General features: G+C 44.3%; 1 protein-coding gene across 1 annotated transcript; it reads right to left on the reverse strand.

Moving 5' to 3' along the window:
- Positions 1 to 50,336: 50,336 nt before the first annotated feature.
- LOC142194792 (polymeric immunoglobulin receptor-like) lies at positions 50,337 to 119,413 on the reverse strand. The gene is made up of 12 exons (XM_075264158.1): positions 119,325 to 119,413; positions 116,803 to 116,829; positions 80,947 to 81,036; positions 75,178 to 75,516; positions 72,704 to 73,036; positions 68,596 to 68,922; positions 68,199 to 68,501; positions 67,992 to 68,076; positions 60,942 to 61,057; positions 56,923 to 57,042; positions 56,816 to 56,838; positions 50,337 to 53,229 (listed from the first exon to the last, which is right to left on the reverse strand). Exons 3-12 carry the CDS (start codon positions 80,999 to 81,001, stop codon positions 53,152 to 53,154), a joined length of 1,779 nt encoding a protein of 592 aa, XP_075120259.1. The 5' UTR covers positions 81,002 to 81,036; positions 116,803 to 116,829; positions 119,325 to 119,413; the 3' UTR covers positions 50,337 to 53,151.
- Positions 119,414 to 144,179: the final 24,766 nt, after the last annotated feature.

Raw genomic sequence — 144,179 nt, forward strand, 5'->3', positions numbered from 1 at the left:
GCTTGGCCGACAGAAAACACACTGCCCCCGAGGTGAGGGATGCCATCCTAGATGAAACAGCAATGTCTTTCTCGCCGATGCACCTGGGCCCAGGCATGGTCGTGTGTGATAATGGCCGGAACCTGATAGCGGCTCTGGAGCTTGCCAGACTCAAACACGGTCCACACGTGGCCCACGTTTTTAACTTGTTGGTGCAAATGTTTTTAAATACCTACCCCATTGTGCCTGATATACTGTTGCAAGTGCAGCCATTTTCGTAAGTCTAAAGTAGCTGCTGCTAGCCAGAAAACATTCAGAGCACACTCCTTTCATCTTCTGACCGTTGGATGACGGAGGAAGAGGAGGAGGATGAAGTGGCATTTGATGTCACTGTACCACACGAGGCTAGTGTGGAAGTTCAGTGCATCCCATTGTTTCAGCGCGGATGGTGTGAAAGGGAGTTGAAAGTGGAGGAAATGGAGAGTGACCTTCCGGTGGGGGCAGCAAAGTCATGCCAAGTAACACTATGGCACACATGGCTGACTTCATGTTGGCATGAAGGCAAAGGCATTGTTCACATCATGGAGAGCAACCAATACTGTATTTTTGCAATCCTCAACCCCTGGTATAAAAATAACATCTCATCTTTCGTTCTGGTAGGAGAGAGGAACAATAAATGATCGCTGTGTAGCATGCCCTAATCTGATGAGATCATCCACTTTCACATCCTCTGATGGTAAGAGAACTTATCAGATCCGTCATCGTATTACATGCACCTCCAAGAATGTTGTTCATTTGTCCTTGCTCAATGATATATATTGGCCTAACAATACGTGAACATGTTAGGGATATAAAAGCCACATTGGGAGTTAATTTGGAATTCCTTGACCCCTCCAAACCAGTGGCAAAACATTTTGCAATACATCATAACAGTGATCCTACCGGCTTTCGTGTACGGGGCATTGACATGATACCTACAAATGTTAGGGGAGGTAATATTAAACGTCAACTTGCTCAATGCGAGGCTAGATGGATATATACGTTGGGAACTCTTGCACCCCATGGCCTTAACGAATCTCTTAACTATGGGGTATTTTTATAACTCCTGTGTATTGATCTATTCTATTGGTGTGTGGGTTTAGTGTTGTCTAGTCTTGTGGTTAATACCCCTATTCTTTATTTTTTATTTTTCTTTGTTTTTGTGATGTTGGTCTATATATGTTGATACTTACTTGTGTGTTCTTGGCTCCCTTTAGTTTATTGGTCTACTCACGTTGACTACTTTGATACAGTAATAATACTGGCAACTGTTAGTGTACATCTACTTACCTTGTCTCCTATGGGAAGAGGTGATATTTGGCACCCTTTGGTTTGCCGTCCAGGAATACTTCTGCCCTTGGACTTATGGACGTCTGGACCTATGAATTTCTCTTACATCATTTCCTTACAAAAGAGAATAAAGGAACAAAAAAAGAGAAAAAAGAGAAAAAAAAGAAAAAAGAAATAGAATGATTATAGCCATTTGGAATTATGCACATTTTGATAGGTTTATTATAATATTTTTTATGGTTCTATTTGAATCATTATTTTCTTCACTTATATTTTCTTTTTTCTTTTTCCGTTTCTTCACCTTTCCACCTTCACCCTTTTCACCACTTTTTCACTTCTTTTGACTATTTTGCAATACTTCTTTGGGCTTTTATTATATCTCCTCTTTTGTTAGGGATTTATTCCCTTAGGCATCTATAATTATGCATGCACCTATTTATCTATGTCAATCATTGTTTTATATGAAATCCTGGTTATGATAAAGCAATGACTATTTGGATAGTTATGGATATGATTACTTTTATCTAAGTAGTTGTTCTTCCTTTTTTTTTTTTTCTACATTTGACATACTTAGCTTGACCATATCTTCGTTTCGATGCTCCCCCTCCCCTTTGGGGATATTATCTTATGTTTTACCATCGTATTTTAGCTTTAGGTGGATCTTAAGATTTATGTTATGATGTTAGTGCACTATTTTGTGGGATATGCTTTTTACAATTTAATGGCATCCCCCTGTTGTTTTCACCTATGACCCAACTTAACCATGTGACTGGTATGCATACATTCATTGGTTGCCTTCTGTCCTTACTCATATTGAAACCACGTGACTTATACCAACATTCCTATTGGTGGGAGCCCTCTTTTTATACTCTGACTCTTCAACCTAACTCCATCCCCCGGAAGAAGGCTGTTTGCGCCGAAACGCGCGTCGGGGACGTGTGGGCACATATAGCTGGGCAAACACTCGTTTTTGACTTTATGGGTAAGCTCATCTGTTACTTTTTATACTTGGCTACTCTGGTATGATTTCCAGTAGGTTGTGAATTATTGTGACTTATACTCTCTCTCTTCCGGATGTGTGGTAACACTTGTGGTTCAGAAGGTATTACATTTATTTGACCTCAGTACTCTATCTACACCTTCTTGGTATTATACTGGGTCTGTGCTTAGGTTATATCACACTTCTTATACATGTATACATATGTGTTGTGTTATTTTATCAAACCCCACTAGGGGGAGTTCCAACACTATTTTTGGATGACCCTGCACTTTGTGCAGTAATATATCTATATATTGACATCTATTGCCTCTACAAGTGATTGTCTCTTACATTAACCTCCTAGTAGTCTTTATATATGTGTTTGTACCTTTTCCTCTTTATGGTGCTCTTACCCATATTCTACTGCTCATGTGCCCACGGTCAATTGATGGTAATTGGTGATTAGTCACCTTTTATTAATGTTACATGTTTCTGTTGTTGTCCAATAAAATTTATATATTTTTGTACGTTATTCCTGTAGTTCTTTTTTCTTGATATAGATCTGTCAGTTGAACTCAGGATCCTATGTTGGGCCCTACTAGGGGATATGCATGATGCATTGATATAGTTTTTTTTCTCCCCTATCTACCATGTTTGTTTATATGCCAATTACTATAAAGTAATTATTATGATTTATATTATTACCATGGTTAAAAATAATAATAATATTGTTAAGTAGTATTGTTAATTCCTAATTCCTATAGTTATACAAATGGATAAACAAGCACAATAGTTACAGTGATTGTATATTCAACATAACAATAAGAAGAATGATGTCATAAAGGGAATTTTTCACCTTCATACTAATATACATGCAGGTATCAAAAATTTTCCACCTTTTTTTGTCCCCAGGAAATTAAGGAAATTATACAACCTACTGATAGTATATAAGAGATGAAGCTAGACTACAATGTATATTAACTTATATACCTTTTTTGCTAAGACGTCAACTAAATTGTTAGCATTGTACATATTATGGGGATAACGTCCATCCTTAGGAAGAGACCACCTTTTCAGGTGTGTGGAGACTTATACAGCCATAGTTGCTCCACTGCAAGGGAACATGGAAGGAATATGCAAATCTGTCTCCCAAGACAGTGCCTCTGTTATGCTGCCCTCTATGGGAAGCACCCTGAACATCATGCCCGACTTTCCCAGAAGTCTTTACTGCATAATGCGGGGTTATAACCAAATCAATTTCTCAGCTACGGACGGCACCGTTTCTGTTTGGTTGGACTTCATCAGCGCAGTCTAGAGAGAATTGATTTGGTAGAAGTGAGAGGCTGAGAGACCAGATTATGGGGATAATGTCCATCTTTTCAGGTATGTGGAGACTTATACAGCCATAGTTGCTCCACTGCAAGGGAACATGGGTGGAATATGCAAATCTGTCTCCCAAGATGTAAACAGGAAGACAGTGCCTCTGTTACGCTGCCCTCTATAGGAAGCACCCTGAACATCATGCCCGACTTTCCCAGAAGTCCTTACTGCATAAGGCGGGGTTATAACCAAATCAATTTCTCAGGTACGGACGGCACCGTTTCTGTCTGGTTGGACTTTATCAGCGCAGCTTAGAGAGAATTGATTTGGTAGAAGTGAGAGGCTGAAAGACCAGATTATGGGGATAACGTCCATCCTTAGGGAGAGACCACCTTTTCAGGAGTGTGGAGACTTATACAGCCATAGTTGCTCCACTGCAAGGGAACATGGGAAAAATATACAAATCTGTCTCCCAAGATGTAAACAGGAAGACAGTGCCTCTGTTATGCTGCCCTCTATGGGAAGCACCCTGAACATCATGTCCGACTTTCCCATGCGGGGTTATAACCAAATCAATTTCTCAAAACACCGCTAAAGATATATGTGTGCCTTTATTAATCCATTAATAGCACTAACAGACCTTTTTAATAAACATTTCTTGCCTGGAAAACCCCTTTAGGCCGGGGCCCCATAGGTCAGAAACGCTGCAATTTGCCTATGTTACAGTAATTGCAAAGTGGATGGGATTCATGCAAATTCCATGCCCACATTGTGGTAAAAACTGCAGCGTGGATACGCTGCGATTTCCAAAACTGGCGAACTTTTTGTTCAAAGCGTTGTGGGCAGAACCGCGATGCATGAATGCCATGGTTTTTGGATCGTCCCGTGGGGCCTTAGCCTTAAGCAGTTGTTTTTCAACCAATATATAGTCAATATGACCTCAAACACACCTCCCAAACAACCACTGCCTTGCTAAAGAAACTGAAGGTAAAGGTGCTACACTGGCCAGGCATATTATATGTATGTATGTATGCTATGCCAGAAATTATTAATATATTGTTTGGCAACTACTTTCATAGAATGTATTTATATGATCTTTTCCACAATGAAATACTGCATGAAGAAAATTTTAATATACCGTATTTTTCGGACTATAAGACGCACCTAGGTTTTAGAGGAGGAAAATAGGGAAAAAAAATTTTGAAGCAAAAACTGGTAAAATATTTAATATATGGGAGTTGTAGTTTTGCAACAGCTGCAAGGCCACATTGACAGGTGACCCTGCAGCTGTACGGGGACGCATAGAGTGTTTTTTTTTGCGGGGCCAGAAGTACTTTTTAGTTGTACCATTTTGGGGAATATCTATTTCTTAGATCACCTTTTATTGAAAAAAAAAACGGTGGTTTATGATATATGATTTTCTACTTTTATATATATATATTCTAGGGACAGTAGGTGATTTAGAACTTTTATTTATTTCATATTTTTATTATATATTTTTAAAGCTTTTTTTTTTTTTTTTACTATTTTATTCCCCCCCCGGGGTTTGAACCTGCGGTCACTTGATTGCAAGTCCCATAGACGGCAATACAACTGTATTGCCGTCTATGGGACATTCTGTGTATTAGTATTACGGCTGGTCATAGACCCAGCCGCAATACTAATATATAGCCGTGACAGGCCGGGGAGCCTCATTAGGCTCCCGGCTGTCACCCGAACAGGTCGGCTCCTGCGATATCGTCGCGCAGGAGCCGGCCTGCAACTTTACAGGTACGGGGCCAGTGGGGACCGGCCCAGGGGGGAGAAGGGGCCGCTGATACTGACCCGGCATCCGCTGTACTAGAGAGGCGGATGCCGGGGAGGGATAGACGCCGGGGCCTGAGACATCGCTGCCCTGCCCTGCATGAAGCCAGCGGCGGGGGGACGGAGGAGCAGAATAGCAGCATCACTCCTCCCGCTGCTGGCTTCATGCAGGGCAGAGGAGCGCAGCGATGTCGCAGGCCCCGGCACCTGTACTGGCGTCTATCACTTGCCGGCTTCCGCCTCTCTATTACAGCGGATGCGGCGCCACATTCGGACTATAAGACGCACCCTTCTTTTCCCCCCAAATTTGGGGGAAAAAAAGTGCGTCTTATAGTCCGAAAAATACGGTACTATGTGGCTGCAATAATATATATATTGTATGGTGGCACTGTGACTATATCCTATATACTACAAAAGGATGAGAATCTGTAAAACATATACCATATATACTCGAGTATAAGCCGAGTATTTCAGCACAGTTTTTGTGCTGAAAAAGTGCGCCTCGGCTTATCCTCGCGTCAATACGGTAATTGAAAAATGTCACATGACTGGTCCGCAGTGTAAGACATGTGTGGGAGGCCGCTGGACCAGCGGTGAGTGGTGAGGCAGCGCTGCCTCCAGGACCGCCCCAAGATGTTTCCAGAGCATCTTCTCTGCCTTGGAAACATCTTAAGGCGGTCCTGGAGACAGCGCTGCCTCACCGACCACCTATCAGCAGCAGCGCTGTTCCAGCGTCCTCCCACAGATGTCTTTTACTGCGGACCAATTAAATTGCCACTCGAGTCAATACGGTAATTGACTCGACTGTATTGACTCGGCTGCAGCGGGTTTCCGCTCCAGTCCCGGCCCCCTACATCACACGCCGGGTGACGTGGCCACGTTAGCTCAGGCCCGTACCCGGCATGTGTCGATGACGTCTTACTGCGTCTCAGCACAGGCGGCATCATCACGCCCCCTACGCTGAGGCGCAGGAGCAGCTGCGGGAGAAGACAAGCAGCCGCAGGAGAAGATGAGCAGCGGCAGCAGAAGACGAGCATTGGCGGCAGCGGGAGCAGTGCGAGGTCGGTAAGTATGAGAACTTAATGTTTGTTTGTTTTATAATAGGCCGCTACCTGCTGAAGTATTCACAACAGGTACTGGCCTATTTACCAACCTCCCCGGGCCTGCTCACTGCCAACCCCCGCGTCACCTTATACTATAGGCCACGAAGGCTGGCCGTGAGTAGGCCCGAGCCCCAGCCGCGATGCCACTACTGCTATTATTATACTCGGGGGTCTTTTCAGACCTCCGAGTATAATAATCGGAGCCCCAGGAGAGGTGTGAGAAAATAATAAACAATTTTACTCACCTCTCCGGGATCCGATGTTAATCCTAGCCGGCTTCGGGCCTATTTAGTAATATCCCAGACGTCATGTGGTCTGGGATATTACCATATAGGCCCAAAGCCTGTGGTAGTAGTAATAGCTTGTTACTGCTAGCACAGGCTTTGGGCCTGTATGGCAACAGGCTGCTATTGCTACCATAAGGCTTTGGGCCTGTATGATAATGCCCCAGCACAGGCTATGGGCCTGTATGGCAACAGGCTGCTACTGCTACCATAAGGCTTTGGGCCTGTATGATAATGCCCAAGACGTCTGGGGCATTATCATACAGGCCCAAAACCTTATGGTAGCAGTAGCAGCCTGTTGCCATACAGGCCCAAAGCCTGTGCTAGCAGTAACAGGCTATTACTACTGCCACAGGCGTTGGGCCTATATGGTAATAATGGTGAATTGAGCCTTTAACCCCTTAACGACTGGCCCATAGGGAATCTACGTCGGCACTGACAGGTCCTTCCTGACTGCCCTATAGGAAAACTACGTCGGGCAGTCAGGGAAGGATTTCCTGTCAGTGCCGACGTAACTGGAGCGGATCTTAGCTGTATCTTACAGCTAAGACCTTGCTCCATAACCCCCCATCGGAGAGGACTCCGATGGGGTTTTTTAACCCCTTCAGTTCCGTGATGGTGCCGGCGGTATCGGCACCCCCCGCGGCAAGATCGGAGGGTGCCGATATACAAAACATGCAGTCTGGGGTCTGGCCAGTGACCCCAGACTGCCTGAGCCCCCTGTTACCTGGTTGATCCTGCCCCCGTTGTCAGGAAGCCAAGCGATGCGTCTACATCGCTTGGCTTCCTGTTACAGACTGGAGACACGTGCAGCCTGTGTCTCCTGTGTCTCCAGCCTGTAATACTGATTCAGCAATGAAATCATTGCTGAATCAAGTGTCCTAAGAGGGACACATAAAAAAGTGAAATAAAAAGTGAAAAAAAGGGAAAAATAAATAAATAAAGCTTTTGAAAAAAATGAATAAAGTTATAAAGCCCCAAAAGTCTCCTTTTTTCTCTAGAAAATGAGTTATGTAAAAAAAAAAAAACCTAAAAATTAATAAAAACAATACATATTTGGTATCACCGCATCCGTAACAATCTGTACAATAAAACTGAAATAATATTTAATGTATACGGTAAACGTCGGGGGGAAAAAACGGAAAAAACCCGCCGGAAGTAGTGATTTTTCACCATCTCACCTAAGAAAATATGCTATAAAAAGTGATCAAAAAATAAGCCCCCAACCAACACTGTCCACGGAAAAATAAAAATGTTACGCCTCTCAGAAGGTGGCGATGCAAAAATCACTGATTTATGTCCCCAAATGTGTTTTTGTTCTGCAGAATTAGTATCGCATAAAAAAATACTATAAATGAGGTATCGCCGTAACCGTACTGACCCGCAGAATAAAGGTCACATGTTACTTATACTGTACGCTGCATGGCGCAAAATTTAAAAGGGAAAACTCAATGCCAGAATTGATTTTATTTTTTTAAATCCATCAAAAAAAGAATTAATAAAATGTACTCAATAGATTGTAAGCACCCAAAAATAGTGTCATTACAAAATACACCTCATCCCGCAAACAACAAGTCCTTATATGGCCACATCACCAGAAAAATTAAGAAAATATAGCATCCAGCAATGTGAAGACAAAAACCAGCAAAAATCGCCAAATCATTAGAATACAACTGGCTGCGGCAGGTAGGGAATATATAAGCTGTGCAAGCGTATATCAGGGGACACCCCAAATTTACACCTTATGAGGGAAAACACACCAGAAGTGACCCCAAAGTGACCCCCAGAGTGACTCGACCAATCATAGGAGCTACTGGGACATAGTAAGGAATTTGGTGTTTGCAATGTTCTCCGCACAGCTTACATATTCCCTCTTCACCATCCGCTGTGCAGTCACGTCTGGGATATTAATACTCACTACACCTCCTGAGAAATTCTTTGAGGGGTGCAGTTTTCAAAATGGGGTCACTGCTTTGGGGAATCCACTTTTCTGGTACCTTACAGGCTCTACAAACATGACATGGCGTCCAGATACCAAACATCCAAATCTGTGCTCCAAAAGCCGCATTGAGCTCCTTCCCTTCTGCGCCCTGCTGTGTGCCCAAACTGCAGTTTATGCCACAGGTATGACACATGTATGACACAGGTATGACACTGGTGTACCCGGGATAACGGACGTAATGTCAAATGTGAGTATTAACTGATATTAGGGCACAGCCGGACACAGAAGGGAAGAAGGGTTATTGGGTTTTTGGAGCACAGACGGTTTGGTTTTTGGATGCCATGACACTTTTGTAGAGTGAAACGCCAGTAAAGTGGAATCCCCTGATATGAGACCTTATTTTGGAAACTACACCCCTGAAGGATTTATCCAGGGGTACAGAGAGCATTTTTAACCCCCAAGTGTTGCTATAACTTATTATCCATAAATGAATACGAAGCTGATTGTGAGAAGTGAAAATACCAATTTTTCCAGGAATCCATCATTTCAGTGCATAATATGTGGTGCCCGACTTCTATCAGAGATGAACGCTCTGAAAGCTGTTGTACCCGGGATACCCACTTAACAATTTTTGGAGTGTCTCTGCTGACATAAGTTGGGCACAACATATCAAATACTGAAATGGCGAATCTCTGGAAAAATTTCATTTTTAACTTCATTGTCAGTTGCGATTTCATTTCTGGAAACTAAATAAATGCAACCCTGAAGGGTTAAAAGCGCTCGCTACGCCACTTGATAAATCCCATCAGTGGGCTAGTGTCCAAAATAGGGTGACATGTCTGCGGATTCCACTTTATTGGCAATTCAGGGTCTTTGCAAAAGTGATGTCCAAAAACCAAACTGTGCGCCAAAAAACAAAATAGCGCTCCTTCCCTTCTGTGCCCGGCTGTGCCCAAACAGCCGATTCTACCCACATATGGCATTAAGTCCGTTATCCGGGGTACACCAGTGTCATACATGTGGGCATACACCGCCATTTGGGTACACAGCAGGGCGCAGATGTGAAGGAGCGCTATGTGCTTTTGGAGTGCAGATTTAGATTGTTGGTGTTTGGACACCATGTCATATTTGCCGAGACCCTAAAATTGCCCCTACAAAATGGGGTCACTTCTTAGGGAATTCCAGTTTACTGGAACCTCCAGGGCTCTGCAAAAACATCATGGCGCCCCGAAAGTCCCTCTAACTCTGTACCCCAATAGCTAAAAAGCGCAGTGCTCCTTCCCTTCTGAGCCCTGCTGTGTTCCCAAGCAGCAGTTTACACCCACATATACAGTATAATTTTTTGACCCTCGGGATGGCCCCTTAATAGTTTTAGGAGTGCTGGTCTCTGACAACACAAAGTGGGTGCAACGTATTGGGCACCGAAATGGCAGATTTCTTTAAAAATTTCAATTTTCATTTTGTACATGAATTTTTGGGAAGCATTTTTAGGCTCAGAGTGATAATACACCTTGATACATTCTTTGATGGGTGTAGTTTTTAAAATGGGGTCAAATTTGAGGGGTTTCCATTGTATTGATACTTTAGGGGCTCAGCAGATGCGACATGGCACCTGAAAACTATTCCAGCAACATCTGCCCTCCAAAATCCAAATAGCGCTCTTTCCATTCTGAGCCCCACCATGTTCCCATACAGCAGATTATGGCCACATTTGGGGTATTGCCGTGTTCAGGAGAAATTGTGTAACAAAATGTGGGGGGCTTTTTCTCATTTAACCCCTTGTGAAAATGAAAACTTTGGGGATAAAGGGACATTTTAGTAATTTTTAACCTACACATCCCAAGGTTAGTAAAATCTGTGAAAAGGCTATAGGGTCAAAATACTCACTATACCCCTCAATGAATACCTTAAGGGGTCTAGTTTATAAAATGGGGTCATTTATGGGGGTTTTCAATTGTTTTGGTAACGTAAATCTTATTTGAATGCGCAATGGGCCTAAAATATCTGCAAGCAAAATTTGTGTCTTGAAATCCAGTTGGTGCTCCCATCTTTTTGGGCCCTACCGTGCGTCCGTACATAGGATTAAGGCCACAAAGTGTACATTTTTGAACACGGGAGAAATGGGGCCATCTATTTTTGGGGTGTTTTTCTTTGTTTTCATGCCTTGTGTGCAAAAAAACTGCCTTTAAAATGACTCGTTTGTGTAAAGAATATGACAATTTTTTGTTTGACACAAATTCTTTTAAAACCTATGGGGTCAAAATACTCACTATACCCCTCAATGAATACCTCAAGGGGTCTAGTTTATAAAATGGTGTCATTTATGGGGGGTTTCAATTGTTTAGGTAACTCAAATCTTGCTTGAATGCGCAATGGGCCTGAAACATTTGGAAGCAAAAATTGTGTCTTGAAATCCAGTTGGTGCTCCCTTCTTTTTGGGCCCTACTGGGCGTCCGTACATAGAATTAAGGCCACAAAGTGTACATTTTTGAACACAGGAGAAATGGAGTCATCTATTTTGGAGTGTTTTTTCTTCATTTTCATGTGTTATGTGCAAAAAAACTGCCTATAAAATGACACTTTTGTGTAACAAAATGACATTTTTTTGTTTGACGCAAATTTTCTAAAAACATATGGGGTCAAAGTACTCACTATACCCCTCAATGAATACCTTAAGGGGTCTAGTTTATAAAATGGGGTCATTTATGGGGGTTTTCAATTGCTTTGGTAACTCAAATCTTGTTCAAATGTGCAATGGGCCTAAAATATCTGCAAGCCAAATTTGTGCTTTGAAATCCATTTGGCCTTCCCTACCTCTTAGGCCCTACTGTACGTGCGTACATAGGACTAAGGCCACAAAGTGTACATTTTTTAACACGGGAGAAGTGGGGTGATATATTTTGGGGTGTGTTTCTTCTTTTTGATGTGTTGTGTGCAAAAAAACTGGTTTTAAAATGACACATATTTGAAGAAAATGAAAATGTAATTTTTTTCATCATTTGTAATAATTCTTGCAAAACAATATTTGTTTGATCAAAATGCTCACTATACCCCTCAAAGAATACCTGAAGGGGTCTAGTTTTACAATTTGGGTCATTTAATAGGAGGTTCTGTCATTATGTCACCTATTCTTGTCTGCAAACATAGCTTGGTACAGGAAAAAATCACAAACTCAAAATTTCCAAAATGTGCTTATAAACTTGATAAACTTCTAAATTGTCTAAATTACTCAAATATGCTAAAATTATTTCAAATATGCTTGAAACACAAAAGGAACATTTGGAAATATATAACTAGTAACTTTTTTGCCCTGTATTATTGTGCATATGTGAGATATCACAGCTGAAAATGGAAAACATTGTAAAAATTTCAAAATTTTCAGCATTTGCGACTTTTTTAATAAATTTACACAAGTTATATCAGTCTAATTTTACCTTCTCAGTAAAGTACAACATGTCACGAAAAAACAATATCAGAGGGGCCACACGGTGGCTCAGTGGTTAGCACTGCAGCCTTGAAGCGCTGGAGTCCTGGTGTTCAAATCCCACCAAGGGCAAAAAACCATCTGCAAGGAGTTTGTATGTTCTCCCCGTGTTTGCATGGATTTCCATCCCATATTCCAAAAAAGACATACAGATAGGGATAAAAATGTACATTGTGAGCTCTATGTGGGGCTCACAATCTACAATAAGAAAAAAAGAAAAAACAATATCAGAATCGCTTGGATGTGCTATACTGTTACAGCATTATTCACTGATAAAGTCACACAGGGCAAATTTCCAAAATTTGGCTTGGTCATTAAGGTCTAAAATAGGCTGGTCACTAAGGGGTTAACTAGCAGAGTTTTAGTTTTTGACCCTTGGGGTAACCCCTAAAACAATTTGATTTCAGGCCCTTGGAAGGAGCCCTAAAAAATTATTTTGCAGGCCCTTGGGAGAGCCCTAAAACATTGTTTTTTTTTTAACTATTTATTTACGGTGAAGGTGGTGGTGTTGGAGGAGGAGGACGAGGAACTTGTGTGCTGGCACAGACACATGGAACTGTGTCTCATCAGTACTGTGGGCGGGACATGCTGGTTGCAAGTCCACAATATCTGCTATCCATCCTAGTATAGGTTCCTAGTGCTTGGGCCTCGTCAGCACTACACCTTGCCCTCCACTTGATGTTGTGGCACTGATGGCTGCCCCTCTCCAGTATATAATTGGAGTCAGGATACTGCGGCCTGGATCCCCTCGTCCCTTTGTGCTACTGACGAGGGGCACTGCTGGCAGCCCCTCTCCAGTAGCTGGACTGTGGACTGGATTTCCATGTCCATGAGCCCCTGTCCCTTGATGCTACCCAGACACATCTTTGGCAGGTTCAGTGTATGTACACTGTTCCTGCAGTGTAGCTCTGATAAGAGCTGTTGATTGTAATGTTTTCTTGCATAGCATAGAACTCTATGGGCGAGTGTGGCAGTTTACGGGCGTCTGCAGAGTGTATGTTGATGATCAGCAACATGCAAACCGTAAAAGCATTACGGTCGTGTAAGACCAGCCTTACTTCCTCTTACGGACCAGAGAAACCTGCAGAGTTTCTTATCATATACAGTCATCTAGTAAGAGGCTAAGAAACAACAGAATTACCAGATCACATACCCGATTCAGTCTCAAGTGAGCAGGTCAATAGGATCAAAGCCATCCCAGCTCAGCACTTATCTTCCAAGGTCAAGATCAGTTGCGGAACTACACAGCAACCATAGCAGGGCCTGTGACCTTAGGGGGCCCGATGGGTCACTGCTGATTTTTTTTTTTTTTTAATAGGCCATTCCCTGCTGGATTTAATCGAGTCGTATTTCCTTACCAATCCCTGTTCCTGCCCATCGCCACCTCCGCTTCCCTTTCAACCCTGCAAGGGGCTCTGTGTGCTTCTGATGTTGAACAGTGTCAGGACATCACTAACAGCAAAGTAATATAGATGCACGGGGCCCTCTGGTGGGCTGAAGGGGAAGTGAAGGCAAGTAGTGCCTGCAGCACTTAAAGAGTATTTGTTGGGTGAACCTTGCAAGATAGGTCTGGTGATTTCATTCAGACTAAACACATCCAAACCAAAACTGCTATTATTATACTGTGGGTTCTCTTCAGACCCTAAATAAAAAACAGCCTTAATCACCTCTCCTTGGCTTCGATGTGAGTCTTTCCAATTATATCACAGATGTCATGTGAACAAGGATGGCATTGAAACACATTATGATGCAGCTTAAAACACGTCTGTGATGTCAGTCAGAAGCGCTAAAGCCAGCAGGGAGTCATGTTGAAGCCAAGGAGAGGTGAGAACGACTGTTTTTTTAAAATTTTTGTCACTTCCTGTGGATCTCCGTTCATTATACTCTGGGGTCTGAAAAGAGACCCTGCTGTATAATAATAGTTTGTGACTGGTGAACCCCCAAAATTGTGGGTTCTGAAAAAATCAATATTGCAAAACTGCAATATTTTCTTTGAACACAATTGTCCCACTATGGGACATTATATTTTGTGAAAGGTCCACTATGGGACGTTATACCTTGTTAAGGGGCACTATGGGACATTGTACTGTGTGGAGGGACATTATACCTGGACATAGTCATAAGTTATTTCACTTTCAAGGAATCATGTGATGTTCTGCTTTCATGTGACTGCATGTGACATGACCTCCCTTTCACCTAAAATAGTTGTGATAGCTGCTGTTCCCTAGAGCAGACCCTCACAGCTAAGTCAAAAAATACAAATGGTGGCGGTCCCACATTAGCGATCACTGCTATTAGTCACTGATTGATAGAATACTAGTGGCATTGCTGCCATTTTTTTTTGTGATAGGCTACTGTAGTGGTGGTCCTGCCCTCTCTGATCGCCAATATTGGTTAGTCACTGACTACTGATTAATAGTAGCTATCAGTGATGTCACAGAACTGCAACTACTCCTTGCAACCGTCCTCAACTCCTCTGTTGGATTTAGTGAATAGTTGAGAGAGGTTGCTAGTAGTTGCTGTTGTTAGGAAATTGCTTTGATGACAATTCCCCAGTAGCTGCTGGAAACCCTGGAGAAAGGGGCACAAGAGACAGTGAGCCCTAAGCTGAAGCCCCCCACTGTCCCTTCCTCTTGCTGGTCCTATCCTAGGTAATAGGCGGCAACTTGGAGACGATCCCTTCATATATACGTGACACACAAAACGCAGACAAGAAAAACAACAACAAAGGGAGGTCAGCTAGCCAGGGTTCGGTAACAGTCGAGCAATGAGTGCCAAATCGAAGTCCAAAAGAATAGTCAGTAGGGGGAGTTGTCTGAAAGCCGAACCATGATTGATAGTGAACTGCTGCTTATCTTATTCACTTAGTGCCTGTTGTACACAGATCTCTTGCTATCCAGCAGAGAAACTTAGGCACAGATGTGATCCTTCCCCCCTCTCTCTTACACAGGCAGGCAGCCTAACAACTGCAGCACCAGGTACAGTTAACCCCTGAGTTGCCATCTTGGACACAGCAGACGCACTGCACTTGTATTGCTGGAGCTACCCTCATTTTCCCTCCTGCCTCTCCACCAGACCCCTTGATTGGGCCTGCGCACACAGAGACTTGCCCTGCAGCTGTTCCCCCTGGCAACCCTGACAGTGGGAGGCGTCTGCACTGTGTTAAATCTCCTACTCCCTCCTGGCAGTTGTTTGGAGGGGTGAGAAGAGGATTGTGCCATAACTCCACTTCTCCCTCAAGATCGTCTGATAACTACTGTCGACTTGAATGCCTGCTTCTTTTTTCTCACCACAATGACGTAACTTAATGGCAGTTTCGCCCACCGCGGCTCACAGCTGGATATAGTGTATTTGTCGCCCAATTTCTGGTCCACACCTACTGTACGTCAAGTTCTAGCATCCCCTCATTGGACTGTGCCCTTTGTCCACTGCGCACTGCCACAATTAAAATGACCAGGAAAAATCGCTCCTCAGGTGTTCCCAGGAAACTCTCCGAATTCTTTTCTCAGTCCACGTCGAGTCAACCCTCCTTATGTGGGGACGACCCCAGTTCCCCTGCTGCAACGGTGTCACCACCCCAGGAGAACTCTAGGCCCGACCTGACGGGCTCCCAAAATGCCAATCTGCAACATCACCTGGGTGACAGTGGTAAGAGGGGCCCAAGCTCATCACCTCATGGCTTCCCTAACAGCAAAGGCCCGGCCTGTAAGTGGAATAGCCAACCAGCACTTTCCACACCTGAGACCGACTCCCCTCTCGGTCACTTTGACATCTCGGAGTTTCCTGCATCTACTGACCTGGTCACTTGTGACGACCTTAAGGGCATGTTGATGCTTTTACAGTCTGGGATTAGCAAGAGTGTTGCCTCTCTAGTGGGTACACTGCAGCGAAATATTGACGCCCTGGGGGAACGCACAGATCATGTGGAGCGTAAAATGGAGGAGTTCTCTGTGGCACACAACAAACTGGTTGACGCTCACACTACCATTGAAGCGGAGGTTCGCCGGTTGAAAATCAAGGCTGTTAACCCTGAGGACTGCTCCAGGTGCAATAACATTAAGTTGCGAGGTATTCCTGAGTCCTCTGGAGACCTGCCTGCTTACATCAAACGTCTGTTTAAGAAGGTCTTGTCTCATCTCACTGAACTGGACCTTAGTCTGGATAGGGCGCATCGAATCCCCAAAGCTAGCTCGGCTCCTGACGCGGCTCCTAGAGATGTCCTGACCAGGGTACATTTTTACCACATAAAGGACTCCATCCTTTCTGAGGCACGGAAGTGTCTTCCTGCACCCTTTGCAGAAATCTCCCTTTACCCAGATTTATCCGCAGCTACTATGTAGGCATGCCGCAACCTGGCACCTGTTACTAAGGTCCTTAGGGACAATGGTATAAGATATCGTTGAGGCTTCCCCACCAAGCTACTGGTACCCCGTAACGGTGTCATTCATTCCATTCCTTCGTCAGACATGGGGATGTCCCCTCTTCGCAAGAGGCGCCTGACCACTGAGGTCCTGCCTCCCCCCTTCTGTATTGGAGCACCCTGCATGTCCCTTATGAGTGCACAAGGACTGGCATACTGTGGGTGACCCACAATAAGGAATTTACTTGTCCCTCCAGAGTTGGACTTGTTCGTTTACTACATACTCTGCCTGTAATTTTGGGCGATCTGCCCATCACATGTTGATTTGTGCTCTTACTGCACGGTTGGTCTGTTTAACATCTTCTTTGTCCCCTTGTATACAGGTATACGGTGTATTTTCACACCATGATGTTTGGTTCATATTATTTGTTTATGTTGTTTATTTGATATGTTCTTTTATCTATTTCTGTGCCTATGCATAGCTCACACGCTCTATTTACAGTGCCTGTACTGACCGTCCCCCACTGCACTTCTTTTATCCTTTTGCGATGGTCCTTCATATTTCATCCTTAAATGTTAGAGGCCTGAACAGCCCCTACAAACAGAGCTCAGTATGGAGAGAGACGCGGCCGTCTCTGGTGTGAAGTCCTCATGTTGCAGGAGATACACTTTTAGGGTGCATTCACACGGAGTAACGTGCCGCATGACCTGGCACGTATACGCTGTGTGAGATTTTGAGCGCCGTATACGCTCCCACTGATTTCAATGGGAGCCTGGATCGTATACGCCGTGTTATTTTGCGGCCGCAAAATCACGGCTGCAAAATAACACGGCGTATAAGAGACTAACTCCCATTGAAATCAATGGGAGCATATATGGCGCTCAAAATCTCACACGGCGTATACGTGCCAGGTCACTCCATGCGAATGCACCCTTACTCGGAAAAAAAGTCCGAAGTTCTCTAATCTGGCATTCCCTCATGTTTATAAAGCCTCATGTGCGGCTAAACGCAAGGGAGTATTGATTGCTGTGCGGGACTCAGTAGCCTTCTCATTTGAATCTGCTTTGGTAGACCCTAAGGGTCGTTATTTGGGACTTAATTGTGCGATCAATAATGTTAAATATTCTTTGGTCACGGTTTATTTCCCTAATCTCTCCCAGGCGTTGTATTGGAAGTCATTGCTGGGCGTTTGCCACTGGCATGCTGATCATATGTGGAGATTTTAATTGCTTGCTGGACAATTGTTTAGATCCCTCTAACCCCCACAGAACCTCCCCTGTATTGTCTCCCTCCCTCTTAGATCAGGATTTGTAGGATGTGTGGAGATGCCAGCATGGCAGTGAGAGATACTACAGTTTCTACTCATCCTTTTCCTCCTCCTACTCTAGAATTGATTTCTTCTTGGTTGACAGGATTGGACTGTTGCAGTCAGAATTGTTTCATATTGGGACGATTACCTGGACTGATCATGCTCCAATATCTCTGGATCTTAGGGAAAATTTTCCTCAGCCCACCCCTCTCAATGGCACCTAAATGAGTACATTTTGGATCACTCCCTGCACGGTCCTTGTTGAATATTTTACTTTAAATGCCCCTTCTACCTCTGACCCTCACACCCTATGGAATGCCCATAAGGCTTATATGCACGGGATCCTTATCCAGGCATGCACTAGGGCTAAAAAGGACCGCTCTGAGGAGGTGGATAAGCTACTCCGTTCCTTGTCCTCCCTATCTACTTCTAACAAACAAAACCCCTCCCCTGCTGTCTCTACTGAGATTAGAAAATGTCAGTTGCAACTACAAGGACTGTTGGCCCATCAACATGATCTCGCCCTTAAATGGTTCCAGTGCCAGGCGTATATTCACAATAATAGGGCCAGCGCCTTTCTGGCTAGGAAAATAAAACAGGCGCAAGCTAAGGCGCGTATCGCCTACCTGCTAGATTCCCGGGCTGAGAAGGTTATTGATCCAAATTTAATAGCAGACCAGTTTCGCTCCTACTACAACTCCCTCTACAATCTTAGAGATGATACGGAGACATACCAACCCACCGCTCAGGAAATCGATGATTTTCTAGATTCGGTGACCCTCCCCCGCCTCTCTCCTGAGCAGGCTCGATCCTTGGCTTCCCCTATCTCCCTTATAAGAAATTTGTGGAGGTTCTAGCATCTTATTTTGTACATGTGTATAGGAAGGCTGCAGATGACCAGTGTTTCCCAGCTGAGATATTGTCTGTTACTGTTGTGACCCTCCCGAAGCCCGGTAAACCCCCTACAGTACCCGCTAAATTTAGACCCATTTCTCTCCTGAATGTGGATATTAAGTTATATGCCAAGATTTTAGCGGAAAGGCTCCTACGGCTTCTCCCCCGCCTGGTCAATCTTGACCAGGTAGGTTTTGTTCTTGGCAGGCAGGCCCCGGACGGTACATGCCAGTTTATCAACCTTATGCAAAAAGCAGAGCGAGATGGAACGCCTTCCTTGCTACTTGCGTTAGACGCCAAAAAGGCGTTCCATAGAGTCCATTGGAGCTATCTGGACCGATTACTAGATACATTCGGCATGGGCCCTGTTTTCAAGTCTGCTATTTTAGCTTCATACTCGTGCCCATCCGCGCGTGTACTATCCTCGGGCTTCCTGTCGGAACCCCTCTCGATTTCTAATGGGACCCGCCAGGGCTGCCCTCTCTCCCCTATTATCTTCGCATTAGTTATGGAGCCCCTTGCGGAGTCTATTAGAGCAGATAATGACATTAAAGGCATCACGGTTGGCCATCATCAGCACAAAATCGGCTTATACGTGGATGACGTCATCCTCTCCTTGTCCAGTCCTGATACCTCTCTGACAGCCGCTACCAATGCCCTTGAAGGATTTGGGAAAATTTCTTACTATAAAGTTAACCCCTCCAAATCCCACAATTCATTCGTGCAGGCAGTGCGCGACAAGCACACGGAGCCCATTATAGTTTATGGGCTTCGTGTGCTTAACTGAACAGTGCTTGCATTAGCGTTGGTATTCCGTTCGGGGGGGTCTCCATGCGGACTCCTTGCGGACGGAATACAAGCGCTAGTGTGAACCAACCCTAAGACTAATGACTTTTTAAATGCAATAAAATATTAATCTCTTTGAATACATCCCAGAGTGCCAGAAATGACTTTACTATTTAATATGGGAAATGTTAATTCGGAAGAATTTTGTGTGATATGACTATCTGTGTTTTTACCAGAATAACAGAAACTTTCAAAATTGATAATTTTATGAAATTTTCAGTATATTTTCCTTTTTTTTAACAAACAAATGCAAAGTTTAATGAACAAAATTTACCACCAACATAAAGTACAATGTGTCACGAAAAAACAATCTTGGAATCACCTGGATAGGTAAATGCATTATGAAGCTATCCTCACATATAGTAATAGATGTCATATTTGAAAACTAGGGTCTGAGTTTTAAGGCCCAAACTACCCTGAGTCGCTAAGGGGTTAAAGGAACATACTAAAATTGGTTCAAATGGATAGGATGTCAGAGCATAGATAACAACAGATAAGTCCCAAACAGGCACAGGAGGTTTCACTTCTGATCTCAGATTTCTAATTGCTTTATAAAATCTTGATACTAAAGGATGACCAGAAAATTTTCCATTGTTATGGCATTAATAGCTGTCATATAACACTATCACTGCACCGCCATCTGTACAGTCTCCCCCACTCCTCCTGTCTCTCCCCCCTTCCCTCATAGATTGTAAGCCCTCACTGGCAGGGCCCTCTACCCCACTGTGCCAGCCGATCACTGTTAGTATGATATGTACCTGTATATTTTGTGTATTGTATGTAACCCCCAAATGTAAAGCACCATGTAATTAATGGTGCTATATAAATAAACAATAATAATAATAATATGTACTGTCTATGCCATATGATCTGAAAAGACCCCAGAGTATAATAATTGTTCATTGGTGTCCACAGTGGGGCATAATACTGTGTGCAAGGGCCACTATGGGACATAATACTGTGTGCAAGGGCCACTATGGGACATAATACTGTGTGTAGGGGCCACTATGGGGCATAATACTGTGTGTTGGGGCCACTATGGGGCATAATACTGTGTGTTGGGGCCGCTATGGGGCATAATACTGTGTGGGGGCCACTATGGGGCATAATACTGTGTGTATGGGGCCACCATGGGGCATAATATTGTGTACAGGGGCCACTATGGAGCATAATACTGTGTACTGAGGCCACTATAGGACATAATACTGTGTGCAGGGGCCACTATGGGGTATAATACTGTATGTAGGGGCCACTATGGGACATAATACTGTGTGCAGGGCCACTATGGAGCATAATACTGTGTACTGGGGCCACTATAGGACATAATACTGTGTGCAGGGGCCACTATGGGGTATAATACTGTGTGTAGGGGCCACTATGGGACATAACAGTGTGTGCAGGGGCCACTATGGGACATAATACTGTGTGTAGGGGCCACTATGGGGCATACTACTGTGTGCAGGTGCCACTATGGGGAATAATAGAGAGCGCAGGAATGTGTGTGTGTGGGTGGGGGGGTTGGTCGGTGTCTTCGGCGGGTGTCGGTCGGGGGGGGGGGCATGTCAAAAGTCCACCATGGGGCCCCGCTATTCCTAGTTACGCCACTGGTTGATTCCACTGTAAAGTATAGTTATAATGTGTTCATTTCACGTTTATGGACACAAAGCATTTTTTACATGCACATATACGTGTAAAATCAACATGCTTGGAACCATTTTTAATCCCATGTTACTGTTTTTAAAATTTTGGATCAAAAATTCATTTTTATTATTATTGTTGGATGATGGAAATTTTTACATCTTTTTTGAATATTTATGTGGAATATGTGGAATATGTGTTCATTCTACTATGACTTACATATATCCTGTTCATTTTATATGAAGTAAAAGGCTTTTACTACATGCATGTATTTGTGATATATGTGTCTATTTCACTACAAACTATACATATAACCTGTTCATTCCATGTTTACGAAGCACAGGCAGTTTACTACACGCCTGTATATATGGAATAAGTGTTCATTCTACTATTACCTACATATATCAACTATTCATTTCACTTCTACAATGTACAGGAAATTTAATACATGCCTAAATATATGGAACCTGCACTGATTCCACCGTAAACTACACATATAACCTGCTCATTCCATGTCTACTGTGTCCCCTCTCCCCATTAAATAAACCCATACATATATACAACTAAAGACACAACAGTTGATGTTGGGTAATGTGCGGGTCCGCCACAGCTTTATTAACAAGTTAATAACCATAGGTAAAATCTTGCTCCCAATAATACAAACATAATGGGTCACCCGATGCCATCCACTGCCTCCACAGAGTGCATGTACAGTGGCACATCTGACCAAAGCACCTTCTTCCACGTTTGCTGTGTCTCCTATATGGCTTGTGGCAAATTGAAAACAGCATTTCTTATGTTTTTCTTTCAACAATGGTTTTCGTCTTGCCACTCTTCCATAAAGGCTAGATTTGTGGAGTCACTGTCAGGCACAGTGGCCCCTGCAACCTCTATTATGCCCCGCAGTGGCCCACCCAACCTCTATTACCCAGTGTTTTTTATGTTTTTTCTCCTCCCCTGAGTCTCTGATTATACTCAGGAGCTTCTGCTCACCTCTTCTGCATCCCATAGCAAAGTGGGGGAGTGTGTGTGTGTGTGTGGGGGGGGTCGTCTATGAGCAGACCCAGGGAAGTAGGTAAATAGGCTGCTACCTGCTGGAGTAGCCGCGCATTCTTCACCCGACCACGTAAGTTGTCTATGTCTCAGAGCAGGAGGCGTGATGACGTCTTATCATCGCCAGCTGCACTGAGAAGCAGAGGCCTAAGCCAGCCAGGTCTGCTCAGTATGTGCAACCTGTCTTGGGCTGGTTTAGGGAAAAAAAAGTTAAAAAAAAAAAAAGGTAAAATTTCCGCCCCCGGTTGTGATTTCGAATAGGACTTGTCCTGAGATTTGCAGCCCGGTCTGTCGGCCCACACACTGATCCCAGTAATAGATGGTCATGCGTGTCAGCCAATAGAAGTGAATGGGTCAGTGAGCTAACTTGGAAAGTCCTGGATAGGAGAGCACACTGAATTCAACCATAGCCAACTGAATGGGACCTAAATAGGGGACAATGACCCTATTTGAGGGTATAAAAGCCCCACTCTTCTTCAAAGGCTTTCTACAGGATTTTGGATTGTGTCAGTGGGATTTTGATCCCACTCATCCAAAAAGAACATTTGTGAGGTTAGGAACTAATATTAGGTGATATTCTGGCTCTCATTCCTAATGTTGTTCCATGGTGTTCAGAATAGGGCTTTTTGCAGCCACTCAAGATCCCCCATACCAAATTTGCTTTTACAAGGGGTCGCAGTCATGATGAAACAGGAAAAAGCCTTTCCAAAACTGTTGCAACAAAACATATAATGTCTTTCCAGACTGAAGTATATACTTTACCCTTTACTTAAATATAGAGCCAATGCAGTAAAAATCAGCCCTTGTATCCCTCTTCCCCCAAATGTTTCTTTCTGAAGGACAGGAAGTCGGTCATCAGATAACCATGATCAATATGGAGCTCATTTTTGTTCAATTTGCCCATAACTACCGTATTTTTCGGACTATAAGACGCACTGGACTATAAGGCGCACCTAGGTTTTAGAGGAGGAAAATAGGGAAAAAAAATTTTGAAGCAAAAACTGGTAAAATATTTAATATATGGGATTTGTAGTTTTGCAACAGCTGCAAGGCCACATTGACAGGTGACCCTGCAGCTGTACGGGGATGCATAGAGTGTTTTTTTTTGCGGGGCCAGAAGTACTTTTTAGTTATACCATTTTGGGGACTATCTATTGCTTAGATCACCTTGTATTGAAAAAAAAAAATGGTGTTTTATGATATATGATTTTCTACTTTTATATATATATTCTAGGGACAGGAGGTGATTTAGAACTTTTATTTATTTCATATTTTTATTATATATTTTTAAAGCTTTTTTATTTTTTATTTTACTATTTTATTGCCCCCCGGGGGCTTGAACCTGTGGTCACTTGATTGCAAGTCCCATAGACGGCAATACAACTGTATTGCCATCTATGGGACATTCTGTCTATTGGTATTACGGCTGGTCACAGACCCAGCCACAATACTAATATAGCGTGACAGGCCTGGGAGCCTCATTAGGCTCCCGGCTGTCACCCGAACAGGTCGGCTCCTGCGATATCGCCGCGCAGGAGAAGGGGCCGCCAATACAGACTGCAGACCCGGCATCCGCTGTACTAGAGAGGCGGATGCCGGCGAGGGATAGACGCCATCAAAGGTGCCGGGGCCTGAGACATCGCTGCGCTCCTCTGCCCTGCATGAAGCCAGCGGCGGGGGGACGGAGGAGCAGAATAGCATCACTCCTCCCGCTGCTGGCTTCATGCAGGGCAGAGGAGCGCAGCGATGTCTCAGGCCCCGGCACCTGCATCTATCCCTTGCCGGCTTCCGCCTCTCTATTACAGCGGATGCCGGGCGGCCACATTCGGACTATGAGACGCACCCTTCTTTTCCCCCCAAATTTGGGGGGAAAAAAGTGCGTCTTATAGTCCGAAAAATACGGTAAGTCTGCCAGTAAATGTTGGCATATAGTGTGGACTGTAGCATGCTAACTTGGGATGTGTGGGTTTCTAGCACTGCATCTGTCCACAGATTGAGTGGTATTGCCCACTCAGCCCCATTCACTTCTGTGTAAGTGACCCGCAATCCCACAACCTATAGGCATTTCTCTAAGAAAGCATTATTGTTATTGTAATCCACAAAACCTTACATCAAATGTGGAATAACCAACAAATGATACATTAAGTTCTAATATTTAGACTCAGATACACAACTAATTTATATTAATTGACTTCTTTATTAACTTTGATCAAGGTGTTGAATTGAAGTCAGGTAAGTATGTCTTTACAGTGTGGGAGGAAACCGGAGTACCCGGGGAAAACCCACGCAAGCACGGGGAGAACATACAAACTCCAAGCAGGAGTTGCCCTTGGGCGCTGCAAGACTACAGTGCTAAGCACTGAGCCACCGTGCTGCCCATGTCACAGATGGTCAGTAGATGCAGTAGATAATTCACTGGCTCTGTGAATACATCTGCGACCACCCCGGGAGAACCGTGCAGGAGGCTGGACTGTCACGGTGACCTTATAGGCACCAGAACTCCCAGGAGAGGTGCACAGGGTAATAGGCAGAGTCAGTTAGATGTGACGCCAGTTGGAGTATTGAGACACCCGCTGGTCCCTGGGCTGAGATGGTGATGTGGGTGCCAGTGCTCTACTCCAACAAAGAGCTTTAGCCCAGGGCTTAGCTGTAAGGAAGGCAATGTCCAGGCCAGGATCAGTAGAAGTGCTCACTGCTTTATTGTAACAGGCACCTGCTGGTCACTTGTCCTGTAGCAGTGAGCTGTGGCACAGTGGCTTGTAGCTGGCTGACACCTTCCCATGTATTAGCAGAGAGTCTAAGATGGCTGCAGATCCAGCTTCTGGTCTACTGCAGGGGCTCAGTTACCTTGTAGAGGTCGGTGCAGGCTGCCAGGGTTATAGCTCTGCTTAGCCTGATATAAGCCTGTCCTCTTACTGATGGTGATGCAGGGCGCTGTCACACAGCTTCTCTGTCCTGCTACTGCTGTGGCAATCCTCACAGCACAGTGTCTGAAACACAAGATGGCCACTGCCACACTTCTCCTTGCTTCTCCTTCCCTGGCTCTTACAGAATACTACTTCCTCTCCCTGCTATGACTATTTCCTGTTCCAGCTACAGATCCACTTACTATAGTGTGTGTTGCTATGGAGATCACAGCTCACTAGGACAAGTGAAACCAGAGAACAACAGCTTAACAACATTACACAAATGAATACAGAATAAACATGACAACATATACAAACTATCATAACATGTAAGGCACTTCTATGGCCAAATAACCATTAGTAACTCCTGTGAGGGGGTTACATCCCTCCCTTCTTGAATGTAGCACGTCCTCGGGCTACCAATAACACAGAAAACAGTCAATGGCTTAAATATCCCATAGTCCAAAGTAAATGGAATAAACGTTAAATGGGTTAGGAACAAATAATAAACATAGAGGTAGAACTTTGGGCAGTCCAAGCATGGCGTCGCCACTATGGCACCAGGTATATGGCTTATTTGTTGAAGTGAAGATAAACAACAGTCTCCAAGGCAGATGATCAGCTGAAATGCACAGTCTACTATGGCTGATCTTGACATGCTCCTTTAAGGGCTGTAGCGAACTGAGGGTTTACCCTTGTTTACCCTTTGGGATCTCCTTTGAGAAATTGTTTCAGACTCTGAGGCCTCCTCTCTCTCAACAGGGAGTACCTGAGTATCCGGAGTCTCTGATACAAAGTCATCTGAGGAAATGGAGTCACTTGTTTCCCTTGACACAGAAGGAGTCTCTCTTTGCAACGGTGTAACCATAGGTCTCACAAAGAAGTATAAGTTAGGGGAAGCCAGAGCAAGTCCTAATTCTTTACCATATTGGCCAGGAATGGGTATACAGGGTAATGTCTGTCTTGGTTGTGACAGAGCGTGTGGAGTAGCCGGTAACCGACGGGTCACTCTAGGACTTGTATAAGAGGAGGGACAGACTTTGAGATCATCTCGAGACACTAGCTGGGATGGACCTTCTCCATCCTCTGGAACAATTTTACACACTTTAGGGTTATAATGTGGTGCCTCTTGGACAACATAGGCGTTGTCTTCCCAACGATCCTCTAACTTATGATGCCTAACATGTCGTTTTTTTAGGACCTTATCTCCAGGTTGCAAGGGTTGAGCATTTGCTCCTTTGTCATACTGGAGAGCCTGTTTGTGTCTAGCCTGGTCCAGAGATTTACACACAAGTTCCTGAAGTTCTCTACTAACCCTTAGTCTTTCTGCTACCCAAGTGTCATTTGGTAAAGGTGGGGACCTAACCTCTGTAATCACTCCCATTTGGTGATCAGCGGGGAGTTGTCCTAACTGTCCTCTAAGGAGGTATGCAGGAGTGTACCCTGTGGAATCCTGTCTGGTGTTATTATAGATCTCAGTGATCTCTGGCAATAGCTCTGGCCACTCAGATCGTTTTTCACGGGCAACTGTTCTCAGCATGTTGATAATGATTTGATTGGCTTTTTCACAAAGACCATTACCCTGGGGATGGTAGGCTGTAGTGCGGATCTTTTGACACCCATAGAGATTGCAGAACTCTTGAAAAAGCTCTGACTCAAATGCAGGACCTTGATCAGTAAGAATCTTTTCAGGATAACCGTAGGGTCGCCCAAAATGTCTTTGGAATTCCCGAGCTGCTGTTTTACCAGTGAGATCTTTTACTGGGACTACAACCATGAATTTTGAAAAATGATCAATCATTGTTAGTGCATAAGTGTATCCTGACCGACTTGGAGTCAACTTGACGTGGTCAAGCGCTACTAACTCTAGTGGTCTGACTGTGACAATGCCCTGTAGAGGGGCCCGTTGGTTAGATCCTCTCCGCAAAGCACATTGTGCACAATCCCGGCACCACTGTTCAATTTGAGGGCGCATTCCCACCCAGTAGAAACGATCCTTAATAGTTCGTTCTGTCTTTTGGGCATTGAAATGTCCTGACTGATTATGATACGCATCCAAGATCAAAGGAGCGTCTTGTCTTGGTATCACAATCTGAAACACTCGCTCATGGGTACGAGGATTTACATAACGGCGGACCAGTTTTCCCTGCAGATAGGTTAAACGACCGCACTCTCGCCAAAGATTTTGAAGTTCAGGGCTTGCATTGTTATCTGGACCTATTGAATTAGAATCTTTTAAAAGGTCTTTTAATCTTTGCAATGTTGGATCTTGTTTTTGGACTTGTTCCCAATCCATATGATGGAGGGACTCAACTCGCACGGTCTGAAGGGTACAATATTTGGTCCGGACATTTTGATTAACACGTTGAGTGACTTTGTCATAGAAGTCAGGGAGTTCAACTTCTTCCCATATGTCAGGGTCATCTAGGTCATTAGTTGACTCTTGGGGTAACCGAGATAAAATGTCAGCATTAACATTCTCCCTCCCTGCACGGAATTTTAAGGTAAACTGATAATTGGCAAGACGTGAAGCCCAACGCTGCTCAATTGCTCCCAATTTGGCAGTGCTAAGATGGGTCAGAGGATTATTATCTGTGTATGCAACAAAAGGAGTGGCGGTGAGATAATGATGGAATTTTTCGGTAACCGCCCAAACCAAGGCCAGAGACTCCAACTTAAAGGAGCTATAGTTAGAGTCATTACGTTCAGTCGCCCGAAGCGATCGACTGGCAAATGCAATGGGTCTAATCAAACCTTCTTGTTTCTGGGACAGGACAGCACCAAGTCCAGTTTTACTTGCGTCTGTTTGCAGAATGAACGGTTTACTGTAATCAGGGTAAGCAAGGACATTTGGACCGACTAAGGCCGCTTTTAATTCATCAAATGCTTTTTGCATTTCAGGGGTCCATTGGATAGTTGGACTCTTACCAGATCGGGTGGTAGACTGACCTACCAGTACAGCCTGTAAGGGTGCAGCAATCCGGGCAAAGTTTTTTACAAATCGGCGGTAATAACCGGCGAACCCAAGGAATCTACGGATGTCTTTTACCGTTTCAGGAGTTGGCCAGTCGCGTATCCGTTCAGTGTACTGAGGATCTGGCGACACCCCATCAGCGCTCACAATGTGTCCCAGGTATTGGATTTCAGATTTTAGGAGATGGCATTTGGAAGGCTTGAGTTTCAGACCATAGCGATCCAAAGACTCAAACACTCTCGCAAGGTGATCCAAATGCTCTGCATATGTCCTGGAGTAAACAATTATATCATCCAGATATAACAGGACAGACTCAAAGTTTAGATGACCTAAACAGAATTCCATGAGCCGTTGGAATGTGGCAGGCGCATTGCACAACCCAAATGGCATCCGGTCAAATTCAAACAGACCCATTGGTGTTGTGAAGGCAGTTTTTTCAGCATCAGCTGGGGACATAGGGACCTGCCAGTATCCACTGGTAAGGTCCAGGACAGAGAAGTAGGCTGCAGACTGAAGAGCTGCAAGGGACTCCTCTATCCGGGGCAGCGGATACGCATCCTTGTGGGTGATATCATTCAATTTGCGGTAATCCACGCAAAGGCGAATGGTACCGTCCTTCTTTTTGACAAGTACTAAGGGAGCAGCCCAAGGACTTCGGCTGTCCCTTATGACACCAGAATCCTTCATGTTTTGGAGTAAGCCTTTTACTTGTTGGTATTGTGCTGGGGGAATGGGCCTATGTCTTTCCTTGATGGGAGGATGATCACCAGTTTGAATTGTGTGTTCTACTGCAGTGACATGCCCAAAGTCCATAGGGGACTTGCTGAAAATGTGTTTGAATTCGTGAACTACCCGCAATACCCCTTCCAGCTGAGATGAAGGCGTCTCAGGGGTTCCAAGGTGAATCTCTTGCCACCATTCTTTTTGCTCCCCAGTGGGGGTATCTGTGGGTTGTGATTTGGTGGTCTGAGCTTCACAATGGACTCTCTGGAGGCAATCGGCATCCTGAACTCTGGATAATTTGGCAACCACTGTATACCGAGGTAGTGTAACTTCAGAATCCCCAAAATTCAACAATTGTATAGGGACTCGTCCATGGGTCACCTTAGCCAAACTACGGGCAGCAATAACTGTACGATCCGTAGGCATTGACTCGATGAGCACGGAGTAATCCCTGCCTTTGACACCAAACCTGGCCCGGCACCAGACCATCATCACATGACCAGGTGGTAAGATGATGGGTCTAGTGTCAGTCACCCTAGCTTTTCCGATCTCACCTTGGGAAAGTTGGACCTGTTGTTGTTGGACCAAAACCTTAATGGCCTTATGGTAGATGTGTCTCTCTTTTGGAGCGGCTATTTGAAGAGTGTCAGACAAGGCAGCAATGGCTTCATCAAAACAATTAACTAAGACATTGGTACCAATGATGATGGAGGGAGTGTCTCTGTCTTTGGCAACGTCCACAATGACAATCCCTTGATCCTTCAGTTCGGTTTTGCCAATCTTAAGGGTGGCTAGGAAGTATCCTACCTGTTTAAGTTCTTGTCCATTGCTGGCAATTAGAGTCACATTCTCATGAGGATTGCATGGTTGTAGCTGATCTCGAGACCAATATTTTTCAAATTGGGCAAGGGGCATGGTAGTCATCTGTGATCCCGTATCCAAAAGAGCAGTCAGTGGGATGTTGTTCATATTGATGGAAAGGATAGGGCGGTCTCCAATGAAACGTCGACCCCATTCAGGTGATAGTGGACCATGGTGGTGGTTGTCTCCTGGGGGTAGGTCCTCTGCCCCAGGACGGCCTAGTTTAAAGGCTGGCATTCTCGTTCAACATGTCCTGGTAAATGACAACTTCGACAGATGGGCCTTCCGGATGAATCAAATTGGTCCGTGACCCTGCGACCGGGTCGGAATAACGGTCTGCGAGAATACTGACATGGCGAAGGTCGCTGCCAGTGCCGGGATGAGGGAGACCTCAGTGGTGTCAGCTGAAGGTCATCCACTTTTTTGCAAAGCTTAATTAGATTCTTTGAAAGTTCAGCGATTTGTCCTTGGAGTTCAATGTTGGAGTCAGAAGGTTGGATCTGTGCGCACTGAGCAATGGGTTGTTGGATTACACAGGGTGGAGGTGCTGTAGAAGCTGAGGGCACATTATGCTGCTCCTCTGGCATTGTGTCCACTTTAAGGATTTGGATGGCTGTCTCTTTAAATAGGTTGAAGGGTCGGTCGGGGTCTTGAGAGTTAAGCATACGTAGTTGCATTTTAACTGCATCAGGTGTAGCACCCTCGATGAATTGCTCCTTCAGTGTGCAATCATAATTGTGAAGCTCATGAGGATCTAGTTGCGCAACCTGGCGGAGAGCTTCATCCAAGCTCAGAGCATAGTCTCTAAGACTTTCACCTGCGTTCTGCTTGCGGCTAAAGAACCGAGCTTTTAGTTCTGACAGAGTCTTAGTTTCAAATATGGCGCGCAGTTTATCAAAAATTTGCTTAACAGTTTGTTTCTCCTTAACATCCCAGGACTTAACTTCACGGAGGGCTGCTCCTCCCATCTGACCCATTAACATAGCAACCTTCTGCTCAGCAATGAGGGGATAAACTTTGAAAGTTGCTTGCATCTTTTCTTTAAAGTCCTTTAGGGTATTTGGCTCGCCTACATAGAGTGGCAGCCATGGCACGCCTGGGTAATAAGGCATTGTGATTGGCATTACTGCAGCTGTGGGGGGTTGAAACACTACACCCCTCTTCCTCATCTTCACTACTGGACCCTTGGTGTTTAAAACTGACAAAATCCTTTTTTACTTTGTTCCTAAACATACTGGCAGTACGTGGCTCACCTGCTTTTGCCTGTGCTGTAGATTCAGGTATAGCGTGCGATGCAGGGCCAAGATGGCGATATTGCACAGTGTCGCAGTCACAGATTCTTTTTTTCCTGCCAGCAGCTCAAGTGCCTCCCTTCTTTTTCAATGGCACAGCATCCTGTTCGCGACGCCAACTGCGACCACCCCGGGAGAACCGTGCAGGAGGCTGGACTGTCACGGTGACCTTATAGGCACCAGAACTCCCAGGAGAGGTGCACAGGGTAATAGGCAGAGTCAGTTAGATGTGACGCCAGTTGGAGTATTGAGACACCCGCTGGTCCCTGGGCTGGAGATGGTGATGTGGGTGCCAGTGCTCTACTCCAACAAAGAGCTTTAGCCCAGGGCTTAGCTGTAAGGAAGGCAATGTCCAGGCCAGGATCAGTAGAAGTGCTCACTGCTTTATTGTAACAGGCACCTGCTGGTCACTTGTCCTGTAGCAGTGAGCTGTGGCACAGTGGCTTGTAGCTGGCTGACACCTTCCCATGTATTAGCAGAGAGTCTAAGATGGCTGCAGATCCAGCTTCTGGTCTACTGCAGGGGTTCAGTTACCTTGTAGAGGTCGGTGCAGGCTGCCAGGGTTATAGCTCTGCTTAGCCTGATATAAGCCTGTCCTCTTACTGATGGTGATGCAGGGCGCTGTCACACAGCTTCTCTGTCCTGCTACTGCTGTGGCAATCCTCACAGCACACAGTGTCTGACACACAAGATGGCCACTGCCACACTTCTCCTTCCTTGGCTGCTTACAGAATACTACTTCCTCTCCCTGCTATGACTATTTCCTGTTCCAGCTACAGATCCACTTACTATAGTGTGTGTTGCTATGGAGATCACAGCTCACTAGGACAAGTGAAACCAGAGAACAACAGCTTAACAACATTACACAAATGAATACAGAATAAACATGACAACATATACAATTTATCATAACATGTAAGGCACTTCTATGGCCAAATAACCATTAGTAACTCCTGTGAGGGGGTTACACATCTATCTGCAGAAAGTCCAGGTAAATGTCCAATCGGATAAAGAGAGCAGAGACGAGCCAGGACTCTGCCCTCTTGATGCAGCAGATGTGTCACTTATTTAGCGAACACATCTGGCTGCGGAAAGTCCGGTAAAAAGGTCAAATCCAGTAGTGACAGCAGAGAGCAAGCTCAGAATCTGCTGTGGAAAGTCCGGTGAAAATGTCATATCCAGTAATGGGGGCAGATCATCAGATCACAAACATAGTGGTCATCATGTCCTTGACTTGCCGAAGAGTCAGCATTCTGGGGAAGAGAAGGATCTGGTGGTTGCTGGTACTGATGAATTCAGTATCAGGGACTGGAGGATAGGCCTGTAATATAAAATCAGTTTGGTCAAGCCAAGTATGAACCAACATTGCTTAAGGGCAGAATAAGGGTGTATTCACACTACTGATACGCTGCCTGATTCTGAACGTTAAAACACGTTCAGAATCAGCGCGTATAAAGCAGTTCCATTCATTTCTATGGGAGCCGGCATACGAGCGCTCCCCATTGAAATGAATGTGCTGCTTTTTTCACTACGAGCGCTCCCGTTGAAGTGAATGGGAAGTGCTCGCGTGTACGGCTAGCTCTGCTCATTCCGAGCCGTACATGCGAGCACTTCCCATTCACTTCAATGGGCGCACTCGTAGTGAAAAAAGCAGCCCATTCATTTCAACGGGGAGCGCTCGTATGCCGGCTCCCATTGAAATGAATGGGAACTGCTTTATACGCGCTGATTCTGAACGTGTTTTAACGTTCAGAATCAGGCAGCGTATCAGTAGTGTGAATGCACCCTAATACTATATGGCTAGTTTATAGCCAAATTTGGATTAAGAAAACAGAAATAAAAATTAAACCCCCCTAAAGGACATTGAAAATGAGACCACCACAACCTTAGAAGACCAAAGATGAAGGCCAGTCTGCATAATATATGGTGGAACTGTGTACTGGCTACAAGGGGGTGGTCTTTTCAGGATGGTGGTTCATTAATACAATGGCAGCAATATGCAAATTTGGTTTTATGAACAGAATGTGTATGTCCTTACCTGCTCAGCCTTTGTCTAGTCAGTTCAGTTGGTTGACTTCAGAGTAGCATGTTTAGCTTGTTATGCCAGGAAGATCTTATGTCTTCGTTTTTATGAAGTCATAGTCTGTAAGATTACAGAAGAATACTCTAAAGAAATAGAAAGAATAAAGAATTTTTAACTTGAGTAAATAGAAAAAATGAGTAAATAAAAAAAAAATCCATTTTATAGTAGTGAACATACCTGTTAATAGGCTGAATGGTGCCGTATATTAATGCCAAACGTAAAACTTGTGCACAGGCCATTAGATGAATTTCTATGTGCAATCCTCCATGATATCCTGCTGTGAGGTTATTTGGCTTAGATGAATAAGGAAATTGAGCAGACCAATGCAGGGTCCTGATGTGCTGGAGCACTGTGGTAGTGTTCACTCCAAGCAGGACAAACAAATGGGACATTTTGGAAGAGCTCTTGGTATGTTGTAGTGTTTGGCTCTTCTTTGGTCTCACCGTGTAGTACAGGTATCTGCCGGGTCACATACTCATCCATGGACTTTTTGCTGGTTTTGAGTGGTGACATTGCTTTTCCTGATTCTAATTCGTTCCAGTTTATTGAGGAGAAAAAGGCATGTTTGCGGATGTTTCCATTCATTTCTAATCTTAGAGACCTATCCTGGCAATGGAGCCCTGTTACCAAGTCTATAGTTGCAGGGTCAGGCTGTTCAGATGTTTCTTGGTTGTGGACCAAGTTAGTAACTTGTAGCGCCACCTCTGCAGGTTCTAGTCTGGCGAGCAAGTCCTTGGTGATTCTGCCTAAAGCAAGCCAGTCTTCTGCAGCTACATATGGTTCACCGATCATCATTTCTGGTAAAGGGCTGCCATGAAAGTAGTCTTCTGCACTTAATCTCATAGCCAATCCAAAATCAGTGATTTTAACATGGCCTTGGTTAGTCAGCAAGATATTATCACCTTTCAGGTCTCTGTGAGCTATGCTTTTGGAATGAAGAAATTGTATTCCGCACACTACCTCTGCTACTAGAAATTTTATGATGCAGAGGCTTAGCCATTCCTCCTTTAAAACCAGGTCAAGTAGAGTTCCGCCAGTCACCAGCTCCATGACAAAGCAGACATGACTCTGAGTATGAAACGCTCCATAGCCATGAACCAAAAAGATGCTTTCCTGAGCCATCTGCAGGAGTGTACCTTCTATCAATCCTTCTTTGTAGTGTAGAAATGACTTCTTCTTTATAGCTTTGATGGCAACTTGTTCTTTCCGTATGGCGTCTGTGGCCAGCATCACCTTCCCAAATGCACCTTCTCCAAGAACATGATGAAATGTAAATGTGTCCACTGTTAGAGGCACCGTGGCCTCTGCCCCTTTGTCTGTTCTGTTTTTATCAGAACATTTGCTAACTTTGCCTTTTTTTCTTGGCTGCAGATATTCATTTATGTCAGATCCGCAATCTATAAAGGGTCTTTTTCTCCCACCTTGGCTCTTCTCTGTTGTTTCCCCTTCATCCAATGCAACATTTAATTTGTTTGATTTTTTTGTTCTTTTACGGGGTGCTCCATGGTGGTCTTCTTCCTTTTCCATTTTGCGGGATCCACTATTTTCGACAGCTTTGGTTGAGCTTTGACACCCAGTTTCTGTTGTGTTATTTGGGTTATCAAGCCTTAGAAGTTGCCTTCCTTTTTTAAGGATCCAATTTTTTTTATTCTTTAAGAATCCTTTGAACCTTTTCCATTGGTTCGGGAGTCCATGAAGACAAGAGGAATTTTTAGGGAGCTCAACAGCAGAATTGGGTTTGCTCACCTGCTGACTGCATCCCTCCTGTGGATCCTCTAGGTCAATTCCTCTTTTGTCTTCATTTGATGGTTTTGGATTCTTTTTCTTTCTACTAAATCCCATCCTGAGTTTAGGACACTTGTAGAAAGGAGTGAATCGCAATATATAATAGCTAGCAAGCTGCAGTGAATGTCTTTCCTCAACGAAGTATCGAGACAAACTGAGGCACAGACGTAGAGAATTGTTTGATATCATCACCATTGTGATGTCATCAGTACAGCCATGGCAGGAGTAGAGCATGGAACATCACCATTGTGATGTCATCAGAACAGCCATGGCAGGAGTAGAGCATGGAACATCACCATTGTGATGTCATCAGAACAGCCATGGCAGGAGTAGAAAGCTGCAACCGCTTTGAACCGGCTTGAGCCGGTTGAGCCTCACTTACATTTGTTTAAATCAAAATGGCAATATGAATGTATTTCACAAGAAAATGCCCCCATTAAATATGTTAATCCCTTATTGTTCAGACCCCTTTTTTTAAAAATCTGACATCTTTTACTTTTACAATAGCTTCCTAATGCATTTTCCAATCCACGTGATTCCAAGAATGTTTTTTCTGTGACACATTGTATTTTATGTTGATGGTAAATTTTGGTCATTGTACTTTGTGTTTGTTTGTTAAAAAAAGGACAATTTACTGAAAATTTCATAAAAATATAAATTTTGAAAGTCTCTTATTATGGTAAAAACACAGTCATATAACAAAATTATTAATTATTAATTATCATAAGTCTACTTTATATTGCCAATGTTTATTCAGTGTCCTTTTACTTTTCTAGGATGTTAGAAGGATTATAAATTTAGTAGCAAATTGTTAGATTTTAAAGAAAATTTCAAGATTTTGTGTTCTAGGAAGCTATTTAGTTGTGAAGTGAGTTTGAGGGGCCTAAATAATAGAAAACTCCCATGAGACCCTACTTTAGAAACTGTACTCCTCAAATTCTTCAAAACAGTATATAGGAACTTTGTTAATTAGAGATGAGCGAGTAGTGAAATATTCATTTTGAGTAGCCCCTCAATATTCGACTATTCGACCGCATATCGAATCCCATTATAGTCTATAAGGAAAAAATGCTCGTTTCAGGGGAAAACACAATGACACCCCAGGCAATGATGCCAACACCTCTGGAATGCAACTGGGACAGCAGGGGAAGCATGCCTGGGTGCATCTAACACGCCCAAGTCCCAGTATTACCCCACTATCACAGTCTATCAACTAGACACTCCAAACTCAATATGGAAAGTGGAAAAATACTTGGAAACCTTCTTTGCTCCACAATAATATAGACAGAAACACAAATTTAAAGCTAAAGAAACATTAGCATGCACCCCTTTAAATCACGTTGCCCATGACAACCACAGGTGGCATAGGCAATGGGAAATCCAACAGCCCCCACCCTTAATTGTCATTGTGTATGTGTGTGTATGCTGTGGTCAGACCTCCAAAAATAACTTTTCTGGCCCTTGAGGTGAGCCCTTCCAAATTAAGTTAGAGGCCCTTAAGCTGAGCTACCAGCAGAGATTGAGGCCCTTGAGGTGACTTGAGCCTTTTACCAGCAGAGTTTTAGGCCCTTTAAGTTAGTTCAGCCTTGCACCAGTGGAATGTTAGGCCCTTTAAGTGAGTTGCGCCTTGCACCAGTAGAGTTTTTTGCCCTTTGGGTGAGTTGAGCCTTGCAGCAGCAAAGTGTTAATGCCTTTAAAATTGTTAGGTGGAAGTCGATTCTTCTATTGGTGAGCTAAGGTCAGTGTAGGGTAAGTTAGTTATATACATCCTTCGCATACCCTGAAGATCTTGCTACATTGTCCTGTCTTACCAGTTTCAAGTCCATTGTAGGATCCTTTCATATTATCAGCCCTGTAACTATTTATCTCTGTCTTGTGCTACCAATTACATCCTGTAAGCAATGTTAGCTACTGTGTGAGGTCAAAATAGTGATCTATTTGGCAGATATGTCAACTTACCTGGGTTTCTTGGTTTTCGGGCCCGCTAACCCTGTCAACCAGGCCAACATAACTGTTGTCATAGCATTCACTGCACATTGATATCTGCTCAGAAGGTGTATGAGTTATCCCACATGGTTTTAATTGTATGTCATTTTTACTTGGTTTCTTTGGGTCTTGAACTGGAGGATTTGTGCATGAAAAGTGTGGTAATTATGACATATCAAAGAAGAATATTAATGTTAGTCTGGGCCTGTATGTCATTTGTTAGCCCTTTTTGCATGTGTAAGCATTGTGAACCTTTTCATCATATTAAACTCCCATTAATAAGCTCTGTCTTGTATTCGTGAGCTAATCTACTTGCTATGCTTGGTCTACGTAATGCTACCTGTTCAGATACTGGCTTGGAGGTTGTGCTCTTGGGAAACCAAACCTAAGTGGTGGCAGTTCTAGGTTGTTCAGTGAATGTGTGGTACAGTAAAATTATTGCAATATTTATGGTGATTGCTAAATGATAGAAATAAAAATGGCCCAATAGTTTATTTAACAACTTTATTAACAATCTGGGTGTGATATTATTGGGGTCTGCATATAAGTAGCTGTGCTCTTATATAAAGGATATGCTTTTTAAAAAGCCACTTCCACTTTGCCATGATTGGCCATTCACAATTACTCTGTGAAGGGCTCTCTATTGGTTTGTGTTAACTTTTAATGAATCTGTTGCTGTTTTGGAATCCTCTGTTCACTATGTCATCAATATGAAGGCCTATGCCCCAGAGGATTAAAAAGTGCAAAGCAATTGTGGACTCAATAGTGGAGAGAACCTGTGAAACCAAGGCTGTAGTGGTAGAAAGTGAAGAAGTTCTCTCCTCTATACAAATAAAGTGCATTTACAGGTCACCTGTGTAGGTAAAGCTAGAATCAGGTCTTACGCTTTGGTCAATAATGGGATGTCACAGGAGATATAGGGGAAAGCTAGTACAGATGATGCGCCCCCCTCAGGCTGATCCTGCAGGCTGAGCAGAAACGTATTGCCCCTTGCAGGGTTCACTTAATGTGGGTTCAGTGAGCAACCCAAGCAGTGTTCGGGAGTATTTAAAATACAAGTAATTAAAATAGTATTTAAAATACTTGTCAGGTATTTGGATTTTGTAAGTAAAATACTTTTAGGAAGTATTTTACGTATTTTAATCACTGTCTAAATTCAAAACAAATGTTGTAAATAACCCGCCTCACCAAAAAAAAAAAAAACAACAGCAAGAGTCATGTCATCACTCTCATTTCTCATATCTCATGCGAGGTGCGACGAGAGGAGGGAAAATTCCAGCGCGTTCCAGCAATGCAAGTCCACCTTGTGAAGCGTGATTTATTTTTATTTTTTAATCATCCTGATCGCGTAATCCATTCTGTAAAATTACTTAAAAAATGGAGGAAAATCGTAATACCAGTGAAGGAGATGCAACCAACAACGATTCAGATCCCGAAGACCCTCATCTCCCTGCAATTTTGGACGGAACTTTTTTCAAAATTAACAAGACTAAATCCAAAGCAGCAGGGGCAGGACAACAAGTGTCTGCTTACTGCAAAGCCTGTCCAAACAAGTTCATCATGGGTCAAATAAACTCAACGTCCAACTTACTTAAGCACTTAAGGGTAAGTTATTTAATTACATCATGGTTTGGTTTTTATTTTACAATCCCCAACCCCGAAGCAAATTTTTAAAACCTATATATTACGCTTTTTGGTAAACTTTTTTTTACATTATATTACCATAGAAAAAAACCTAAAAAGAATATGCGAGAGAAATCTATAAATGGACCGTAAATATAATAATGTAAAAATTACGATAGACTACACTTAAAAACCCATGTGAGGTTTTGTTTCTTTAAAAATATTTAAAATAATTAGCGATTTATATCACACGCATGAGAAGTTTGGTTTAAGCATCGACAAAATTTCGTACACCGTCACTGTCAACGGCAGCAATTTCGTTAAGGCGTTCAATGAATTTGGTGAAGAAAATCCATGGTGTTCTGATTTCTGTGCCTCTGAAGACATCGATTCGGAAGATGAAGATAGTGGCCGTGTCAAGGATGACAACTTACAAAGGCTGGACATTGACGAAATTCTTCAGCATGAAGAAATGGACAATGACAGCACCAATGATGCCCTGGATGAAGGTGACTTAGGTGACACCATTATCCTGTCTCAGCACTTAAGATGCCAGAGCCACATCTTGAACTTGCTTGCCACAACATAGTTACATATAGTTACATAGTTGATGAGGTTGGATAAAGACATTAGTCGATCAAGTCCAACCTATAACCCTACAATCCCTACAGTGTTGATCCAGGGGAAGGCAGAAAACCCCATGAGGCTCATGCCAATTACCCTATTTCAGGGGAAAAAATTCCTTCTCGACTCCAAATCTGGCAGTTAGTATAAAAACCCTGGATCAACGTGTCCTTAAAATCTAGAGACCATAACCTGTTATATTGTTCTCTTCAAGAAAGGCATCCAGGCCCTCTTTGAACTTTTTTAATGAATCCACCATCACCACTTCCTGGGGCAGAGAGTTCCAGAGCCTCGCTGTTCTTACTGTTAAGAACGCTTTTACAAGTACTACAGGATCGGGTCAGTACAAAAATTGCATCAAATATACATTCATCCGACTAAATAGTGCGTTACCCTCATCGGCTCCAGTCGAACGCTTATTTTCTCGAGCGGGAATAATTCTCTCACCGAGAAGAAATCGTCTGTCGGACAAAACATTTGAAAATCTTGTTCTTCTGAATGCAAACAAGCCCATAACATAAATAATGCATAATAACTAGAGATGAGCGAACGGCGTTTGATCGAATTAATATTCGATCGAATATCAGGCTGTTTGAGGTATTCTATTACAAACGAATACATGAGGCAAACGCACAAAAAATTTGTATCCCCTCCCACCTTCCCTGGCGCTTTTTTTGCACCAATAACTGTGCAGGGGAGGTGGGACAGGAACTACGACAACAGAGGCATCGAAAAAAAATCTGAAAAAGTAATTGGCTGGCTAAATCAGGTGACCTCCAATTTATACGAATAGTGGATTTAAGATCCGAGTCATATGAGACTGTGAACTATGTGACTGTGAGACAGGGATAGATATACAGGCAGGGTTAGCTAGGGAGTACCTTTATTTAGGTGGGAATGTTACTCAAACAGCTCTTTGGGGCTCTATCTCGTCGGGATCCCTGTCAGCTTGCGTTATGCGGGAGCTAACTTTTTCCCATAGGAATGCATTGACCAGCGTTGATTGGCCGAATGCCATAAAGAGTACAGCATTCAGTCAATCAACGCTGGTTCTGCCGGAGGAGGCAGAGTCTAAGATCAGTCCACAGCAGTCTCCTTTGTGGTCCAATCTCAGATGTAGCAGTGTTGAGCGCACAGCGCTGAGCTCTGCTACACCAGAGATGTAGAAGAGCTGAGTGTGCGCTGAGCCCTAATTCACCTGAGATGTAGCAGAGCCGGCCGTGTGCTGAGTTCTGCTACACCCGAAATGTAGCAGGGCTTAGTGTGTGCTGAGCTCTGCTAGACCAGAGATGTAGCAGAGCTGAGTGTGTGCTGAGCTCTGCTATACCAGAGATGCATCTTTGGTGTAGCAGATCTCAGCGCACGGCCAGCTCTGCTACATCTCTGGTGTAGCAGAGCTCAGTGCACACTCAGCTCTGCTACATCTCTGGTGTAGCAGAGCTGTGCACTCAACACTGCTACATCTGAGATTGGACCACAATGGAGACTGCTGTGGACCGATCTTAGGCTCCACCTCCTCCGGCAGAACCAGCGTTGATTGGCGAAATGCTGTACTCTGTATGGCATTCGGCCAATCAACGCTGGTCAATGCATTCCTATGGGAAAAAGTCAGCTCCCGCATATCGCAAGCTGACAGGGATCCCGACGAGATAGTGGCGTAATACAGGTACTTGGGCATGTTAGATGCCCCCAGGCATGCTGCCTCTGCTGTCCCAGTTGCATTCCAGGGTGTTGGCATAATTTCCTGGGGTGTCATAGTGGATTTGCTGACTCTCCTGAGTCGAAGTGTGGCTTCCCCTGAAACAAAGCATTTTTCCCCATAGACTATAATAGGGTTCGATATTCTTTTGACTAGTTGAATATTGAGGGGCTATTCAAAACGAATATTGAATCTCGAATATTTCACTGTTCACTCATCTCTATTAATAACTTTTCGAGTTTTGGAAATAAACTTAAAGTTCTTTTTCCATTTAGCCTGTGTTCAATTGTTCCATTTTTTTTTTAATTAAATTTTTTGTTTACATTTTTCAAGTTTAGTATTTTAGTATTTTTAAAATACTTTTGAAGTATTGTTTAGTATTTGCATTTAAAATACTTCAGTCATAGTATTTTCCCAAACACTGAATCCAAGGTAGTCTGTGACATCGCAAAGTGTGCTTGTGAGGTACGAGGGTTTGGGATATTTGTTTTCCCCCTTTGGTATTCTCAGTGGGCCAATCATAAGTCACAAATGAGGTGCATAATAGTCCTGATGCCGAGGCAACTTGTAGTCTCACTCCATCCCAGCCAGAAGCCATAGGAGGGCAATTCCCACAAGCAGTTTTACTATGTTAGTTTAAGTTTGCCAGTGGCAGGAAGAAAATTCTTCAGTATTTAAAGAGAACCTTTTACCGCCAGCTACTAGGTGCTACTCCACTGATTCTGGCACAGTTGGAATTATTTCTCTAGTCCCCACAGTTCAAGAACAATCAATACTGTTATATTTAGGCTCTGTAGTGTCAGAAGGGCGGAGTCAGACAAGGGGTGTGATTCTGAGCTCTGACACCGGCTGCCTGACACTGCCTTTCTGACATTGTACACCTTAAAAGACATGTCAGGCACCAAAACTAAGGCTGCATTCACATCAGCATTTGGCTCTTCGGGTGAACTCAGTTTTTAATACCAGTCCAAAATCCTCAAAAACTGATTTTAATGGGTTAATTTTAAAACCTATTGATTTCAATGCATTGCAAACCATTTCCGTCTGACATCCACATTTTTGGGTGGAGGAAAAACTTCAGACTTGCAGGATGTTTTCTCCATCCAAAAAATAAGGATACCAGATGGACAACAAAAAAATCCATAAAAAAAAAAAAAATGAAGTTTATGGAGGCCGAACACAAACAGATTACCAAAGGATAGTATTCTGTTTGTGTCTGTTTTGGAATCTGCTCCTCCCTCCGCACATGCTCAGAATGAAGAAAAGGGGAAAAAACCCTGATTTGTTAAAAACGGACAGAAACTGCAATTTTTTTTATGGGTACCTATTGACTAATCTATCTAACAAAATGTATTAGTGAATGTACCAATCCTTTTTTTTTTTATTTTTAAGCGGTTTGTCAGCGGACAGATACCAGGCACAAGTGTGAACCTAGCGTAACTGCACATGTTCCTCAGAAATGGTGGAGACTAGAGAGAAGATTTCAACTGTGCTGAATCATGGACGGGCATCTATTAACAGATGCTAAGAACTTTAATGTGTGGAGGTGGTGGTGAAAGGTCCTCTGTAAGGGTGCATTCAGACTACGTAACGCCGGGCGTGTATGAGAGCCGTACACGCCGGCATTACGGCAGACTGCCGAACACTTCCCATTCACTTCAATGGGAGCGCTCGTAACAGCGGCGTTTACGAGCGCTCCCATTGAAGTGAATGGGAAGTGTTCGGCAGTCTGCCGTAATGCCGGCGTGTACGGCTCTCATACACGCCCGGCGTTACGTAGTCTGAATGCACCCTAAGTCAGTATTAGAATACAGTTCCCACAATGACCACTAGATGGTAGTCTAAGCTCGGTTACAGGGAAGTTTGTAGGAAGGAGTAATGTGAAGCTATGGAAACCAGAGGAAAAACCCATGGAGTCTCTATGAAGATAGAAAATAAGGGCTCGTTCACACGTGGACAAAGGGGCGGATTTTGACAGCGGATTTCGCTTCAAAATCCGCCCCTTTACAATGGTGGTCTATGCAGACTGCCGGGCTTCTTTTTTCCGCTAGCGGCGGGCTTCTGCTAGTGGAGAAAAGAAGTGACATGTCCTATGTTCAGGCGGAAACTGCGGCGCGCTGGGCCGCGGCTTCCGCCTAGCGGCAGCACCCTCCTATGTCGGCTCATTCATTTGAGCCAACATAGGAGGGGAAAGCCGCGACTGCAATGGTCACGGCAGGCGGGTTTTGACCAGAGAGAGACGCGGTTCGCCACGTCTCTCTCTGTGTCAAAACCCGCACGGCTGGTGCACATGTGAACTGACCCTAATGGATTTTTCACCACCATCCTGGAGGAGAAGGTGCAGAGTCACAGGCACACTATGTAGCTGAAAAGGGCCCCAAAGCAGCAGAGGCAATTGTACTTATCCAGTGTGCAGCAGGTACTCAGCAAAGACTGCACACTCCTCTCCACTCTTCACACACAGGGCACAGCAAATGGTTTTGGATGGTGGGGGTTGGATGAGAGCTCACCCCTCTGATTCCCCCCGGTTATCAATATAAAAACTACTGTCCACAACCTCAGTCACAATCCAAACTCCACTATGGTGAAGACCAAAGAGCTGTCGAAGGACACCAGAAACAAAATTGTAGCCCCACACCAGGCTGGGAATGTAATGTCCCGGTACTGCTAGTCCAATTCCCTCTAATCATCTGTGCAGACCGAGATGATATGGACATTTGCACATAAGGTAAAAAAGATTCCTCTCCCGTCATTCCTTCTATATTTCACCAGAGCATGCGCCATCTTGTGAATGTTTTTGTGAACTACACCTGCCTATACTTTGTCATTGTAATTTGAGCTGGCACTGTAAAGGGACTGTAAATGTCCATTATAATTAGTTGAACTCCAGGACCACTCAAGGGAGCTTGACTGGCCTGGAGGCGGAGCTGAGTGACCGCCCACTCTAGAGAGGGGGTGGGGAACTTTTTGTCTTTTTGTCTTTGGTCTGGAGCTGAGCACATGGGAAGCTGTAAAAATGGCAGCTAAGTCTCCGGGAAATTGTAACAGAGATGTCTTTTCCTCTGTACCCAAGCTTCTTCTCAGAGAATACTTTCTTCTGAATCTCCAAGCAGAGATGCCTTTTCCTCTGCCTCCAAGATGTTCCTCAGGGAGTGTTTTCCTCTGAGCTCCACTTCTCTACGAGTAGGCCGTCCTGTATCCATACATCTGGGAACTCCACACGTATTTCGCTATGCAAGTAAGTCTTTGGGACAAATCTATATTTAAAGGAGCCCATAGCTAGTTCGACGGAAATTGAGGGTCGCCCGCCGTCGATAACTTGTATCTCATCTTCTATATACATGTACCCAGCTTTGTTGAGGTCTAACCCCCTGGATACAGGCCATCCCTACAAGTATATACAAGTTTAACTTCCCAAGCTACTACGAGTTAACCAAGTCCAAGGTATTCTTGCTCAAAGCTCCATCACCTGATTAAGTGGACATTGTCTATAAAGATCGCTGTATTGTATGTGAAGAATCACTCCGTCATCTGTATATTTGTATCAACTCGTCCTGCTAGTAAAAAGAGCAACGATTACCCCCGAAGCCTGGTTGTCTGTGGTCACTGTCAGGTATCAGAGCAGGGGTGGGTAGTCGGGGACATCAAAAAGGGAGATTTGGTGCACATTCGGGACCCAGGGACTCCCTGCAAGCTGGCCACATCGGATATAATCACCAGTGATACCAGCCCTGGCCCTCCTGAGTGTTGCAGGAAGACTGAATCTGCAATAGGCAAGCAACTTGGTGTGAAGAAATCAACTGTGGGAGCAATAATTAGAAAATGGAAGACATACAAGACCACTGATAATCTCCCTCGCTCTGGGGCTCCACGCAAGATCTCATCCCGTGGGGTCAAAATGATCAGAAGAACCACATGGTGGGACCTAGTAAATGACCTGCAGAAAGCTGGGACCAACATAACAAAGTCTACCATCAGTAACACACTACGCCGCCAGGGACTCAGATCCTGCAGTGCCAGACGTGTCCCTTTGCTTAAGCCAGTACATGTCCGGGGCCCGTCTGAAGTTTGCTAGAGAGCATTTGGATGATCCAGAAGAGTATTGGGAGAATGTCCTATGGTCTGATGAAACCAAAGTAGAACTGTTTGGTGGAAACACAACTCATTGTGTTTGGAGGAGAAAGAATCCTGAATTGCATCCAATGAACACCATACCTACTGTGAAGAATGGAGGGATTTGAAAGTCCGTGTTGCCCAGCGACGGCCTCAAAACATCACTGCTCTAGAGGAGATCTGCATGGAGGAATGGGCCAACATACCAGCAACAGTGTGTGCCAACCTTGTGAAGACTTACAGAAAACGTTTGACCTCTGTCATTGTCAACAAAGGATATACAAAAAAGTATTAAGATTAACTTTTATCATTGACCAAATACTTATTTTCCACCATAATTTGCAAATAAATTCTTTCCAAATCAGACCATGTGATTTTCTGGATTTGTTTTCTCATTTTGTCCCTCATAGTTGAGGTCTACCTATGTTGTCAATTACAAGCCGACGACATCTTTTTAAATTGGAGAACTTGCACAATTGGTGGCTGACTAAATACGTTTTTCCCCACTGTATAGGAAAACTTTACAGAAAAATGGATCTATCACTGAAGTCTATTAGGCTCACACCATTAAATGGGTTATCCAATTGCTAACATCGATAGCCTATCGATAGGATAGGCCATTAATATTAGATCTGTTGGGGTCTACTCACCTTGCCTCACTTCTCTTGATTGTGGGGATAACGTCTATCCTTAGGGAGAGACCACCTTCTCAGGTGTGTGGAAACTTATACAGCCATAGTTGCTCCACTGCAAAGGAACATGGGAAGAATATGCAAGTCTGTCTCCCAAGATGTAAACAGGGAGACAGTGCCTCTGTTATGCTGCCCTCTATAGCAAGCACCCTGAACAACATGCCCGACTTCCCAGAAGCCTTTACTGCATGATGCAAGGTTATAACCAAATTAATTTCTCAGCTACGGACGACACCGTTTCTGTCTCTTTGGATTTCATCAGCGCAGCCTAGAGAGAACTGATTTGGTTTAAGTGAGAGGCTGAAAGACCAGATTGTGGGGATAACGTCTATCCTTAGGGAGAGACCACCTTCTCAGGTGTGTGGAGACTTATACAGCCATAGTTGCTCCACTGCAAAGGAACATGGGAAGAATATGCAAATCTGTCTCCCAAGATGTAAACATGCACTGTCTCCCTGTTTACATCTTGGGAGATAGATTTGCATATTCTTCCCATGTCACTTCTCTTGGGCATCTTTGCAGCATCTGGCATCTTCTTCAGGCCTCCTTCAGCCTCTGGCTGATGTCATTTGCCCTGGGGTCACCACTGAGCCCTGTCATTGGACCTTAGTGGTCATGTGGTCGTGCAGCTTAATGACACTGACCCAGAAGAGGTGAGGCAAAGTGGGTTTAAAAAGTTGTTATTTTCACTCCCCAACAGTGTTTTCACTTGGTTGGTTGGAGGAGGTAGAGAAAGACCCTTATTATAGAGATGATGATAATGATAGTGACAACAATGTCCAAGACTAAACATGACCTCTCTCCATACCCGACAGATCCCGGCTAAATATGGTATCATTTTCATGTATCATTTTTGTTCCATTTCACAATGATCTGCTACTTTGTGTTGGTCTATCACTTAAAATCTCAAAATACATTTAAGCTTGTGGATGTAAGGTGGCAAAATGTGAAAAAGTTCAAGGGGTATGAATACTTTTGCAAGCCACTGTGAATTTTCCATGGCCTAGTGTGAATCCTGGCTCTGTTGTCCATGTCCCTCCTGTGACTATTAGTATTAGGAACCACTTTCCCATGCCTGTGTCAAACAAGATGGGTTTAGGTAGCAATTAGGAAAGGCATATTTAGTTACTTGCACCATGCTGCAAAACAAATGCCGCGGTATCAGTATAGAGCTCACCAGACCAAACAGCTATCACCCAACTTGTACATGATTATGCTGCACAACAGATAACAGCTACAAGTTTTATTTGATTGTGATTAGGTTAAGCCATGTATGACGTATGAACTTCTAGGCAGCTGAGTCATCACTTTATATAAAACTGAAATTATTTGCACAAACATTTAATGTTTTTTTTAAATAACTCAATTTTACTTACTGTATTAGGGTATGACCACCCGATGTAACATAGTAGATGAGGTTGGATGAAGATACAAGTTCATCAAGTTAACCTATAACTCTATATTATTGACCCAGAGGATATAATTAAAATAAAAAAAAATAAGGCGCAAACCATGTCAGGGGAAAAATTAATAATAAACATATTAGACAGGAGAGCACCCAATACTGACCCCTGTGATACACTACTGGTGACTGTGATGCAGTCTGAGTGTTAGAAATAGACCTGCGACCTCTACAGCTGGTACTGTGAGGTTGTCAGTCTTTTCTTAACACTTTCTGTTTTAATGTGTGTTCCCCTTTAAGATTTGCTTGTCTGTCTGTCCCGAGTCTTTATTAGGCCAATTCTGTCTTTTCCTCACTGCTGGCTATTCAGTATTCCTGATGGTTAAGCTGTTTGAACTTGCATCCGCTTGTTATTTGTTTTTGACTCTCTGGATTCGTTATCTGACTACGTTCCTGCCTTCCGAATCTGCCTCTATTCTCCCCTCTGTTATGTCCCCTACTTGCCTCCTAGACACCCGAACTGATTTTGTACCACGCTGATCTCTTGCTACCAACCAGACTGTCAACTATTCTCCTGCCTGATCCTCTTGCACTGCGCTGACCTCTTGTTACAGACCGGACCAACGAATGTGTTTATTACTCTGCCATCTAGCCGTGCGGTTGTACCTGCTCCACAGTCCTTCTGCCAGGTCCAGCACAATCTTGATGAGTTGTACTGTTTTTCTGGTTCTGCTATTACCTGTGGTGCACCGAGCATGCTGTAACTTCTCAATTGCTACTAACCCTGGATGAAGGAATCTGCCAAGTCCAACCCCACCACTAGGGGCTCTGGTGAATATGTCCGGAGGCTGGACTTGGCTCATGTGAGGTGCAGGCTGCTTGTTTGTGCTTGAACACAGTTTCTAGTACAATTTGGTTTTCTGGAACTACCTGGTCTGTCTGAGTTACAACCGTATTTGCTCTTAAATCTGAGTATTTTCCATTAACAAGTACACTCTGTTTCCTATCACTGATTTAGCTTTGAGCCAAAATGCATATGTTTTCCCCAAGTCCCAACATTCCCATTTTGTATACCAAACTTTTATGTGGTACAGTATCAAAAGCCTTTGAAAAGTCCAGGTACACCACGTCTGTCACATTACCCTTTCCAGTCTAGAATTGACCACTTCATAGAAGCTGACCAGATTAGTCTGGCAGGACCAATTTCTCATACACCCATGCTGATTGGGTGTTATAAGATTATTTATATTGAGATACTCCAGGATAGCATTATATTAAACCTTGAAATATCTTACCCACCATAGGAGGTCAAACTTACCAGCCTATAGTTTCCAGGTTCCCTTTTAGACCCCTTTTTGAATATTCACACCAAATTTCCTATGTGACAATCCTGCAGACCAGACTCAGTCATTACTGAATCCTTAAATATGAGATACAAGGGTCTATCTATGACTGTGCTTAATTCCCTCAGAACTCGGGTGTGTATACCATCTGGACCTGGTGATTTTTTCATTTTAGTATCTTGAAGGTGCCGCCATACTTCCTCCTGGGTTAAACAGGTAACATTTAATGAAGAATTTACATTACCCCTAATCATGTCATTGGACACTGACAATATGACAGGTTAGCTTGTTAAAATTAGGTTCCTCACCTCTTGTTGGGTCCTATATTAGTTGTAATATGCAATTATTTATTGCTGACAATAACTTTTATTGCTGACAATAACCTGTTCCCTTTGTTGAACCTGCAGGTGTCTGCCTCCCAGCTTATATCTGGGTAGTTGAAATTCCCCATAATATTGTCTTTATTATGCTTTGAGGGGTAACACAGGGATAAAATTGAACCCAGATGAACCTATAAACCCATGTCAATAAGCCTCCTATTATACTGACTGCTCACCCCTTCCACAGATGGTGAGATTGAAACTGTCTTACATTACTAATGCAGTATACAGAGGCTGAACCTGTCTTTTTTGCTGGTATAATGCTTAGAAAATTGGTAAATTGGTCTCCTTTATAAGTAATATGAGAAGAATGATTTGTATTATGTAGTATAAACGGATATTTCCCATATTTATGGCACACAAGTTGGGAAATCATGGACACGGTCCTTGGGCCTTGTAGCTTTTAAGAATATAATTTATTTAAAGTTAAGTTTTCTTATTATTATTTTTGCATCACTGCTGGGTTTGTACAATTGCAATTGTTGATGTATACGGATTATATACTATCAACTGTGATAATTGCTTTTTTTATGTTTTCTAAAGTTCCTGAATCTGAAGTCGCTTAATCTTAGGGGGCGTTCACACTACTGCCACAGTCCGCCCCGGGATTTCCGTTTTAAACCCAAAGGTAACTGGACAGGGAACAGCTTGCCGGCGGTCAGCTTTTAAAACCCATTCATTTGAATGGGTTTTTAAAGGTAGCCTCTGGTGTCTGTATGCAGCCTCTCCGCCTGGAAACTTTTTTTTGCACGGACACAAAGTCCTTCATGTACGATTTTGTGTCTGTGCAGAAAAAAAAAAAAACTTAGGGCAGGTTCACATCTGCTCCCCGGTCTCCGTTTTTTAGGTTTCCAATTCCTGCCCAAAACTGGACAGGAGACGGAAACCTGCAGTCATTTTTCAAACCCATTCACTTGAATGGGTTTGGAAAGTGTCCAACCGTGAGCATCGGTGAGCGTTTTGTGCTCTCCATGGTGAATCTGTTTTTTTTTAACCGCACGCAAAGTGGGACATGCCGGACTTGGTGTCCGGTTAAAAAAAAAACAGTTTCACTGCAGAGAGCACAAAACGTTCACGTGCGCTCACGGCCAGACACTATCTGCCAGGTTTCCGTCTTCTGCTGACAGAAGACAAAAACCTGAAAACAGAGATCGGATGCAGGTATGAACCTGCCCTTAGAATCAAAACACACTCACACACTTTCTTTTGCGGTTTTCCATTAGTGCATTACAAACTATTTAGTAGTCTTAGTTCTGCTGTGTGGTAACCATCCTGTTATTTACTTGGAACACTTCAGTTGGAACACTCAATAAGAAATCAGTTTGTAATGAATTATAATGGAGTGCTGGCATGTCCACCTAGTTTTCGTCCACACCATGGCCACATCACTGCCACATTACAGCCATGTCACGACTGCACCGTGTCATCATACCCTTATCATCTAGATGTAAAACAAAGTCAACAAAATGGTTTTAATATTGTCAACATAATAAATGAATAAATTACACTTGAAACACTTGTGCTGTTAATATAATTTATTTGATATGTTATTCAACACTAATCATTTCACAAAGAGTAATTGTGTGCTTGATACGAGCTTTGATCATTGTCTGAATCTCAGAACATGTGCAGAATCACTTCAGAAAACTGATATCAATTAGCATCTTTGATAACTACCAATACGTTTGATTATTTAAAAGGCAAATAAAGATACAAATGCAATTATTCTTAATTATTGCTTCAAAACTGTATATGAGTATAGTATATCCAAATAGTATATGGAAATAAGATCAAACCAAGAAATCAAATACTTGTAAAGACACTTCTTAGGGCCAATGTCAGCAACTGATAAGTGACCCAGGAAAAAGATTTATTTGCCCTACATAAGCTGAAACCATTCTTGTATATCTGGATCACATTTTAAGGGCCCGTTCACACGGGCACAGAGGGGGTGGATTATGGCGTGGAATCCACGTCATAATCCGCCCCCTCACAATGGTGGTCTATGGAGACCGCTAGCGTTCTTTTTTACGCTAGCATCATGTTGCTGCTAGCGGAAAAAAGAAGCGACATGACCTTTCTTGAGGCGGATTCCACCTCAGGAAGTCAATAGCAGTGAATGGAAGGCGGAAACCACGTCGCGTTTTTTTGCCAAAAACTGTGTCACGTTTTTTGGTGCAGTTTTTTAGGGTCCATTCGCTGCCCGGGAGGGGAAAACCACCTAGCATTTTCTGAAGCGTTTTTTTTTTTTTTTTTTTAACCAAAAACCGTTCCAGAAAACCGCTTCCTAATCGGGAAGCATTTTTTTCCGGACCAAATTGTGAACTTAGCCTTAGAATGCATTTGATTCCTCACTATTATAACTCTATATGATTTGGCATAAAGCGAAGTGTGAATCACTGCAATGTACTCAGTAAGGGTGTAAAGACTGTGATTACCTTATCATTAATGTACTTATCCTAGAGAAACCTACAGACAATTTTATTACGAATCTAAATAAATGATGAAAAAGTCAAAGACGATTCCAGCAAACGAGGAGAAATCCAATAATGGTTAAAACTTAACTTTAATGTGATACATGAAAAAACAAGGTTAGGGCTCGTTCACATCTGCGCCCACTCTCCGTTCTGCAGGTTTTCGTTTTCTGCCCGAAACTGGGCAGGAGACGGAAACCTGCAGGCATTTTTCAGACCCATTCATTTGAATGGGTTTGAAAAGTGTGCGACTGTGAGCGCCGGTGAGCGTTTTTATGCGCTCCGCGGCGAAGCCGGGTTTTTTTTAACTGGACACAGAGTTGGACATGCAGGACTTTGTGTCCAGTTTTTAAAAAAAAATGTTGCCCCAAGCCAAGGGGGTGCACGAGAGTGTTTCCAGGAATGATTGGAGATTGTTGTCTATACATGTGAGTTGGGCAGTGTTCACATTTTGCCTATCTACTAAATTAATGATGTCTGGTATCAAGGACAATTAAAGCAAATAGAATAAGAAGAAACTTACTACAGTTAGAAGTGTAGAAACAGAGCATGGCTGCTGGTACAACCTACTATCATAATATGTTGGATGATCCCTCTAATGTGACTAATAAGCTGGCACAAATGTAAAATATGCTTCTCATATTAAATTGTTGTTCAAATTAATTTCCTATGTTTTATTAATGTATATAATTTGGCTCATTAAATATATGCAGATTTGATTATCATATATAATCCAATAAAGATCAGATAAAAGCTACTCTGAACTTTTTTTTAGCAGTTGCTCACTCATTGGTGGCCCATTTATGGCATTGACTCTGCATTTAGACATCATTCCATTGCTATTTTTGTAATCTGAACCAATGTTGGGTGTAACAGAAGTTGGCCTGCATTGTGAAATGTAAAAGGTTACATTTGTATTATCTCTTAAAATACAATTGTGTACCTCCTATTATAAATGAATTGTACCAGTGAATACAAGATACTTTGTAATATATTGTTTCAAAGCAAATACTTTTTTCTCCATTTATCAGGATGTGTACCACCTCAATACTGCTGAGGCTAACTCTTCTCGCCATAGATTCAGCTCTGGATACAGATTATACCATAGAAGTCTATGGATAGTGGAGGGGAGAGGATGAAGTCAGTTGTCCTTTTGTAAAATAATGATGAAACTAATGCCTTCAGATATTTGTGTCAGCCATTTAATCTCTGGCTCTAAGGTTGTCACTTTAGTGCTGAATGTATCTCATTGTTTGCATCTCTTTTAGGGGGCGTTCCCACTTGTGCCCATGTCCGTCCGCGGGGAAACCGTTTTTTTTTTTTTTTGCATGGACACAAAGTCAGACATGAAGGACTTTGTGTCCGTGCAAAAAAAAAAAATGTTTTCCCCGCAGAGAGGCTGCATACAGACACCAACAGTTGGCTTTAAAAACCCATTCAAATGAATGGGTTTTAAAACTGATTGCTGGAAAACCGTCCCCTATACAGTTTCCCTGGGGAATAGGACGGAGACCTGGCAGGCTGACACAGGGCACACAGGGGCGCAAGTGTGAAGCCCCCTAATCATGTTCATATACTTAATCACATTTGTATTGGAGTTTCACTTATACAGAACAGAGATGTGGAAATGTGGCAGCAGCTTAATGAATAAAGATTTGTAACCCAAACTTCTCCAATTGGGTAGACTGCTGCAGAGACATGTTATCACAAAAGACAGCAAATAACAATGAAAAGTCATTGAAGAATATTACTTTTCATTGTTTTTTGATTATTTTTTTTTGTCTTCTGTGATAAGATATCTTTGTGGAGAAGTTGCATATTGGATGACTTGTGTACATTTGACTCATTTGAAATTTCCAAAGAAAATTTAAGCAGTGTTTTCTTCATTTGGAGACCCCACGTTATGAATCAGGAAGCTGGAATAATCAAGATCCTCCTGAGAGCCCTGCAGTAACACAAAACAATTATATGGAAAATTGCTACAGTGTGTTTGGTTCAATACAAGTTCATACCAGTTGTATCCGGGAATCTGTCAGGGTGATGTAGGACCCTACACCACCCACTGGCCCTTATGGGGGTTTAACATCCCTGTTATAAAGCCACCCGTGCCCTATATAAAAATAAAAAAGCTTTGGCCTAAGGTCCCAAATAGCGGACCGAAGTGAAAAAGTGCTACGGGAAAGACTGGGCTGGAAATGCATTGTTGTTTTTCCCGCAGCACTTTCACAGAAATTCTGCTTCAATTATACCTATAGGAAAACCGTTAGCATTTCCGTAAGTATAATTGACATGCTGCGATTTCCAAAAACTCAACAGTTTTTGAAATTGCAGCATTTCTGCTGTGTTTATGCCACGTTGTGCCCTGGTCTTATACCCACTCTGCATGCTGTACTCCTTGCACCTGTGCAGTTCTTCACCAAAGCAAGAGGAATACACAACTGCACAGCACCAGAGATGAGTCCAATGAGACTCATCTCTAGGTAAGTATAAAGGTTTATTTTTTTTTTTAAATGCAGGCATGGATGGATTTAAAACAGCGCAATTTGAGACACTAAGGCTCTAGTCTAACAGGACCTGTGGGTGGCTCAGTGTCCCAAATCAACCTAACAGATTGCTCTTAAAGGTGTTTTCCAAGCAAAATTTTTTTTTTCAAAAAGGTCTGTTAGTGCTATTAATAAATGCACCCATATACCTTTAGCAGTCTTTTGAGTGATTTCTGGGTGTCTCTAGGGTCTCCTGGTATCTTCTTCATTTGTTTATGTGGTTCAGCTTCCTGCTATGTAACTTCCACAGTAGCTCCCTCTCACCTCACCCCCCGCCTCTTTCCTCCCTCCCATACACCCCCTCCCTGTCTCTCTAGCTATCCCACTACTATCCCTTCCCTATTTACTCAGCCCAACTCCAAACCCCATTAAATACTTACCTCTCTTTCTTCCAGGCTTCTTCCTACGGGACAGCCCATCCTTCTTTTCTGATTCTGTCGGCACACACTATTGTCGCAGTGCTGCTCTGTGCTCTGCAACCAACGATCCACATCTACTGCTTAGACAAGGGAGCTGAGCAGTAGAGGTGGATTATCAGCTGCAGAGCAAAAAGCAGTGCTGGGACTGTAGTCCCAGTAGGAGTATCCGTCCTGCAGGAAGAAACTGGGAAGCGGATTGTCATTGGATAATCAGCAAATGTCCCTGGGGAGGTCACATGACTTCCCAGGGATATAGGTAAATATCCATTTTTGATAAATTATGTAATTTAGAAAGTAGACAAGTGGAGGGTATTTAGATTAGTGTAGGGATTTTATCCCGAACAATGCATGATTCATAAATAATTACTACTTTCTGGTTGTGTCTAACTTTGGGCTCATTCACATCTGCGCCTGGTCTCCGTTCTGCAGGTTTCCGTTTCCTGCACAAAACAGAGGCAGAAGACGGAAACCTGCAGGACTCTTTCATACCCATTCATTTGAATGGGTTTGAAAGATGTCCGACCATGAGCATACTCTGTGTCCGATTTAAAAAAAACCGATTTTGCGGCGGAGAGCATAAAACGCTCACCACCGCTCACGGCCGGACCTGCTCTGACAGCTTTCCATCTTCTGTTTACATAGTGTACAGTAGATTATTATCATTCACTTCATCTTTGGAAGTGACCCATAATAATATCTAGTTCTGCTAGTGGAAATCCAAATTCTCTCTATAATTGCAAGTTGCACAATTCTTACAACATCGTGCTTGAAAAGGAAGTTAAGTATTACACAAGATTTCCAAATGTCTGCATCTTATAGTTCATGAACCTCTTAAACAATAACCAACCTATGTACACACAGTCTTTGCGTGAGCATGAAGGAAGACACGAGTGGCCTGGTATACACTCCTATGAAAAAGTTTGGGCACCCCTATTAATCTTAATCATTTTTATTTCTAAATATTTTGGTGTTTGCAACAGCCATTTCAGTTTGATATATCTAATAACTGATGGACACAGTAATATTTCAGGATTGAAATGAGGTTTATTGTACTAACAGAAAATGTGCAATATGCATTAAACCAAAATTTGACCGGTGCAAAAATATGGGCACCTCAACAGAAAAGTGACATTAATATTTAGTACATCCTCCTTTTGCAAAGATAACAGCCTCTAGTCGCTTCCTGTAGCTTTTAATCAGTTCCTGGATCCTGGATGAAGGTATTTTGGACCATTTCTTTCTACAAAACAATTCAAGTTCAGTTAAGTTTGATGGTCGCCGAGCATGGACAGCCCGCTCTCAAATGATCTGAAAACAAAGATTGTTCAACATAGTTGTTCAGGGGAAGGATACAAAACGTTGTCTCAGAGATTTAACCTGTCAGTTTCCACTGTGAGGAACATAGTAAGGAAATGGAAGACCACAGGGATAGTTCTTGTTAAGCCCAGAAGTGGCAGGCCAAGAAAAATATCAGAAAGGCAGAGAAGAAGAATGGTGAGAACAGTCAAGGACAATCCACAGACCACCTCCAAAGAGCTGCAGCATCATCTTGCTGCAGATGGTGTCACTGTGCATCGGTCAGCAATACAGCGCACTTTGCACAAATAGAAGCTGTATGGGAGAGTGATGAGAAAGAAGCCGTTTCTGCACGTACGCCACAAATAGAGTTGCCTGAGGTATGCAAAAGCACATTTGGACAAGGCAGCTTCATTTTGGAAACAAAAATTGAGTTGTTTGGTTATAAAAAAAGGCGTTATGCATGGCGTCCAAAAAGAAACAGCATTCCAAGAAAAACACATGCTACCCACTGTAAAATTTGGTGGAGGTTCCATCATGCTTTGGGGCTGTGTGGCCAATGCCGGCATCGGGAATCTTGTTAAAGTTGAGAGTCGCATGGATTCCACTCAGTATCAGCAGATTCTTCAGAATAATGTTCAAGAATCAGTGACGAAGTTGAAGTTACGCCGGGGATGGATATTTCAGCAAGACAATGATCCAAAACACCACTCCAAATCCTCAGGCATTCATGCAGAGGAACAATTACAATGTTCTGGAATGGCCATCCCAGTCCCAGACCTGAATATCATTGAACATCTGTGGGATGATTTGAAGCGGGCTGTCCATGCTCGGCGACCATCTAACTTAACTGAACTTGAATTGTTTGTCCAAAATCCCTTCATCCAGGATCCAGGAACTGATTAAAAGCTACAGGAAGTGACTAGAGGCTGTTATCTTTGCAAAAGGAGGATCTACTAAATATTAATGTCACTTTTCTGTTGAGGTGCCCATACTTTTGCACCGGTCAAATTTTGGTTTAATGCATATTACACATTTTCTGTTAGTACAATAAACCTCATTTCAATCCTGAAATATTACTGTGTCCATCAGTTATTAGATATATCAAACTGAAATGGCTGTTGCAAATACCAAAATATTTAGAACTAAAAATGATTAAGATTAATAGGGGTGCCCAAACTTTTTCATAGGACTGTATATATTTATATATATATATATATATATATATATATATATAATATTTTTGTGAAACATAACATTTTATGCAGTTTACCTTTTTCTTGCTCTTTGCTCCATCTAGAATATAAGCAATCCCAAAGTTAATAAAAACATTTTAAGTTAATGCTAAAAATACAATATTTGGTTCTTAAAATGATTTACCTTTAAAGCTGCTGATATCAGTTTCCTGAGTGTCTATCACTGCAGGGTTTTCCTTGCCTGTAACATTATCCAGGTCAGTCATGCTTATGTTAGTCGTGTAGCTTCCAACAGAAACCAAATCTACATTATAAACATGGAAAGAAAGAAATAAAATATTAGCTTAAAATGTAAAAGAATTTTAAAGTTTAATAAAATCGCCCTTGGGCATCCATACGCCTTAACAAGGAATAGGGATCAGATTTTTCTTCATGAGACAACCCCTTTAAATCTCCACAATCATTTACCACCAGTGGCATAGTTATACAGATCACTAAGCAGGGCCGTTTTAACATATTGGTGGGCCCTGTGCAAAGATTTCATAAGTGGGCCCTTCATCACCACCACTTAGAAATACCTGACCTATACAAATTATGATGCTCCCTCAATGCCCCCACATAGTATAAAACATTTTTGTGGCTCTCAAACAGTATAATGGTGCCCTAGTGGCCTACACAATATTCCCTTTATAGTATCCTCCTCCAGATTGCCCACACAGATTTATGTTCCTCTACAGGTTGACCCCACAATTTCATGCCCCCACCATGTCAACCCTCCCCCAAGGTGGCCCCACCATGTCATGCATACCTCAGGTTGCCCCCACAGTATCATGATGTCCCCCACACTGACATGCCCCTTTCAGGTTGCCTTCACAGTATCATGTCCCTCCACTCCCAAGGTTGCCCCCATAATGTCACGCCCAGACACCCCTGTATCATGTCCTCACCCCAGGTTGCCCCCACAGCATCATGCCCCCCCACATTGACTTGTCCTCCCCCTCAGGTTGCCCCCACAGTATCATGTTCTCACCCCAGGTTGCCCCCATAGTACCACGTCCTCCTACCCCCAGGTTGCCCCCATAGTGTCATGCCCCCATTGCCCTACAGTATCATGTCCCCCCTATTGCCCCCACAGTTTCATGACCCATCCCACCCCACCCCAGGTTGCCCCCACAGTTTCATTCCCCTCCCCCCCCCCCAGGTTCCTAACAAAGCTTCATGTCCCCAACTGTATATATCAAAGAAAAAAACAAACCTTAATACTTACCTTTCCTCATTCCCTCGTTCACTCCTGTCTGGTCCCGGAGTCTTTAAGGAGTAACAGGCGCGATGTAAGTGATGTCACTATACCGCGCCTCCTGCACCCAGAGCAAAGAAAGTGACCAGGTGGTGAAGCAGGGAGCAAGCAGACAGCTCCCTTCTTCATCACTGGCTTCAATTCATCGGCATCCAGAAGAGTTGACTAACTCATCTGAGATATTCAGCCATAATTTTCTTATTGTGAAAGGTTATCATGCAGGGACTCTATATGAATAGTTTTCAGTTATGCTGAAGCTTGAGGGAAGTAGTCTGTGGAAGAGCACCTTCATCTCTTTAAATTTACATTAGTGGTAGTTAGGCCACAGCAGGTAGTCTCATGTCAGCGGCCCCATTGCTCACAGAATAAGCTTTCTTTGTCACTACTGGTTTTTGTCAGTTTTGTGCCTCCATGTTGCTCTGTGGTTGGAAGAAACCTAGTGTTGCTGATGTCAACCTACAGCAACTGGAGTCAAATGACAGCAAGCAAAGTTACTGCACCACAGCCAGAACTGAAATTACATCATAGCCATAATGGTACTGATAGTCCAAATATGAAAGCAGGAAGTTGCTGGGAGCCACCATGTTGAGAATGACAAAGACCTTCAATCAAAGAAGTAGCGTTAAGGTGAAAAGGTCCCATTAGGAACAGAGGCCAGGGACCACCGCAAAGAACGGGGACCACAACTCAAACCTTCAATGACACAATGACATCACTGCTCAGCTACAGGTTGATACACCCCAGGATAAATAAAAAGAAACTCTGAGATGACTACCCACTGCAAACAAATGAGTCTTCTTCCAACAGCATGTATTTCTCGACCCTGTTAGGGACGTTGCTCTAAGGATTCTAATTGCAATTTGCTGACAAAGCCTCATCCATTACACCTGGGCAAACATTTAGGCTGACTCCCAAAACCACAGAGTTTGTGAGAAAACCAATTACAGTTCTAGTCACTGCATCCTCCTCCTCCACTTTCACTTTCAAAATTTATTTATATATATATATATATATATATATATATATATATATATATATATATGTATATATATATATATATATATATATATATATATATATGATTAGGGGAATGGGTGGATTGGAGTACAACGATAGATTAACAAACCTGGGGTTATTCAGTTTAGAGAAAAGATGTCTACTGGGGGGTCTAATAACAATGTACAAATACATGAAGGGACAATACAAAGAACTTTCTAAGGATCTTTTTACTCCTAGACCAGTGACAGTGACAAGAGGCCATCCACTATGTCTGGAGGAGAAAAAGTTTCACTAGAAACATAGAAGGGGATTCTTCACAGTAAGAACAGCGAGGCTCTGGAACTCTCTGCCCCAGGAAGTGGTGATGGCGGATTCATTAAACAAGTTCAAAGAGGGCCTGGATGCCTTTCTTGAAGAGTAAAGTATAACAGGTTATGGTCTCTAGATTTTAAGGACACGTTGATCCAGGGTTTTTATACTGACTGCCAGATTTGGAGTCGGAAAGGAATTTTTTCCCCTGAAATGGGGCAATTGGCATAAACCTCATGGGGTTTTTTGCCTTCCTCTGGGTCAACACTGTAGGGATTATAGGGTTATAGGTTGGACTTGATAGACTAATGTCTTTATCCAACCTCATCTACTATGTAACTATATATATAGTTACATATAGTTACATATATATAGAGTTACATATATATATATATATATATATATATATATATATATAGTTATTTGTGATGAGTTTGATAGAATAATATTTATTCAAATTATTATTGCCTAACTTTTTTTTCTAGATTGTATATTTGTTGTACCATCCCTTGGTAGTGCCGATGATGGCTTCCATTAAAACATCTATAAATAAATCACCTTGACAGCAATGTAGAATTATAGAATTGTTCCTAAAATATTTGTATTAATATCCTACCCTACTAATATTATAAATGTGAAAGTTTAAATGATTGTTACTCGGTCATGCAGAAACGGCTGAACATAGATAGTTTGGCACATAGATAGTTTGTAACCTCAATTAACACATAGGCTACTTTTTATCCCGGTAAATGACATGGCTTCACGACTGCTATGAATTTATGTTCATATACTATATTAAACTGTTCTTGCCAGCACGATTCTCTCAGCTAATTGCAATATGCTGATAAAGCCAGGTGTATTATCTCTCTATATAAACACACAGATAACACTGAGTCCATTGTGTAAAAGCATATGCATATTATCTGATCTGCTCCAGGCAGCCCCTTTAATCCATATTGGCAGTTTGCCAATTTTAAACATGCCGGGGAAAAAGAAAATGTAATTTGTCGCAAAATTCTAAAACATCGAGAACTGGGAATGTAGCCAGAAGTCACAGACTTCTCCTCAAGCGGAGCTGAGGGGGATCATTGATGCCAACAACACGCTCATTATATGGCGTCCCACTGAGCTGCTGAGATGACGGAACAATCACGGGCACAGCGCGAGGAACGAGTTTAGTGGCAGGCCAGCTTGACTGCTGCTGAAACGCTGGAGCAGGCGGATCAACAACGCCAACTACACACTCATTATATGGCATCCCAGCTAACCACTGAGATGCCGATCAATCACAGGCATGGCTCAAGGAACAAGTTCAGCAGCAGGACAGCTTCAGAGCTGCCGAAACACTGGAGCAGGCGAACCATCAACGGCAGCAATTTGCTGAATATTGGTGGATCATCAACGCCAACAACGTGCAGATTACGTCATGGGCAAAAGCTAGTACTCCATAACTATATTTGCCATTAATGATTTATTTGCTTTTTCTTTTTTTTTTTTGGTTTTGCAAAAAATAACCAAAACAATTTGTTTCCCACCAGATAAATATTGTACTCTGAACAAGTCATACACATGTACGTTTTCTGTCTTCCTATACATGCCTGAGTTCTTCTTTCTTCTCAGTCTGATAATGAAGAAAACAGCAGATATCACCAGGACCGCAGCACAAACTGACAAAATGCCGGCAACCAGACTATTATGTTTGTTCTCAGTGACACTAAAAGGAGAGAAAAATATGATTTAGAAATACTTGTAAATAAACTTAGAGTTAAAATTACAGATGCCTTTATATTTTTACTACAATTTTGTAGTCCCAGGCTAGCCTATACAAAGAAGCTAAATTTTCACATCAGTATGACCAAGCACATTGTCCTATGATGTTGCCCACCAGACACTTATCTCAATATTCGGCTATGAAAGATATGCAGCCATTTGAGACAGCTGCTCTACAAAGGACCATTCTGACAATGGCTGTCTTTCTTTTTTTAAAAAAATTATCTGCTTAAAGTGTACCTAACCTATAAATAAATAAATAAATTTTTGCATAAACAACAGTGTGTGTATATGTGGAATAACACTGATTCTGCTCACTATACTGTATGACTAGCATTCTGTACTTTTTATCATTTTTTCTTCTCTGTAGGCTCTATCTCAGATATCCCAGAGCTAATGTGCGCCATAGGCAATGTATAGAAAGCAAAGGAGAAATGCTCATCCAACTCTGTTTCTCAGGTCCTTCATCAGCATGATTATAGTTAGTATGGTTGAAAAAAAGACATATGTCCAGGGAATGGGAAACGTCATAACATTCTATACATTTCCATTTCTATTACATGCTCTAAAAAGGCATCTAATACTTTTTTGAAGCTATCAGCTGCGGACCGAGCATGCGCCGTTAACTTTGCCTGAACCTGAAGTGGCAGAACTAACTGCAAATGCTCGATATTTCATCCCCATATAGCACAGTGTCAGATTCCTATGTAAGGCAGAAGATCACAAGATGAAGAGGGACATGAACAGAATTAACTAAGGGGTGGCGAGAGGTGATGACATGGGTGTGCTCCCTGGGTGTAATTTGCATATCGCAAAAAAAAAAAGATTTTTACAGAAACAGCGAGTAGAAGAAGAGAATGGAGGGTAGATGAGGAAAGCCTTTTTAAAGGCTACTCCAATGTGCCATTAGTTCAAAAGGTGATTTTCTAATGATAGACTCTAGAGATGAGCGAACAGTGAAATGTTCGAAGTTCAATTCGAGTAGCCGCTCAATACTCGACTGTTCGATCGAACCCCATTATAGTCTATGGGGAATAAATACTCGTTTAGGGGAAACTACTATTCGACTCAGGAGGGTCACCAAGTCCGCTATGACACCCCAGGAAATGATGCCAACACCCTGGAATGCAACTGGGACAGCAGGGGAAGCATGTCTGGGGGGCATCTAACATGCCCAAGTTACTGTATTACGTTGGGATCCCTGTCACCTTGCGATATGCGCAAGCTGACTTTTTTCCATAGGAATGCATTGACCAGCGTTGATTGGCCGAATGCCATACAGAGTATAGCATTCGGCCAATCAACGCTGGTTCTGCCGGAGGCTCGTATGTGAGGAGGCGGAGTCTAAGATCGGACCAGAATGGAGACTGCTGTGGACCGATTTTAGACTCCGCCTCCTCCAGCACAACCAGCGTTGATTGGCCGAATGCTGTACTCTGTATGGCATTCGGCCAATCAACGCTGGTCAATGCATTCCTATGCCGAGATGTAACAGTGCTGGCCATGCGCTCAGCACTGCTACACCGGAGATGAAGCAGAGCTGAGTGTGTGCTGAACCCTGCTGCACACTCAGCTCTGCTGAGATGCAGCAGATCTGAGTGTGCAGCAGGGTTCAGCGCATCTCTGATGCAGTAGAGCTGAGTGTGCAGCAGGGTTCAGTGGTTCTCCGGTGTAGCAGCGGTTCTCCAATGTAGCAGTTCTGGCCATGCGCTCTGCTTGGCTGCATCTCTGGAGTGGCCAAGCTGAGTGCATGGCCAGCTCTGCTTCATCTCCAGTGTAGCAGTGCTGGCCGTGTGCTCAGCTCGGCTCATCTTGGGAGTAACCGAGCTGAGCAAACAGCCAGCACTGCTACATCTCCGGTGTAGCAGTGCTGGCCGTGCGCTCAGCTCGTCTCATCTCTGGAGTAGCCGAACTGAGCACATGGCCAGCACTGCTTCATCTCCGGTGCAGCAGTGCTGGCCGTGCGCTCAGCTCGTTTACTCCGGACATGAGCCGAGCTGAGCACACGGCCAGCACTGCTACACCAGACATGAACTGATACACATACTGATTGTATACTGACACCTTTTTATGCTGATAGCAAAGGTTGTCAGTATACAATCAGCATATGTATCAGTCCGTTTCAAAGTCTCAAACTGAATGCAAATGGACGAATGGCATACTGATGTGTGAACCAAGCCTTAGCCTAGTAGGCTAAGTAGTTAAATAATAAAAAAAATTATAAAATAATAAAATAAGTTACTTACAGGTATGTTATATGTATATAAATGTATTTTACAGTACAATGCAGAAGTTGTATAGTAAACTATACAGCCAATAAAGTGATCACATGCTCAAGTCCCTTTGTATAACAGGCAAAAACTAAAGTAAACGTGTAAATAGGTTTTTAAAGATGAAAAAAACTGAGTAAACAAAAAAAAAAAAAACATTTTCGATTCATTTCTATTAAAAGAAAATTTAATTGGTATTGCTAGATGTGTAAACTCCCAAACTGTTAAAATGTAATTTATTCAATACAAAATATGCAATGTGAGAATTGTTTTTGGTCACCTAAACATAGAACAAGATCTAAATGTTGGTTATGTGAACACCAACCCTCAATGGGTTTTGAAATGTGAATATGGAAAATATAAAAACAGCCACCATCTTTAATGTTCGGATGAGGTGGTATCTTTATATGGTTAATACGGGCATTATAACATTTGGAAATCTGCAGTAAGATTTCATTCTGTTGCTCTCAAAACATTTAATAAAAATAGCTATAAATGTGTTTGTGTCCCTGCGGTTTAGCTTTGTCTTGGGTACAGTACAGACCTTACCAAAGAGAATATTTCCATGAATTTAATATTTTTATCTGTTTGCATAGACTCTCCTCAGATATTCTAGTTTTTATCCACACATTAAATAAATACTAATATGGTAATTGTCTTGACTTAAAGGGGTATTCCTATCTCCAAGATCATATTTAAATGTCTAGCTTAAGCTAACTTAAGTGTCTAAACCAATATATTACTTTACCTATTTTGCCGTGTTTGTCAGATACTACTCATTATGTCTCATCAGTGTTTACAGCTTGTTGCCTAGGTTACGGACCACCTCTCGATAACTAATTCTAGTGGTCTGCTGATAACTTAGTCAACACCAGGGGCGTAACTACCATAGAGGCAGCGGAGGCGGCTGCCACAGGGCCCGGGCCATTAGGGGGCCCGGTGACAGCCGCTACCGCTGCGTTTTTGTTTTTTTAATAGGCCGTAACGGGCCCTATTCACTTGCCGATCCTGGCTGGGCCGGAATCGGTAAGTGACACCGCGGGCCCCACATATACTATCATTATACTCGGGGGTCTTTGCAGACCCCCGAGTATAATTATCAGCGGACCGGGAGAGGTAACAAACATAAAAAACACTGTTACTTACCTCTCCACGATCCTGCCAGGCCTCCGTCCTGACGTCTTTTCTGACGTCTCTGATGTCACATGAACCTGGCCTGCGTCCCGGGTCATGTGACGTCTGACGTCATTTCAGAAGGACACCAGTGGAGAAGACAGCGTAGGAGCCGGGGACAGGTAAGAAACAGTAATTTTTTATGTTTTTATTCCCCCAGGTCTCCGATGATTATACTCTGGGGTCTGAAAAGACCCCAGAGTATAATAATTGTTTATAGGTGTCCACTAATGGACATAATACTGTGTGCAGGAGCCACTATGGGGTATAACACTGTGTACAGGGGACACTATTGGGGATGATACTGTGTGCAGGGGCCAGTAAGGGACAAAATACTGTGTGCAGGGGCCAGTAAGGGACAAAATACTGTGTGCAGGGGCCAGTAAGGGACATAATAGTGTGTGCAGGGGCCATTAAGGGACATAATGGTGTGTGCAGGGGCCACCATGGGGGATAATACTGTGTGCAGGGGCCGCTAAGAGACATAATAGAGTGCGGAGTCGGGGGCCGGTCGAGGTCTTCGACTTCGATGCCGGCGCCGGTTGGAGGGGGGGGCATGTCAAAAGTTCGCCACGGGGCCCCACCATTCCTAGTTACGCCACTGGTCAACACATATATTCTTTTCTCCTTGCTGGCTGTGACTGCTGCTCTTTTTTTTTCTTTTAAATAGGCCATAACTTGGTGTACGGGCCCTATTTGCCTACCAATCTCCAATCCTGCCCACAGCTGCTGCAGCTTCCCCTTCGTCCCTTCAGGGGGCCCCATGCATTTCATATCACATCACTGATGCTGAACAACTTCAGAATATCACAGACAGAAACGTGATATGGGATGAGACACACAGGGCCCTCAGAGGGCTAAAGTAGAAACAGAAGAGGCAGTAGTCTGGAGCGGAGATCATTAAGTAGACACACATGCCCATGGCAAGAGTATTTGTTGGGTAACTTTGCAAGATTCATCTCTTGAGACTCACATGTCACTTTCATTTGGACCAAATACATCCGTACTGAAACTGCTATTATTAAACTGTGGAATCTCTTCAGATCGCACAGTATAATGATCAGAGGCCCAGGAAGGAGACAAACATTAAAAATCATGTTACTAACTGCTCCTGGGCTCCAGTGCAACTCTCTGCTGTCTTTGAGCCTCTTCAATGACATAACAGACATCATGTAGGCCAGCGTCACAACACATAATGATGCCAATCAATGTTCCCTCTAAGCCCTGGAAGCTGCTGAGCAGAACAGCTAGTGAGCTGGGCAAGGCTCCGTCAATGATGGGCGACCTGATGGCCAAACAGTACCACCAGTAGTAAACAAGAAAACGCTAATCTAGTGCATGAATAGTATAATTCCTTAGTCACCCCTCCCCCACACACAGATTGGTGTTGAGGAAAGTGACGAGCCGACCCGGCACTCAGGAGGACAGACAGCAATATGGCGGGTGCCATATTAAACAACCGTTGGTTGCTTGCTGTCCTCCTGAGTGCATGCCTCCCAACTTTTGAAAATTGGAAAGAGGGACAAAATGTGCAGCAAATTTTGCTCCGCCTACTTTTATGTTGACTCTGCCTATTCTCATTCATTTTTCACGTGCTCCCGCACAGTATAGTCCTCCTACAGTCACCCGTAAATTATATGTCCCCCTCTATCTCTCCCCAGTTTCATATACACCCTTCATCTGCCCCAGTTTCATATCCCCCCTCCATCTCTGCCCCAGATTCATACCCCCCATCTCTGCCCCAGAGATTCATGTCCCCACCATCTCTGCCCCCAGATTCATGTCCCTCCATCTCTGCCCCCAGATTCATGTCCCCCCCATCTCTGACCCAGATTCATGTCCCCCCATCTCTGCCCCCAGATTCATGTCCCTCCATCTCTGCCCCCAGATTCATGCCCCCCATCTCTTCCCCCAGATTCATGTCCCCCCATCTCTGCCCCCAGATTCATGTCCCCCATCTCTGCCCACAGTTTCATGTCCCTCCACCTCTGCCCCAGTGTCATGCCGTCCCCCCCTTCATCTGCCCCCAGTTTCATGTTCCACCTCAATGTGTACACACATTAAACTCACCTTTTCCTCGCTCCCCTGCCACTCTCTCCGCAGTCTCGCTAATACTGTTGTAGGCGCGATGTGACATCATCACATCGCGCCTACACAGCCACTAGCCGGAATGTAGCGGTAAAGCAAGGAGCTGAGCTCTGACAGCTCCTTGCTTTAGTCGCGTATGTATTCAACTCAGATCTGCGTCCTCCGGAAGCATATCTGAGTTGAAATCGGGGCATACCTCCCTCCAACCGGGACCATGGGACACGTCACCGAAATCGTGAATGTCCCGCAGAAATCGGGACGGTTGGGAGGTATGGTATAGTTTTTTGATCAGTGGCTCTGTTATTTCTGTATATGAATCCATAGATAACTGTAATTTAGAAACAAGCAGGGGATAAGCTGCTGGACTGAGCTGAAAACCAGAAAGTTCAGTGGAGAGGAGACAGGAGGGCAAGCTGAAACCTTGAGATGAGAAAATCTCTTTAATATAAAATTAGGCTTTGGTCAGTGACAGACCTACCGCCATAGCAGCCACAGTGTGGTTAAGTAAGGGGAAGTTTATGCTGTGTGGGAGCCAGAAAAGGGGGCTTTACACCATGTGGGAGCTAGTAAAGGGGGCATTATAGTGTGTGGGTGCCAGTAAACTGGGCACTATGCTGTGTGGGACCCGGGGGACCTCAGTCAAAAATTTGCTAAGGGGCCCAGTCTTTGCAAGTAACGCCCTTGACTTTGGTAACATACTGTAGATTGTAAATACTGTTAATGTGAAGTGGAAGCATCTACAAGTATCAATAGAGCAGACACGAAGCGACAGTCTATGCAAACTCACAGGGTTGCTTGGCGAATCACATAACAATATCCTCTATTAGGGCCCCTTCAAACGGCGTAAGCGCTCAACTCATTCCGAGCCGTACACGCGAGCACTTCTAAACAATTCCCATTCACTTAAATGGGAGCATGCGTAAAGCCGGCTTTAAGTAAAGTACGGCTCGTGTGTACGGCTCGGAATGAGTTGAGCGCTTACGCCGTTTGAAGGGGGCCTTACATTAGACAGTAAAAAGCTTCATACTGCATCTGGAAGTGATACCAGCACAAGACGTGCACATCAGAAGACACGTCAGCTCTCATTAGCATATACCAAAGTTTATTAGCATTTCTACGGGTTTTTTTTAAAGGCATATCTTTAAAGGTGTTTCATGTCAGAAATTGGGCAGAAACCCAACGCACTCCATTATAGTGTATGGGGGCCACGGGTTTCCACTGGTAACTGCTTTTTTAAGCAGATTAGATTTCTGTTCATGGGGTCCCCAAGTGGACCCCATGAATGGAAGCTCAAACACAGGTGTGAACTTAGCATAATTGTTTACAGAAAAACCACTGTATACTAACCTGGGAGGGGTATCCGCTGTACCATCACTGGGCACTTTGGCAGCACGTGCGTTGTTGTCAGAATTAGGACGCACTATGAATGGATCTAGTGTAATAAAAACAAATAAAATAAAAATATATTTTGTGGTCATATGGTCTTACAACATATATCTCAAAGTTACTGAAAATACACAAAGTGAAAATTGCCTTTTGAGAAGAAAAACTGACCTTCTACTACAAGTTGAACTGCAACAGTATCTTCATGTAATCCATTTTTTTTCACTCCACACCAGTACCATCCATTATGCTTTTGGGACACAGATGGAATGCTAAGGGTCAGTTTCTGAGGTTGACATGATACACTCTCGTCGTCATCAGAAGAAAATGGTACATTTTGGCAATTATGGTTATTCCATTGGCACCAATATTTTTCATGGGAATTAAATCTGCATGGATAGGTGCATGTGATTTTAGCTGTTTCCCCAGTTTTAACATGTATAGTTTTGTCAGCAGTCAATCCTTCCGGATATCCTTAAATATAAGAATAATATGAATATAAAATTAAAACATTTCATATAAATATCCATATGATAAGGAAAAGTTACATTATGTTTAGGTCTTGTACCTTCACCAATTCGGATTTGTACAGCAAAAGTTTGGTCAAGTTTTCCATCATTTAACACAAACCAGTACCAGCCTTCATCTTCTTTAGTCATCCGATTCCTAATGACCTGCATAATCCCATTTGTTGAGTCATCGTACATGGCAAGAATTCCCTCATATTTACTTTCCACAAAGCCATCTGTATTTATCAGTGGATCACAGACAAATTCATTCCATCTGCACCAAAACTTAAGAGTGTAATTCTGTTTCGGATTGTATTTGCACACAGCAGTCACCGATCCACCCAATTCTGTTTTCAGTAATTTAGGTCCTTGTTGTATATTAGTCTCTGTTGAAAACACATTAATATCAGTAACACGTATTATTGATATCACTCCTGGATCCAGGTTTGTGTGGACCCTTTGCAGCACAACTCATGCAGTAACAGTGTTTTGCTATACAGTATATAAGACATTGTAACAACAAAGACCTGAAATTTGGTGCTTTTTGCTGCACGAGACCTGGTGTAATATAGAGATGAGCGAGTAGTATTTGATCGAGTAGGTATTCAATCGAATAGTCAAATATTGAGGTCTATGTGAATCGAATTTTTGAATATTTCACTACTCGCTCATCTCTATTGTATACGTTTTTTTTTTTTTTTTTAATGCCTATGTTGTCCTAGTTCCTGTCCAACCCCCCTGCATAGTTATTGTGTTTAAAAAAAAGCGGCAGGGAAGGTGGGAGGGGAATCGAATTTTTACTGCGTTTACCACGTGGTATTCGACCGAGTACGAGTATTGCGAATACCACTCGCTCATCTCTATTGTAATAGCTTCAGATCTTTCTTAAATTTCAACCTTCACATTACTAAATTACAAACTATGGTTGAGCTCTGTAGCTATAAATGCTACACATATGTAATAGTCCCACACGGTATAATAATGGCCCCCATATTATAGACCCATACAGTATAATGTCCTCTTATTATACCCCATATAGTATAATAATCCCCTTATGCCACCATAGAGGATTATAGTTCTGTATGCTCCTAAACACTATTATGGTCTCCTTATGCCCCCATATGATGTTATATCATATAATGGTATATAATGTCTCTCATATACCCCACAGTATAATGTAGTTCTTATCCATATAAAGTATAATATCACTTTATCTCCATCTAACGGTTCCTCATAACCCCAAACAATAAAATGCCCCCTTATGTGTACCCCCAAGGCTGCATTTTCAATGCTGGTGGCCAGTCAATACAGATTTCTTTATCACTTACAGCTTTCAGCGATGTACACAGTTATCGCCTCAGGAACCAGGACTTCACTAGGTGCCAACAATTTACAGGTTACATAAGAACAGTAAAGCTACTTTCTTGCTGTCTGTTGACCTGTGACATGTAATGAAGCTGACCACTTGTGATCCCTATGTATGCTTAGGCCTGGTACACATCTACGTTCGGTATTTCGTTTGGGGAGTCCGCATGGAAACCACCCTGAACGGAATTCCGAACGTGTTGACAAGCGATGAGCACTGAAAGCAAACAGACCCCATAGACTATAATGGGGTCCGTGTGTTTTCGGCGCTCTCTCTGCACGAGTCATGCAGATAAGAGAGTAGTTCATGAAGTACTTTACTCTCCGCATGGCTCATGCGGAGACCGCGCAGAAAACACACAGACCTCATTATAGTCTATGGGGTCCATGTGCTTTCAGTGCTCACCGCTTGTCAATGCTTTCGTTCGGGGGGTCCCCATGCAGATGTGAATCGGACCTCATACAGTACAATGGCTGCTGCCTGCCTGTTGTAATGTGTAAGTATAAGGGTGCATGCTCACGTAGGGACAGATGCATGCAGCTGAAACTGCCTGAATACAGCTACCAATGATCACATAATTATACATTGTACAATAGCACGCTGAACAGTCCACTGTTCACCAATTCTGGTATGCCCTTATGGCTATCTGCTGCTGTGAGACAGTGCAGTGCATGTTGTACACCGGGACTTGTGCTGCTAAATGGGTTGAGAATGTGAGTCCGCAGCAATGAATGGGAGATGGCGATGGCAGCTGCTACCTAGTGATTTTTTATTAATTGTAGAGTGTCATCAACTCATCATGATCCACCATCTCTGCCATGTACATGGTGCTGTAAGGCTGCAGTCCAGTAGAGGATTATAGATTACACTGGGTTACTACACTGCTTTTGCTTTCCTTTGTATCACAGATGCCAATACTATTATATGTAGATGACTTCTGCCAGGTAGACCTGCCTTTTCCATAACTAGATGTTTATTGGCTGCATCTACAGTATATGTATGTTGGAGCGCCATAATAGGTACTCTGGCAGTTGCCTTTAATGGAGATGTACACAATAAACTATATGATATCCACTTACATGTTATTTGAAATGTACATAGTTTTGTAGTGATCAATGTGGTCAATACACATTAGAAAGAAGTAGATTAATTGATCATTTCACTGATCCCTTTATACACAGTTTTATCCATATTATACATTTGGCTAAGACCCTACGCAGTGAGCTGTAGCCAAAAAAACACTGCGGAAAAGACTGCGGTGATCCAGAATCCCATCCACTTTAAAGATAATGTAAAAAGCAACTTTTTTTGACACAACTTTTCTGTCGCAGTGAAAATGCAGCATTTTTGCAACGCATGGTCCTGGCTTTACAGTCATTCAAACTGGCCATACATAGTCACCATGACAATCTTCACAGACAAATTCGAGGGACCTTCTTTGGAAGACAAATTGTTGTCAGAATAGCTACTATCAGACGAAAGTTGTAAGACGCTGTTCTGTCATGGATTGGCTGAAATGTTTGTGCTTTTACGTTTCACCTATAAATGGGAATTTTCAGTGAAAGTGTCCATTTTGATCAGCTTTAAAGGAGTTGTCCCATCACTATACCGCTTGTTAATGTGAATGTAAGACTTTTTCTAAATACACTGCTTCAGCAAAACTGCTTTGTTTGTCCACTATCTTACTTTATTCAATTCATTGTTGACACAGCCCTTGACTTATCTGGTCAAAAGTCAAGTGATGTATCTGCCTGCTCTCGGGGGGGGGGGGGGGGGGGGGGGGAGGAGGGGCTAATTGCACGGGAGCCAGCTTGGAGGGGGGTGAGCCTGTGTCTGTAATAGAGAGGAGGATGCCGAGGAGGGTTAGACGCCAGCACAGGTGTCGGGACCTGTGACATCGCTACGCTCCTGCCCTGCATGAAGCCAGCAGCGGCAGGAGCTATGCTGCTATTCCGGAGGGAAGGGGGGGGGGGGGATGAGGTCTGTATTGGCATTGTGAAGGCTGGGGAACTGGCTGGTCTCACCATCTATTTGCTATATGTCCGATGCCTAGCTGCATCGGGAGCGCGCACGCAGGGCCAGCGGCATAGAAGCGACGTCATCTCACCGCTGGCTTTGCATATGTAACCCCGTCCACCAATGACGCAACAAAGCAGGAAGAAAGAAGATTTTACAGCAGTGAAGACTGGCGAGTATGCGACGTGGGAATACCCCTTTAAGGCTAAGGCCACACAGGATGTCCTGCAGCAAAAACTGCTGCGGGAAAAACTGTGGCAACAATACATCATGGTTCTTCCCGCAGCGCTTCAAACAGAAAGTTCACAGAGTTTTCCTCTGCACACTTTCACAACTATACCTTGGGGAAAGGGGCCACACAGTGGCTCAGTGGTTAGCACTGCAGCCTTGCAGCTCTGGAGTCCTGGTGCTCAAATTCCACCAAGGGCAAAAAACCATCTGCAAGGAGTTTGTATGTTCTCCCCGTGTTTGCATGGATTTCCATCCCATATTCCAAAGACATACTGATAGGGAAAAATGTACATTGTGAGCTCTATATGGGGCTCACAATCTACATTAAAAAAAACAAAACTATACCTTGGGGAAATGGTGTTTCCGTAGTTATAACTGACATGTTGCAATTTCCAAAATTGTGCTGGTGTGTCTTCCACACACACTATTTCCTATAACATTATATAAGTCCATATGAATATCCACCTCATTATTATATCAAAGTACTTTTAATGAACTGAGATTTACTATATGGCATCATAAAAACTGGAAGGTGTCATTTGTGTTTTACTCACCTAAATTGATCCTCAAGTCAAATTCTATCGATTCTCCTTCACCACCAGGGCTCCCCACACCACATGAAAACATCCCAGAATCTCGATTTTCCAATTGTATCATAGTAACAGTAAAACTTGCAGGCTTTCCTTCTATGCCTTGTAGAATGATTTTTCCATGGTATTCATAATCAATTACTCCTGAACTGTCAATAATAGGCTTGCATTCTTTTGGTTTTATTTTGCAGAAGTATTTTTTTTCTGTGGCATATTGATCTCCAAATTCACATTTGAACTTCACTGATCCCTTCAACGAACCATAGATAAGTGTTGCCTCTTTTGGAATGACTGAGTCTGCCAAGTAAATATGTCAAATGGGGAAAAAAAATAATAGTGAAACATACAACAAATTGTAGTATACTCCCAACAATCCACTTAAATATTTCTTAGGTTTATTCTTTAGGCTACGGCCACACATTGTGGAAAAGCAGCGGAGAAAACACTTTGTTTCACAATAACAGCTAAGTGAATGAGACTCCATTTAATCTCATCCACAAATTGAAAAAAAAGCTGAGGGAGGCTATGTTTTCAAAAACGCTAAGATAAATGGTGAAAAAACAGGTATGTTTTTTGCAGCCTTTTGGTAGCTGTTTTTACCCTAGCCTTACTTACAGTGTATGAATGTGTGATCTATGATTGCACCTCTGTAGAAGGGCGAGCCATAGATACGATCCATAAAAGTTAATTTCACTTCTTAAAGGGGTTGGCCACTTTCAGACCAATATTGAGACACAAATGTTATTATTTGTATAATAAAAAGTTATACGATTTTTCAGTATACTTTCTGTATCAATTCCCCACATTTTTCTAGATTTCTGTTTGCTGTCATTCATTCTGAGCGGATGAAATTCTGACCATGGTCATGTGATATACAGTCCATGGTCATGAGATGAACACACATGTATAGCTTGATATAGTCACAGCACAGTTATTAGACATCTGCCTGGTAATGAGTTGTGCACTTTTGTGTTCATCACAATTTTTTTGCCTCATTTGTACAAAAATAAAAAATTGTGTTTTTGTTTTTTTTTAAATATTATGTTTCTCACTTCCTCAAAAGGCAATAGCAAAGTGAACTGGGTCAATTTATCATTCCTTGTATAGTTTCCTATAGTTTTTTGCAGCTATGCCATGTAGACTACGCAGAGCCATGAGGGAGAGTAGAGAGGAGAACAAGAAAGATATAGGGTAGAGGGGAGGATAGGAAAAGGAAACATAGTATAGAAAGCATATGACTCTGATGTCACTATAGAGACCTGCAAATTGTAATGCAATGGAGATGCTTCAATAGCACCGTATATTATATCAAATCAAATCAAATCAAAAAATGCTTTATTGGCACGTCCGAATAGGTATTTGGCATTGCCAAAGCTAGTAAAGTGTGTGTGTGTGGGGGGGGAGTTGGGTTGGGTGGGTGGTGGGTATGGGGGGGGGTTTGGGTTATAACAGTCCATGGAGTCTCATCTTCCTCTTCGTTGGTGACTGCTATATGGGGGGGGGGTTGGAGGTGGGGTGGGGCAGGGCGGTTGGTTTGGGGTATAACAGTCCGTGGAGTATATATACATAAAACATAAACTTTACCTGTTATGAAAAGGGTAACTGGGATACAGGATGTAACAAGAGTGGCATTAGTATAAAATACGCCATTCTAGCTACATAGACCAGGGGGTTAAGTGCCATGAAGAACGCTGAGATTCGTATATGGATGATTTATCTTTGAGAAAACTTGAGAATATATTAAAATTGTTGGATTTCCTTAATTTATAGATGTAGTCCTAGGAAAGGGAATTGACAGGTTTTCCAACTGATAGCCATTGTCTATTTAGGTGTTGATTATAATATATGTGAGATTAGTTTTCTGTATTTCCTTGGGAGGTTGATAGGTCATCATGCAGTAGGGTGGACCATGGAATTAAGTGAATTGAAAGGTGTCATTTCGAATGATGAGACAAGTTCTACCAATGTTTCTAAGTTTCCAATGTGCTACAGCAATAGGGCACGGCTACCATGTGTGGGCCATGGTGCCGACTCCACTACAGTTCCGGAAACAAGAAAGTGTAGAGTAAAATTTAGACAAACCCCAAAGCAGATTTTCTGTTGTAGATTTTGCTGTATTTTTTTTGAGTGTATTGAGCAAAAGGTAGTATAAGTATTTTCCTATTCCCTTTCTTTCTGTAGCTATTATTGACTTTGGCTCTAAAAACCGAAGCAAAATCTGTAAAAAAAAAAAAAAAAAAAGCTGCATTTTCTCAATGTGGAGCTTCAGCCTATAAATTCAGTAGAGTGCAGGATTTGATAAATACCCGCAAAAGTGTGTTTAATAGAGAAAGCACTCCGTTCTAATGTTACACTTTACTTGTTGCAGCATATTTTTTGTGTTCCGACTTATGTCAGAACACACAAGTTTATGCATCATTTCTGCATTTGATAGTTACCTTCAGTGATGATCACAGTAAATATAGCTTTAATCCCTATGTCATTTGGCCCCATGCCACATATGTAAGTGCCTCCATCACTTGTCTGTAAGTTAGACATTGTAATAATAATCGTGCCGCCTTTGTTGTCTTCAATTGAAACTCGACCGGCATACTTGTCGTCCTCATAGCCACTGGTAGATACGATTACAAATTTACATCTTGTAAGCCATCCTTCTTTACAAAGGAACTTGCGAGAAAACTGATTGGCCTTAGTAAAAGTTGAGTATGAGCAAGTGATGCGTATTTCTCCTCCCACTTGTCCAATCACATGGTTTGGACAAACTAATGCATCGGACTCTGAATTTCAAGGAAAACACAAAACAAAGTTGTATTGCTTTACAAATAGATGACAGCGGGACAACATTTATTAGTCAATGTAACCAAAATGAATTTCTATAAACTTAGTAATATATGTACAGTATTTTAAAAGGGATATAGTCTGATGTCCAGTCTGCAGGTATAAAAAAAAAAATACTCACCTGTCACTGGCGCTCTCTTGTCTCCAAGAACGTTCCGTTCCTGCGACGGCAGAGTTGTCTTCTGATAAAAGTCCCTGCGATGCACGACTGCTGAGGCCAATCAGAAGCCTCAGCAAGGGACACAGGACATCACAGGTAGGTAAAAAAGTGATTCAAACCAATTTTATCAGAAATAGCTTATTGGTAGATCCTTTAATGGATACATATGTAACATGGTTTTGCTGGGCCCTCTAAAACAAGAGGTGTTCTTTGTAGCCTTTCTTCACTCTAGCTCAGGGGTAGGCAACCTTTTTTGTTCGGCGTGCCAATTTGAATTAAAAAATCAAAGATGAGGTCCACGGAGTGCCGGTCAAAAATTGTAAGGCTGACGACCCCTATACTAAAGTCATATAGCGCAAACAGAAACATAGAAGTGCTGTCATATTGCGCTTCCAGCCACGTATGTTTACCGCTATTTGCCTGGATACACTTGTTCTTTTCCATTAGAAGCAATGTAAGTACATGTGTAACCCACAATTAGTGATAATGTATGTGACTGGGAGCAGAGTGAGGCAACACCTGTAGGGGGCGACACATTATGTACCTGGATGCTGAATCTAGTCCCCAGCCACCAGTACCTTCACTTTTCTGTAAGTGAAACATGGATTAATTTAATTCCTTGCAGTGCAGTAACCGGAATTAATAGGTGTCACACTTATACCAAAGTGACAGCACTGTTGCCTGGGGACTAGATTTGGTGTGTCACCACCTGGAAAGAAACACCCTAATGCTAAGGCCCCACATTGCGGAAATGCAGATTTTTTTGTTGCAGATTTTGTTGCGTTTTTTTGAGCCAAAGCCAAGAGTAGCTACTAATAGAATTGGAAATATATAGAAAGCTCTTATACTTCTAACTTCTGCTCAGTCTAGTCCTGGCTTTGGCTCAAAAAACCGCAACAAAATCTGCAACAAAAAAAGCTGTGTTTCCGCAATGTGGGGCCCCAGCCTAAGGGGGCATTCACACGGAGTAACGCGGTGCAGATTCTGCGCCAATAAGAAGACTCCCATTAACTTCAATGTGTTAAAAAAATCTCCCATTGATTTCAATGTGTTACGCACGTTAAACAGAACCCATTGAAGTCAATGGGAGTCTTTTTATCAGTGCTTATTTTGCTGTGAGTTATCGCTGCAGAATCAGCGCTGCTTTACTCCGTGTGAATGCCTCCTAAGGCTGAGGCCCTACATTGCAGAAATGCAGCGTTTTTTTGTTGCAGCAGATTTTGCTGCGTTCTTCTGAACCAATGCCAGGGGTGGATTGACCAGAAGAGAGACATATAAGAACGTTCCTAGATATTCCCCATTCAGTGGCGTAACTACCGCCATGGCAGCGGAGGCAGCTGCCACGGGGCCTGGGATATTGGGGGCCCGGTGACAGCTGCTACCGCTGCTACCATTATACTCGGGGGTCTTTTTGGACCCCCGAAAATAATGATTGGCGAACCAGGAGAGGTAAGAAACATAAAAAACATGTTACTTACCTCTCCACGATCCTGCCAGGCCTCCTTCCTGACGTCTCTGACATCACATGAACCCAGCCTGCGTCCCGGGTCATGTGGCGTCCGACGTCATTGAACAAGGACAGCCGCGCAGAAGGCATAGGAGTCGGGGGACAAGTAAGTAACAGTAGTTTTTATGTTTTTCTCCCCCTGGGTCTCCGATTATTATACTCTGGGGTCTGAAAAGACCCCAGAGTATAATAATTGTTTATGGGTGTCCATAGTGGGACATAGTACTGTGTGCAGGGGCCACTATGGGGGATAATACTGTGTGCAGGGGCCACTATGGGCTATAATACTGTGTGCAGGGGACACTAAGGGACATAATACTGTGTGCAGGGGCCACTATGGGGGATAATACTGTGTTAAGGGGCCACTATAGGGCATAATAGAACGCGCAGAAATGCGTAGGAGGGGGTCGGTCAAGGTCTTCGGTGTCGGTCGGGGGGGGGGGCATGTCAAAAGTTCGCCACGGGGCCCCGCCATTCCTAGTTATGCCACTGTCCCCATTCATTTTGTAGCCATTCTTGGCTTTGGCTCAAAAAATTGCTGCAAAATCTGCAACCAAAGAAGCTGCGTTTCCACAACATGGGGCCTCATGAAGTTCATGCCGGTAAATCTGGCTGACATACCGACCGTGTTTCACATGTGAAACATGGTTGTGTGCTGCACCCCTTGAGCCTCTTGCACAAAAAATGGCACGGATGTAGTTTTCACTGACTTATACATGACAAATGAATTGACAATTTTGGCTCAGACGCACAGCTGCAAAAACAACGGTGGTGTGTACGGGTCCATTCAATGGTGTAACTAGGAATGGCGGGGACCCGTGACAAACTTTTGACATGGCCCCCCCCCCCCCCCGGCCGACACCGACGCCGAAGACCTCGACCGACCCCCTCCTACGCATTCCTGCGCGTTCTATTATGCCCCATAGTGGCCCCTGCACAAAGTATTATGTCCCTCAGTGGCCCCTACACACAGTATTATCCCCCATAGTGGCCCCAAAGGATCAAAGGTCCTGTAGCCACTTGTATGTAACATCTGCAGATAAGGTTGAGTCTAAATCCTAGTAGCTCCGCCCACACCAGAGTCCGATCACATGGCCATGACGTCATCAGAGCTCCTTTAGCACACTAGGATTTAGCATCTACCCTGCAGATGAGTGGCCAGGATTCATTGTGTCTTATGGAAGATGTCTGTTGTATGGAGGAGAGGAAGCTACAGTAACATGACACACACACAGGTCCCTTCCTTTAGTTACTCTGCCTATTAATGTCAGGCATTTGGGGTTATTAATTTAGTTTTGGTAACTCCATGTGCCTCACATTAATAACAGTTAACCCCATCATGTCCCTTATATTAACCCCTGTGTGCCCCATATAATAGTTACTAATATGTGAGACACATGAGGGTACTAATGAAGGTCCTTAATTATGAAGATACCTAATTATTACCTCCTTATGTCCCACATATCAGTAACTCTTATGTGAGGCACACAGGGGGCTAATGTGAGGGACATGAATGGGGTTAACTGCTATTACTACGATCCCCATGGAGTTACTAAGCTGCAATGCACATGACCAGACTTTTTATCTGAAAAGGTGGATTCCCCCCCCCCCCCCTCGGCTTATACTCAAGTCAATAAGTTTTCCCAGTTTTTTGTGGTAAAATTTGGGGGGTCGGCTTATATTCAAGTATATACGGTAGCTTATTGACTAACTTTTATCAACTCTTTCTTTGTGGATTTAAAAAACAAAACATCAATTCGGGTACTGTGTTTTACCTTTTAATTTTTTTCGCACAGCATACAACATAAGTAACAAGTTACCATTATTCTGCGGGTCGGCACGATTGCGCCGATACCTCATTTATTTATATTTTTTCTGTGTTACTAGTGAACCAAAAGCCCATTTGGGGACATAAGTCAATTATTTTTGGATCACCATCTTTTGAGATGTGTAGCAATTTTTTTTTTTTTTTTTGGTTTATAGAGTTGGTTGAAGGCTTTTTTTGTGGGACGACCTGTGCTTTTTATGGGTACTGTTTTAGAGTACATATGACTTTTTGATCCCTTTTTATAGCATTATTTTTAAGGCAAGATGGTACAAAGTCATTATTGCCTTGCTTTATTTTTTTCATACACTTCACTTCTTTTTTTTCAACTTTTTTTTTTTTTTTTTTTTTTTTACTTTGTAGTGATATCCCACTAGGGGACCTGAACCAGTGATGCTCTGATAACTGGCTCATCACTATAGACTATAATACACTTGCATTGCAGTCTATAGAGGTAGTTTGCCTATGGAGACACATAGGCTGACTTCTTCCGTTCTCAGCAGGATCAACCAGGTACTTTGGGGTTCTAGCAGCCTGAGGTTAATGGCTGGCCCTAAGGCTGCAGAAGATACATATGTGAACCCCCTGATTTCACCGTAGGATGTGTGGGAAGGGAAGGGGGTCATTTGGCATCTCAGGACCCCTTGGATACCACGGTCGTGTTTGCCTGCGGCATTCAAGTGGTTAAAACCCCAATCGGAGTCCATTTCTGACCGGGGGGGGGGGTTATGGAGCAGGGAGGTAGCTGTCAGATGCAGCGAACACTGCTCCCGATGTCGCCAGTGGGCAAGTGGCAGGTAATTTCAGGGAAAGTTTGTTACGGCAACAAACTTTCCTTGATACGGTTACATAATCGGTACCTGAATTTATCAGGTCCTGATCCTGTCTCTGTGGACATCAGCAGCTATTAGCGCTGTGTTCACATAGTTCCTGACCCTTGGGGAGACCCGATCCCCAATTTAGTAGGGTCAGTATATAAACGTTGGCGCTACATAAAGCCCAGCAAAAGTCAACATTTATATACAGTGGACAGTTCTGAAGAGGTTAAACCAAACAACCACTTTAGTGGGAAAAATATGTCCACCCTTAACTTAGCTTGAATCTAGTTAAAGGGTGTCTGTCAGCAAGAAAATCGGTATGAAACAAATTATTGCACCTTGTAGGGCTGCTTCCCACAGATCTGCGTTGTGTTCTTATGTAAATTAGCCGAAAAGGATTTTAGAACAGTTTATTCTCCTGCTGGCTAAAGCGCTTTTCAGCTAGCTTGCATATCAATAAAACTCTGATTATCATGACAATGGCACTTCTGTGCTAAGCAGCTCTTCAAGGTACTGTCATTAGTTTTGCAAAGATTTTCCTGCTGATAGAGTCCTTTCAAGAACTCCAATTTCTCATGAAACCAACTCAATATAATATTGTGATTTTCCAACAACATCCTTGAAATGTTACAATTCACAATACAATGACTGGTTTTCTGCACGTAGACACAAACACCGGATATATCACTTTGTGACACAATATTGCAAAACAATATTGCTTTGAAAAGCTAATTATCTCACTATACATCTATCTGGACATTGTCAGCCAAGAGGAAGGGTACGGAAAGATACATCTGTATGCCAACAAGTGTATGCAAGGACAAAAGGTTATGCATTGCCTTGATACAAAAGATTTATTTATTCAATAAAGAGATATTGAGCAAAATAAATACAAAATGGTGTAATACTTAAGTACTATTGTCAGTCATACCATTGCTTATGCCAAGTTTGTTAAAGAAGCTCTCAGTTGTTTGTTATCATGTGTCAGTACAAAATGTCTACTTGACGTCATTATACTTCCACAACTTTCCCTTGGTTTTACTGGTTTGAGTTACTTACCGACATTTTGAATTAAGGCGAATGCAATGCCCAACAAAAACACTGCAAGAATCATTGTAGACTTGTCTCTTCCTCACTTTGTATTTAAAACTGCAACGATAACCATGAAAAGTTTTATGGTTAGTGACAAATTGGGGATGACTTTGTGTTAGTAAATAAGAAGTGAATATGAACAATTAAATCACATGAATTATGCTTGCAGCACATCTATTCTTTGCACATCCATTATCATTTCTATCAAACAACCAGCTTTACACTTTGTGACATGGTTTTATTTATTCACAATCATCAAGTATCCTGTATGAATCGAATTGTAGGGAATAAGCACAATCGCCGTTCCATTCATTTCTATGAGACTGATGGGGATAGCCGAGTACAGTGCCTATTCACTCCCATATAATTGAAAGAAGTACTGGTCACACATGTTCATTACTGCCCTATTCACAAAGTGGGAGTCAGGTTGTCATAATACTAGAAGCCTCAGTGGTTCTACCCCCAGTAGCTAGAGCCTTAACTTCTATCCTATACATACAAGATAACTAGAGATGAGCGAACAGTAAAATATTCGTTATTCGTTTCGAATAGCCGCTCAATATTTGACTATTCGAACGAATATCGAACCCCATTATAGTCTGTGGGAGAAAATGCTTCGATTCAGGGGATCCCACCATTCTACTCAGGAGGGTCACCAAGTCCACTATCACACCTCAGCAAATGATGACAACACCTCTGCAATGCAACTGGGACAGCAGGGGAAGCATGCCTGGGGGCATATAACAAGCCCAAGTCACTGTTTTACCCCAACATCACAGCCTATCAACTACTCTTTTTTGCATTTAGATAGGAAAAACATGTCTCTGTCCAGTTGTGCCCGTTTCTTCAGAAGCGTCTTTAGGTCCTTAAAATTCTGGTAGATTCTGGTATCCTCCATTTGGTATAAGGAAAATGTTTGTTTTTGTACCGTGTTAGCCAGTGGTTATGAAATATTAAAAAAAAACAAAAAAACTTGAAAGTCTTCAGTAGGTGATACCTTTTTTTTAATGGCTAACTCATAATGATGACAGAATATGACGTTTCGAAGCTTACTCTGGCTTCTTCTTCAGATATGTCTAGATATAGCCTATCAACTACACACTTTCCACACTCAAAAAAACCTCTATAAAAGTGGGAAAATACTTGGAAAACTTCTTTATTCCCCAAATGGATGGACACAAACCCCAATTAAAGCTCAACAAACATTAACAAGCACCCCTTTAAATCACGTTGCCCATGACAACCACAGATGGAATAGGCAATGGGAAATCCATCAGTACCCACCCTGAAATGTCATTGTGGATGGATGTGTGTGTGTGTGTGTGTGTGTGTGTGTGTGTGTGTGTGTGATATGGTAAGACCCTCCAAAATTCACTTTTATGGCCCTTAACGTGAGCACTTCCAAATTAAGTTACACACCCTTAAGCTGAGCTACCAGCAGAGATTGAGGCCCTTCAGGTTACTTCAGCTTTCTACCTGCAGAGTTTTAGGCCCTTTGGGTGAGTTGAGCCTTGCACCAGCAGAGTGTTAGCCCCTTTAAAATTCTTAGTCCCTAAAACGGTGGTTCCACAACCATCACTCTCATTGTGTTGGATTGATGCAGTGAATTGGACTGAGGACCCAGACATTGACCTTGATTTTGATTGTGAAATTGATAACATTTTGGTATCAAGTCCTGGGGGTAACTTTTATTTAGAAGACCACAAAGGCGGAGAATTGGCTGCAACCACTACTACTGGTAATGGTCCTCTAATATCAGACTCTACATTACCTCTAGAGGGTTCTGATCAGGTGTTAATAGTCCAAACAACATGCTCCAGTACTTTAGCTGTAGATCAGAAACCACTTTCCCTTCCAACACCATATTTAACAAAGCTTCATCATCATCATCATCATCATCATCATCCTGCTGAGATGAAGCCACTAACGAAAACCTTGCCTTCCAAGGCATGTCCTGGAGCTGCGACTGAGCCAAATCTAAACACAGAGTCCTTTGGAACTGAACAAAATTCACCAGCAGTGTTTTTGGCCCTTAGGGTGAGTTGAGCCTTGCACCAGCACGTGGCCTGTAACATCAAGCGGGCCCTAAGTTCTGCGCTAAGTTGCACAAAGTTCCACTTGACCACCGACGCGTGGACAAGTGCATGCGGCCAGGGACGCTGCATCTCAATTGCGGCACACTGGCTTAATGTACTTGAGGCTGGTACCAGGTCGCAAACTGTGGTGGCCTTCCTTGTCTCCCCGCCCAATATTCCTGGCAGGAGTGCTAAAACACCACCCTCCTCCTCCTCCTCCACCACCGTTAAATCGACGCCAGCTACGAGCTGGAAACGCTGCAACACTGGCATGGGGAGACATCAGCAGGCCGTGCTGAAGCTCATCAGCTTGGGGGACAGACAGCACAGTGCCTACGAGGTCAGGGATGCCATCCTGGATGAGATGGCAATGTTTTTTGCCCCGCTGCACCTCGGCCCCGGTGCAGGTTAGCGTATGTGATAATGGCCGGAACCTGGTAGCAGATCTGGAGCTTGCCAGACTCAAACACAGTCCACACATGGCCTATGTTTTCAAATCATTGATGCAACGGTTTCTAACAACTTACCCCAATTTACACAAGCTACTGGTTAAAGTGTGGCGCTTGTGCTCCCACTTTGGCAAGTCTACAATACCTGGTGCTAGTCTCAATACACTCCAGCAACGCCTACATCTGCCTGAAGCACCAGCTGTTGTGCGAAGTCACCACACGCTGAATCCCTAGCGTACCGTATGTTGAGCAGGGTGTGTGAGCAGCAGAGACCTTTGATGGAGTTCTGTCTACAAAACCCAAGGGTTCATCAAAGTCAGCTCCCTCAGTTTCTGCACCATGAGTGCCCATGGGTGGCAGACTTATGTGAAATCCTATCCCATCCTTTCCACTGGACAAGAAACATTAGCATGCGCTCATCACAATTCTTGATATGACAGCTGCGTTAAGCAGGGTGCAGGGTACAACGCAGACCAGGCCCGAGCACCAGGAACAGGTGTTACAATGGCTAGCGGATAATGCATCCAGCTGCTTTTCCAGCAGCCGGTCAGCCACTACCTGCAGTCGTGTTCATACCCAACAGTCTGCCCCTCCTTCCTCCTGACATGCCCAATCTTCCCAACAGACTCATCCCACCCTTGCCCCCTCCCAGGATCTCTTTTCGGGTCCTAAGAAAAGCTGGTTTGCACGTATATAGCAAGAAGTAACTGCTGTGGATTTCTGCTATTTTGTGGGGGGACAACCCTAACGCGCACAAAACGCACCAGGGAAGGTGGGAGGGGATATAAATTTTTACTGCATATGCGGCCTGGTATTCGATTGGGAGCGAATACCACGAATGGCCTGATGTTCGATCGAATACCTATTCAATCGAATGGTGTTCGCTCATCTCTAGTCATGACTTATATTCAGGTGGAGTCTGCCTTGCAGGCTCCATTGAAATGAATTGGAGGCAGAAAAAAATAGCATTTTTTTAGATGGTTTTTGGAGTGTATTTTACAAAACTGCTTCAAAGAGGCTAGCTTTTATGTTGTGCCTCCCATTCATTTCAATAGGGTAGGCAAGGCAGAATTAGACTGAAGATAGGCCATGATGCTTCTTTTCCCTCTAGCTGAAAGTTAGAAGTAAATGTATTATTCTTAAATGCTGCCCATCACCCTGTCTGATATGGATGAAGGATACTTGCTGAGACATTTTCATAACAATACTGCATTTCACTATATTGAAGGACTTAAGAAAAATGCTATTAATTGTACAATGCAATGGATAAACAAAGTCAGTGACCCAAATATGTACTCCCGGAAACATCACCGGGATTAATGGAGAATTCATTATAAGAGTGTTGCAGAATCAAAGCCAAGAGAACAATGCAAACAACCTGGTGTTTAGCAATAATTCCTTTGCAGGGTAATTCCCAAGAACATTTATTTCCTTGTACAATATCCAAGTATTAACACTTCATCCTTTGTATTAGTTTTCAACTCAGACTTAGGTCCTATCATAGTCAAAAATCGGTAATAGATTTACACGTGATAAATAGGAATTTGCCTGTTTTGTTTCTGACTGTGAACAGTGCATAAAAATATATTGAAATACATTGAATTCTGAATATTTGCGCATTATTGCATGCGCAGTTGGGCACTCTAAGGCTGTATTCACACAGAGTAACGCCAGGCGTTTTTTGTGTGTTTTTTGCACATAGCGCCATGTTTACGCCGCTTAGCGCCACGTTAACGCCGCGTATACGCAGCGTAAACGCGGCGCTATGTGCAAAAAACACACAAAAAACGCCTGGCGTTACTCTGTGTGAATACAGCCTAACACATCTTTCTCTTCCTATACTGTATGATTATTATATCAGACAAAGGTAGGCTACTGTGAAAATACACCACGTTGTCTTCTTGCTCTCCAGCAGCTACTTTGTGTTTCTCACTTACTCCGATCAACCCTAACAGTAAAATCACCTGCCCAATATTGTGGACTATGCTACTGCACAGCTTTATACTCAGCAAGCTGCGACTCATTGTATGTTCTGTCTCACTTTGTCATCCATTCCTTCTAATGTTCCCCAAACCTTGTCATTGTCATGAGATAGTCAATGTTATTTACTCCACCATTCAATGCTATGGCTGATCGAGGTGTATATATTGCATAATATGGTATACAGGCAACAATAGTGAATCGGTGAAAGGCAAGCAGTCCTGGGTCCTAGACTTTAAAGTGGATCTTTCCGATATGTATCTATGTGCAGCAGATGATAAGGGGAAAATGATGGGCTCAGAGATATATAGTTTTCTATCATTTGATTTAGCACTTTCATGTAAAAAAAAGCTGTTTAAACTCTCCCAAGACTCACAGAGAAAGAAAATCATTGACCCCCACTCATATATATTTTTGGTTTTGCTGCATCCTATGTTTCATGACCTTGTTTCAGTCACTATGACCTTTTCATTATAAAGAAAGCTGGTATTTCCTGCTTATCCTGAAAAGTAAACAGGGTCAGACTGGCCCACAGGAGAGACTACCAAAAACTAACAAAATGAATAGAGCACAAGAAATAATCAAAAATTACCACTAGATAAATAAGCTCAACCCAGCTTTGCAGGCGGTGTCCCCCCAAAACAGGGACATAGAGCAATTCAGTCCAGATATATAAGCTCAACCCAGCTTTGCAGGCGGTGTCCCCCCCATAACAGGGACACAGAGCAATTCAGTTCAGATATATAAGCTCAACCCAGCTTTGCAGGTGGTGTGTCCCCCCCCCCCCCCCATAACAGGGATACAGAGCAATTCAGTCCAGATATTTAAGCTTAACCCATCTTTGCAGGCGGTGTCCCCCACATAACAGCGATCCAGAGCAATTCAGTCCAGATAAATAAGCTCAACCCATCTTTGCAGACGGTGTCCCCCCATAACAGGGATACAGAGCAATTCAGTCCAGATATATAAGCTCATCCCAGCTTTGCAGGCTGTATCCCCCCAAACACCTAACAGGGATACACAGAAATTCAGTCAGGCTATGTACTCTCAATCCAGATATTCATGGTGTGTAACCCTAAAACCTAGGTGGGATACACAGAAATTCAGTCAGGCTTTGTACACTCAATCCAGATATTCACGGTGTGTAACCCCAAAACCTACCTGGGATACACAGCAATTCATTCAAGCTATATACACTCAATCCAGTTTTTCACGGTGTGTAACCCCAAAACATACCTGGGATACACACCAATTCAATCAGGCTATATAAGCTCATTACAATTTTTAAGGGTCTACCCCCCACCCCAAAGCTAAGTGGGAGACAGCCATTCATTCAGTCCATGTATGGTCAAACCTGTTTTTAATGCTGTACCCCCCAAAGCTAAGTGGTATACACAGCAATTCAGTCAGTCCATGTATGGTCAAACCTGTTTTTAATGCTGTACCCCCAAAACGTACCTGGGATACACAGCAATTCAGTCAAGCTATATAAGCTCAATCCAATTTTTAGGGGTTTACCCCCCCAAAACTTAAGTGTGATACACAACAATTCAATCTGTCTATATACGCGAAATCCAGCTTTCCCATGCTGTACCCCCCAAAGATAAGTGGTAGACACAGTCAGGCCATGTATGGTCAAACTTTTTTTAATGCTGATGTTATGGGACACATGCAGGCGCCAGGCAGGGACAGCACACCAAGAGAAGTAGTAACGGCTAGGCCCAGCATAGCGAAGTGCCACAGCTGCCATGTAGTGACGGAAGGCCTGAGTATCCAGAAGCATAAACGCCAACATCTCCAGGGTCAGCAGTTTTTAGATGAGGCCGTTGAAGGCTTGGGCATGTGGGTGGCCTGCGCTGTACTTCTGCCTGCAATCAAACTCCTGGGAGATGGGGAGTGTCTGGGAAGAGGTGCATGATAGTGCAGGCAAAAAGGGCGGATGGGAGTGAACTCCCCAAAGTGTCATAGACAGATGTGTAGGTGTCCAGGCTGGTGGTCTGGACTGCAGCACCAGAACTGTAAACAGTGGAAGAGGCAGTGTCTGCAACGTTGGGCGACGATTGTCCTGCGTTTTCTCTCTCCCACTGAGCCCAGGGCTTGCCTTCCAAATGACAGCGCATGCAAGAGGTGTAAGGTTGCTCTTTTCAGAGCCCCTACTCAGTTTAGACTTGCAAAGTATGCAAACCGCACTAAATTTGTCATGTAACTGACATGTAATTGATGGGTCTATACATTGGCTGTTCATTTTGATGAAAGTCAGCAGGTCAGCACTGTCAGCTGACAGCCGGCTGTGCTTATCCGTGATGATGCCACCGGCTGTGCTGAAGACACTTTCTGATAGCACGCTGGCGTCAGGGCAGGAAAGGACCTCCAAGGTGTATAGCGCAAGCTCCAGCCACAAATCCAACCTGGAGACCCAATAAGTGTAGGGCGCAGAGGGATCGGAGAGGACAGGGCTGGGGTCAGCCAGGTACTCCCGCAACATGCGCCTATACTTGTCCCTCCTGGTGACACTAGGCCCCTTTGTGGCGGTAGTTTGGCCAGGGGGTGCCATTAGCATGTCCCAGACCTTGGAGAGTGTGCCCCTGGTGGGTGTGGACCGGATAGCAGTTGTTAACCTATTGGAGGAATAAGTCTGCCAACATGGGCGAGTTTTGCGCGAGACATCAACCCTGTCCATGCCTCTGCCTCTAGCCACCTTTTTTCCTGCTTAGCTTCCTTCCACATCTACACTGCTTTCCCCACTAGACATCACCCCTGTTTATGTCGGGTCGGTGGCCTCGTCATCCACCAACTCCTCTTCTAATTGCTCACTCTCCCCTTACTGCAAACCGCACATAACCACAGCTTGCCTTGATGGAAACTGTGCCTCGTCATCGTCACTGAGGCCCAGAAACGCCGGTTGCGGGTCGACAACCACAAAATTGGTAGGAAATGGCGGATGCTCCAGTATTTGGGTATCAGGACACACAAAGTCGTCTGGTAGCTCCTGGGATTCGGGAAGTGGTTCAACAGAGGGAGAGACAGTAAAAGCATCCGAAAATAGATCCTGGGAGGGGGCTAGGGTGAGATGACTCTGTTGGGAAGACTGGGCATGTTGGAAGGAAGGAGGGGCAGACTCTTGGGTATGAACACGACTGCAGGTAGTGGCTGACTGGCTGGTGGAAAAGCAGCTGGAAGCATTATCCGCTAGCCATTGTAACACCTGTTCCTGGTGCTCAGGCCTGGTTTGCATGCCCCCTGCTTAACTCAGCTGTCATATCAAGAATTGTGATGTGCGCATGCTAATGTTTCTTTCGGTTTACAGTTATGTTTATGTCCATATTAATGTAGAGGAAAGAAGGTTTCCAATTATTTATCCATTTTCATAGAGGTTCTAGTGAATTTGTAAAGTGTCCAGTGGACTGTTGGGTATGAACACGACTGCAGGTAGTGGCTGACCGGCTGCTGGAAAAGCAGCTGGATGCATTATCCGCTAGCCATTGTAACACCTGTTCCTGGTGCTCGGGCCTGGTCTGCGTTGTACCCTGCACCCTGCTTAACACAGCTGTCATATCAGGAATTGTGATTAGCGCATACTAATGTTTCTTGTCCAGTGGAAAGGATGGGATAGGATTTCACATAAGTCTGCCACCCATGGTCACTCATGGTGCAGAAACTGAGGGAGCTGACTTTGATGAACCCTTAGGTTTTGGAGATGGAACTCCATCAAAGGTCTCTGCTGCTCACACACCTTGCTCAACATATGGTATCTAGGGTTTCAGTTTGTGGTGACCTTGCACAACAACCGGTGCTTCAGGCAGATGTAGGCGTTGCTGGAAAGTATTGAGGCTAGCAGCAGCTAGTGTAGACTTGCCAAAGCACTTTAACCAGTAGCTCGTGTAAATTGGGGTATGTTTTTAAAAACCATTGCACCAATAAGTTGAAAACGTGGGCCAGGCATGGACCGTGTTGGACCGTGGTCTATTATCACACACGACAAAAATGCCTTGCCCCAGGTGCAGCGGGGAAAAACACATTGCCATATCATTCAGGATGGCATCCCTCACCTCGGAGGCAGTGTGCTGTCTGTCCCTCAAGCTGATGAGCCTCAGCACGGCCTGCTGATGTCTCCCCATGCCAGTGTTGCAGCGTTTCCGGCTCGTAGCTGAAGTCGATTTAACGGAGGAGGAGGAGGGTGGTGTTTCAGCACTCCTGCCAGGAATATTGGGCGGGGAGACAAGGCAGGCCGCCACAGTTTGCAACCTGGTCCCAGCCTTAACTACATTCAGCCAGTGTGCCGTGATTGAGATGAAGCGTCCCTGGCCGCATGCACTTGTGTACGCATTGGTGGTCAAGTAGAACTTTGTGCAAAGCGCAGAACTTAGGGCCCGCCTGATATTACGGGACACGTGCTGGTGCAAGGCTCAACTCACCCTAAGGGCCAAAAACACTGTTGGTGAATTTTGCTCGGTTCCAAAGGACTCTGTGTTTAGATTTGGCTCAGTCACAGCTCCAAAACATGCCTTGGAAGGCAAGGTTTCCTTTAGTAGCTCCATCTTAGCAGGATGATGATGAAGCTTGGTTAAATCTGGTGTCGGAAGGGAAAGTGGTTTCTGATCTACATCTAAAGTACTGGAGCATGTTGTTTGGACTATTAACACCTGATCAGAACCCTGTAGAGCAGGCATGTCAAACATGCGGCCCACGGGCCGCATGCGGCCCTTTAGAGGCATATCTGCGGCCTGCACAAAAGTCTCAAACTTTGTCTCTAAACTTTAGAGACAAAGTTTGAGACTTTTGTGCGGACCGCAGATGTACAAGGAAAGTGAGCGGTGGATTGGGGCGGCCCTGCTGGACGCAGAGCTGCTCCAGCGGCCGCCCCTCACCCTTCACAGAGAGCAGGTCTCCCTGCCTGCTCTCTGCCTGCTCCGCTCCACCCCCTCCTCCCTCCACTCCGCCCCCTCCTCCCCACACGCCGGGTGACGTGGCCACATAATCAGGCCCGCACCTGACGTGTGCCTGCGTCCTACGCGGTCTCACAAGACCGCTGCGCAGGCTGAAGAGCAGAAGCAGGTAAGCTTCTGCAGAAGAAATTGTGATTTTTCAAGTATTTAACCCCTATCCCAAGGATAGGGGATAAATACTAGACTTATGATGATGGGGGGGAGGGGGGTTGGAGTGCTGGGGAAGGGTTGGGGTGCTGGGGGAGGGGAGCTTTTTGATGTCTGTCTGACCCTTCCTTGGGCTTGAGGACTGTTTTTTTTCAACCACCTTGTAATTCTTTCACTTGGGGGTTAATTGGAGCATTACAGTCTGTAGTGCTCCTATTAACCCCCAAGTGCAAGAATTGCAAGTGGGTGGGAAAAAACAGTCCTCAGGCCCAAGGAAGGGCCAGACATCCAGAAGCCCCCCTCCCCCAGCCCCCCCTTCCCCAGCACTCCAACCCTTCCCCAGCACTCCAACACAATAATGGTGTCTGTAAACTTTAACTGAGGTTGCCATTTTACCGGCAATCGCAGGCACCCGGAGAAAAATTTGGGGCCTGCGTGCATTTTTATGGCAGCCGGGAGCCTTGTGAGGCTCCAGCCTTTCATTCTATACTTTCTATTGTAGGCTACTCTATGTAGCCTGCAATAGAAATGCAGGATTTTTGTGATGCATGGTATTAGTGATCAGTCCCCTAGGCCCTAGCTATTAGCTGCTGTGTGCGGCCCTCGCAACAACCTCTTGTTACTCATGTGGCCCTCGGGGTACCCTGACATGCCTGCTGTAGAGGTAATGTAGAGTCCGATATTAAAGGACCATTACAGGTAGTAGTAGTTGCAGCCAATTCTCCACCTTTGCGGTCCTCTAAATAAAAGTTACCCCCAGGACTTGATGCCAAAATGTTATCAATTTCACAATCCCAATCAAGGTCAATGTCTGGGTTCTCATTCCAATCCACTGCATCAATCCCACACAATGAGAGTGATGGTTCTGGAACCACCGTTTTAGGGGCTAACAATTTTAAAGGGGCTAACACTCTGCTGGTGCAAGGCTCAACTCACCCAAAGGGCAAAAAACTCTGCTGGTGCAAGGCTCTACTCACCCAAAGGGCAAAAAACTCTGCTGGTGCAAGGCTGAACTAAGTTAAACGGCCTAAAACTCTGTAGGTAAAAGGCTGAAGTCACCTGAAGGGCCTCAATCTCTGCTGGTAGCTCAGCTTAAGGGCCTGTAACTTAATTTGGAAGGGCTCATGCTAAGGGCCAGAAAAGTGAATTTTTGAAGGTCTTAGCACATCACACACATCCATAATGACAGTTAAGGGTGGGTACTGTTGAATTTTTCATTGTATATTCCATCTGTGGTTGTCATGGGCAACGTGATTTAAAGGGGTGCTTGTTAAGTTTTCATTATAGTAAAATTTGGTTTTCTGTTCATCCAGTTGGGGAGGAAAGGTTTCCAGGTAGTTTCCCACTTTGATAGAGGTTTTTTTGAGTGTGGAAAGTGTGTAGTTGATAGGCTGTGATGGTGGGGTTAAACTGTGACTTGGGCTTGTTAGATGCCCCCAGGCATGCTTCCCCTGCTGTCCCAGTTGCATTCCAGAGGTGTTGGCATCATTTGCTGAGGTGTCATAGTGGACTTGGTGACCCTCCTGAGTCGAATTGTGGGTTCCCCTGAAACGAAGCATTTTTCCCATTGACTATAATGGGGTTCGATATTCATTCAAATAGTCAAATATTGAGCGGCTATTCGAATCGAATAACGAATATCGAATATTTCACTGTTCGCTCATCTCTATTAAATAACAATATTAAAAATGAGAGGGAGGACAAATGCTATCAGGCTGAAGAGCCCAGCTAGGACAGGTGTATATAAATGTACATGGGTAAGTATATGAAACACACAATAAAATTAAACAAATATACCATAAACTATATACATAATGCATATATATATATATATATATATATATATATATATATATATATATATATATATACAGTCCTATGAAAAAGTTTGGGCACCCCTATTAATCTTAATCATTTTTAGTTCTAAATATTTTGGTGTTTGCAACAGCCATTTCAGTTTGATATACCTAATAACTGATGGACACAGTAATATTTCAGGATTGAAATGAGGTTTATTGTACTAACAGAAAATGCGCAATATGCATTAAACCAAAATTTGACCGGTGCAAAAATATGGGCACCTCAACAGAAAAGTGACATTAATATTTAGTACATCCTCCTTTTGCAAAGATAACAGCCTCTAGTCGCTTCCTGTAGCTTTTAATCAGTTCCTGGATCCTGGATGAAGGTATTTTGGACCATTTCTTTCTACAAAACAATTCAAGTTCAGTTAAGTTTGATGGTCGCCGAACATGGACAGCCCGCTCTCAAATGATCTGAAAACAAAGATTGTTCAACATAGTTGTTCAGGGGAAGGATACAAAACGTTGTCTCAGAGATTTAACCTGTCAGTTTCCACTGTGAGGAACATAGTAAGGAAATGGAAGACCACAGGGACAGTTCTTGTTAAGCCCAGAAGTGGCAGGCCAAGAAAAATATCAGAAAGGCAGAGAAGAAGAATGGTGAGAACAGTCAAGGACAATCCACAGACCACCTCCAAAGAGCTGCAGCATCATCTTGCTGCAGATGGTGTCACTGTGCATCGGTCAACTATACAGCGCACTTTGCACAAATAGAAGCTGTATGGGAGAGTGATGAGAAAGAAGCCGTTTCTGCACGTACGCCACAAATAGAGTTGCCTGAGGTATGAAAAAGCACATTTGGACAAGGCAGCTTCATTTTGGAAACAAAAATTGAGTTGTTTGGTTATAAAAAAGGCGTTATGCATGGCGTCCAAAAAGAAACAGCATTCCAAGAAAAACACATGCTACCCACTGTAAAATTTGGTAGAGGTTCCATCATGCTTTGGGGCTGTGTGGCCAATGCCGGCATCGGGAATCTTGTTAAAGTTGAGGGTCGCATGGATTCCACTCAGTATCAGCAGATTCTTGAGAATAATGTTCAAGAATCAGTGACAAAGTTGAAGTTACGCCGGGGATGGATATTTCAGCAAGACAATGATCCAAAACACCGCTCCAAATCCTCAGGCATTCATGCAGAGGAACAATTACAATGTTCTGGAATGGCCATCCCAGTCCCCAGACCTGAATATCATTGAACATCTGTGGGATGATTTGAAGCGGGCTGTCCATGCTCGGCGACCATCAAACTTAACTGAACTTGAATTGTTTGTCCAAAATACCTTTATCCAGGATCCAGGAACTGATTAAAAGCTACAGGAAGCGACTAGAGGCTGTTATCTTTGCAAAAGGAGGATGTACTAAATATTAATGTCACTTTTCTGTTGAGGTGCCCATACTTTTGCACCGGTCAAATTTTGGTTTAATGCATATTGCGCATTTTCTGTTAGTACAATAAACCTCATTTCAATCCTGAAATATTACTGTGTCCATCAGTTATTAGATATATCAAACTGAAATGGCTGTTGCAAATACCAAAATATTTAGAACTAAAAATGATTAAGATTAATAGGGGTGCCCAAACTTTTTCATAGGACTGTATATATATATATATATATATATATATATATATATATATATATATATATATACACAGTATATACAAACATATTTAGGAGTGACTCATAATAAAGCGTATAGGTTAAAGCAAGTGTTCACAAAGAGATCACTCAAAAGACAGTATAAATACATATATGTCCAAACAAATAGTGACCCCTATAAAGTTACAGGATGGTTACAACAAATACCTGCGGACTGTGTAGTGACACCACGCCATAAAATATGGCATGCAAGAGTAATCAAGCCTACATGAAGCAAATAAGGGTGTGTCTCTACTACATGAACACAGGGGAGAAGAGAGAGTCAGGTAAGAAATAGAGATGAGCGAACACTAAAATGTTCGAGGTTCGAAATTCGATTCGAACAGCCGCTCACTGTTCGAGTGTTCGAATGGGTTTCGAACCCCATTATAGTCTATGGGGAACATAAACTCGTTAAGGGGGAAACCCAAATTCGTGTCTGGAGGGTCACCAAGTCCACTATGACACCCCAGGAAATGATACCAACACCCTGGAATGACACTGGGACAGCAGGGGAAGCATGTCTGGGGGCATAAAAGTCACTTTATTTCATGGAAATCCCTGTCAGTTTGCGATTTTCGCAAGCTAACTTTTCCCCATAGAAATGCATTGGCCAGTGCTGATTGGCCAGAGTACGGAACTCGACCAATCAGCGCTGGCTCTGCTGGAGGAGGCGGAGTCTAAGATCGCTCCACACCAGTCTCCATTCAGGTCCGACCTTAGACTCCGCCTCCTCCGGCAGAGCCAGCGCTGATTGGCCGAAGGCTGGCCAATGCATTCCTATGCGAATGCAGACTTAGCAGTGCTGAGTCAGTTTTGCTCAACTACACATCTGATGCACACTCGGCACTGCTACATCAGATGTAGCAATCTGATGTAGCAGAGCCGAGGGTGCACTAGAACCCCTGTGCAAACTCAGTTCACGCTAATAGAATGCATTGGCCAGCGCTGATTGGCCAATGCATTCTATTAGCCCGATGAAGTAGAGCTGAATGTGTGTGCTAAGCACACACATTCAGCACTGCTTCATCAAGCCAATACAATGCATTAGCCAGTGCTGATTGGCCAGAGTACAGAATTCGGCCAATCAGCGCTGGCCAATGCATTCTATTAGCCCGATGAAGTAGAGCTGAATGTGTGTGCTAAGCACACACATTCAGCACTGCTTCATCAAGCCAATACAATGCATTAGCCAGTGCTGATTGGCCAGAGTACGGAATTCGGCCAATCAGCGCTGGCTCTGCTGGAGGAGGCGGAGTCTAAGGTCGGACCTGAATGGAGACTGGTGTGGAGCGATCTTAGACTCCGCCTCCTCCAGCAGAGCCAGCGCTGATTGGCCGAATTCCGTACTCTGGCCAATCAGCACTGGCTAATGCATTGTATTGGCGTGATGAAGCAGTGCTGAATGTGTGTGCTTAGCACACACATTCAGCTCTACTTCATCGGGCTAATAGAATGCATTGGCCAGCGCTGATTGGCCGAATTCCGTACTCTGGCCAATCAGTGCTGGCCAATGCATTCTATTAGCTTGATGAAGCAGAGTGTGCACAAGGGTTCAAGCGCACCCTCGGCTCTGATGTAGCAGAGCCGAGGCTGCACAAGGGTTCAAGCGCACCCTCGGCTCTGATGTAGGAGAGCCGAGGGTGCACTTGAACCCTTGTGCAGCCTCGGCTCTGCTACATCAGAGCCGAGGGTGCGCTTGAACCCTTGTGCACACTCTGCTTCATCAAGCTAATAGAATGCATTGGCCAGCGCTGATTGGCCAATATATTCTATTAGCCTGATGAAGTAGAGCTGAATGTGTGTGCTAAGCACACACATTCAGCTCTACTTCATCGGGCTAATAGAATGCATTGGCCAGCGCTGATTGGCCAGAGTACGGAACTCGACCAATCAGCGCTGGCTCTGCTGGAGGAGGCGGAGTCTAAGATCGCTCCACACCAGTCTCCATTCAGGTCCGACCTTAGACTCCGCCTCCTCCAGCAGAGCCAGCGCTGATTGGCCGAATTCCGTACTCTGGCCAATCAGCACTGGCTAATGCATTGTATTGGCGTGATGAAGCAGTGCTGAATGTGTGTGCTTAGCACACACATTCAGCTCTACTTCATCGGGCTAATAGAATGCATTGGCCAATCAGCGCTGGCCAATGCATTCTATTAGCGTGAACTGAGTTTGCACAGGGGTTCTAGTGCACCCTCGGCTCTGCTACATCAGATTGCTACATCTGATGTAGCAGTGCCGAGTGTGCATCAGATGTGTAGTTGAGCAAAACTGACTCAGCACTGCTAAGTCTCTGCATTCGCATAGGAATGCATTGGCCAGCCTTCGGCCAATCAGCGCTGGCTCTGCCGGAGGAGGCGGAGTCTAAGGTCGGACCTGAATGGAGACTGGTGTGGAGCGATCTTAGACTCCGCCTCCTCCAGCAGAGCCAGCGCTGATTGGTCGAGTTCCGTACTCTGGCCAATCAGCGCTGGCCAATGCATTCTATTAGCCCGATGAAGTAGAGCTGAATGTGTGTGCTTAGCACACACATTCAGCTCTACTTCATCAGGCTAATAGAATACATTGGCCAATCAGCGCTGGCCAATGCATTCTATTAGCTTGATGAAGCAGAGTGTGCACAAGGGTTCAAGCGCACCCTCGGCTCTGATGTAGCAGAGCTGAGGGTGCACAAGGGTTCAAGTGCACCCTCGGCTCTCCTACATCAGAGCCGAGGGTGCGCTTGAACCCTTGTGCAGCCTCGGCTCTGCTACATCAGAGCCGAGGGTGCGCTTGAACCCTTGTGCACACTCTGCTTCATCAAGCTAATAGAATGCATTGGCCAGCACTGATTGGCCAGAGTACGGAATTCGGCCAATCAGCGCTGGCCAATGCATCCCTATGGGAAAAAGTTTATCTCACAAAAATCACAATTACACACCCGATAGAGCCCCAAAAAGTTATTTTTAATAACATTCCCCCCTAAATAAAGGTTATCCCTAGCTATCCCTGCCTGTACAGCTATCCCTGTCTCATAGTCACAAAGTTCACATTCTCATATGACCCGGATTTGAAATCCACTATTCGTCTAAAATGGAGGTCACCTGATTTCGGCAGCCAATGACTTTTTCCAATTTTTTTCAATGCCCCCGGTGTCGTAGTTCCTGTCCCACCTCCCCTGCGCTGTTATTGGTGCAAAAAAGGCGCCAGGGAAGGTGGGAGGGGAATCGAATTTTGGCGCACTTTACCACGTGGTGTTCGATTCGATTTGAACATGGCGAACACCCTGATATCCGATCGAACATGTGTTCGATAGAACACTGTTCGCTCATCTCTAGTAAGAAACAGAAGATGGTAAGATGAAGTAAATTAGAATGGTAGAACAAACATACCCATGATAGTGACGTTGCAAGAGTACACCTGACAGGGCCGGACCTTCGGCCCACAGGAGGGCAGATAGATACCCCAGTGGGCTCCTGATTGATTGGGGCTATTGGTCTCCTAGACCCCTAACCCTTACAAGAGTTATGGATGGCTCAGTACACTCACTGCACTACATACAGATACCCAATGTAGAACATCTCACACACCCTATGCTCTCATATTCTAACCTGGGTAGCATATTTATCTACCCAGTTTATTATATATAGATGCATTAGGTAGCTATATATAAGCAGGTTGACCACTTTCCTCCCTCCTGGGCGCCGTCTCCTTACTGTCCCTTCGGGGCCCCCATCACCAGTGATCACAGAGTTAAGAGGGCCATAGTCTATGACCAGAGCAAGTCAGTAGGTTACTGAGAGGACAAAAATGGTCCCAGGAAAGGTCAAGGTAGCAGACAAATACTCAAAAAATGTATGTCAGTGCAGTTTTATGAATATTGGGCCTAATGAGGTAGTCAAGTTGCTCATAGACATGAATTTGGAACCCTCTGTGGAGGAGGAACAGGCACAGATGGTTAATAGTGTTGTGCAGGATTAGAAAACATAGCTTATTACTTCTCAGGAAGTGACATCATGTCTGTCGGTCATATGGCAATGCTGCAGTTCAGTCTCATTCATTTTAACGGGACTGAGCTGTAGCTGTTATACAGCCAAGTGCCAGGACCAATCGCCAAAGTCGGAAGATACTCTGACTCTGGCAGATCATGGCATCTAAAGCGATCATGGCATCCAGGGGATCCAGGGAAAAGATCACCCCACCCCCCATGTCACCCCACAGACCCCTGCCACGTGATAAGATCATGAGTTCTGAGGAGTTGCCGTGACAGCCAGGATGTCGGGCCACAGCCGGGCTACTGACTCTGTTTCTGACCTACTGATTTGCTGTGAAGGAGCTTTTGGATTTCTGGATTGGACTTCAACACTCCCTTTCCTGATTCTCTGGTGCTACACACCAGCATCTCTCTATCCTTTAGGTCAGCTGCCACCAATATTGGGATCATTTCGAGAGGTAGCGATCTCGTAGTTTCTAGTATTCATTTACACTAATCAGTTATGAAAGGTTGTTTTATAATTGGTGATACCCTTTAAGTTTACTTTTACTATACTATGGTATCACACTAGTCCAAGTTGCCTCAGAGGATTATAGTGTGTCTTCCACCACTTATATGTGCTGCTGTTGGGCCAGTTATTGGTATAGTGGACTTTATTGTGTCAAAGTGCAGTCTTGCTGCTGAGAATTTCAACCTTTATTCCACATCTGTTCACCTGTTGGACACCACTTCTTTTGTGATTGATGAAATTATTGTCCATGGGAAATGTCAGTATTTCTGTTATGGGGATGCTTTGAGATATAATTGTGATGGGGAAGGAAACTCAAAAGAGACATAGAAACATAGCTGGTTAGACACGACCAACAATATTGCCTTTGTTCTGCATTGCTAAATTGCTTGTTTTTGCATCTTGGAGGAGTTCTCCTTTTTAAATACTTCAGAAGGAAATATAAGAAAATAACTCTGGTAAGCATGGGAGAGGGTAGTAGTGGTAGGATGATAGGGTTCGTAGTATGACGGTATGACATGGCCGCATTAGTTTCCCTGTTAGTGAATGGGATTGTAAGCCCTCGCGGGTTTATATCTACCTGAATATATATTGTGTACTGTATGTAACCCCCAAATGTAAAGCACCATGGAAATAATGGTGCTATATGAATAAATAATAATAATAGTGGCTACGTTCATACGTTCATTTTCAGCCATTTTCGTGGTTCCCTCCATATACTGAAATGTATGGAGGATTCATGAAGATTGGTGGATTTTTTCGTGGCCATTATGCAGCTTCAGCGTGTGCATCTAGGCTAACTCTATTCCAAGTAAATTGAGATTTGCTGCAATTACCTTTTCTTTTTTTTTTCTTGTATTATTATTGTATTGTCTATCTGCTGTAACACACTGAATTTCCCCATGGTGGGACTATTAAAGGATTATCTTATCTTATCTTTACATTAATTGCCCAGAAGCTTAGGTTTGTAGGGAAAAATTGTAAAGTGACGTAAAGAAAACCTTTCACCAGCTCCACTAATTTCAGTGCTTAGCATGTGTTAATAGGGCTGTGCACTGCTTTCAGCACAGTTGGATTTCTCTCTCTAGCCCCCACAGTGCCCAAGCAATAAGCTCGGTTATATTTTGACCCTTATGCCCTGTAATATCAGGAGGGCAGTACCTCATGTCCAAGGAGAGGCAGTGTCAGAAGTCAGAATCATGCCCTTTGTCTGCTCCTGCCTGACACCACCCTTCTGACAGGGCTGCAGTTGGTTCATCGTGAGGATCTTAAGGTATTCTGACCAATGGATTGGCTCTAATCATAAAACAATATTATATGAATATGCCATGACCATGGATATTTTTCTGCAATGTGTGGATCCCAATGTTTGTAGCCAGAATTCCATCCACTTTGCAGGTACTGCAAAACACTGTTTTTATGCCAAGGCTTTTCTGGCACAGCCAAATCACTGTGATTTAGCAAAGTGGTGCCCCAGCCTAAGGCTGAAGTTCCACATTGTGAAACCCTGTGGCAAAAATGCTGCATTTTACAGTAACTGCAAAGTGGATGGGATTCTGGCTAATCCCATCCACACAATGCAGAAAAAAATCTATAGCAGAAAAGTTTTTGAAAATCACAGCATTCTGGTGTTTTCCACATAAGCATGTATAGCAGTGGCAGAAAGTCCGCCAGGGAAAACTCTGCAATATTGCAATGAAAAATACTGCAGGATAAAACCTTAATGCATTTCCACATTTTTTTTCCTGCAGCTTTTTTTTTGCTGCACTTTGCTACGTGGAGCCTTTGGTTGGTTTGCTGTCCAGGATTGATCCATTATTCGAATAGCAAATTTTCTTTTAATGTAAATGATGTCCTATATTTTTTTGTGGATCCGTGAGCTGTCAATGATTGTCACAGACCCATAAACCCACATACTTTAATAGAGTATGGGAAAGAACAGAGGTCTGCACCCATTATAACAAGTCTGAATGTAGTCTGTCATTGTTGCAGGTGTAAATAAGGCCTAATGCTTGGTTCACACATCAGTATGCGATCCATCCGTTTGAATTCAGTTTGAGACTTTAAAAAGGACTGATGCACATACTGATTGTATACTGACAAAATCTTGAACGCATTGTGGTTCTTTCCGCAGCGCTTTTAAGAGAAAGTTCACAGAGTTTTCCTCTGCGGACTTTCTGTTAACATTATACTGTATCTACAGAAAAGCCACTGGCGTTTCCGTAGATATAATTGATATGCTGCAATTTGCAAAGCCGCGACGGCTTTGCAATTCGCAGCGTGTCCGTGCTGCAATTTCTTCCGCAAAGTGGGGATGGGAATCGCATGAATCCCATCCACTTTGCCTGCACTGTACAACGCCGCGATTTTTCGCGCAGCGTTTACGTCCCATGGGGCCTCGGCCTAAAGAAATTTTTCACTATTAGGCTCCTGTTGATTAGCCAATAGAACCCATTGGAGAATTACACAAGTGGGGATATATTATCTATTAGACATTTCTAGTTGTGAAGACATATAGGAGCATTACTGAGAAAAGAGCAAACACCTTTATTGTATGAATCTATTCAGTGGGAGCCTTATCAATGTATTTACTACAGGCTGGGATTGGTAAGTGATGCCACGGGCCCCTTAAACATCATTATTATACTCGGAGTCTTTTCAGACCCCCGAGTATAATGATCGGAGGTCCAGGGGAGGTAAAGTAACATAAAAAACAATGTTACTTATTAGAGATGAGCGAACACTAAAATGTTCGAGGTTCGAAATTCGATTCGAACAGCCGCTCAATGTTCGTGAGTTCGAACGGGTTTCGAACCCCATTATAGTCTATGGGGAACAGATACTCGTTAAGGGGGAAACCCAAATCCGTGTCTGGAGGGTCACCAAGTCCACTATGACAACCCAGGAAATGATGCCAACACCTCTGGAATGACACTGGGACAGCAGGGGAAGCATGTCTGGGGGCATCTAACACACCAAAGACCCTCTATTACCCCAACATCACAGCCTCACAACTACACACTTTACACACTCAATACCACCTCTCTGACAGTAGGAAAACACCTTGAAACATGTGTATTTGGCACTTGCAGTGAGGAGAGCTTGTCACCAGCAGTGAATTTGGCCCTTGTAGTAAGTTGAGGTTGGCACCAACATTTGTTTTGAAAATCAGGGTGGATTGAGCCTCTAACCAGCAGAGTTTGGGCAAATTCATGGTGGAGGGAGCCTCTAAAAACCCCAGTTTGGACCAATTCATGGTGGAGGGAGCCTCTAAAACCCCCAGTTTGGACCAATTCATGGTGGAGGGAGCCTCTAAAAACCCCAGTTTGGACCAATTCATGATGGAGGGAGCCTCTAAACAGCCCAGTTTGGGCAAATTCATGGTGGAGGGAGACTCTAAAACCCCCCAGTTTGGACCAATTCATGGTGGAGGGAGCCTCTAAAAACCCCAGTTTGGACCAATTCATGGTGGAGGGAGCCTCTAAAAACCCCAGTTTGGACCAATTCATGGTGGAGGGAGCCTCTAAAACCCCCAGTTTGGACCAATTCATGATGGAGGGAGCCTCTAAACAGCCCAGTTTGGGCAAATTCATGGTGGAGGGAGCCTCTAAACAGCCCAGTTTGGGCAAATTCATGGTGGAGGGAGCCTCTAAAAACCCCAGTTTGGACCAATTCATGGTGGAGGGAGCCTCTAAAACCCCCAGTTTGGACCAATTCATGGTGGAGGGAGCCTCTAAAAACCCCAGTTTGGACCAATTCATGATGGAGGGAGCCTCTAAACAGCCCAGTTTGGGCAAATGCATGGTGGAGGGAGCCTCTAAAAACCCCCAGTTTGGACCAATTCATGGTGGAGGGAGCCTCTAAAAACCCCAGTTTGGACCAATTCATGGTGGAGGGAGCCTCTAAACAGCTCAGTTTGGGCAAATTCATGGTGGAGGGAGCCTCTAAACAGCCCAGTTTGGGCAAATTCATGGTGGAGGGAGCCTCTAAAAACCCCAGTTTGGACCAATTCATGGTGGAGGGAGCCTCTAAAAACCCCAGTTTGGACCAATTCATGGTGGAGGGAGCCTCTAAACAGCCCAGTTTGGGCAAATTCATGGTGGAGGGAGCCTCTAAACAGCCCAGTTTGGACCAATTCATGGTGGAGGGAGCCTCTAAAAACCCCAGTTTGGACCAATTCATGGTGGAGGGAGCCTCTAAAAACCCCCAGTTTGGACCAATTCATGATGGAGGGAGCCTCTAAACAGCCCAGTTTGGGCAAATTCATGGTGGAGGGAGCCTCTAAAACCCCCCAGTTTGGACCAATTCATGGTGGAGGGAGCCTCTAAAAACCCCAGTTTGGACCAATTCATGGTGGAGGGAGCCTCTAAACAGCTCAGTTTGGGCAAATTCATGGTGGAGGGAGCCTCTAAACAGCCCAGTTTGGGCAAATTCATGGTGGAGGGAGCCTCTAAAAACCCCAGTTTGGACCAATTCATGGTGGAGGGAGCCTCTAAACAGCCCAGTTTGGGCAAATTCATGGTGGAGGGAGCCTCTAAAAACCCCCAGTTTGGACCAATTCATGGTGGAGGGAGCCTCTAAAAACCCCAGTTTGGACCAATTCATGGTGGAGGGAGCCTCTAAACAGCCCAGTTTGGGCAAATTCATGGTGGAGGGAGCCTCTAAACAGCCCAGTTTGGGCAAATTCATGGTGGAGGGAGCCTCTAAAAACCCCAGTTTGGACCAATTCATGGTGGAGGGAGCCTCTAAAACCCCCAGTTTGGACCAATTCATGGTGGAGGGAGCCTCTAAAAACCCCAGTTTGGACCAATTCATGATGGAGGGAGCCTCTAAAGAGCCCAGTTTGGGCAAATTCATGGTGGAGGGAGCCTCTAAAAACCCCCAGTTTGGACCAATTCATGGTGGAGGGAGCCTCTAAAAACCCCAGTTTGGACCAATTCATGGTGGAGGGAGCCTCTAAACAGCTCAGTTTGGGCAAATTCATGGTGGAGGGAGCCTCTAAACAGCCCAGTTTGGGCAAATTCATGGTGGAGGGAGCCTCTAAAAACCCCAGTTTGGACCAATTCATGGTGGAGGGAGCCTCTAAAAACCCCAGTTTGGACCAATTCATGGTGGAGGGAGCCTCTAAACAGCCCAGTTTGGGCAAATTCATGGTGGAGGGAGCCTCTAAACAGCCCAGTTTGGACCAATTCATGGTGGAGGGAGCCTCTAAAAACCCCAGTTTGGACCAATTCATGGTGGAGGGAGCCTCTAAAAACCCCCAGTTTGGACCAATTCATGATGGAGGGAGCCTCTAAACAGCCCAGTTTGGGCAAATTCATGGTGGAGGGAGCCTCTAAAAACCCCCAGTTTGGACCAATTCATGGTGGAGGGAGCCTCTAAAAACCCCAGTTTGGACCAATTCATGGTGGAGGGAGCCTCTAAACAGCTTAGTTTGGGCAAATTCATGGTGGAGGGAGCCTCTAAACAGCCCAGTTTGGGCAAATTCATGGTGGAGGGAGCCTCTAAAAACCCCAGTTTGGACCAATTCATGGTGGAGGGAGCCTCTAAAAACCCCAGTTTGGACCAATTCATGGTGGAGGGAGCCTCTAAACAGCCCAGTTTGGACCAATTCATGGTGGAGGGAGCCTCTAAAAACCCCAGTTTGGACCAATTCATGGTGGAGGGAGCCTCTAAACAGCCCATTTTGGACCAATTCATGGTGGAGGGAGCCTCTAAAAACCCCAGTTTGGACCAATTCATGGTGGAGGGAGCCGCTAAACAGCCCAGTTTGGACCAATTCATGGTGGAGGGAGCCTCTAACCAGCAGAGTTGGTGGAAATCAGGGTGGAGGGAGCCTCTAACCAGCAGAGTTGTGGGAAAGCAGGGTGGAGGGAGCCTCTAACCAGCAGAGTTGTGGGAAAGCAGGGTGGAGGGAGCCTCTAACCAGCAGAGTTGGTGGAAATCAGGGTGGAGGGAGCCTCTAACCAGCAGAGTTGTGGGAAAGCAGGGTGGAGGGAGCCTCTAACCAGCAGAATTGTGGGAAAGCAGGGTGGAGGGAGCCTCTAACCAGCAGAGTTGTGGGAAAGCAGGGTGGAGGGAGCCTCTAACCAGCAGAGTTGTGGGAAAGCAGGGTGGAGGGAGCCTCTAACCAGCAGAGTTGGTGGAAATCAGGGTGGAGGGAGCCTCTAACCAGCAGAGTTGGGGGAAATCAGGGTGGAGGGAGCCTAGTATTAGCAGAATTGTGCAACGCTTATGGTGGATGAGTATGAGGATGCGGAGGAATTGGAGAGGTTGAGTACAGACATGGAGTTTCATGTTGGGGTGCTTTACACAGGTGGGCACAAAAATGAAGGCTCTATCCAGTGGTGGTTCATTTTTATCAAAGTGAGCCGGTCGGCACTCTCAGCTGACAGACGGGTGCGCTTGTCAGTGATGATGCCACCGGCTGCACTGAACACCCTCTCAGATAGGACGCTGGCGGCAGGACAGGACAGCACCTCCAAGGCATATAGGGCAAGTTCAAGCCACAGGTCCAACTTCGACACCCAATACGTGTAGGGCGCAGAGGGGTCGGAGAGGACAGGGCTGTGGTCGGAAAGGTATTCCCGCAACATGCGCCTATACTTCTCACGCCTGGTGACACTAGGACCCTCCGTGGCGGCACTTTGGCGAGGGGGTGCCATCAAGGTGTCCCAGACCTTAGACAGTGTGCCCCTCGTTTGTGTGGACCGGTGAGAACTTGGTTGCCTACTGGAGGAACTGCCCTCCCTGCCGCCAACGTCACATGCTGGAAACATCTCCATCATATTCTGCACCAATTGCCTGTGGCAAGCATTGATGCGATTGGCCCTCCCCTCTACCGGAATAAAAGAGGAGATGTTGTTTTTATACCGGGGGTCAAGGATAGCAAAGATCCAGTACTGGTTGTCCTCCATGATTTTGACAATACGCTTGTCGGTTGTAAAGCACCCCAACATGAACTCAGCCATGTCTGCCACAGTGTTAGTTGGCATGACTCCTCTGGCCCCACCGGAAAGTTCAATCTCCATTTCCTCCTCATCCTCCATGTCTACCCATCCGCGCTGCAACAATGGGACGATTCGAAGTTGCCCGGAAGCCTCCTGTATCACCATCACATCATCGGACAACTCTTCTTCCTCCTCCTCCTCCTCCTCCTCCTCCTCCATTAAACGCAGTGAAGCGGACAGATGTGTGGACCTACTCTCCAGCTGTGACGGATCGGATGCTATCCCTAACTCCTCTGTGTGATCTGAGTTATCCCTGATGTCAATCAGGGATTCTCTCAGAACACACAAGAGCGGGATTGTAAGGCTCACCATCGCATCCTCAGAGCTCACCCTCCTTGTGGACTCCTCAAAGACCCGTAGGATGTCACAAAGGTCTCTCATCCATGGCCACTCATGGATGTGAAACTGAGGCAGCTGACTTTGTGGCACCCTAGGGTTTTGTAGCTGGTATTCCATCAAAGGTCTCTGCTGCTCAACCACTCTATTCAACATCTGAAACGTTGAGTTCCAGTGTGTGGGGAAGTCGCACAAAAGCCGGTGTTGTGGCACATGCAGGCGTTGCTGGAGAGATTTTAAGCTAGCAGCGGCTACTGTCGACTTGCGAAAGTGGGCGCACATGTGCCGCACTTTCACCAGTAGCTCTGGAACATTGGGGTAGCTCTTTAGGAAACGTTGCACCACTAGGTTGAAGACGTGGGCCAGGCATGGAACATGTTGGAGTCCGGCAAGCTCCAGAGCTGCTACCAGGTTCCGGCCGTTATCACAAACGACCATGCCTGGGCCCAGGTGCAGCGGCTCAAACCATATTGCCGTCTCATCGAGGAGGGCATCCCTCACCTCGGAGGCAGTGTGCTGTCTGTCCCCCAAGCTGATCAGCTTCAGCACAGCCTGCTGACGTCTACCAACGCCAGTGCTGCAACGTTTCCAACTCGTAGCTGGGGTCAATCTAACAGCGGAGGAGGAGGCGGTGACGGAGGAGGAGGCGGTGGCGGAGGAGGAGGCGGTAGAGGAGGAGGAGGAGGGGGGTGTTCTTCTCGTGTCCCTGCCAGGAATGTTAGGCGGGGAGACGAGGTACACCGGGCCAGTTTGGGAAGCAGTCCCAGCCTCAACTACATTCACCCAGTGGGCCGTCAGTGAAATGTAGCGTCCCTGTCCGCATGCACTTGTCCACGCGTCGGTGGTCAAGTGGACCTTTGTGCAAAGCGCGGAACTAAGGGCCCGCCTGATGTTGAGTGACACGTGCTGGTGCAAGGCGGGGACGGCACACCGGGAGAAGTAGTGACGGCTAGGGATGGCATAGCGAGGTGCCGCAGTTGCCATCAGGTCCAGGAAGGCGGGAGTTTCAACAAGCCGGAACGCCAACATCTCCTGGGCCAGCAGTTTAGCGATGTTGGCGTTCAAGGCTTGCGCGTGTGGGTGGTTAGCAGTGTATTTCTGCCGCCGCTCCAATGTCTGAGAGATGGTGGGTTGTTGTAAAGAAGCGCCTGATGGTGCCTTTGATGGTGCAGGAGAAGGAGATAAGACAGGAACAGGGGAGGATGAGGGAGAAGTCAACAAAGTGGCGGAGGCAGATGAAGTGGTGTCCTGGCTCGTCCTCTGGAGTGCATCGCCAGCACAGTCAGCAGTGGCAGTGGCAGAGGCAGAGGCAGTGGCAGAGGCAGTGGCAGTGGCGTGAACGGCAGGCGGCCTTTGTCCTGCCGTTGCTGCCTGCCACTGATTCCAGTGCTTGGATTCCAAATGACGGCGCATTGAAGTGGTGGACAGGTTGCTCTTCTCAGAGCCCCTAATCAATTTCGAGAGGCAAATTGTGCAGACAACACTATATCTGTCCTCGGCGCATTCCATGAAAAAACTCCACACCTTCGAGAAACGTGCCCTCGAGGTGGGAGTTTTTCGGGGCTGGGTACGAACTGGAACATCTTGGGAGATTCCGGGTGTGGCCTGGCTTCGCCTAAGCTGCTGACCTCTGCCTCTGCCTCTAGCTACCCTTTTTGGTGCTGCACCTGCCTCAACATCCACACTACTTTCCCCGCTTGACATCCCCCCTGTCCAGGTCGGGTCAGTGTCCTCATCATCCACCACTTCCTCTTCCAACTCCTGTCTCATCTCCTCCTCCCGCACAATGCGCCGGTCAACTGGATGCCCTGACGGCAACTGTGTCACATCATCGTCGATGAGGGTGGGTTGCTGGTCATCCACCACCAAATCGAACGGAGATGGAGGAGACTCTAGTGTTTGAGCATCTGGACACAGATGCTCCTCTGTTAGGTTCGTGGAATCGTGACGTGGAGAGGCAGGTTGAGGGACAATGAAAGGAGCGGAGAACAGCTCTGGGGAGCAGGGACAGTTGGGGTTATTGTTCTGTGAAGCTTGGGAATTTTGGGAGGAAGGAGGACAAGACTGTTGGGTAATAGGAGGAGAGGAGGCAGAGTCTGACTGGCTGCTGGACAATGTGCTGTAAGCGTTCTCTGACAGCCATTGCAAGACCTGTTCCTGGTTCTCGGGCCTACTAAGGTTTGTACCCTGCAGTTTAGTTAATGTGGCAAGCAACCCTGGCACTGTGGAGTGGCGCAATGCTTGCTGCCCCACAGGAGTAGGCACGGGACGCCCTGTGGCTTCACTGCTACCTTGCTCCCCAGAACCATTCCCCCGACCTCGCCCACGGCCTCGTCCACGTCCGTTTCCGGGAGCCTTGCGCATTTTGAATTCCCAGTTAGAAATTGGCACTATATACCAGTAGCAAAAATTGTGGGTGCACGTAACCCCAATATATTCTTTGAATTCCCAGTCAGACAATGGCACTATATACCAGTAGCAAGAAATGAGGGTATTTGTAACCCCAATATATTCTTTGAATTCCCAGTCAGACAATGGCACTATATACCAGTAGCAAAAATTGTGGGTGCACGTAACCCCAATATATTCTTTGAATTACCAGTCAGAAACTGGCACTATATGGCAGTAGCAAGAAATGAGGGTATTTGTAACCCCAATATATTCTTTGAATTCTCAGTCAGACAATGGCACTATATACCAGTAGCAAGAAATGAGGGTATTTATAACCCCAATATATTCTTTGAATTCCCAGTCAGACAATGGCACTATATACCAGTAGCAAGAAATGAGGGTATTTATAACCCCAATATATTCTTTGAATTACCAGTCAGAAACTGGCACTATATGGCAGTAGCAAGAAATGAGGGTATTTGTAACCCCAATATATTCTTTGAATTCCCAGTCAGACAATGGCACTATATACCAGTAGCAAGAAATGAGGGTATTTGTAACCCCAATATATTCTTTGAATTCCCAGTCAGACAATGGCACTATATACCAGTAGCAAGAAATGAGGGTATTTATAACCCCAATATATTCTTTGAATTACCAGTCAGAAACTGGCACTATATGGCAGTAGCAAGAAATGAGGGTATTTGTAACCCCAATATATTCTTTGAATTCCCAGTCAAACAATGGCACTATATACCAGTAGCAAGAAATGAGGGTATTTATAACCCCAATATATTCTTTGAATTACCAGTCAGAAACTGGCACTATATGGCAGTAGCAAGAAATGAGGGTATTTATAACCCCAATATATTCTTTGAATTCCCAGTCAGACAATGGCACTATATACCAGTGGCAAGAAATGAGGGTATTTGTAACCCCAATATATTCTTTGAATTCCCAGTCAGACAATGGCACTATATACCAGTAGCAAGAAATGAGGGTATTTGTAACCCCAATATATTCTTTGAATTCCCAGTCAGACAATGGCACTATATAGCAGTAGCAAGAAATGAGGGTATTTGTAACCCCAATATATTCTTTGAATTCCCAGTCATACAATGGCACTATATACCAGTAGCAAAAATTGTGGGTGCACGTAACCCCAATATATTCTTTGAATTACCAGTCAGAAACTGGCACTATATGGCAGTAGCAAGAAATGAGGGTATTTGTAACCCCAATATATTCTTTGAATTCCCAGTCAGACAATGGCACCATATACCAGTAGCAAGAAATGAGGGTATTTATAACCCCAATATATTCTTTGAATTCCCAGTCAGACAATGGCACTATATACCAGTAGCAAAAATTGTGGGTGCACGTAACCCCAATATATTCTTTGAATTACCAGTCAGAAACTGGCACTATATGGCAGTAGCAAGAAATGAGGGTATTTGTAACCCCAATATATTCTTTGAATTCCCAGTCAGACAATGGCACTATATACCAGTAGCAAGAAATGAGGGTATTTGTAACCCCAATATATTCTTTGAATTCCCAGTCAGACAATGGCACTATATAGCAGTAGCAAGAAATGAGGGTATTTGTAACCCCAATATATTCTTTGAATTCCCAGTCATACAATGGCACTATATACCAGTAGCAAAAATTGTGGGTGCACGTAACCCCAATATATTCTTTGAATTACCAGTCAGAAACTGGCACTATATGGCAGTAGCAAGAAATGAGGGTATTTGTAACCCCAATATATTCTTTGAATTCCCAGTCAGACAATGGCACCATATACCAGTAGCAAGAAATGAGGGTATTTATAACCCCAATATATTCTTTGAATTCCCAGTCAGACAATGGCACTATATACCAGTAGCAAGAAATGAGGGTATTTATAACCCCAATATATTCTTTGAATTACCAGTCAGAAACTGGCACTATATGGTAGTAGCAAGAAATGAGGGTATTTGTAACCCCAATATATTCTTTGAATTCCCAGTCAGACAATGGCACTATATACCAGTAGCAAGAAATGAGGGTATTTGTAACCCCAATATATTCTTTGAATTCCCAGTCAGACAATGGCACTATATACCAGTAGCAAAAATTGTGGGTGCACGTAACCCCAATATATTCTTTGAATTACCAGTCAGAAACTGGCACTATATGGCAGTAGCAAGAAATGAGGGTATTTGTAACCCCAATATATTCTTTGAATTCCCAGTCAGACAATGGCACTATATACCAGTAGCAAGAAATGAGGGTATTTATAACCCCAATATATTCTTTGAATTCCCAGTCAGACAATGGCACTATATACCAGTAGCAAAAATTGTGGGTGCACGTAACCCCAATATATTCTTTGAATTCCCAGTCAGACAATGGCGCTATATGGCAGTAGCAAAAAATAGTGGGTGTATATAGCCCCAATTCTATTGCTAGGGGACTTGCAGTGTATTTCTGGGGTGAAGGTGGGGGGGCACACCGTTGGAACGGGTATCGGGGGTATATATCGGGTATACGGGAATACACTGTCAGTGTATTCCATTCAGGATCCTGGGAAAGCTGGGTTGCGGCGATTGAGCCCGTCAGTGCCACGTTACACTGACAAGCTTCTCCCTGGAATTGAAGTTATATGTAAGCCCAATATATTCTTTGAATTCCCAGTGAGACAATGGCACTATATGGCAGTAGCAAAAATAGTGGGTGTATATAGCCCCAATTCTATTGCTAGGGGACTTGCAGGGTATTTCTGGGGTGAAGGTGGGGGGGCACACCGTTGGAACGGGTATCGGGGGTATATATCGGGTATACGGGAATACACTGACAGTGTATTCCATTCAGGATCCTGGGAAAGCTGGGTTGCGGCGATTGAGCCCGTCAGTGCCACGTTACACTGACAAGCTTCTCCCTGGAATTTAGCTCTTACAAGAGCTGTTGGTTGTCTTCTCCTTCCTATCCTAGCCTATCCCTGCCTACCCAGAATCTAAGCCCTAGCTAACTGGACGGAAACCTCCGTCCCCGGTGAATTGCAAGCTCAGAATGACGCGAAGCTGGGCGTCGCTGTTCTTTTAAATTAGAGGTCACATGTTTTCGGCAGCCAATGGGTTTTGCCTACTTTTTTCAACGTCACCGGTGTCGTAGTTCCTGTCCCACCTACCCTGCGCTGTTATTGGAGCAAAAAAGGCGCCAGGGAAGGTGGGAGGGGAATCGAGTAATGGCGCACTTTACCACGTGGTGTTCGATTCGATTCGAACATGCCGAACAGCCTAATATCCGATCGAACATGAGTTCGATAGAACACTGTTCGCTCATCTCTATTACTTATCTTTCCACGCTCCGGGCAGGTTCGGGCCTACTTCTGGACATTCCCTGACGTCACATGACCCAGGACGCAGGTCCTGGTCATGTGACGTCCCAGGTCACGTGATGTCCTGGACGTCATTGAAGAAGGCCGACACCACCGAGGACTACAGTGGAGCCGGAGATAGGTAAGTAACAGTGTTTTTTATGTTTGTATCCCCTCTCGATTTCCGGTTATTATACTCTGGGGTCTGAAAAGACCCCAAAGTATAATAATTGATCATGGGTGTCCCACAGTGGGAAATAATAGTGTGTGCAGGGGCCACTATGGGGAATAATACTGTGTGCAGGGGCCACTATGGGGCATAATACTGTGTGCAGGGGCCACTATGGGGCATAATACTGTATGCAGGGGCCACTATGGGGTATAATACTGTGTGCAGGGGCCACTATGGGGGATAATACTGTGTGCAGGGGCCATTAAGGGGCATAATACTGTGTGCAGGGGCCACTATGGGGTATAATACTGTGTGCAGGGGCCACTATGGGGCATAATACTGTGTGCAGGGGCCACTATGGGGAATAATACTGTGTGCAGGGGCCACTATGAGGAATAATACTGTGTGCAGGGGCCCCTATGGGACATAATACTGTGTGCAGGGGCCACTATGGGGAATAATACTGTGTGCAGGGGCCACTATGGGGTATAATACTGTGTGCAGGGGCCACTATGGGGCATAATACTGTGTGCAGGGGCCACTATGGGGGATAATACTGTGTGCAGGGGCCATTAAGGGGCATAATACTGTGTGCAGGGGCCACTATGGGGTATAATACTGTGTGCAGGGGCCACTATGGGGCATAATACTGTGTGCAGGGGCCACTATGGGGAATAATACTGTGTGCAGGGGCCACTATGAGGAATAATACTGTGTGCAGGGGCCCCTATGGGACATAATACTGTGTGCAGGGGCCACTATGGGGAATAATACTGTGTGCAGGGGCCACTATGGGGTATAATACTGTGTGCAGGGGCCACTATGGGGCATAATACTGTATGCAGGGGCCACTGTGGGGTATAATACTGTGTGCAGGGGCCACTATGGGGGATAATACTGTGTGTAGGGGCCACTAAGGGGCATAATACTGTGTGCTGGGGCCACTATGGGGTATAATACTGTGTGCAGGGGCCACTATGGGGTATAATACTGTGTGCAGGGGCCACTATGGGGCATAATACTGTGTGCAGGGGCCACTATGGGGAATAATACTGTGTGCAGGGGCCACTATGAGGAATAATACTGTGTGCAGCGGCCCCTATGGGACATAATACTGTGTGAAGGGGCCACTATGGGGAATAATACTGTGTGCAGGGGCCACTATGGGGTATAATACTGTGTGCAGGGGCCACTATGGGGTATAATACTGTGTGCAGGGGCCACTATGGGGCATAATACTGTGTGCAGGGGCCACTATGGGGTATAATACTGTGAGCAGGGACCACTATGGGGCATAATAGCGTGTACAGGGGCCACTAGGGGGAATAATAGAGAGTACAGGAATGTGGGGGGGGGGTGTCGCCAGGGTCTTTGGTGGGCGTCGTTCGGGGGGGGGGGGCATATCGAAAGTTCGCTATGGGGCCTAACGTTCCTAGTTACGCCACTGAGTTGCTAGTTACACCTCTAGCCTGACCCATATTCATCAATAAAGGATAGATCTGTACAGTAAATGGGGATTGCTGTATTTAATGGGCTCTTCATGGCAGGACATCTGCCTGTTACAGTGAGAGAACAATCTTTTTGCAATTGTAATACTCTATTTTAGTTATTGCAGGTTTCCAAATATGTTCTTCTTTATGTTTACCAATTTATGATAAAAATAATACAATTCTGCTGTCTTACCCTAGCAGACATAGCCAAGTGCTTTGTTAGCCATTTTAAATAGTGTTTATGAGTGTAGTAATAGGGCAAAGTACATTTAACATAGCAAAGTATAAGCCCACAAGTACAGTTTATGTTTGGTAATATTACTCAATACTTTATAAAGTGCTTGAACATTGTTTAATAGCCTTATTTCAGTCCGGTAAACTACTTTGATGTTCCTCCGCATTTGCAATCATTCCTGTTCCTATCCAGTTACAATAAAAAAAATTTGCATTGGCACAATCTTCTTCCTGGTTACACTGTGACTTTGGGTAATATTAATTTAGGTCAGCCAAAAACACTTAAACAAGTAAGCTGTAAATAGTGTCTGTGTGATCACAGCAATGTCTGTTTTGCAGCCCCAGCAGAGTCATATCTTTACAAATTACAAGTAGTTTGCTGATAAAGTAAGTGGCAAATATAACCTTGATGACTTAAACCTGATACGGTAAGATTGAGATAAGGATTGGCTTCATAGGAATCAGAGAATTCCAATATCACTCACTGTTGTGAAGTAATGAGATCAAATGTGTTTGTATGCACATCATTTAGTGTAAGTATGCGGAGTTTATCACATATACATGAGAGCTTTGGTAAACTTCTAGTTGTTCTTCCTGTTATTGTTTTAAGTGAAATGTTGGTCTCTCTTATCCGCAGGGGTATGTTGTCTTTCTAAATATATTTTCAGAAAAATCTACTTTAGGTAAGGTGTTACCGCAAATTTAAACATTATTTTATTATTAAAGGGGCTCTGTCATTGGGAAAAGTCATTATTAACTAAGCACATACTTGCATAGCCTTTAGAAAGGCTATTCGACATGTACCTTTTGTATGTAAATCGCCTCAGCAGTTTTTGTATGAGCCCGCTTTGTATTAGCACATATGCTAATTAGCCTCCAGCGTACACTCCGAAAGTGTCTGTGTGCACTGATTGCTGTGTATACAGCACAGGCTGCTGCTGCCGATGACTCATCTCCCTGCTCTTATACACAGGAGAGCTGGCTGAGACTTCCAGTGCTCGCTGGAGGCTAATTAGCATATGAATAAAAACGGGCTAATTCAAAATCTACTGAGGCAATTTATATACAAAAGGTAGGTGTGGAATAGCCTTTCTAAAGGCTATACAAGTATGTGCTTAGTTAAAATGACTTTTCTCAATGATAGAGCCCCATTAAGTTAAACATATTATAATTATAGAGATATAGCTCTTTCAGAACTCCAAAATCAACAATGTCCATGCCTCTATGTTGTTAAATAGGATATTTATCCCTTGCAATTTTTATGGTGCTGGTGAAGATAGTTGATCTGTTTACAACACAGGATTTTGGTAACTATCTGCATCTATGTAGGAAAGATTGCCAATCAAGTGAAAGTTATAAACCATTTAATGCTATATAGCACTCTATCTTTAGTTTGTAGTTCTACCCATTGGAGAGATAGGTAGTTTTGGCCACCAATGTTACTGTAGAGTCAGGGAGGCATTCTTTACAGCCCAGCATTATTGCTGGGTGGTGGGTAACATCCCCCCTGACAATACACTTGTACTGTCTGCTACTATGAAAGGGGTGGTCTCCTCAGCCGAGTTATGACTCTGGACCTTAAGGACTGCCTTTCTAATAGGTAGCCAAAACTAAGTTCTCTTAATCATGTAGTGAAGTTGTATAAGACTACCCAATTGTTACAATTCTGGCAAGAGTATTTTAAATGGCAAAAATGTAAATATTTCTCTTGTAACTCACGGTGGTCAATGCTAAATTTTGACAGGCAAACATCAAAAGTAAAGAGTGTCAGACTGAACTTATACTGGGACCCCACCCAACATACTTCCTGTTAATAGCCTATACAGCTACTTCATTGAAATATGCTGACAATCTAGTGTTATTGAGTATGTTCCCAGTATAGTCATCCCCTATAGTACTGGGCATGCCCCAATAGCTCCGTGGCTGATTCATGCATAGTGCTGTATGGGGAATGACACAGCCCTGGAGCACCCCACACATGCGCCAGATTTTAGTGAGAGAGCTGTGATACAGGCATAGCACACAGGGCTGCATCAGGAATTTAGAACCCCCACAGTATAATGCACATGGTATACAACGCTCCACAGTGGCCCCACACAATATAATATGTTCCCACATTAAAAAAGAGGTTAAATGCGAAAACCCACATATCCCATAGATCATAATGGGGTTTGCTCAGTTTACACCTGAAAAGGGTGGAAAAATGCACATTTTCTAAGCGGGTTCCCCCAAACAGAGAATACGTGCTAGTTTGAACCTAGCCTTATACTCACCCTGCCTTACCTCTCCTGGGAATCCATGCATCATTCTGCTGTCTCCTGCTTCCTCTTCCTCTAACGTTACATGTTCCAGACATCATCGCTGAGGCTTCAGCAGTCACATGCAGACATTACGATGATAGTGCACCTACATAACTGCTGAGGTCCAATCACTGGCTTCAGCGGTGACCTCAGAGTCGAACAACGTCAGCCACAGGCTAGAAGAGGCCAGAAGATGATGCCAGGCCACCAGATGCCCAGGAGAGGTGAGCATAAATATTTGTTAGTTTTTACTTGCCTACCCTGAGCAGGCTTCTATTGGAAAGGGGCCTGGTGACACATAATGCCAGACCCCTTTCCATCAGCAATGTGGCTGGGCCCCCGCCCTGCCTGGGCCCATCAGAAGATCCTCCAATTCCTGGTCCTCTGATGGGCAAGTTCGCGCTGATAGTAAGATAAAGCAGAGCATGCAGGGAAAGATTAGAATGACAGATATGAAAAGTATCCAGGCAACACAGTGTTCATGATATCTAAGAAATTGATTCTTCTAAATACAAAAAAAATCTTAAATGCAGGTATATGCACAGTGTTCCAAGATAATTAGCAATTGACACTGTTACTTTTTACTAATGATCTTTTGACATTATGTTAGCAGTGAATGGTTGTGACATGTTTGATATAGAGTGTCCTTTTGGCCTCTGTCTGTCTATTATACAGTACATCAAGGATTCAATTTTTTTTTTGCTGCAAAATTAGCGCATTGGACAGCGTTATTTCATACAGAGACACCCATCCATTTTTATAACATGGGCACCTATGGGTGATGGAAGCCTCTCAGTGCATTCATTGAATGTATAGTATATATCCAAGGTTTCTGTTGGCAATGCTTACGATGGGAAAGAACAAAGTACACTGTTAATGCATTGTGATATAGGCCTATTCAATGCATGCAATGTAATATTATGTTTTTCTTTAATATCTTTGTATTACTTACTCCAGTCTCTTTGCAGAAACTTCAAACCTGAAAATGGAACAAAAATTAGAAAATCAGAGTCTGAAGTTATTCTTTAAACATCCAACTGTGGTTACTTTTTAAGACACTAAAAAAGATCTAAATGCCAAATGCTCTGAAGATGTTTCCACCCAAACCCTTCATTGTTGTCCTAATCGATGACGGCCTTAACTTTACCCTTCCATCACTAGTTGTCCTCTGAATTACCTAGGAAAGCCTTGTAAACTGACCCATGTGAGCTGTAAATTGTTGACTCAGTGTATTATCCAGCAATGTTCTAGTATTACCGGAATATCTGACAGAAGCCTAAGAGCAGCAAATGCACTGGAATTTAGAGGAAAGCTTAACTGCTATTCATTTTCTTTTAAGGATGTTTTTTGTTAAGGTAGGACTCAAACACATTGGGGCAGATTCATTAAAAATATCATTGATTTTTGTTGCATAAAAAAAACTTTTTGTGAAACATCAAAAAATATCACAAGTTCAGTTTTGCATAAAAATTCTCTCACACCTTTGCCACTTTCCGACAATGGGGGCATGAAGAGGACATGCCGTTTGCACCAGACTCATCAGATATATAAGTTTTCTGGTCTAAATGATGCCTGAAATCTATGTCAGAGGCGTATTTATATCAGAACGGACCATCAGATGACTCCTTGCATGACACACTCGGATGTGTGCATGAAGTCTGACCTTCAGGGGACTTTCCTTGCCCAGATATTGGGGTCCCACATGAAGGAATTGCTATATCAACTGCCCTTATGACTAAGTCCTATCCTGCTCCGTTTCATTGATAGAGAATAGATTGGATGGTGACATCTGAGTGTCATCTAAATGCGTTCCATTATGGACTTACCCCTGATGTCGAGCTGGACATCAAGATCCACATCTATGAGTTAATTTAGTTTCATAAAGGCAAATGAATAGGAAGAAGCATTAATGTTTATATTGGCAGGATTATTTCCTTGTCTAGCAAGCTTGTTTTAATACTCAAACACCTGCCCAAATGTCTGGTTACTGATCGTATCTTTATGCAGATGTTAAAAGAATTATTTCTCAACAACACCTCTAACCTTGTACAGGGGATGTCTTAAAGTGTTACTTAATAATATTACCAATGAGTATTAATCTGACCTATGGGACAAGCTACCATAATCCATATTCTGTGCTATAAAGATATCCTATAGCAATGATTTAGTGTCACTTTTATTCCCACTGGTGTACAATTGCATGAGTTTAGGTTTGCACAGTAAACACATATGCTATTGCAGTAACTGTTGGACTACCGGTATATTATCTAATCTTATAGAGTTTATTTCCATCCCAGATCCTTTGAATTGTGTATAATATGCTATTTTTATTGATATTGATAATACACTATATGTTTAATGAAAGTTGTGACTCCACTTGTTTATATAGATATATTTGTCCATAAGTGCTCATTACTTTCAGAAAATCTGTCAATGTAAGAATGTGATAGAAACCTTCAGGCTAAGGCCCCACATAGCAAGCTGCAGCCAAAAAGAGCATTTCGGTTTTACCTGCAACACTTTTCACAGAAAGGGGGAGTTCACACGGAGTAACGTGCCGCGTGATGTGGGCAAAATCACGGCCGCAAAATAACGCGCTGTTTACGATCCACACTGCCATTGAAATCAATGGGAGCGTATACGGCTCGCAAAATCTCACACGGCGTATACATGCCACATCATGCGGCACGTTACTCCGTGTGAACTCCCCCAAAGAGTGAAAAGTGTGAAGTTTTACTCTGTGAACTTTCTGCTTCCATTATATATATATTGTATGGATAGCACCAGCTGTAGGTAGAATTGACATGCAGCACTTTTCTCTCCACATTTTTATGCGGAAACCACACGGACCCCATTATAGTCTAAGGGGTCCGCATGTTTTCCCAGATAACCGTTCTTCTATGCGTATAGGTTTCCATTTGGGGGTCCCCAAGCGGACTCCCTGAACAGAAACCTGAATGAAGATGTGAACTGGGCCTAAGTTACAAAGTTAGAAAAAATGTAATTATATTTTAGATCTCTGGTAGTATATGTTCATATTCATACACTTTTGCTTCTATCCTCAGCATGATATAAAAATACATATATATCTGTATATGAATATACATATTTGCATTTAGATCTTGTTGCATATTATACAGTAGATTATACATTTTTTCAATACAAGGATAAGAGACATTTTATGGGGAAAATTGTGATGTGGATTATTTCTGCACTATATTCGAAGAAGATTTTCCTGCATTATTTGAATACTTTTTGCAACCAATATGGCTCTCAGGACCTTAATGCAAAATGTTTATGCCACAGATTGAAACTCTGTAAGACCTTACACAAGAGTAAAATCGTATCCTTACGTCACAGATATAATAGATACAACATATGTTATTAATTGAAAAATAAATAAAAGGGAAACAGGTGCCTACAGAATGACACTGACAGTACATTACATATAATGAAAAGAATACATTTACTTACAAGGGACACTTGTTTTCTGCTTCCAAAGAGAGCAACGTCGGTTTTACTCTTCTCTTATCTGTTTGCCAAGAACTGCCCTGTCCTGTCTGTTCTGAAAAGTGAAAGTGCATCAAGTCCTTTTCTTACTTAAGTATGCCCAGGTACGCCTTCCTTATAATGCCAGTCATAAGACAATTGAACTACTTCCTCTGCCCTTCACCCAACACCAGATTTTGGCTTATGTTTGGCTTGTAATAACTGGGACAGTCTTACAAAAAATTCCACAGACTGAAATCCTCCATATTAGTTTAAACACAAAGTAAGGGAGAATCTTTCCATTGACCAGAAATGCATATTCATACCCAACCTACTATGTGCCATTTATAATACTGTTGTCTTCTTATTTAACCGAGGGACATTTGGCCTCTTAAGACTCCATAGCTATGGCTCATCCACTATCTCCACAAAGTACATACCTAAGAAATGTACTGTTATAGAAATGTATCATTATGGTGTATATGTCTGTGTGTTTGACATATTAGGTGTGTTGAGTGTTTGCTAGGGATGAGTGATCCAGTTTCAACATCTTTCAAAAACATATACCTTTTGCAAAAATCTGCATTTTACTGTATATTCTAGCTTTATGTATGTGATCCTTAAAATTTTTATTTTCTTGTTCTGCATTCTCCATGCCTAACTTCTAATTTACTTGTATAAAAAAGTATAATTACTAGAGATGAGCGAGTAGTGTTCGAGCGAGTAGGTGTTCGATCGAATACTACGGTATTCGAAATACTCGTACTCGATCGAACACTACTAGCTTTTCGAAGTATATGGTTCGATGAAGAACCAGCGTTGATTGGCAGAATGCTATACATTCTGCCAATCAACGCTGGTTCTTCTCTTACCTTTAGAAGTCTTCTCCGTGCAGCGTCCTCACGTCTTCTTCCGGCTGGAATTCACTCTGCCTAGGCATCTGGCCTAGGCAGAGCCGACTGCGCATGCGCGGGCATGCCCTCGCATGTGCAGTCGGCTCTGCTCAGGCGTCAGACCGGGCAGAGCCGACTGCGCATGCCTAGGCAGAGTCAATTCTAGCCGGAAGAAGACGCGGGGACACTGCGCCAGGAGAAGACTTCAAGGAGAATCCAGCCCGATCGTCACTCGTGGACTTGGTAAGTATAATTTTATCGAATTTTGCCTACCCCTGAAACGAGCATTTCCCCCCATAGACTATAATGGGGTTCGAAATCCGTTCGAACAGTCGAACAGTGTGCGGCTGTTCGAATCGGATTTCGAACCTCGGACATTTTAGTGTTCGCTCATCTCTAATAATTACCTATATCCTATAGATGAGATGAAGCGAACAGTAAAATGTTCGAGGTTCGATATTCATTTCGAGTAGCCCCTCAATATTCGACTACTCGAATCGAATATCGAACCCTATTATAGTCTATGGGGGGAAAATGCTCGTTTCAGGGGTAGGCAACATTCGATCAAATTATACTTACCAAGTCCACAAGTGAGGGTCGGGCTGGATCCTCTGAGAAGTCTTCTCCGTGCAGCATCCCCGCGGCATCTTCCGGCACTGAAGTCACTCTGCCAGGCATTGGGCCTGGGCAGAGCCGACTGCGCATGTCCGCACTACAAGCGGACATGCGCAGTCGGCTCTGCCCAGGCCCGATGCCTGGCAGAGTGAATTCAGAGCCGGAAGACGCCGCGGGGATGCTGCACGGAGAAGACTTCTAAAGGTAGGAGAAGAACCAGCGTTGATTGGCCGACTGTATAGCATTCGGCCAATCAATGCTGGTTCTGCATCGAACTTTTACATTTGAATAGCGAGCGGTACTCGATCGAGTATGAGTATTTCGAATACCATAGTATTCGATCGAATACCTACTCGATCGAAGACTACTCCCTCATCTCTAATAAATACCCATATCATGTGACCACCCTGGGACACTTTCTGATAATCTGGTGATGTTCCATTTCACCACTTCCGAAACAGAACATCACCAGTACTCTTCCCCCCCAACCCCATCAATACTCACTTACCTTCCTGTGCGGGAACAGCTCCTCCCCTTTTTCCCTAGTCCCCAGTTTTTATCACACTGAGGTTTTTTTTAGGGTAATCCCTTCCCCTTCCCATTTCTTGTATGTACTGCATCCAAGCAGCTATAAACCTATATACACTGCTGTGATGGTATATATCTTACCAATACATCTATATGTGCACGAGTCTACATTCTGGGGTGTTTTTTTTTTTTTTATCTTTTATTCCCATATACATTAAAGGTTATGTTTTATTTATCTTTCTAAGAAAAAGACTTGTACACTAGAGATGAGCAAGTATATTTGATCGAATACCGCCGCCGCATAGTTCTTGGTGTAAAAAAGCGCCAGGGAAGGTGGGAGGGGCACTGAATTTTTACTGCCCCTCCCACCTTTCCTGGTGCTTTTTTACACCAAGAACTATGCTGTAGAGGTATTGAATCAAATATACTCGCTCATCTCTATTGTACACTCTTAGCATTTACTCCTCCCTTCTTCTGCTCTTTAAGCACTTGAGCAGTCTGGAGGTGGCTGCCAGAAATGCGTAGTAGTGATGGCACTCCGTCTCTACTGCGCTGGACTCACAGGTACTACTGGTCTGTGCACAGTGAAAGAGAAAAGGGGAGCCGTCTCCCAGAGCGGAAGATAGGGAAGTATGATGTGATGGAGGAACTGGGAGTTGGGGGGGCCTTCTTATTAGTGGACGGGATAGCATAGTTAGAGAGACGGGGAGGGGGGGTGTAGCGGAATGAGAGAGGAAAGGGGGAGCAGTGACAGGGAGGTAGTGTGCAAGGTACACAGAAAACTACATAGAAAGAAGCTAACACCATAAACAAATGTAGAGGATGCCAGGAGCTCCCACAGAAACCCAGAAATCACTACTAAATGTATATGGGTGCACTTTTAACCCATTAATAGCACTAACAGACCTTTTAAAGAAATAATACATTTGCCCAGAGAACCCCTTTAAGGCTGAAAATCCACTCAAAAACAATTACACTACATATCAATTCTCATTTTACAGTTTTTTATACTACAGCATTAAATTATGCTAGTAGTATTTAGCAAAAACCTTTTGTGTTACCGAAATTTGCATTTCTGTCAGTAACTATTTAGACATATTGTAAAGAAATGTGGGTGTAGCTATATATAGGGGGTTACATTTTTAAATACAGGGCTCAGACTGCATGTGATACACAAGTGTCTGCAGCATGAATCAAGTTCTGCATTCTGGTATAGCAATCTGCTAGTCATTGTGTTGGTTGGTTTACTAATTCACACTTAAAGCTTTTCCTACTTTAAAACAATAAAATGAAGCCCAGACTCATTCTCTGGTCTTTATGTAGTGTGACTTTCAATTAACAACTATATGGAGTCCAGTTGCGGATTTATTTATTTATTTTACTTACTTATCTAGCATCATCATATCCCGAAGTGCTTTACAGACATAGTGGTCACAATCAGTATGTCTGGTTGGAGGAAACCAGTGTACTCGGAGGGAATCCACACAAACACAAGGGAGAACATACAAACTCCTTGCAGACATTGTCCTTGGTTGGATTCAAACCTAGGACTCCAGCACTGCAAGTAGGGCTGTATTAACCATAGGGCAAACGGTGCACTTGCACTAGGCCCTGTGGTTGTGGGGGCTCCGGGCAGCTTTACTCACATTTGTATCGATGTGTTGAGTGTTGTGTTGTGTATCGATGTGTTGGTATCAGAGCTCAGACTTCATAATTGTTATGATGGCGTCACTTTCCTTAATCCACAGAAGGTCTTTGTGGCAGGTACATATTAAATCTGGCCAGCAGGCATCATTCATGTATATTGATTTATACTCTTTATACTAGTCAGCGTTACCCTTTGGTCTGGATTTGTACAGATCTGATTTCAGTTTTATGCCCATGCTAACTACTAGTGTAAATATCATCATATTTTAGCTCAGCAATCCTTCTCGCTTCATTTACTGGAAACCGAAACCCCAGAGGATTGTACAATGCAGCTTCTGTCTCCTGCACTCAAGGGACAAAACAATAAAACCAGGATATTTTGTACAATTATTTGGAACCTTGTATAGACATTACATGGCAAAAATCTTTCTATTGTTACTTAATAAAAAGTTATTCAAACACTGCCAAGAAATGCCATAAATATTAGGCAAGAGAATCCTTAACTATTTTTGGCTGCAAATGTGTCCAGGCTGTATATCCCAGAGATGTCTTAGAACAATATAGATGCCAGACTATAGATATAATGTAGATAGCCATTGCAAAATGACTGACTTGTCAAATGTCAGAAAACCATACCATCTATTTAAAGGAACCTTTTGTGATGTTGTCAGTGGCATAACTAAGAATGGCGGGGCCCCGTGGCGAACGTTTGACATGGCCCCCCCCCCAACCGACACTGAAGACCTCGACCGACCCCCTCCTCCGCACTCTATTATGTCCCTTATTAAGCTCTGCACATAGCATTATGTCCATTAGTGGCCCCTGCACACAGTATTATGTCCATTAGTGTCCCCTGCACACAGTATTATGTCCCTTAGTGGCCCCTGCACACAATATTATCCCCCATAGTGTCCCCTGTACACAGTATTATGTCCCATAGTGGCCCCTGCACACAGTATTATCCCCCATAGTGTCCCCTGTACACAGTATTATGTCCCTTAGTGGCCCCTGCACACAGTATTATCCCCCATAGTGTCCCCTGCACACAGTATTATGTCCCATAGTGGCCATGCACACAGTATTATCCCCCATAGTGGCCCCTGAACACAGTATTATCCCCCATAGTGTCCCCTGCACACAGTATTATGTCCTTTAGTGGCCCCTGCACACAGTATTATAGCCCATAGTGGCCCCTGCACACAGCATTATGTCCCTTAGTGGCCCCTGCATACAGCATTATGTCCCTTAGTGGCCCCTGCACACAGTATTATCCCCCATAGTGGCCCCTGCACACAGTATTATCCCCCATAGTGGCCCCTGCACACAGTATTATAGCCTATAGTGGACACCCATAAACAGTTATTATACTCTGGGGTCTCTTCAGACCCCAGAGTATAATAATCGGAGACCCGGGGGAATAAAAACATAAAAAATTACTGTGTCTTACCTGTCCCCTGGCTCCTATGCTGTCTTCTCCGCTGCCGTCCTTCTTCTATGACGTCGGACGTCACATGACCCGGGAAGCAGGCTGGGTTCATGTGACGTCAGAGACGTCAGAGGAGTAGGAAGGAGGCCTGGCAGGATCGTGGAGAGGTAAGTAACAGTGTTTTTTACACTTACCTCTCCTGGTCCGCCGATCATTATACTCGGGGGTCTGCAAAGACCCCTGAGTATAATGATAATGCTTGTGGGGCCTGCGGTGTCACTTACCGATCCCGGCCCAGCCATGATCGGCAAGTAAATAGGGCCCGTAACGGCCTATTAAAAAACAAACGCAGCGGTAGTGGCTGTCACTGGGCCCCTAATGGCCCGGGCCCTGTGGCAGCTGCCTCCGCTGCCTCTGCGATAGTTACGCCCCTGGATGTTGTTATAAGTATGTTCTGCTCTGCTTACTTATTTTGCTTTATCTGCCTAGCAACAGTGAGGTAGTAATGGAGGAGGAGCTGAGATTAGGGGGAGGAGTTATTAGTCAGGGAGCCATGATAGAAGCATTGAATAAAGTGTTCTGATCTGTAACAGTAACTATCACATGGTGGACTTAGTCCAGAAGACCTGCATCCTCACTACAACACTACACCTCTCAACTTTGCTTTTAACAGCAGCAGTAACAGCAATACAATATAACTTCAATACAGATTATCACTTGCTTGAGGTATACATAGTTTGCCAGTACTATATGCTGTAAAACAGCACCGCACCATGATGTTCCTGCAAACTTCACTGTTGATATGGTGTTTTTGGAGTGATATGCAGTGCCTCCAAACATGGTGCGTATTATGGTATCCAGGGGCGTAACTATCGCAGAGGCAGAGGAGGCAGCTGCCACAGGGCCCGGGCCATTAGGGGGCCCGGTGACAGCCGCTACCGCTGCATTTTTTTTTTAATAGGCCGTTACGGGCCCTATTTACTTGCCGATCCTGGCTGGGCTGGGATCGGTAAGTGACACCGCGGGCCCCACAAGCACTATCGTTATACTCTGGGGTCTTTGCAGACCCCCGAGTATATTGATCGGCGGACCGGGAGAGGTAAGGGAACGTAAAAAAACACTGTTACTTACCTCTCCACGATCCTGCCAGGCCTCCCTCCTACTTCTCTGACGTCACATGAACCCGGCCTGCTTCCCGGGTCATGTGACGTCCGACGTCATAGAAGAAGGATGACAGCGGAGAAGACAGCGTAGGAGTCGGGTGACAGGTAAGAAACAGTAATTTTTTTTATTTTTTTTTTAAATGTAGATTGTGAGCCCCACATAGAGCTCACAATGTACATTTTTCCCTATCAGTATGTCTTTTTTGGAATATGGGATGGAAATCCATGCAAACACGGGGAAAACTGTAATTTTTTATGTTTTTATTCCCCCGGGTCTCCGATTATTATACTCTGGGGTCTGAAAAGACCCCAGAGTATAATAATTGTTTATGGGTGTCCACTATGGGCTATAATACTGTGTGCAGGGGACACTATGGGGGATAATACTGTGTGCAGGGGACACTATGGGGGATAATACTGTGTGCAGGGGCCACTAAGGGACATAATAGTGTGTGCAGAGGCCACTAAGGGGCATATTAGTGTGTGCAGGGGCAACTAAGGGACATAATACTGTGTGCAGGGGCCACTAAGGGACATAATACTGTGTGCAGGGGCCACTAAGGGACATAATACTGTGTGCAGGGGCCACTAAGGGACATAATACTGTGTGCAGGGGCCACTAAGGGACATAATACTGTGTGCAGGGGCCACTAAGGGACATAATACTGTGTGCAGGGGCCACTAAGGGACATAATACTGTGTGCAGGGCTTACTAAGGGACATAATAGAATGCGGAGGAGGGGGTCGTTCATCAGTGTCGGTTGGGGGGGGGGGGGCCCATGTCAAACGTTCGCCACGGGCCCCGCCATTCCTAGTTACGCCACTGATGGTATCCAAAGAGTTATAAGTAATTTAGTATTTTTATCTGACCAGACTATATCTTTACAGTATTTCACAGGCTTGTCTAAATGTTGAGCAAATTTTAACCGTACTGTATGTTCAGAAATGGAGTTTTGCTTGATATTGTGCATACAGGCTATGAAGGTTGTGTGTATTACATATTCTTTTCTTTGAAACAATTGTTCCTATTGACTCCAGATCTTTTTGTGGGTCCCCACAGGTGGTTCTTGGCTTTTGGACAACTCTTCTGATAATTCTTTTCACGTCTCTTTCTAAAATCTTGCGCGGAGCTCGTGGTCGTGGCCAGTTTATAGTAAAATGGTGTTCTTTCCTCTTCCAGTTTATGGCCCGAACAGTGCTCACTGAAACTTCAATAGTTTAGAATTTACCATCAGTATGTTTTGTAACAATAAGGTTGCGAAGGTCTTCAGACAGTTCACTGGTTTTACCCATCATGAGATGTTTCCTGTGTGATATCTTAGGGGGCATTCACACGGAGGAAGTTGGCGCTAATTCTGCCATAACTGGCGGCAGAATCAGCGCTGATAAATAGACTCCCATTGAGTCAAAGGGTTCCACCTTCTCCGCGGAACACATTGAAATCAATGGGTTAAAAAGCCTCCCATTGATTTCTAAGTGTTGCGCGCGGAAGACGGAGCGCATTGTACTCAATGGGAGTCTTTTTTATCAGCGCTGATTCTGCCGCAAGTTATCGTGGCCAAATCAGCGCCAACTTCCTCCGTGTGAATGCCCCTTAGTAATGAGACACCTTTTTATAGAGGGGCACATTAATAATGAGACTTTTTTGTAGGCCATCAGTTAAACCAGCTGACTATTTTTCACTAGTGACAGGATTGCTTTCTAATAATGATAGATTTCAGCTGCTGTCAGGACGTTCCATGGCTTTTTGTATCTCTCTTTCTTGAACATTAAATTCTTTTTTCCTATGTTATTTCTCATTATTACACATAATTTATGGGCATCTATGGTTTGATTTCTTTGCCTGTGTGGATTGGATGACTTGTTAAAGACATCTTGTGATAACTTCACGTCAATAGCACCTTTAGAAATATATTTACTTAACTGGTGACCTGTTTTATACTTATTTCACCCACTGTATGCATCAGCCTGATGAAGGAGTGAGGATATAGAAGTAGTAGTCGTCTGTCTTGATTAGGTTTACAGTGGCTGGGTTGGTCTCTACTAGGGTTGAGCCGATCTTGACTTTTCAGGATCGATTTTAAAATCCGATTTCCGATCATTTTTCATTCAAACCCGATCTCGATCCCAATTCCGATCCCAATGCAAGTCAATGGGATTTTTTTTTTAATCGGAGATCGGATTTTAAAAGCAATCCTACCCCCCTACTCAGTGTGAAGGCTAAGCAATGCATTGTGGGAAAAATCACCTCTCGATCCCACATAAAAAGATCGTGTTCGGAATTCTGATGGCGATCGTGAAACTTTCTCGATCGCCGATCGAAATCCGATCTTTTCCGAACACGGTCGCTCAACCCTAGTCTCTACTAAAACCCCTTGCAATATTGGCACTGAATGGTAGCCATGAAGGGTCTGTGGTGTAAATGTTTGTGGTTGTAGTCTCTCAGATGCATCCTGTGATGATGTCTCCTGCCTGTTGGTGGTTGGAGTGTTCTTGATGGTGAGATGCAGGTTTAAAGTACTAACTCATGGTTCTTTAAAGCAAGATGGTTCTTCCAGGGTCAACATGCACTAGTTTAAGAGCTGGCAGTTTTGCTCTCTTTTTCCCCCAAATGTGCTCTCTCTTTTTCTCTTTTCAGTTTACCTCTTTGTTCAAATTACCTGCAAACTCACAGGCCTAGTTGTGGCTATGAGACCTGTTGAAAATTCTTCTCCATAGATTTTGTCACACACAGATCCTTAGAGTCTTGATTTGTTGCCTGCTTCCTAGCTCTTCCCATAAGCCAGGAAAGATGAGAGACTTTTGTTACTTCTATGTTTTAAACTCACAGGGAGTTTATATCTGCTTTTCTTAAGCCACATTGCTACAGTCCATATTAAAGTTGCAGAACAGCACAAATAAAACAGTTACATGTGACAAAGGTCACCGCTTATCACCAATTAACCATTTAGCAGTGCTGCACAGGGTCAGTTCACATCAACAGACAAAGAACTCAGATATAGTATGGAATGTGACCTCAGCACCCAGGGATCTTAAAGACAAACTGATTCATTCATTTTGCACTTAGCTAAAAGCCTTTTTAGGGAGATTTCTAGAATTTTCTTCTTTCTTTTGAAGCTTTTTGATATTTGAATCTGCTTCACTGACTCTCCTTTTACATGAATATCCATGCACTGACCCTTGCTTATCCGACTGATCCTGTCTTCTGTTACTGAGTTTGAACCAATTTCTTTCTGCTTGTTACCACCTGGAATCCATTTTGAGCACATCTGTGAACCAACCTGGTACCTTTTTACCCAACTGCCAGTTGGAGACTACCCTGGGACTGCATATTTTTTTTTTTTATCATAAAACTTTTTATTGTTTTATTACATTTAAATGCAGTACAGGTGATACAGAGATATTATACAGTACTGAGCAAAAGATGTAGGGAGGTGTGGGAAAAAATACTTTAAAATAGAAGTGTTAATAGTCTATTTTTAATTTTTAATTTTATAATTGCAAAAAACCAGTGCCTTGCAAAAGTATTGAACTTTTTCCCTGGTGAGCTATAGGGTGCGCTGGCTCAGTTACACGGAGAAGAGGACCAAAGAGCATGCTAAAGAGAGTCAGATGCCCAGGAGAGGTGAGGCAAGCTGAGTATAACTGTTTGTTAATTTTACTCACCTCTCCTAGGCTTCCACTTATTATACTCTGGGATCTAAGGAGACCCCAAAGTATAATAATAGCACCGAAATGAACCGGATGGTGAAACTAATTTCATGGGCTTTGCATGAAGCAGTTTCAAAGTGCTCTTGGGAACTTTTTATACTGTGTGGGGCCACTGTGGAGAATATATTACTGTTTGGAAGCCACAATGGAATATATTATACCATGTGGGAGCCACTGTGGAACATATTGTACTGTTGGGGGACCACACGGTGGCTCAGTGGTTAGCACTGCAGCCTTGCAGTCTTGGAGTCTTGATGTTCAAATCCCGCCAAGGGCAAAAAAAAACATCTGCAAGGAGTTTGTATGTGCTCCCCATGTTTGCATGGATTTCCATCCCATATTCCAAAGACATACTGATAAGGAAAAAATGTACATTTTGAGCTCCATGTGGGGCAATCTACATAAAAAAAAGAACATATTGTACTGTTGGGGCTATTGTGGAGCATATTGTACTGTGTGGGGACCTGGTGCTTTGTATCATTGAAAGTACTGTAACGCCCCATTCATACGACCATATTATGCAAGTCCGTAACTGTCAGCAATTTCAAGGGGGCCATACACACATCAAGGTTTTTTGAGGTCTGGTTTTCAAACAGCAAAAAAAAAAAAGGACATGTCATTATATGGACCACATTTACAGACCCTCAAATGCAGCCTTTAGATATGGCTACGGTCATATGAATGGGGCCTTATTGTGTTTTTCTTTTAAAGCAAAAGATGTTAAAGGGGTTATCCCATCACAAGGACCCTATCTATACTGCTTGTTAATGTGAATGTAAGACTTTTCCTAAATACATTGCTTCAGCAAAACTGCTTTGTTTGTCCACTATCTTACTTTATTCATTTTTTTGGGACACATCCCTTGACTTATGACCAGATAAGTCAAGTGATGTATCTGCTGCTCTGAGGGGGGAGGGAGGAGGGGCTAAGTGCACAGGAGCGAGCCTGGATGGGGGGGGGGGGGTAGTTTACCCTTTGGGGGGGAAGGGGCCGCCAATACAGACCCGCCATCTGCTGTAATAGTTAGACGCCAGCACAAATGCCAGGAACATCGCTATGCTTCTGCCCTGCATGAAGCCAGCAGCGGCAGGAGCGATGCTGCTATTCCGGGAGGGAAGGGGGGGCGGAGGAGCGGAATAACAGCATCGATTCTTCCACTGCTGGCTTCATGCAGGGCAGAAGCATAGCGATGTTGCTGGCATCTGTGCCGGCATCTGTGCCGGCGTCTACACTCCCCGGCATCCGCCTCTCTATTACAGCAGATGCCGGGTCTGTATTCACATATGCAAAGCCAAGCGGCGAGATGCTGCTGGCCCTGCGTGCGCGCTCATAGACCAGTCTAGCCTTCACAATGCGAATACAGACCTGGCATCCAATGTAATAGAGAGAGGTGGATCCCGGGTCTGTATTCGCATTGTGAAGGGTAGACTGGTCTATGAGCACGCACGCAGGGCCAGCGGCATCTCGCCGCTTGGCTTTACATATGTGACCCCGCCCACCAATGACGCAACAAAGCCGGAAGGCGGAAGATTTCACAGCAACGAAGACTGGTGAGTATGTGACGTGGGAATACCCCTTTAATGTCTGAGTTCTTTTTTACTAAAATAAAGCCTCAGTATTAAGGTAAATTGCCGTGTTTCCACTTTGCAATAAATTAGTGGGTTTTGGGTTGCAGTTTGGGCACTCGGTCTCTAAAGGGTAGGGAAGGAGCACCACTACACTTTTGAGTAGATTTTGCTGGAATAGTTTTTAGGTGCCATGTCTCATTTACACAGCCCATAAAGTACCAGTACAATAGAAACCCCAAAAACTGATTTTGGAAACTATATCCCTCAAGGAATTTATCAAGGAATCACAGATTTTATTAACATTATATCGTGAAATGAAGTATTACCTTTTCTTTAGCAAAACTTTTCTTTATCCTCAAATTTTTCATTTTCACAAGGGGATAAAAGAGAAAAGTCTAACACTGCTCATTGCCCAATTTCTCTTGAACACCGCAATACCCCATATGGGGTTGTAAACTGTTGTATGGTTATATGGCAGGGCTTTGAATAGAAAAGGTGCTGTTTGACATTTGAAAGGCAGATTTTGGAGAAATTGTTCTTGGCTGCCATGTCTGATTTGCAGAGCTCCTAAAGTACCAGTACAATAGAAACTCCCCAAAAGTGACCCCATCTGGAAAACTATACAATTGAAGGAATTCATCAAGCAGTATAGTGAGCATTTTGACACCACATCTGTTTCACCGATTTTATTAACATTGGGACATGGAAATACGTTGCTTTAACCTCACATTCATTTTTACAAGAGGAGAAAATGCACTCCACAGTTTGTTACACAATTTCTCCTGAACATGGGTATTGGTATATGGTGAGAATCAGAACAGAACGAGAGCTATTTGGCTTTTGGAAGACAGATTTCACATTTTCAGAGCCCCCAAAGTACCAGTACAGTAAAAACCAACCAAAAATTACTAATGGGATTTATCAAGGGATATAGTGTTTCACATATGTTATTATCATTGGGATGTAAAAATGAAAAAGTACCTAATTTTTCTAATAAAAAGTCCCTTTTGTCCGAAGTTTTTAATTTTAAGTTAAGGGAGAAAATTCTCCCCAAAATGTGATATACAATTTCTTTTGAGTATGGAAATACCCCAAGGAGAGGCATTAGGCTTTTGCAGGACAGAATCAATTTCAGAAGTCATGAAGTATTTGCAGAGCTCCTAAGGTATCATAACAGGTGAAGTGTACCAAGAAATGACCTTATTTTGTAAACTGTACCCCTCAAAAAATGTATAGTGATCATTATTACTCTACAGATGCTTTCCAAAAAAAGTGCGCAGTTAGGGTCGGCGTCAGCACACGGCATAGTTGGGCAAATGCCGGGGCCCACAGAACCTCTGGGGCCCCCAGCACTTGCCCCCCCCCAGCACTTGCCCTTTCCAATTTCAGACGCGGATGAGCTGAATACATAGGCAATTAAAGCAGGAGCTGTCACAGCTCAGCTCCTGCTTTAACGCTGCGGTCCGGCTTCTGCATTTGTAGGCACGATGTGATGACGTCACATCGGGCCTACAACTATGTGAGTGGAGTGAGAGTGGCGGGGGAGCGAGGGAAGGTGAGTGTTTGTTTTATGTTAAACATTAAGGTGGAACATAATGAAGGGCGTCCATGAAACTGGGGGCAAATGAAGGGGGGAGAACGGTATGACACTGGAGCAGATGAAGGGAAGGAGAACGGCATGACACTGGGGCAGATGAAGGGGGAGGAGAACGGCATGACACTGGGGCAGATGAAGGGGGGGGAGAATGGCATGACACTGGGGCAGATGAAGGGGGGAGAACGGCATGACACTGGAGCAGATGAAGGGGGGAGAATGGCATGACACTGGGGACAGATGGAGGAGTGATATGAAACTGGGGGCAGAGGAAGGGTGTATATGGAACTGGGGGACAGATGGAGGGGGGCATATTATTTACGGGTGACTGTAGGAGATTATACTGTGTAAGAGCACATGAAAAATGAATGAGAAAGGGCGGAGTCAACATAAAAGTGGGAGGAGCTAAATTTGCCACAGAGCACATTTTGTCCCTCTTTCTACTCTTCAAAAGTAGGGAGGTATGGCGTAGGTGACGCCGCGCTCCTGTGTTACTCACTCGCTTCGTCCGCCCGCAGTGACGCCCGCCTCCTTCACAAGGGGGTCCACTGAAGCTCTGTAGCCCAAGGCCAATAAAATCCTGGCCCTGTGTGCAGTGCCTAATATATCATGACCATAATCTTTTCCCTGGAAATACGACAGGGCTCAAAAGTGAAAGAGCATCATGCGCATTTGGGGACCAATTTGGACATTTACAATGCCCTGAGGGGGCGTTGGTGGGCATTTACAGAGGCCCTGAGATAAAATAGTTAATAAATAGAGATGAGCGAACAGTGTTCTATCGAACTCATGTTCGATCGGATATTAGGCTGTTCGGCATGTTCGAATCGAATCGAACACCGCGTGGTAAAGTGCGCCATTACTCGATTCCCCTCCTACCTTCCCTGGCGCCTTTTTTGCTCCAATAACAGCGCAGGGTAGGTGGGACAGGAACTACGACACCGGTGACGTTGAAAAAAGTAGGCAAAACCCATTGGCTGCCGAAAACATGTGACCTCTAATTTAAAAGAACAGCGCCGCCCAGGTTCGCGTCATTCTGAGCTTGCAATTCACCGAGGACGGAGGTTTCCGTCCAGCTAGCTAGGGCTTAGATTCTGGGTAGGCAGGGACAGGCTAGGATAGGAAGGAGAAGACAACCAACAGCTCTTGTAAGAGCTAAATTCCAGGGAGAAGCTTGTCAGTGTAACGTGGCACTGACGGGCTCAATCGCCGCAACCCAGCTTTCCCAGGATCCTGAATGGAATACACTGTCAGTGTATTCCCGTATACCCGATATATACCCCGATACCCGTTCCAACGGTGTGCCCCCCCACCTTCACCCCAGAAATACCCTGCAAGTCCCCTAGCAATAGAATTGGGGCTATATACACCCACAATTTTTACTACTGGTATACAGTGCCATTGTCTGACTGGGAATTCAAAGAATATATTGGGAATACAAATACCCTCATTTCTTGCTACTGCCATATAGTGCCAGTGTCTGACTGGGAATTCAAAGAATATATTGGGGTTACGTGCACCCACAATTTTTACTACTGGTATACAGTGCCATTGTCTGACTGGGAATTCAAAGAATATATTGGGAATACAAATACCCTCATTTCTTGCTACTGCCATATAGTGCCAGTTTCTGACTGGTAATTCAAAGAATATATTGGGGTTACGTGCACCCACAATTTTTACTACTGGTATACAGTGCCATTGTCTGACTGGGAATTCAAAGAATATATTGGGAATACAAATACCCTCATTTCTTGCTACTGCCATATAGTGCCAGTGTCTGACTGGGAATTCAAAGAATATATTGGGGTTACGTGCACCCACAATTTTTACTACTGGTATACAGTGCCATTGTCTGACTGGGAATTCAAAGAATATATTGGGGTTATAAATACCCTCATTTCTTGCTACTGCCATATAGTGCCAGTTTCTGACTGGTAATTCAAAGAATATATTGGGGTTACGTGCACCCACAATTTTTACTACTGGTATACAGTGCCATTGTCTGACTGGGAATTCAAAGAGTATATTGGGAATACAAATACCCTCATTTCTTGCTACTGCCATATAGTGCCAGTTTCTGACTGGTAATTCAAAGAATATATTGGGGTTACGTGCACCCACAATTTTTACTACTGGTATACAGTGCCATTGTCTGACTGGGAATTCAAAGAATATATTGGGGTTATAAATACCCTCATTTCTTGCTACTGCCATATAGTGCCAGTTTCTGACTGGGAATTCAAAGAATATATTGGGGTTACGTGCACCCACAATTTTTACTACTGGTATACAGTGCCATTGTTTGACTGGGAATTCAAAGAGTATATTGGGAATACAAATACCCTCATTTCTTGCTACTGCCATATAGTGCCAGTTTCTGACTGGGAATTCAAAGAATATATTGGGGTTACGTGCACCCACAATTTTTACTACTGGTATACAGTGCCATTGTCTGACTGGGAATTCAAAGAGTATATTGGGAATACAAATACCCTCATTTCTTGCTACTGCCATATAGTGCCAGTTTCTGACTGGTAATTCAAAGAATATATTGGGGTTACGTGCACCCACAATTTTTACTACTGGTATACAGTGCCATTGTCTGACTGGGAATTCAAAGAATATATTGGGGTTATAAATACCCTCATTTCTTGCTACTGCCATATAGTGCCAGTTTCTGACTGGTAATTCAAAAAATATATTGGGGTTACGTGCACCCACAATTTTTACTACTGGTATACAGTGCCATTGTCTGACTGGGAATTCAAAGAGTATATTGGGAATACAAATACCCTCATTTCTTGCTACTGCCATATAGTGCCAGTTTCTGACTGGGAATTCAAAGAATATATTGGGGTTACGTGCACCCACAATTTTTACTACTGGTATACAGTGCCATTGTCTGACTGGGAATTCAAAGAGTATATTGGGAATACAAATACCCTCATTTCTTGCTACTGCCATATAGTGCCAGTTTCTGACTGGTAATTCAAAGAATATATTGGGGTTACGTGCACCCACAATTTTTACTACTGGTATACAGTGCCATTGTCTGACTGGGAATTCAAAGAGTATATTGGGAATACAAATACCCTCATTTCTTGCTACTGCCATATAGTGCCAGTTTCTGACTGGGAATTCAAAGAATATATTGGGGTTACGTGCACCCACAATTTTTACTACTGGTATACAGTGCCATTGTCTGACTGGGAATTCAAAGAATATATTGGGGTTATAAATACCCTCATTTCTTGCTACTGCCATATAGTGCCAGTTTCTGACTGGTAATTCAAAGAATATATTGGGGTTACGTGCACCCACAATTTTTACTACTGGTATACAGTGCCATTGTCTGACTGGGAATTCAAAGAGTATATTGGGAATACAAATACCCTCATTTCTTGCTACTGCCATATAGTGCCAGTTTCTGACTGGGAATTCAAAGAATATATTGGGGTTACGTGCACCCACAATTTTTACTACTGGTATACAGTGCCATTGTCTGACTGGGAATTCAAAGAATATATTGGGGTTATAAATACCCTCATTTCTTGCTACTGCCATATAGTGCCAGTTTCTGACTGGTAAGTCAAAGAATATATTGGGGTTACGTGCACCCACAATTTTTACTACTGGTATACAGTGCCATTGTCTGACTGGGAATTCAAAGAGTATATTGGGAATACAAATACCCTCATTTCTTGCTACTGCCATATAGTGCCAGTTTCTGACTGGTAATTCAAAGAATATATTGGGGTTACGTGCACCCACAATTTTTACTACTGGTATACAGTGCCATTGTCTGACTGGGAATTCAAAGAATATATTGGGGTTATAAATACCCTCATTTCTTGCTACTGCCATATAGTGCCAGTTTCTGACTGGTAATTCAAAGAATATATTGGGGTTACGTGCACCCACAATTTTTACTACTGGTATACAGTGCCATTGTCTGACTGGGAATTCAAAGAGTATATTGGGAATACAAATACCCTCATTTCTTGCTACTGCCATATAGTGCCAGTTTCTGACTGGGAATTCAAAGAATATATTGGGGTTACGTGCACCCACAATTTTTACTACTGGTATACAGTGCCATTGTCTGACTGGGAATTCAAAGAGTATATTGGGAATACAAATACCCTCATTTCTTGCTACTGCCATATAGTGCCAGTTTCTGACTGGTAATTCAAAGAATATATTGGGGTTACGTGCACCCACAATTTTTACTACTGGTATACAGTGCCATTGTCTGACTGGGAATTCAAAGAGTATATTGGGAATACAAATACCCTCATTTCTTGCTACTGCCATATAGTGCCAGTTTCTGACTGGGAATTCAAAGAATATATTGGGGTTACGTGCACCCACAATTTTTACTACTGGTATACAGTGCCATTGTCTGACTGGGAATTCAAAGAATATATTGGGGTTATAAATACCCTCATTTCTTGCTACTGCCATATAGTGCCAGTTTCTGACTGGTAATTCAAAGAATATATTGGGGTTACGTGCACCCACAATTTTTACTACTGGTATACAGTGCCATTGTCTGACTGGGAATTCAAAGAGTATATTGGGAATACAAATACCCTCATTTCTTGCTACTGCCATATAGTGCCAGTTTCTGACTGGGAATTCAAAGAATATATTGGGGTTACGTGCACCCACAATTTTTACTACTGGTATACAGTGCCATTGTCTGACTGGGAATTCAAAGAATATATTGGGGTTATAAATACCCTCATTTCTTGCTACTGCCATATAGTGCCAGTTTCTGACTGGTAATTCAAAGAATATATTGGGGTTACGTGCACCCACAATTTTTACTACTGGTATACAGTGCCATTGTCTGACTGGGAATTCAAAGAGTATATTGGGAATACAAATACCCTCATTTCTTGCTACTGCCATATAGTGCCAGTTTCTGACTGGTAATTCAAAGAATATATTGGGGTTACGTGCACCCACAATTTTTACTACTGGTATACAGTGCCATTGTCTGACTGGGAATTCAAAGAATATATTGGGGTTATAAATACCCTCATTTCTTGCTACTGCCATATAGTGCCAGTGTCTGACTGGGAATTCAAAGAATATATTGGGGTTACGTGCACCCACAATTTTTACTACTGGTATACAGTGCCAATTTCTAACTAGGAATTCAAAATGCGCAAGGCTCCCGGAAAGGGACGTGGACGAGGCCGTGGGCGAGGTCGGGGGAATGGTTCTGGGGAGCAAGGTAGCAGTGAAGCCACAGGGCGTCCCGTGCCTACTCCTGTGGGGCAGCAAGCATTGCGCCACTCCACAGTGCCAGGGTTGCTTGCCACATTAACTAAACTGCAGGGTACAAACCTTAGTAGGCCCGAGAACCAGGAACAGGTCTTGCAATGGCTGTCAGAGAACGCTTACAGCACATTGTCCAGCAGCCAGTCAGACTCTGCCTCCTCTCCTCCTATTACCCAACAGTCTTGTCTTCCTTCCTCCCAAAATTCCGAAGCTTTACAGAACAATAACCCAAACTGTCCCTGCTCCCCAGAGCTGTTCTCCGCTCCTTTCATTGTCCCTCAACCTGCCTCTCCACGTCACGATTTCACGAACCTAACAGAGGAGCATCTGTGTCCAGATGCTCAAACACTAGAGTCTCCTCCATCTCCGTTCGATTTGGTGGTGGATGACCAGCAACCCACCCTCATCGACGATGATGTGACGCAGTTGCCGTCAGGGCATCCAGTTGACCGGCGCATTGTGCGGGAGGAGGAGATGAGACAGGAGTTGGAAGAGGAAGTGGTGGATGATGAGGACACTGACCCGACCTGGACAGGGGGGATGTCAAGCGGGGAAAGTAGTGTGGATGTTGAGGCAGGTGCAGCACCAAAAAGGGTAGCTAGAGGCAGAGGCAGAGGTCAGCAGCTTAGGCGAAGCCAGGCCACACCCGGAATCTCCCAAGATGTTCCAGTTCGTACCCAGCCCCGAAAAACTCCCACCTCGAGGGCACGTTTCTCGAAGGTGTGGAGTTTTTTCAAGGAATGCGCCGAGGACAGATATAGTGTTGTCTGCACAATTTGCCTCTCGAAATTGATTAGGGGCTCTGAGAAGAGCAACCTGTCCACCACTTCAATGCGCCGTCATTTGGAATCCAAGCACTGGAATCAGTGGCAGGCAGCAATGGCAGGACAAAGGCCGCCTGCCGTTCACGCCACTGCCACTGCCTCTGCCACTGCCTCTGCCTCTGCCACTGCCACTGCTGACTGTGCTGGCGATGCACTCCAGAGGACGAGCCAGGATACCACTTCATCTGCCTCCGCCACTTTGTTGACTTCTACCTCATCCTCCCCTGGTCCTGTCTTATCTCCTTCTCCTGCACCATCAAAGGCACCATCAGGCGTTTCTTTACAACAACCCACCATCTCTCAGACATTGGAGCGGCGGCAGAAATACACTGCTAACCACCCACACGCGCAAGCCTTGAACGCCAACATCGCTAAACTGCTGGCCCAGGAGATGTTGGCGTTCCGGCTTGTTGAAACTCCCGCCTTCCTGGACCTGATGGCAACTGCGGCACCTCGCTATGCCGTCCCTAGCCGTCACTACTTCTCCCGGTGTGCCGTCCCCGCCTTGCACCAGCACGTGTCACTCAACATCAGGCGGGCCCTTAGTTCCGCGCTTTGCACAAAGGTCCACTTGACCACCGACGCGTGGACAAGTGCATGCGGACAGGGACGCTACATTTCACTGACGGCACACTGGGTGAATGTAGTTGAGGCTGGGACTGCTTCCCAAACTGGCCCGGTGTACCTCGTCTCCCCGCCTAACATTCCTGGCAGGGACACGAGAAGAACACCCCCCTCCTCCTCCTCCTCTACCGCCTCCTCCTCCGCCACCGCCTCCTCCTCCGCTGTTAGATTGACCCCAGCTACGAGTTGGAAACGTTGCAGCACTGGCGTTGGTAGACGTCAGCAGGCTGTGCTGAAGCTGATCAGCTTGGGGGACAGACAGCACACTGCCTCCGAGGTGAGGGATGCCCTCCTCGATGAGACTGCAATATGGTTTGAGCCGCTGCACCTGGGCCCAGGCATGGTCGTTTGTGATAACGGCCGGAACCTGGTAGCAGCTCTGGAGCTTGCCGGACTCCAACATGTTCCATGCCTGGCCCACGTCTTCAACCTAGTGGTGCAACGTTTCCTAAAGAGCTACCCCAATGTTCCAGAGCTACTGGTGAAAGTGCGGCGCATGTGCGCCCACTTTCGCAAGTCGACAGTAGCCGCTGCTAGCTTAAAATCTCTCCAGCAACGCCTGCATGTGCCACAACACCGGCTTTTGTGCGACGTCCCCACACGCTGGAACTCAACGTTTCAGATGTTGAATAGAGTGGTTGAGCAGCAGAGACCTTTGATGGAATACCAGCTACAAAACCCTAGGGTGCCACAAAGTCAGCTGCCTCAGTTTCACATCCATGAGTGGCCATGGATGAGAGACCTTTGTGACATCCTACGGGTCTTTGAGGAGTCCACAAGGAGGGTGAGCTCTGAGGATGCGATGGTGAGCCTTACAATCCCGCTCTTGTGTGTTCTGAGAGAATCCCTGATTGACATCAGGGATAACTCAGATCACACAGAGGAGTTAGGGATAGCATCCGATCCGTCACAGCTGGAGAGTAGGTCCACACATCTGTCCGCTTCACTGCGTTTAATGGAGGAGGAGGAGGAGGAGGAAGAGGAAGAAGAGTTGTCCGATGATGTGATGGTGATACAGGAGGCTTCCGGGCAACTTCGAATCGTCCCATTGTTGCAGCGCGGATGGGTAGACATGGAGGATGAGGAGGAAATGGAGATTGAACTTTCCGGTGGGGCCAGAGGAGTCATGCCAACTAACACTGTGGCAGACATGGCTGAGTTCATGTTGGGGTGCTTTACAACCGACAAGCGTATTGTCAAAATCATGGAGGACAACCAGTACTGGATCTTTGCTATCCTTGACCCCCGGTATAAAAACAACATCTCGTCTTTTATTCCGGTAGAGGGGAGGGCCAATCGCATCAATGCTTGCCACAGGCAATTGGTGCAGAATATGATGGAGATGTTTCCAGCATGTGACGTTGGCGGCAGGGAGGGCAGTTCCTCCAGTAGGCAACCAAGTTCTCACCGGTCCACACAAACGAGGGGCACACTGTCTAAGGTCTGGGACACCTTGATGGCACCCCCTCGCCAAAGTGCCGCCACGGAGGGTCCTAGTGTCACCAGGCGTGAGAAGTATAGGCGCATGTTGCGGGAATACCTTTCCGACCACAGCCCTGTCCTCTCCGACCCCTCTGCGCCCTACACGTATTGGGTGTCGAAGTTGGACCTGTGGCTTGAACTTGCCCTATATGCCTTGGAGGTGCTGTCCTGTCCTGCCGCCAGCGTCCTATCTGAGAGGGTGTTCAGTGCAGCCGGTGGCATCATCACTGACAAGCGCACCCGTCTGTCAGCTGAGAGTGCCGACCGGCTCACTTTGATAAAAATGAACCACCACTGGATAGAGCCTTCATTTTTGTGCCCACCTGTGTAAAGCACCCCAACATGAAACTCCATGTCTGTACTCAACCTCTCCAATTCCTCCGCATCCTCATACTCATCCACCATAAGCGTTGCACAATTCTGCTAATACTAGGCTCCCTCCAACATGATTTCCCCCAACTCTGCTGGTTAGAGGCTCCCTCCACCCTGATTTCCACCAACTCTGCTGGTTAGAGGCTCCCTCCACCCTGCTTTCCCACAACTCTGCTGGTTAGAGGCTCCTTCCACCATGAATTTGCCCAAACTGGGCTGTTTAGAGGCTCCCTCCACCATGAATTGGTCCAAACTGGGCTGGTTAGAGGCTCCCTCCACCATTAATTGGTCCAAACTGGGCTGGTTAGAGGCTCCCTCCACCATGAATTTGCCCAAACTGGGCTGTTTAGAGGCTCCCTCCACCATGAATTTGCCCAAACTGGGCTGTTTAGAGGCTCCCTCCACCATGAATTGGTCCAAACTGGGTTTTTTAGAGGCTCCCTCCACCATGAATTGGTCCAAACTGGGCTGGTTAGAGGCTCCCTCCACCATGAATTGGTCCAAACTGGGGTGGTTAGAGGCTCCCTCCACCATTAATTGGTCCAAACTGGGCTGGTTAGAGGCTCCCTCCACCATTAATTGGTCCAAACTGGGCTGGTTAGAGGCTCCCTCCACCATTAATTGGTCCAAACTGGGCTGGTTAGAGGCTCCCTCCACCATGAATTTGCCCAAACTGGGCTGTTTAGAGGCTCCCTCCACCATGAATTTGCCCAAACTGGGCTGGTTAGAGGCTCCCTCCACCATGAATTGGTCCATTCTGGGGTTTTTAGAGGCTCCCTCCACCATGAATTGGTCCAAACTTGGCTGTTTAGAGGCTCCCTCCACCATGAATTGGTCCAAACTGGGGTGGTTAGAGGCTCCCTCCACCATTAATTGGTCCAAACTGGGCTGGTTAGAGGCTCCCTCCACCATTAATTGGTCCAAACTGTGCTGGTTAGAGGCTCCCTCCACCATGAATTTGCCCAAACTGGGCTGTTTAGAGGCTCCCTCCACCATGAATTTGCCCAAACTGGGCTGGTTAGAGGCTCCCTCCACCATGAATTGGTCCAAACGGGTTTTTAGAGGCTCCCTTCACCATGAATTGGTCCAAACTTGGCTGTTTAGAGGCTCCCTCCACCATGAATTGGTCCAAACTGGGGTGGTTAGAGGCTCCCTCCACCATTACTTGGTCCAAACTGGGCTGGTTAGAGGCTCCCTCCACCATTAATTGGTCCAAACTGGGCTGGTTAGAGGCTCCCTCCACCATGAATTGGTCCAAACTGGGGTTTTTAGAGGCTCCCTCCACCATGAATTGGTCCAAACTTGGCTGTTTAGAGGCTCCCTCCACCATTAATTGGTCCAAACTGGGCTGGTTAGAGGCTCCCTCCACCATGAATTGGTCCAAACTGGGTTTTTTAGAGGCTCCCTCCACCATGAATTTGCCCAAACTGGGCTGTTTAGAGGCTCCCTCCACCATGAATTGGTCCAAACTGGGTTTTTTAGAGGCTCCCTCCACCATGAATTGGTCCAAACTGGGCTGGTTAGAGGCTCCCTCCACCATGAATTGGTCCAAACTGGGGTGGTTAGAGGCTCCCTCCACCATTAATTGGTCCAAACTGGGCTGGTTAGAGGCTCCCTCCACCATTAATTGGTCCAAACTGGGCTGGTTAGAGGCTCCCTCCACCATTAATTGGTCCAAACTGGGCTGGTTAGAGGCTCCCTCCACCATTAATTGGTCCAAACTGGGCTGGTTAGAGGCTCCCTCCACCATTAATTGGTCCAAACTGGGCTGGTTAGAGGCTCCCTCCACCATGAATTTGCCCAAACTGGGCTGTTTAGAGGCTCCCTCCACCATGAATTTGCCCAAACTGGGCTGGTTAGAGGCTCCCTCCACCATGAATTGGTCCAAACTGGGGTTTTTAGAGGCTCCCTCCACCATGAATTGGTCCAAACTTGGCTGTTTAGAGGCTCCCTCCACCATTAATTGGTCCAAACTGGGCTGGTTAGAGGCTCCCTCCACCATGAATTGGTCCAAACTGGGTTTTTTAGAGGCTCCCTCCACCATGAATTTGCCCAAACTGGGCTGTTTAGAGGCTCCCTCCACCATGAATTTGCCCAAACTGGGCTGGTTAGAGGCTCCCTCCACCATGAATTGGTCCAAACTGGGGTTTTTAGAGGCTCCCTCCACCATGAATTGGTCCAAACTTGGCTGTTTAGAGGCTCCCTCCACCATGAATTGGTCCAAACTGGGGTGGTTAGAGGCTCCCTCCACCATTAATTGGTCCAAACTGGGCTGGTTAGAGGCTCCCTCCACCATTAATTGGTCCAAACTGGGCTGGTTAGAGGCTCCCTCCACCATGAATTGGTCCAAACTGGGTTTTTTAGAGGCTCCCTCCACCATGAATTTGCCCAAACTGGGCTGTTTAGAGGCTCCCTCCACCATGAATTGGTCCAAACTGGGCTGGTTAGAGGCTCCCTCCACCATGAATTTCCCAAAACTTGGCTGTTTAGAGGCTCCCTCCACCATTAATTGGTCCAAACTGGGCTGGTTAGAGGCTCCCTCCACCATGAATTGGTCCAAACTGGGGTTTTTAGAGGCTCCCTCCACCATGAATTGGTCCAAACTTGGCTGTTTAGAGGCTCCCTCCACCATGAATTGGTCCAAACTGGGGTGGTTAGAGGCTCCCTCCACCATTAATTGGTCCAAACTGGGCTGGTTAGAGGCTCCCTCCACCATTAATTGGTCCAAACTGGGCTGGTTAGAGGCTCCCTCCACCATGAATTTGCCCAAACTGGGCTGTTTAGAGGCTCCCTCCACCATGAATTTGCCCAAACTGGGCTGGTTAGAGGCTCCCTCCACCATGAATTGGTCCAAACGGGTTTTTAGAGGCTCCCTTCACCATGAATTGGTCCAAACTTGGCTGTTTAGAGGCTCCCTCCACCATGAATTGGTCCAAACTGGGTTTTTTAGAGGCTCCCTCCACCATGAATTTGCCCAAACTGGGCTGTTTAGAGGCTCCCTCCACCATGAATTTGCCCAAACTGGGCTGGTTAGAGGCTCCCTCCACCATGAATTGGTCCAAACTGGGGTTTTTAGAGGCTCCCTCCACCATGAATTGGTC

This window comes from Leptodactylus fuscus, chromosome 2 (genome assembly GCF_031893055.1).
Source record: "Leptodactylus fuscus isolate aLepFus1 chromosome 2, aLepFus1.hap2, whole genome shotgun sequence".
In the NCBI taxonomy this organism is placed as follows: domain Eukaryota; kingdom Metazoa; phylum Chordata; class Amphibia; order Anura; family Leptodactylidae; genus Leptodactylus; species Leptodactylus fuscus.

Coding starts and splice junctions, on each gene's coding strand:
- LOC142194792 (XM_075264158.1), bottom strand. CDS start 81,001: ATGATTCTTGCAGTGTTTTTGTTGGGCATTGCATTCGCCTTAATTCAA. Junction 68,077..68,198: donor AGTTCAACTTGTAGTAGAAG/GTCAGTTTTTCT, acceptor TTATTACACTAG/ATCCATTCATAGTGCGTCCT. Junction 57,043..60,941: donor GAGAAGAAAGAAGAACTCAG/GCATGTATAGGA, acceptor TTTATAATGTAG/ATTTGGTTTCTGTTGGAAGC.